Source organism: Rhinoraja longicauda, chromosome 26, assembly GCF_053455715.1.
Source record: "Rhinoraja longicauda isolate Sanriku21f chromosome 26, sRhiLon1.1, whole genome shotgun sequence".
In the NCBI taxonomy this organism is placed as follows: domain Eukaryota; kingdom Metazoa; phylum Chordata; class Chondrichthyes; order Rajiformes; family Arhynchobatidae; genus Rhinoraja; species Rhinoraja longicauda.
Genome location: NC_135978.1, coordinates 4,505,688 through 4,649,866, shown reverse-complemented (window position 1 = coordinate 4,649,866; position 144,179 = coordinate 4,505,688). Strand labels below are relative to the sequence as shown.

At 47.7% G+C, this 144,179-nt stretch overlaps 1 protein-coding gene across 1 annotated transcript; it reads left to right on the top strand.

Moving 5' to 3' along the window:
- The first annotated feature begins 43,039 nt into the window (after window positions 1–43,039).
- Window positions 43,040–84,630, top strand: LOC144606321 (sialate:O-sulfotransferase 1-like). Its single transcript, XM_078422321.1, is given in 9 exon segments — window positions 43,040–43,472; window positions 51,880–51,994; window positions 52,858–53,042; window positions 64,629–64,750; window positions 68,133–68,307; window positions 69,581–69,648; window positions 69,650–69,746; window positions 72,552–72,752; window positions 75,576–84,630. Coding segments are annotated over 9 exon segments (1,749 nt in total). The 3' UTR covers window positions 75,929–84,630.
- The last annotated feature ends 59,549 nt before the right edge of the window (window positions 84,631–144,179 follow it).

Here is a 144,179-nt window from a genome sequence, read left to right as displayed (position 1 = left end):
GATCTTGCACCTTCTGGAGTATTCCCAGAAATTCCTGCCATTGCTGTTCCACCGTCATCCCAGCTAGGGACCCTTTTCAGTCAACTTTGGCCAGCTCCTCCCTCTTGCCTCCATAGTCCCCCTTGCTCAACTGCAATACTGACACTTCCGATTTTCACTTCTCCCTCTCAAATTGCAGATTAAAACTTATCATATTATGGTCACTACCTCCTAATGGCTCCTTTGCCTTGAGTTCTCTTGTCAAATCCGGCTCATTACACCGGCTCAAGTCAAAGCTTTCCATTTTGTCCTCTCCATTAGAGGAGTGCACTTTACACATACAATCGTGGTAAACTAGAAAATAGGAATTATAAATCAGTCGGGTCCATGTATGAAATAAGAAAATAACCTCAATTAATATTTAGGATGGAACTGCAGATGCCGGTTTACACCAAAGATAGGCACAAAATGCTGGAGTAACTCAGTGGGACAGGCAGCATCTCGGGAGGGAAGGAATGGGTGACGTTTCAGGTCTGAATGCCTGATGTCTCCGAAGTCTGAAGGGTCTCGACCCAGAACGTTACCCGTTCCTTTTTGCGTCTATCTTCGCACACAGGACATAGATTGGCAACGTCTCAGGTTATGGAGTCTTAGAGCCATACAGCGTGGAAACAAGCCCTTCATCCCAACGTGTCCACACCGACCAACATGCCCAACCTACACTAGTCCCACCTGCTGTCCAAAGACATACAGGTTTGTAGCTTATTTGGCTTCTGTAAATTGTCCCTAGTGTGTTGGATAGTCCTAGTGTATGGGGTGATCGCTGGTGGATAATCCTAGTGTATGGGGTGATCGCTGGTGGATAATCCTAGTGTATGGGGTGATCGCTGGTGGATAGTCCTAGTGTATGGGGTGATCGCTGGTGGATAGTCCTAGTGTATGGGGTGATCATTGGTGGATAGTCCTAGTGTATGGTCGGCACAAACTCGGCGGGCCGAAGGGTCTGTTTCCATGCTGTATCTCTAAAACTAAACTAAACTAAAGTCAAACCCGCGGGACAAAAGAACTTGGTTTGAGTTGTGTAATATATTCTAATATCACAATACAACCTTTATATAATTATGTCAAACTGATGACCCAAGTGTAATTATTGTAAGCTCGGCTTTTGTTCTCTTTCATTATTTAAAACATACCCTTTCTTAAAGAAGAGAGATTTGGACTCATATATCTCATGCATATATTAACAACTATTTCAAGCAGTCTGACAGCTCCAAATATTTGCATATCAAAGAGAAGCTAGTAAATGATGGCATGCTTAATCACCCCCACGCTATCCAGTCCATCTTCTGATTTAGTTTAGTTCAGTTTGGAGAAACAGCACGGAAACAGGCCCTTCGGCCCACCGGGTCCACGCCGACCAGCGATCCCCGCACGCTAGCGCTATCCGACACACACTAGGGGCAATATATAATCTTTACCGAAGCCAAATAACCTACAAACCTGCACGTCTTTGGAGTGTGGGAGGAAACCGGAGCTCCTGGAGAAAACCCACGCGGTCACGGGGGAGAACGTGCAAACTCCGCTACAGACAGCACCCGTGGTCAGGATCGAACCCGGGTCTCTGGCGCTCCGGTTTCCTCCCGCACTCCGAAGACGTACAGGTTTGTAGGTTGATTGGCTTCGTTAAACATTGTAAATTGTCCCTAGTGTGTGTAGGATAGTGTTAGTGTGCTGGTCGGCACGGACTCGGTGGGCTGAAGGGCCTGTTTCCACGCTGTGTCTCTAAAACTAAACTAAAGATTCTTTAACTGTACAACCACATCCATGGAGACTGAAAGAAAATATTAATGCATGAAATTTCTCTGCAGATTGTCACCTGACTATCTTCAGGGAAGTTAAATTGCCCTTAAGCTTGCTTTGCAGTGTTTACATTTTTCATATGCCTTACAACAATTTTTTAAGATAATTCGATATACGTTGTGATATTGTTGTGCTCTATGAATTTATCACTGTGTTCTCATTGAAAATTAGGTTTGCACTGGCTTTTGTTATTCATTTCTAGAATAATGAATAATAATAACTAGTAAGTTTCTAGAATATTTATCGAATTGGATAAGAATCATTTTGAAGTAAAAATCATTGTAGTGTTTCATATTTATAATAATATACCTTAAATATTAAACACTACAATGATTTTTACTTCAAAATGATTATAATAGGTGAGAGAAAACGGCAGAAAAATCTTCACACTCCACATACACAATTGGGAGCTGGTCATATGAGAAGCTCGATATCGAAGAGAAAATATAGACCAGTAAAGTTTAGGAAGGAACTACAGATGCTGGTTTAAATTGGATAAGGATAGAGTGCCGGAGTAACTCAGCGGGACAGGCAGCATCTCTGGAGAGAAGGAATTGGTGACGTTTCAGGTTGAGACCCTTCCTCAATTCTTGCTATTGAGGACGTGCAACGTAGGTTTACTAGGTTAATTCCCGGAATGGCTGGACTGTCATATCTTGAAAGACCGGAGCGATTAGGCTTGTATACACTGGAATTTAGAAGGATGAGAGGAGATCCTATCGAAACGTATAAGGGGTTGGACACGTTAGAGGCAGGAAACATGTTCCCAATGTTGGGGGAGTCCAGAACAAGGGGCCACAGTTTAAGAATAAGGAGTAGGCCATTTAGAACTGAGATGAGGAAAAACTTTTTCAGTCAGAGAGTTGTGAATCTGTGGAATTCCCTGCCTCAGAAGGCAGTGGAGGCCAATTCTCTGAATGCATTCGAGAGAGCTAGATAGAGCTCTTAAGGATAGCGGAGTCAGGGGGTATGGGGAGAAGGCAGGAACGGGGTACTGATTGAGAATAATCAGCCATGATCACATTGAATGGTGGTGTTGGCTTGAAGGGCCGAATGGCCTACTCCTGCACCTATTGTCTATTGTCTATTGTCTATTGTCTATTGTCAGCTGAGAACAGTTATTCCCTTTATCCTGTATCTGGACACTGTCAATGGCTCGATTGCAATCGCGTATTGTCTTTCCGCTGACTGGTTAGGAGGCTTTTCACTGTACCTCAATACACGTGACAATAAATTAAACCGAACTCAACCAGAGCCACAGAGTGATACAGCGTGGAAACAGGCCCTTCGGCCCAACTTTCCCACACCGACCAACATGTCCCCACTACACTAGTCCCACCTGCCCACGTTTGGTCCATATCCCCCCCGAACCTGGCCTATATGGATAAAAAGAAAGACCGACTCTGCAATTCAACTTTCCACCATGAAACTTCCTTCACGGTAATTACAATACGTCTTAAATCAATCTCCATGGATGTATTGTGGGTTAGCCTACAAATGATTTTATTACTGCTCAGCATACTCTACCATTAACAGTACTCTTGATAGATACTTCACTGCAGAACTTCAATTAAGGTCAGCCCGGTGGCGCAGCGGTAGAGTTGCTGCCACACAGCGCCAGAGACCCGGGTTCGATCCCGACTACGGGCGCTGTCTGTACGGAGTTTGTACGTTCTCCCCGTGACCTGCGTGGGTTTTCTCCGAGATCTTCCGTTTCCTCCCACACTCCAAAGACGTGCAGGTCTGTAGTTATTAATAAGTTTATTGGCCAAGTATGTGCATATACAAGGAATGTGCCTTGGTGCTCCGCTCACAAATGACAACACAAACATACAGTTAACGTGCTGTAGGTTAATTAGCTTGGTATAAATGTAAATTGCCTCTAGCGTGTGTAGGAGGCTGTTAGTGTGCGTGGATCGCTGGGCGGCGCGGACTCGGTGGGTCGAAGGGCCTGTTTCCGCACTGTGTATCTCTAAACTAAACTAAAACTATTTATTATAAACGAAGTGAAAGGAGTGCAAAGTCTTTCTTCATATTCACTTTTACGTAGGAGAGGTAATTATCACTATTTACCTGCATTACCAGAACTCAGCGATATAATTACCAGGACATTTTGTAGCTCAGGAAATAATGATCCTTTTTTTTTTAAAACAAGAACAAGATTGAAGACTTCCACAAGTGCAGGAAACAGCACACTGTATTACACGACTCCGGGCATTGTCGTTATAATGAGCAGCAGACTGTAGACTTAAATAAGAGATAGGTGTGCTGATGAAATATGCACATTTTAATGAGTTTCATACCTCCTATTTTAATAACAAAACAAAATGGAAGATCGGTCACTCTTCCCAGCAAATGATTCAATAACGTAGCCCGCAGAACACACTGCGGACTTAATAGCGAAATATAATTCAGTTTAATTTATTGTCACGTGTACCAAAGCACAGGTGCCCCCCAGGTTGTGAAGCTTCGACTTACGATATTTCGACTTTGCGATGGTGCACACGACAGTGACCCGTGGCGAGCCGCCGCTTGCTTTGGCCACGTGATCGCGCGTGTTCAACGCATTTCGACGTACGATATTTTCAGTTTGCGATGGGTTTCTCCGAACGTAACCCCATCGTAAGTCCATCGTAACCACTGTACAGTGAAAAGCTTTTAGTTTAGTTTAGTTTGGTTTAGTTTGGGAGATACAGCACAGAAACAGGCCCTTCGGCCCACCGAGTCCACGCCGTCAGGCTGCAACCTGACCGCTGTGCCACTGTGCCGCAATTACAAAAAGCTTTTTGTCGCGTGCTATCCGGCCCGCGAAAAGACAACGCGCGATTACAATCGAGCCATCTACAGTGTAGAGGTGCAGGACAAAGGGAATAATGTTTAGTGCAAGGTAAAGTCTGTTGAATGATAGTTCGAGGGTCACCTATGAGGTAGATGGGACTAATGGGTCTCTAGGTGGTCATGGGATGGTTCAGTTGCCTGATAACAGCTGGGAAGAAACATAATAAAGGGAATAACGTTTAATGCATGATAAGGTCCAGTAAAGTCCGATTATGGACAGTCAATGGCTCTCCAGTGCAATCACCTCTGACAACCTTATTGATCAAGTGTTTGTCAATCTCTGCCTTACAAATATCCATTGGCTTGTCCTCCACAGCCTTCTCTGGCGAAGAATTTACCACCCTCTGTCTAATGAAATTCTTCCTGATCTTCTTTCTAAAGGTACGTCCTTTAATTCTGAGGCCGTGCCCTCTGGTCCTAGACTCTCCCACTAGTGGAAACATCCTCTCCACATCCACTCTATCCAGACAATTCGCGATCCATCAGCTGTTTGCTTGTTGTTAGTTTGGGAAAAGCTGAGTCAGGTATTGAGGGCGGCACGGTGGCGCAGCGGTAGAGTTGCCGCCTCACAGCGCCAGAGACCCGGGTTCGATCCCGACTACGGGCGCTGTCTGTACTGAGTTTGTACGTTCTCCCTGTGACCTGCGTGGGTTTTCTCCGGGTGCTCCGGTTTCCTCCCATACTCCAAGGACGTACAGGTTTGCTGCTTAATTGGCTCGGTAAAATTGTAAATTGGCCCGAGTGTGTGTGTATGGGACAGTGTTAGTGTGCCATCGATGGCTGGTCGGCACGGGACTCGGTGGGCCGAAGGGCTTGTTTGCACACTGCATCTCTAAACGTAACTAAGCTAAGCAGTGCGTTCCTTCCCTGGTTGAGGCTGAGCGGCCGGTGTTACTATTTAGTTTTGATTTTTGCGCTTAGACAATAAATTCATGAAGTCCAAGTTGCCGTTTCATGGCTGATTAGGGGCATTGATAATGTGCACAGATACCATCGCAGTCGGTGAATCGGATAGCTGTCCAATTCATTGTCAGTAAGACCATGCTTTCAAAGGGAATTAGAGGTGAGGACTGTTCGAGCGGCCATTTTCTCCTGCTCACAGAAATGTTCATCACACCGGCTACAGGATGAATAACGAAAGGCCTGGACAGAGTGGAAGTGGAGAGGATATTTCCACCAGCGGCAGAGTCTCAGACGAAAGCAGGAGAATGGGGTTGAGAGGAAAAATGTTCCCAACGTTGGGCGAGTCCAGAACCAGGGGCCACACAGTCTTAGAATAAAGGGGAGGCCATTTAAAACTGAGGTGAGATGGAACTTTTTCACCCAGAGAGTTGTGAATTTGTGGAATTCTCTGCCACAGAGGGCAGTGGAGGCCAAACCACTGGATGGATTTAAATAGAACTCTAGGGGCTAGTGAAATCAAGGCTTATGGGGAGAAGGCAGGCACGGGTTATTGATTGTGGATGATCAGCCATGATCACAATGAATGGCGATGCTGACTTGAAGGGCCGAAGGGCCTCCTCCTGCACCTATTTTCTATGTTTCTATGTTTCTATGAAAAGATATTTCAGCCATGATGGAATGGTGCAGTAGACACGATGGGCCGAATGGCCTGATTCTGCCCCGATCACTTATGAACCTATGAGTCCACCATCATACAGGGTTGGTTCACTTCCTCTGTTAATGGCAGAGATGCTACCTTGATGTATTTTCACTGATGAATTAGTTATCAAAGTGTTTTATTTTCACCTTTCCCTTGCGGTATTTTTGCGTTCACTTAACGAGCTTCTACAAACTTCATTGTATGACTTGTTTTCCAGTCATTTCACAGGCACTCGATAAACCGGAAGTGACTGCATCATGAACTATCAAATTCCAAAATAGACATCACCTCTCCAAGCAAACTAGGTCAACAGCAACAAGACAATTGGTGCAGCAGGAGTGAAACAAAAAGCATTAACTAAAAGCATCTTCACTATCATATCATATCATATCATATATATACAGCCGGAAACAGGCCTTTTTAAAAAAAAGTTAAACTGTTTGATCTGTTGAAGTTTCGAGTTCATAGGAACAATGTACGAACTTTGTACTTTCAGGCCTTGAGGATTTATCTGCCTTCAGTCCCAACAGTTTACCTAACACCATTTCCTGACTAATGTGGATTCCCTTCAGTTCCACCCACCCACTAGATCCTCGGTCCCCCAGGTATTTTCTGAGAGATTGTTTGTGTCTTCCTTCGTGAAGACAGAACCAAAGTACTCGTACTGAACGGAGGTGGAAAGGATATATAATATATAGTATAAGAAAATAACTGCAGATGCTGGTTCAAATCGAAGGTATTTATTCACAAAATGCTGGAGTAACTCAGCAGGTCAGGCAGCATCTCAGGAGAGAAGGAATGGGTGACGTTTCGGGTCGAGACCCTTCTTCAGACTGAGAGAGGACGTGGAGAGGATGTGGACTGGACGAACTTCGTACATTCTCCATACGGAGAGCGCCCGTACTCAGGATCGAACCGGGGTCTCTGGCGATGCAAGGTAGCAACTCTACCGCTGCACCACCGTGCCACTCTTATCTCCTCTCCTTTCGTCTCCACCCGAAACGCCATGCATTCCTTCTCTCCAGCGATGCTGCCTGTCCCGCTGAGTTACTCCAGCATTTTGTGTCTATCTTCAATGTAAACCAGCATCTGCAGTTCCTTCCTCCACAGTACTCTAAATGCGGCCTCCCCAACGTCTTATATAATTGCAACGTGACCGCCCAACTTCTATGCTCAATTCTTAAGAATTAGGCGAGATACGATTCCATCCTGGTACCACAGATGGTTGGGATAGTCCCTGCCTCCCACTGTGGCCCAGGCCCAGGATAGAGTGGGAGGAGCTGACGATGATATCTAAAGAAGGGTCTCGACCTGAAACGTCACCCATTCCTTCTCTCCAGAGATGCTGCCTGTCCCGCTGAGTTACTCCAGCATTTTCATAATGTCAAAAGTGATAGGAGCAGAATTAGGCCATTTGGCCCATCAAGTCTACACCGCCATTCAATCATGGCTGATCTATCTCTCCCTCCTAATCCCATTCTCCTGCCTTCTCCCCATAACCCCTGACACCCGTACTAATCAAGAATCTATCTATCTCTGCCTTAAAAATATCCACTGACTTGGCCTCCACAGCCTTCTGTGGCAAAGAATTCCACAGATTCACCACCCTCTGACTAAAGAAATTCCTCCTCGTCTCCTTCCTAAAGGAACGTCCTTTAATTCTGAGGCTGTGACCTCTAGTCCTAGACTCTCCCACTAGTGGAAACATTCTCTCCACGTCCGTTCAGTATGAGTATTTTGGTTCTGTCTTCACTAAGGAAGACACAAACAATCTCCCAGAAATACTGGGGGACCGAGGATCTAGTGGGAGGAAGGAAGTGAAGGGAATCCACATTAGTCAGGAAATGGTGTTAGGTAAACTGTTGGGACTGAAGCCAGATAAATCCCCAGGGCCTGATGGTCTGCATCCCAGAGTACTCAAGGAGGTGGCCCTAGAAATCGTGGATGCATTTTCCAATGTTCTCTCCACTCTGGATCAGTTCCTGTGGACTGGAGGGTAGCCAATGTAACTCCACTTTTTAAGAAAGGAGGGAGAGAGAAAATGGGAAATTACAGACCAGTTAGCCTTGCATCGGTAGTGGGGAAGATGCTGGAGTCGATTATTAAAGATGTTATAGCAGCACATTTGGAAAGCAGTGATGGGATCGGTCAAAATCGGCATGGGTTTACGAAGGAGAAATCATGCTTGACTAATCTTCTGGAATTTTTTGAGGATGTTACAAGTATAATGGATAAGGGGGAGCCAGTGGATGTGGTGTACCTGGACTATCAAAAAGCCTTTGACAAGGTCCCACATAAGAGATTAGTGGGCAAAATTAGAGCACATGGTATTGGGGCTAGGGTATTGACATGGATAGAGAACTGGTTGGCAGACAGGAAGCAAAGAGTAGGAATTAACGGGTCCTTTTCAGAATGGCAGGCAGTGACTGGTGGGGTGTCGCAAGGCTCGGTGCTGGGACCCCAGTTATTTACAATATATATTAACGATTTAAACGAGGAATCCGATTTTGTGGATTACACAAAGCTGGGTGGCAGTGTGAGCTGTGATGAGGATGCTATGAGGCTGCAGGGTGACTTGGACAGGTTGGATGAATGGGCAGATGCATGGCAGATGCAGTATAATGTGGATAAATGTGAGGTTATGTGAGGCAAGAACAGGAAGGCAGATTATTATCTAAATGGTGCCAGATTAGGAAAAGGGGACGTACAACGAGATCTGGGTGTCCTAGTGCATCAGTCACTGAAAGGAAGCATGCAGGTACAGCAGGCAGTGAAGAAAGCCAATGGAATGTTGGCCTTCATAACAAGAGGAGTTGAGTATAGGAGCAAAGAGGTCCTACTGCAGTTGTACAGGGCCCTGGTGAGACTGCACCTGGAGTATTGTGTACAATTTTGGTTTCCGAATTTGCGGAAGGACATTCTTGTTGTCGAGGGAGTGCAGCGTAGGTTCACCAGGTTAATTCCTGGGATGGCGGGACTGACATACGATGAAAGAATGGATCGACTGGGCTCATATACACTGGAATTTAGAAGGATGAGAGGGGATCTTATAAAAACATGTAAAATTGTTAAGAGATTGGACAGGCTAGATGCAGGAAAAAATGTTCTCGATGTTGGGGGAGTCCAGAACCAGGGGTCACACAGTTTAAGAATAAGGGGTAGGCCATTTAGAACGGAGATGAGGAAAAACTTTTTCACCCAGAGAGTTGTGAATCTGTGGAATTCTCTGCCTCAAAAGGCAATGGAGGCCAATTCACTGGATGTTTTCAAGAGAGAGTTAGATTTAGCTCTTCAGGCTAAAGGAATCATAGAAACATAGAAAATAGGTGCAGGAGGAGGCCATTTGGCCCTTCGAGCCAGCACGGCTATATGTGGGACCTTGTCAAAGGCTTTTTGAATCAAGGGATATAGTCCAGAACCAGGGACCACAGTTTAAGAATAAGGGGTAGGCCATTTAGAACGGAAACAAGGAAAAACATTTTCACCCAGAGAGTTGTGAGTCTGTGGAATTCTCTGCCTCAGAAGGCAGTGGAGGCCAATTCTCTGAATGCATTCAAGAGAGAGCTAGATAGAGCTCTTAAGGATAGCGGAGTCAGGGGGTACGGGGAGAAGGCAGGAACGGGGTAGTGATTGAGAATGATCCGCCATGATCACATTGAATGGTGGTGCGTACAGGCTCGAAGGGCCGAATGGCCTACTCCTGCACCTATTGTCTATTGTCTATTGATATGGTCTCTCCAGAGATGCTGCCTGACCTGCTGAGTTACTCCAGCATTTTGTGAAATAAATACCTTCGATTTGTACCAGCATCTGCAGTTATTTTCTTACTCTATCCAAGCTTGTGTTTTGTAACTCTGAGAAATATAGAAAATAGGTGCAGGAGAAGGCCATTCGGCCCTTCGAGCCAGCACCACCATTCCATGTGATCATGGCTGATCATTCTCAATCAGTACCCCGTTCCTGCCTTCTCCCCATACCCCCTGACTCCGCTATCCTTAAGAGATAGATCAGCCATGATCACATTGAATGGCGGTGCTGGCTCGAGGGGCCGAACGGCCTCCTCCTGGACCTGTTTTCCACGTTTCCATGATTCTGATCTTCAAGTTGTGTAAGTGTTGTGTCTGCCTGGATCGAGGGGGAGGGTTGTTGGGACCCAGAAGACACTGGCGAGTGGTTGGGAGCGGGAGTGCGCATGTATACCGTTGTGTTGCACAAGAGGAATGGACTTAAAGGGAGGGAGAGAGGGAGAGAGAGAGAGAGAGATGCAAGTGAATGTGGGGACTGTGAGCTGAGTTAGTGAGTGAGTGAGGGAGGTTGCGTCCTTGGTTCTAGCCTGCGACCTGCACACAACACAACGCAACACAGTCAGTCAGTCAGTCAGTCGTGTGTTGCTGGCTGGACTGGAGGCAATGCCTCGCCGCTTGTGAATTGGCTTCAGGGGATGGTCTATAAGGTGAGTTATTGCCTTCTCAGTTGCAAAATGCAACGCTGCCGGGCTACAGTGTGCGATTGCAAACTGGACTGTGTTACAGACGCCTTCCTGGCAGCGTCAGCAACACACAATCGCCCTGTGTTGTTTGGCTTAACGTGTGTATTAATATTTATATTTATATGTGTGGGTGTGTGTGTGTGTGTAAGAAGAAACGCGTTGGCTTACTGTCTGGAGAAAGCAGACTGCGGTGTGTGTCCTGAAACAGCAGAAGGCAGGGAGAGAGAGAGATAGAGAGAAGGGGAGAGAGAGAGAGGGAGATGGAGAAGGGGAGAGAGAGAGAGATAGAGAAGGGGAGAGAGATACATAGAGAAGGGGAGAGAGACAGAGAAGAGAGAGATAGAGAAGAGGGGAGATAGAGAAGGGAGAGAGAGAAGGGAGAGAGGGGAGGGGAGATAGAGAAGGAGAGAGAGAGATAGAGCGAAGGGGGGAGAGAGAGAGAGAGAGAGATGGGAGAGAGAGAGAGAGGACAGGGAGAGATAGAGAGCGAAGGGGAGAGATAGAGGGGATAGAGAGAAGGGGATAGAGATAGATGGAGGGAGATAGAGAAGGGGAGAGAGGGAGATAGAGGAGGGGAGAGAGATAGATAGAGAATGGGAGAAGGGACAGAGAAGGGAGAGAGAGAGAGAGAAGGGGAGAGACAGACAGAGAAGCGAGAGAGAGAGAGAGAGAGAGAGAGAGAGAGAGAGAGAGAGAGAGAGAGAGAGAGAGAGAGAGAGAGAGAGAGAGAGAGAGAGAGGTGGCGGGAGAGTGGAGAGAGAGAGAGAGACGGGAGCAAGTGCTGGAGGAACTAGGGGTAGGCAAGATCTGTGGAGAGGAAATGGACAGGTCGGGACCCGGGATGAGGGAGGAGAGAAGGGGAGGTGGTAAGAGAGGGGGGAGAGAAGGGGGGAGTGTGGAGGGGGAGAGAGGGAGAAGGGGGAGAGAAGGGGGAGTGAGAGGGGGTGGAGAAAGGGGGAAGGGGAAAGAGAGGGTAGAAGGGGAGAGAAGGGGGGGGTTGAGAGAAAGAGAGAGGGAGGAGGGGGGGGGGGGGGAGAGAGGGGAGAGGAGGGGGGGTGAGGGGGGAGATAGAGGAGGTAGAGGAGGTGAGGGAGAAAGAGGGAGAGAAAGGGGAGAGGGGTGGGGGGGGTTGAGAGGGGGGGTGGAGGAGAGAAGGGGAGGGAGGAGAAGGGGAGAGAGGGTGAAAGGGAGAGAGAGGGTAGAAGGGGGAGAGTGAGAGGGGTAAGGGGGAGGGGGGGGAGGACAGGTTGAGGCGGGGAGCGGAGTTGCAGCTGCGCACATGGACAGTTCTTGGTTCCACACGAGAGGACGCAGACTTCCATCTCGCTGTGGTTTAACCCCCGGGCCGGTGAATGGACGAGAGATGGAGCGGGACGCCGGAGTGACCAGCGGGTCGGGCAGCGTCTCTGGAGAGGGAACGGGCGACGTTTCGGGTCGAGACCCTTCTTCAGACTGACCCAAAACGCCGCCCACTCCTCCTCCCCAGAGATGCTGCCCGACCCGCTGAGTAACTCCAGCATCTGGTGTCTTATCTTCAGTAATCAACGCCCCCCCCCCCACCACCCCCACACCCCCCCCCCCACCCCCCCCCCCCCCCCCCCCCCCCCCCACCCCACCCCTCTGGAGGCCAATTCTCTGAATGCATTCAAGAGAGAGCTGGATAGAGCTCTTAAGGATAGTGGAGTCAGGGGGGTATGGGGAGAAGGCAGGAACGGGGTACTGATTGAGAATGATCAGCCATGATCACATTGAATGGCGGTGCGTACAGGCTCGAAGGGCCGAATGGCCTCCTCCTGCACCTATTGTCTATCACCGTCTCCATCTCTCTTCTCCCTCTCCCCTGACTGACTCTCAGTCTGAAGAAGGGTCTCGACCCGAAACGACGCCCATTCCTTCTCTCCAAAGAGTCTCTTGCCCAGAGTAGGGGAATCGAGGACCAGAGGACATGGGTTCAAGGTGAAGGGGAAAAGACTTCATAGGAATCTGAGGGGTAACTTTCACACAGAGGGTGGTGGGTGTATGGAACAAGCTGCCGGAGGAGGTAGTTTGAGGCTGGGACTCACATAAGATGAGGGGGTCTTATCTTTCGGTAAGATCCCCTCTCATCCTTTTAAATTCCAGTGAATATTCCATCGTTTAAGAACAGTTAGACAGGTACATGGATAGGACAGGTTTGAGGGATATGGGCCAAACGGGGCAGGTGGGACTAGTGTAGCTGGGACATTGTTGGGCCAGTGTGGGCTAGTTGGGCCGAAGGGCCTGTTTCCACGCTGTATCACTCTATGGCGCTACGCTGCCTGTCCCGCTGAGTTACTCCAGCTTTTTGTGCCTATCTTCGGTTTAAAACCGGCATCTGCAGTTCCTCCCTACACGGGTTTAGAGGCTTTTGCCCTTCGGTAAAGTTACAACACAGAGCCCAGCACAGGAACAGGCCCTTCGGCCACAAAGTCTGTGCCGGCCATGACGCCAGAACCATCTCTTGCGCTGCTTTTAATTTGTTGTTGTTGTTGTTTTTTGTTGCGTTGTTTATGGGTTATTGAGTCTGTACATATCTGTAATGCGCTGTAAATAAGAACTCCACATTCCCAGTGTGGTACACGACTCCTACATCTAGTCACAGCGGTTTCAGCGCTGTTGTAATTGGCGTCTTGTTAATGTTGGTCATCACTGCCAGATCAGAGGCTGCTCGTATATTGGAAAACGAGAGGAACCCATTTCTTTCATTTAAGATAGAAACACAAATGCTGGAGTAACTCAGCGGGGCAAGCAGCATCTCTGGAGTGAAGGAATGGGTGAAGTTTTCGGGTCGAGACCCTTCTCCAGAGATGCTGCTGACCCGCTGAGTTACTGCAGCGTTTTGCGTGCATCTATCTTCGGTGTAAACCAGCATCTGCAGTTCCTTCCTACAATAGTCAATAGACAATAGGTGCAGAGGAGGCCCCATTCGGCCCTTCGAGCCAGCACCGCCATTCAATGTGATCATGGCTGATCATCTCAATCAGTACCCCGTTCCTGCCCTCTCCCCATACCCCCTGACTCCGCTATCCTTAAGAGCTCTATCTAGTTCTCTCATGAAAGCATTCAGAGAATTGGCCTCCACTGCCTTCTGAGGCAGAGAATTCCACAGATTCACCACTCTCTGACTGAAAATGTTTTTCCTAATCTCTGTTCTAAATGGCCTACCCCTTATTCTTAAACTGTGGCCCTGGTTCTGGACTCCCCCAACATTGGGAACATGTTTCCTGCCTCTAACGTGTCCAACCCCTTAATAATCTTATACGTTTCGATAAGATCCCCTGACATCCTTCTAAATTCCAGTGTATACAAACCTAGTCGCTCCAGTCTTTCAACATATGACAGTCCCGCCATTCCGGGAATTAACCTAGTAAACCTACACTGCACGCCCGTAATAGCAAGAATATTCTTCCTCGAATTTGGAGACCAAAACTACACACAGTATTCCAGGTGCGGTCTCACTAGGGCCCTGTACAACTGCAGAAGGACCTCTTTGCTCCTATACTCAACTCCTCTTGTTATGAAGGCCAACATTCCATTGGCTTTCTTCACTGCCTGCTGTACCTGCATGCTTCCTTTCAGTGACTGATGCACTAGGACACCCAGATCTCGTTGTACGTCCCCTTTTCCTAACTTGACACCATTCAGATAATAATCCGCCTTCCTATTCTTACCACTAAAGTGTATAACCTCACACTTATCCACATTAAACTGCATCTGCCATGCATCCGCCCACTCACACAACCTGTCCAAGTCACCCTGCAACCTCATAGCATCTTTCTCACAGCTCACACTGCCACCCAGCTTTGTGTCATCTGCAAATTTGCTAATGGTACTTTTAATCCCTTCATCCAAGTCATTAATGTATGTTTTTTTAAATAGCTGCGGTCCCAGCACCGAGCCTTGCGGTACCCCACTAGTCACTGCCTGCCATTCTGAAAGGGACCCATTTATCCCCACTCTACACGTTCTTCCATTCATTTGTCCTCTGTATCTCTCTGTCTCTCTCGTTTTCCCTCGCCCCTGGTTCTCTGAGGAAGGGTCTCGACCCGAAACGTTGCCCGTTCCTCCTCCTTCTCTCCAGAGATGCTGCCAGTCCCGCTGAGTTACTCCAGTATATCTGTGTGTCTGTCTTCAGTAATGAACGCCTTGTAAAATGCATGTGCGGGCGAGGCGAGGGATGTGTGTGATCCAGACAGTCGGATGGGAAATTTAGCGTGAGAGTTTTTGAATTGCAGTTTAGAAAGCGAGAGGCAGGTTGAACGGCATCTATCTATCTATCTATCTGTGTCTTTGTACTCTGCGCGCCTGGCTGACGTGTTGGTGGTTTAATGCTGTGTGTTACAGCGAGCAGAGACCCCGTTACAGTCTCCCAGTGTGTACATTGGGGGGAGAGGGGGGTATTGGGCTAATGGAATAAGTACAACCCCCTTTATTCCCCCCTTAAATGCCGCATTATCTTCCAGCCAGTGACGCATTGCTAATGACACAACAACAAAAAAAACCCCGGCACCGGTTTAAATGCGTCGTGAAATCGGCTTCTGATCAAGTCAAGTCTATTTATCACACACACACACACACACACAAGATGTGCAGTCAAATGATAGTGGCAACGCTTGTGGATTGTGATCATCTGCAGATCCTTCCCTCACTCTTCAAAACAACATTGCTGATAACTTCCTCCTCTCTGTCTCTCTGTCTCTCTGTTTCTCTCTGTCTCTCTCTGTCTCTCTCTGTCAATAGGTGCAGGAGGAGGCTATTCGGCCCTTCGAGCCAGCACCGCCATTCAATGTGATCATGGCTGATCATTCTCAATCAGGACCCCGTTCCTGCCTTCTCCCCATACCCCCTGACTCCGCTATCCTTAAGAGCTCTATCTAGCTCTCTCTTGAATGCATTCAGAGAATTGGCCTCCACTGCCCTCTGTGTCTCTGTGTCTCTGTGTCCCTCTGTGTCTCTGTGTCCCTCTGTGTCTCTCTCCCTGACCCTCAGTCTGAAGAAGGGTCTCGCCCCTTCTCTCCAGAGATGCTGCCTGTCCCACTGAGTTACTCCAGCAGTTTTTGTGTCTGTCCTCGGTGTAAGACCAGTTGTTTGCGCACACACTGACCCAACACGCATTGGTCTGAGGTGCATTGATTTACCATTTTTGTTTTTTCTTTTCTTCCCCAGTTTAAGTTAAGAATTGTTTATTACTAAATCATCGGCAGGCCACGATAAACGCCTTCAGTCGGCTAATTGAGTTTTAACCCATGAAGGATGTATAGGTGGAGCTGAAGTTGACAGCCTGCTGCTTCAGTTGTGTGTGTTTGGAATAAACACCTCTCACATTGAACCCATAAGAGCAGGGAATAACGCCACATCTCAGAGCAAAGCCCCAAAACACAGCTCGGCTCCCCTCTCAAGTCTATTTTGTTTCTGCTCAGTCAGACATTAAAGCCCTTGCCCTTTTGTTCCGAGTTTCCAGACTTGAATGGGGCAGGATGTTCAGAGAGAGGCAGGTTACACACAGAAAGATTATTAAGGGGTTGGGTACGTTAGAGGCAGGAAACATGTTCCCAATGTTGGGGGAGTCCGGAACAAGGGGCCACAGTTTAAGAATAAGGGGTCGGCCATTTAGAACGGAGATGAGGATAAACTTTTTCAGTCAGAGAGTTGTGAATCTGTGGAATTCTCTGCCTCAGAAGGCAGTGGAGGCCAATTCTCTGAATGCATTCAAGAGAGAGCTAGATAGAGCTCTTAAGGATAGCGGAGTCAGGGGGTATGGGGAGAAGGCAGGAACGGGGTACTGATTGAGAATGATCAGCCATGATCAGATTGAATGGTGGTGCTGGCTCGAAGGGCTGAATGGCCTCCTCCTGCACCTATTGTCTATTAACGCTGGAGTAACTCAGCGGCTCGGGCAGCGGCTCGGGATAATACTGCCTGTCCCGCTGAGTTACCCCAGCGTTTTGTGTCTGCCTTCGATGTAAACCAGCATCTGCGGTTCCTTCTTGGAAATTTCAGAGGCATAAAATGTCAGCGTGACACACTAACTGTGTGGGAGAGAGAGAGGGGGAGAGAGAGGGGGAGAGAGGGATTGGGAGAGAGAGAGAGTGGGTGAGAGAGAGTGGGTGAGAGAGTGGGAGAGAGAAAGGGTGGGAGAGAGAGAGGGTGTGGGAGGGAGGGTGTGGGAGGGAGAGAGAAAGGGTGGGAGAGAGAGGGTGGGGGAGAGGGAGGGGGTGGGAGAGAGATCTCGATGTGAAATTTGACCCATTCCTTCTCTCCAGAGATGCTGCCTGTCCCACTGTTACTCCAGCATTTTGTCTCTATCTTTGGCTGAAACCAGCATCTGCAGTTCCTTCCTACACATGAAGAAACAGTTAGACAGGTGCATGGATAGGATGGGTTTGGAGGGATATGGACCGTATGCGGGCAGGTTGGTCTAGTGTAGCTGGGACATGTTGGCCGGTGTGGGCAAGTCGGGCCGGAGGGTCTATTTCCACACTGTATCATCTGTGGTTGGTGGTAGAGGTGGTGGTGGAGGCACATTTGACAGTGGCATTGAAGAGGCTTTTGAATGGAGATTGGAGGGGTATGGATCGTGCTGGCAGATTAGATTAGTTTGACTTGTTCATGTTCGGCACGGGCATTGTGGACTGAGTGACCTGTTTGCTGTTCTGTATTGTTCTATAACTGATGGGATTATTTTTGGGTCCCTTCTCGTGTAACAAAACAATGACAATCCGTTCATTCAGAAATGCAGATATCTACGTAGTTCACTTACAATCAATGTTTAGTTTATTGTCACGTGTACCCAGGTACACACAAAAGCTTTTGTTGCGTGCTAACCAGTCAGCGGAAAGACGATGCATGATTACAATCGAGCCGTCCACAGTGTACAGATACATGACAAGGGAATAACGTTTAGTGCAAGGTAAAGCCAGCAAAGTGCGATCAAGGATAGTCCGAGGGTCACCAATGAGGTGGATAGTAGTTCAGCACTGCTCTCTGGTTGTGGTGGGATGGTTCAGTTGCCTGATAACAGCCGGGAAAAAAACTGTCCCTGAATCTGGAGGTGTGCGTTTTCACACTTTTGTACCTTTTAGACAATAGATAATAGGTGCAGGAGGCGGCCATTCGGCCCTTCGAGCCAGCACCGCCATTCAATGTGATCATGGCTGATCATTCTCAATCAGTACCCCATTCCTGCCTTCTCCCCATACCCCCTGACTCCGCTATCCTTAAGAGCCCTATCTAGCTCTCTTGAATGCATTCAGGGAATTGGCCTCCACTGCCTTCTGAGGCAGAGAATTCCACAGATTCACAACTCTCTGGCTGAAAAAGGTTTTTCCTCATCTCAGTTCTAAATGGCCTACCCCTTATTCTTAAACTGTGGCCCCTGGTTCTGGACTCCCCCAACATTGGGAACCGTTCTATTGCCCTCTCCATTGCCCGATGGGAGAGGGGAGAAGAGGGAGTGGCCGGGGTGAGACTGGTCCTTGATTATGCTGCTGGCCTTGCCGAGGCAGCGTGAGGTGTAGACGGAGTCAATGGAAGGGAGGTTGTTTTGTGCGATGGTCTGGGCTGCGTCCACAATTCACTGCAATATCTCGTGGTCTTCAATAAAGTCAATAAGTCTGAAGAAGGGTCCCGACCCATTCCTTCTCTCCAGAGATGCTGCCTGTCCTGCTGAGTTACTCCAGCGTTTTGTGTCTATCTTCGGTATAAACCAGCATCTGCAGTTCCTTCCTGCGCACAGGGGGAATAACGTTTAGTGCGAGATGAAGTCCAATTATGGATCGTCCGAGGGTCTCCAATGAGGTAGATAGTTCCTTAGGACAGCTCTCTGGTTGTTGGTAGAATAATTCTGTTGCCTGGTGGGGAAGAAACTGAGGGATATGTGTAATATTGAACAATACTTTCTAGTCGCTGAAGTCTATGAAATGCATTCTTTGATATGGAAAATTTCATGACAATATTGTATTGGAAGAAAAGCCACAGGAACAAGTGCCAAGTAAGGTTAAAAAAACACTAAAATATCAGGGAGGGTAAGGCAAGGGATGGGCAGCAAAGGTTGAATGTACTGCATTATATTACGTTCAACAAAAGTCCTGAGATGATCACCCAATGGTTTAGTTTAGTTTTAGAGATAGGCGTAAACAGGCCCTTCGGCCCACCGAGTCCGCGCCGACCAGCGATCCCCGTACACTCGCACTATCCTACACACACTAGGGACAATTCACAAACTTTAGCGAGGCCAATTAACGTACAATCCTGCACCTCCTTGGAGTGTGGGAGGAAACCAGTGCACCCGGAGAAAACCCACGCGGTCACGGCGAGAAAGTCCAAACTGTGCGCAGACAGGTTGGAACCCGTGACTCTGTAGCGGTGAGGCAGTAACATTACCGCTGCGCCACCGTGCTGCCACCTTTTGTAGGCTCATAAACAAAGCGATGTTTTGTGCGCAAAATCGGAGTTTGTCAGAACTGATTTGATTCAAGAGTTTTAATGAAAACCAAAGTTTCAGCTTCATTGATGGCATTTTGACTCCGTGTTCAGTTTAGTTTAGCGATACAGTGCGGAAACAGGCCCTTCAGCCCACAGAGTCCATACCCACCAGCAATCCCTGCATCTGAACACTATCCTACATACAACAGGGATGATTTGCAAATGCACCAAGCCAATTACAATACAATACAATATATCTTTATTGTCATTGTACAGGGGTACAACGAGATTGGGAATGCGCCTCTCATACGATGCAATAAATCAATTAGCTAATCAGTATAAATTTATACAACCCAGTGAAACAAAATTAGAAACAGTTTAAAACGGTATAAAGTGCAAGTAGATCTGTGCCGGTTCACTGTGCGATGTGACCATCCGGCTCAGCAGGACCGGTTCATAGCAGCTATGGCCCTGGGGATGAAGCTGTTCCTGAGTCTGGAGGTGCGGGCGTAGAAGGCCTTGTATCGTCTGCCCGATGGTAGAAGTTCGAACAGACTGTTGCAGGGGCGTGAGGAGTCTTTGTGGATGCTGGTGGCTTTTCTGAGGCATCGTGTGTTGTAGATGTCCTCCAAGGGTGGTAGCTGTGTTCCGATGGTCCTCTGAGCTCTGTGGACTATCCGCTGAAGAGCTCTCCTCTCTGCCTCCGTGCAGCTGAGGAGTGTGGGAGGAAACCGAAGATCTTGGAGAAAACCCACACAGGTACAAACTCCGTACAGGCAGCACCCCCATGGTCAGGATCGAACCCCTGTGTCTCTGGTGCTGTAAGGCAGCAACTCTACCGCTGCGCCACCGTGACGCAAGCCCTATGTTGATGGTGTATTTGGAGTTATTTTAACCTGGTTGTAGGTAATGTTGCAGAACGAACCAACAAAGCAGTGCAAGTGAAGCAGCCTTGTGCTCTGAATGGCATTCTCAGGATAAATGATGTGAAGGTTCACAAACAAACAGGGCCGTGTTAGACGCTGGAGGCCAGTGTAGCCAGGACATCCATCCCCATCAGCAAAATCATTATTTCTGTCGCATTATCACCGATGCACCGAGCACAGAGTTCAAAGATGGCCAAGGATGAGAAAGATCAATTCCTCTCTTTGAATTTAGGAATTCAAAGATGCCTAGAGATGAGAGAGCCATGTTTAGTTTAGAGATGCAGAGTGTAAACAGGTCCTTCGGCCCACCGAGTCCACGCCAACCAGCGATCCCCGCACACTAACACTATCCTACACACACTCGGGACAACGTTTACATTTATACCAAGCCAAATAAGGGCCAAATATGTCTTCGAAGGGCCGAATGGCCTCCTCCTGCACCTATTGTCTATTAACCTACAAACCTGCACGTCTTTGGAGTGTGGGAGGAAACCGAAGATCCCGGAGAAAACCCACGTGGGTCACGGGGAGAACGTACAAACTCCGTACAGACAGCGCCCGTGGTTAGGATGGAACCCGGGTCTCCGGCGCTGTGAGGCAGCGACTCTACCGCTGCGCCACCGCTCTGTTTCTGGCACGTTATCACAGATGTGCCACTTCACAGAATTCGAAGATACCCAACGATGAGAAAAATCAATTCCTCTCTTTTGAATTTAGGAATTCAAAGGTGCCTAAAGATGAGGATGGAACGTCGAAGGTGTAGGAAGGAACTGCAGATGCAGGTTCACACCAAAGATGTGCACAAAATGCTGGAGTAACTCAGTGGGACAGGCAGCATCTCTGGAGAGAAGGAATGGGTGACCTTTTGGATATTTTTAAGGCAGAGATAAATAGATTCTTGATTAGTGCGGGTATATGGGGTTATGGGGAGAAGGCAGGAGAATGGGGTGAGGAGGGAGAGATAGATCGGCCATGACTGAATGGTGGAGTAGACTTGATGGGCCGAATGGCCTAATTCTGATCCTAGTACTTATGAACACTCCTTGTGGCCAACACTCCTGTATCCAGGCAGCACTCTGGTAAACCTCTTCCACACCCTCTCTAGTCTCCATGTGCTTTCTGTAACGGTATGAGCAGATGCAGGAACAGCTTCCTCCCCTCTGTTACTTATCAGGCTTCTTAAAAATGGTCCTACCTTAAGTTAGGGTACTGTCCGATTTTACATTTACTTGATAGACACTGATACTTTTACTTGATAGACTGATTTTACTTTTACTAGATAGACACTGAGCGCTGGAGTAACTCAGCGGGTCAGGCAGCATCCGTGGATCAAAAAGGAGGGGTGATGTCTTTTGGGTCGGAACCCTTCTTCAGACCGAAAGTAGAGGACTTGACTTTTTCTCCGTGGGGTCTTAAGAGGGATTCTGAAGCAGTTTTGTCAGTCAGAGAGTTGTGAATCTGTGGAATTCTCTGCCTCAGAAGGCAGTGGAGGCCAATTCTCTGAATGCATTCAAGAGAGAGCTGGATACAGCTCTTAAGGATAGCGGAGTCAGGGGGTATGGGGAGAAGGCAGGAACAGGGTACTGATTGAGAATGATCAGCCATGATCACATTGAATGGCAGTGCTGGCTCGAAGGGCTGAATGGTCTCCTCCTGCACCTATTGTTGCCCCTCCTCCTCCTCCTCCTCTGGAGATTTGATGGGCCGAAGGACCTAATCCTGCTCCAATTTATCAATTGTGCACTCGTGTTAAATGGTGGCGGCAGCAGCCACACAATGTACTGCGATGTTGGTCAATAAAAGCGTGTGCTTGTTAATCAGACCACTCTGGGACCAGGTATTGACCAGATCTTCATTACGGCAGCTCTTTGTGGCTCAGCAATAAATCTGCGCATTCAAATGTGCCCATAGGAGCAATAGTCATAAATAACACAATAGCATTCCCACGTGAAATATGAGGCATCTTTTAATGTAATGGGCAGCGATCGATACGACTTGCATATTTCACTTTTCCACTTAAGTGTTGTGTGAATCTTGCTCGAAGCAGTTTTAATGGAGGTAATGTGTTAACAGGTGGAATATTTTTGACTCTGCTTCTGCGATCAATACATAATCAGATATTTTTAGGATGATAAAGGAAGACTGGAATTATTTTTTTTAATTTATTTTTGCATTTAAAAAGTAGTCCAGAGTAGGGGAGTCAAAAAGCAGAGGGCGTGGGTTTAAGGTGAGTGGGGGGGGGAAAGGTTTAATAGGAATCTGAGGAGTACAGAAACTTTTTCACACAGACGGTGGTGGGTGTATGGAACGAGCTGCCAGAGGAGGTAGTTGAGGCAGGGACTATCCCAATGTTTAAGAAACATTCAGACGGGGACATGGATAGGATGGTTTTTTTTTTTTAGATTTAGATTTTTTAGATTTAGAGATAGAGCGCAGAAACAGGCCCTTCGGCCCACCGAGTCCGCGCCGACCAGTGATCCCCGCACATTAACACTATCCTACACACACTAGGGACAGTTTTTTTAACATTTGCCAAGCCAATTAACCTACAAACCTGGACGTCTTTGGAGTGTGGGAGGAAACCGAAGATCTCGGAGAAAACTCACGCAGGTCACAGGGAGAACGTACAAACTCCGTACAGACGGCGCCCGTAGTCAGGATCGAACCTGAGTCTCCGGCGCTGTAAGGCAGCAACTCTACCGCTGCGCCACCGTGCCACCAGATGGATATGGGTCAAACGCGGGCAGGTGGGACTAGTGTTGATGGGACATGTTGGCTGGTGTGGGCCAAAGGGCCTGTTTCCACGTTGTAATACTCGATATGCCTCCAGGAGTCCAGTTTTGGTTTAGTTTGGATATACAGCGCAGAAACGGGCCCCTCGCCCACCGAGTCCACACCGACCGGCGATCCCCGCACATTAGCACTAACCTACACACACTGGGGAACAATTTACAATCTTTACCAAAGCTGATTGACTTACAAACCCGCACGTCTTTGGAGTGTGGGAGGAAACCGGAGCACCCGGGGAAAACCCACGCAGGTCACGGGGAGAATGTGCAAACTACGTACAGACAGCACCCGTGGTCGGGATCGAACCCGGGTCTCTGACGCTGTGAGGTGGCAACTCTACCGCTGCGCCACCGTGCCTCTGTGGCCCGCAGTCCTGTGTAGACATTCCTCATATAATTGCACTCTTGTTCATGCAGGAATGCAAAAGCAGTTTACTGTCAAGACCAACAATAGGTTTTAATATTATTGATATTTTTCAACAGCGTGACCCGTTTGGTTTGAAGTTATCACGCACTCACAAATTGAGATGTGTTGGAAGTGCTTTATTATTAATAGCAGCGTGCAGTGGTTCGGTATGAAGAGGAGAATGCTAAGTAATTGCTCTTTCCTTGGGGGAGTTTGATACGTCGGGTTTAAGTCGAGCGAAATACTTCTCTTTGATTTTGCAGAATTAATTTTTGCCCGAGATATCATCTCTGCACTGCTTGAGATGTGCAAAGGTCCAGCTACCTGAAAGTTGCGTCAATAATGCACCAAATTCAAACCAATTCCATTTCCTTTCCTGATATTTTCCATATTTTCTCTACGGCACAGATGGGGACCACTTTTCACCCCGTCATCTCCAAACTGACTGGCAAAACAATCTTCCTGCCCCCCCCACCCCCCACCCCACCCCACCACCTTCCCTCCCCACACTTCCCTCCCCTCTACCCCACCTATTTCTCCTTGGCACAGCGGTAGAGTTGCTGCCTCACGGCGCCAGAGAGCCAGATTTGATCCCGACTACGGGCGCTGTCTGTACGGAGTTTGCACGTTCTCCCCGTGAGTGGTGAGTCTGTGGAATTCTCTGCCACAGAAGGTAGTTGAGGCCAGTTCATTGGCTATATTTAAGAGGGAGTTAGATGTGGCCCTTGTGGCTAAAGGGATCAGGGGGGTATGGAGAGAAGGCAGGTACGGGATACTGAGTTGGATGATCAGCCGTGATCATATTGAATGGCGGTGCGTACAGGCTCGAAGGGCCGAATGGCCTACTCCTGCACCTATTTTCTATGTTTCTATGTTTCTATGTGACCTGCCTGGGTTTATTCCGGGATCTTCGTTTTCCTCCCTCGCTCCAAAGAACGCACAGGTTTGAAGGTTAATTAGCTTGGTATAAAATGTAAAACTGTCCCCAGTGTGTGTGTGTAGGACACTGCTAACGTGGGTGGATCGCCGCTCGGTGTGGACTCGGGGCGCCAAAATGGGCGGTTTCTGTGCGCTTTTGCGGTTGCAGCTCCGAGACTGTGGAACAGCATCCCTCTCCCCATCAGAACTGCCCCCTCCATCCACTCCTTTAATTTCAGGCTCAAAACCTATTTCTACTCCCTAGTGTTTGAGGCCCTCTGAGGGGGCGCTGTGAACTGTTTATGTACGTGCTGTTATGTTTGTATGTTCGTTTCTTAGTACCTGAACTGATGTACAGCACTTTGGTCAACGTGGGTTGTTTTTAAATGTGTTATACAAATAAAATTGACTTGACTTGACTAAATGAAACGAAACACTCTATCCTCCCAACCCTTCCTCCCCCCCCCCCCCCCCCCCCCCCGATTTTATCCTGATTAGACATCACTGATTGTATGCCTTCCCCTCAGCTAACGATAAACCATTCTACATTTCCTTTACATTATCCGCTTTGATCTGTCGTTTTCACACCTTACCCTACCATATCTCTGGTCTCTCCCCTGACTCTCAGTCTGAAGAAGGGTCTCGACCTGAAACGTCACCCATTCCTTCTCTCCAGAGATGCTGCCTGACCCGCTGAGTTACTCCAGCATTTGGTGTCTATCTCCGGTGTCCTTTCTGAGGCATCGTGTGTTGTAGATGCCCTCCAAGGCTGGTAGTAGCTGTGTTCCGATGGTCCTCTGAGCTCTATGGACTACCCGCTGAAGAGCTTTCCTCTCTGCCTCCGTGCAGCTGAGGTACCACACAGAGATGCCACGTGTTAGGATGCTCACTGTGATGCAGCGGTAGAATGTCGTCAGCAGCTGTTGGGGTAGACCAGACTTCTTCAGTGTTCTCAGGTAGAACAGTCGTTGCTGTTCCTTCTTGACCTGCGCAGCGGTGTTATTGGACCATGTTAGGTCCTCCGAAATGTGAGTGCCCAGAAACTTGAAGCTGGACACTCTCTCCACACTGTCCCCGTTGATAAAGATTGGGGCGTATTCCCCGTTGTGTGACCTACGGAAGTTGTTGGTCTTGGAGGTATTGAGGGACAGGTTGTTAACTGAGCACCACTCTGTATTTTGTGTCATCCCTGGCCTTTGTTCCAGCCATCTGCCTATCAACCCCCTCCCCTCCCTCGCCTGTATTGACCTATTGCCTGCCATGCTTTGTCCTGGCTCTTCCATTCTCCAGCTTTCTTCCCCCTCCCCCCCCCCACCCACCCCCCCCACAATCAGTCTGAAGAAGAGTCTCAACCTAAAACGACACCTGTCCATGTTCTCCAGAGATGCTGCCTGACCTGCTGTGTTACTCCAGCACCTGTGTCCTTTTGTGCATTAACCGGCATCTGCAGTTCATTATTTCCACAATCCTTTTTCCACATCATTTTTCTCCTTAGCTTATATCCCCCCCCCCCCCCCCACACACACATTTCCCATCAACTCTCCTGTTAAACCCAGCAGTAAATAACAAAATCCTTAGGATGTGTAGGAAAATAACTGCAGATGCTGGTACAAATCGAAGGTATTTATTCACAAAATGCTGGAGTAACTCAGCGGGTCAGGCAGCATCTCAGGAGAGAAGGAATGGGTGACGTTTTGGATCGAGACCCTTCTTCAGATCCTTCACTAATCCTTAGGATGTGTGAGCAGTGGTCTGGTGGCAATGGATTGTTAATATTCAATATTGACCCTCCGAAAGTTAAATGTGAGGAGGTTTAGTTTAGTTGGAGATACAGTGCAGAAATGGGCCCTTCGTCCCACTGAGTCCGAGCTGACCAGCGATCGCCCTGAAACACGAACACCATCCTACACACACTGGGAACAATTTACAATTTTGCCAAAGCCGATTAACCTCCAGACCTGTACGTCTTTGGAGTGTGGGAGGAAACTGAATCACTGGAGATGTGTATGTAGTTGGTTAAGGATTAGATATCTGTGTATTTGTTAAATGTGTGGGTTGTGTGAATTTGGAGACAAATAATTATAACAATGACATTCCCATCTTGTAACAGATGCTTGGTTGAATTTAGATATTCTATTTTAGATACTTTAAGACAGTATCTTAAAAGATATTTGGACAGGTACATGGATAGGAAAGGCTTGCAGGAATATGGCGCAAACTAGCTTCGATGTGCACCTTGGTCGGCATGGGCAAGTGGGCCGAAGGGCCTGCTTCTGTGCCGTGTGACACTATGATTTTGTTATTTTTAGTTTGGTTTAGAGATACAGTGCAGAAACAGGCCCTTCTGCCTACCGCATCCAACGATCCCCGCACACTTACACTATCCTACACACACTAGGGATAATTTACAGTTTTACTGAAACCAATTAGCCACCAAACCTGTACGTCTTTAGAGCGTGGGAGGAAACCGGAGCGCCCGGGGAAAACCCACGCAGGTCACGGGGAGAACGTACAAACTCCGTACATACAAGCACCCGAAGTCAGGGTTGAACCCGGGTCTCTGGCGCCGTGAGGCAGCGACTCTACCGCTGCGCCACCGTACCGCCCTCTAACCAGGGGCTCCTTCATTACAGAGGGTTCTTTCATTATAGACAATAGGTGCAGGAGGAGGCCATTCGGCCCTTCGAGCCAGCACCGCCATTCAATGTGATCATGGCTGATCATTCTCAATCAGTACCCCGTTCCTGCCTTCTCCCCATACCCCCTGACTCCGCTATCCTTAAGAGCTCTATCTAGCTCTCTCTTGAATGCATTCAGAGAATTGGCCTCCACTGCCTTCTGAGGCAGCGAATTCCACAGATTCACAACTCTCTGACTGATCTCAGTTCTAAATGGCCTCATCTCAGTTCTAAATGACCTACCCCTTATTCTTAAACTGTGGCCCCTGGTTCTGGACTCCCCCAACATTGGGAACATGTTTCCTGCCTCTAAAGTGTCCAACCCCTTAATAATCTTATACTTTTCGATAAGATCCCCTCTCATCCTTCTAAATTCCAGTGTATACAAGCTACAGTCTTTCAACATATGACAGTCCTGCCATTCCGGGAATTAACCTAGTAAACCTTGTCCGAAACCTTTGCTTCCATGAACTATCTGGATTGAAATTGCAATTTGCTGAGAGTAATCAGTGCCAACATTCAGCTGGCCCTCATCAATATGCCTCTGACCCGTGAAACATCGACTTCGAGACGCTCCGAAAAGGTACGCAGTAAGGGTTGAAATGGTCTGACCTTTAATGATGGCACCAGCTAAGCTTAATGAAATGGGCTATAAAAAAGCTTCACCTTGAAGCCTGGCAATGGTTCTTTAAGTCTCGTTAATACATAATTGCGTCTCTGTGAAGTTGTTCTGCTGTTGGAGGGAGCATCAGAGATGACCAATTAATGCGGATCGAGCTGGCTCCAGAGAAAATCAAGGGTTGAAGTCCCGAGAATTTTTGGCCGAGAAGCGATCTGGAATGAAGTAGAGAAGTGGAGACGGCTTTGCATAACAAGCAATGTAACCTTTCCAATGCTCCTTGAAATTCAGGTGTTGGTATGTTGCTTCTCGTAGCCAGACACACAGCGCGGAGACAGGACCTACTGCCCAACTTGCCCATGCCGACCAACTTGCCCCATCCACACTAGTCCCACCTGACCGCGTTTGGCCGATATCCCTCTAAACCTGTCCTGTCCATGTACCTGTCCAACAGCACCTGCCAGGGCGGTCACGGTGGCGCAGCAGTAGAGTTGCTGCCTTACAGCAAATGCAGCGCCGGAGACTCGGGTTCGATCCCGACCTACGGGCGCCGTCTACGGAGTTTGTCACTCCGTTCTCCCCGTGACCTGCGTGGGTTTTCTCAGAGATCTTCGGCTTTCTCCCACAATCCAAAGACGTCCAGGTTTGTAGGTTTATTGGCTTGGTAAATGTAAAAATTGTCCCTAGTGGGTGTAGGATAGTGTTAGTGTGCGGGGATCGCTGGTCAGCGCGGACTCAGTGGGCCGAAGGGCCTGTTTCCGCGCTGTATCACTAAACTAAACTAAACTCACTGCCTCAACTACCTCCCCCAGCAATAGACACAAAATGCCAGTGTAACTCAGTGGGTCAGGCAGCATCTCTGGAGAAAAAGGAATAGGCGATGTTTCAGGTCGGGACCTTCTTCAGAACCAAAATGTTCCCGGTTTCCTGTGTGCGTTGTCCCCGTGACTGGGTTTCCTGCGGGTGTTCTGGTTTCCTTCCATGTCCGAAAGACGTGCGCGGGTTTGTGGGTTAATTGGCCCTCTGTAAATCAGCCCTGATGTGTAGGGAGTGGATGAGAAAGCTGGTGTGAGTGGGTGATGGATTATAGGCTTGGACATGATGGGCCGAAGGGCCTGCCTCCCTGCTGTATCTTTCAATCAATCGGTTTAACCTCGTGGAAACACTGAAGTTAAAAAAAAGATGCATATAAGAAGTTGGAGCGTTCAGCAATGAGATGATGAATCTGCAACTTGTAATGAGCCCAACAGGTTTAGAATTTTTTAGATTTAGAGATACAGCGCGGAAACAGGCCCACTGGGTTCGTGCCGCCCAGCGATCCCCGCACACTAACACTATCCTACACACACTAGGGACAATTTTTTAAAAACATTTGCCCAGCCAATTAACCTACAAACCTGCACGTCTTTGGAGTGTGGGAGGAAACAGAAGATCTCGGAGAAAACCCACGCAGGTCACGGGGAGAACGTACAAACTCCGTACAGACGGCGCCCGTAGTCAGGATCGAACCTGAGTCTCCGGCGCTGCATTCGCTGTAAGGCAGCAACTCGGCGGCGGTAGAGTTGCTGCCTTACAGCGCCAGAGACCCGGGTTCGATCCTGACTATGGGTGCTGTCTGTATGGAGTTTATATGTGGGTTTTCTCAGAGATAGAATCATAGAGTGATACAGCGTGGAAACAGGCCCTTTGGCCCAACTTGCCCACACCGGCCAACATGTCCCAGCTACACTAGTCCCACCTGCCTGCGCTTGGTCCATATCCCTCCAAACCTGTCCTATCCATGTATCTGTCTAACTGCTTCTTAAGTGCTGGGTTGGTCCCAGCCTCAACTACCTCCTCTGGCAGCTCTTTCCGTACACCCACCACCCTTAGTGTGAAAAGTTTACCCCTCAGATTCCTATTAAATCTTTTCCCCTTCACCTTAAACCTACTTCCTCTGATCCTCGATTCACCGACTCTGTGGATCTTCAGTTTCCTCCCAAATTTCCAAGACGTGCAGGTTTGGAGGTTTATTGCCTTGGTATAATTGTAATTTATCCCTAGTGTGTGTAAGGTCAGGGTGCAGGGATGGCTGGTCGGTACGGACTCGGTGGGCCGAATGGCCTGTTTCCGCGCAGTATCTCTAAACCAAACTAACAGTGGAACCTTTACTTTAGACTTTAGAGATATAGGGTGGAAACAGGCCCTTCAGCCCTCCGTGTCCACACTGAACAGTGCTGTACACTAGCACTATATTGGAACTGAGGGGACAATTTCCAATTTTTTGCCAAAGTCAATTAACCTCCAAACCTGCACGTCTTTGGAGTGTGGGAGGAAACCGGAGCGCCCGGAGGAAAAACTACTGCTTGGTCACGGGGAGAACGTACAAACTCCGTGCGGACAGCACCAGCAGTCAGGATGGAACCCGGGTCTGTGGCGCTGTGAGGCAGCAACTCTACCGCTGTGCCACCGTGCCACACTGGGGGAATCTGCGGGGGGGGAGAATTAGAGTTTGTCCCCTGAAGTAAATTGGAGCTAAGTGGTAATGTTACAGAACTAGTAATTCCAACCAACAGCAATAAAACTCTGGGGAAGTGAGGTTGAAATCCCATCAACGCAATTTGAGTTTTGAAAAGATGTTGTCATTGAAATGAAAGGTCGTGGCCATGATGCATGTAAATGATTCATTAATATTCTCTGCAGAAGGAGATTTGCCGCTTCTACCCACTGTGACCCAAATGTCACTCCGTTACAAATCAAAGTTGTTGATTCTTATTTGCCTGTTGAAATATTCATTTGGATCAGCCGGGAATGGCCATGCAATATTAATACGCAGGCATGAATATTACAAAACTGGACAAAAGGTGTAAGTAAGCCCACGTCTTGGGGAGAATGTGCTTCCTTTCCATCGGTTTCGAGGCTCAGCGGTAGAGTCGCTGCCTCACAGCGCCGGAGACCCGGGTTCGATCCCGACCACGGGTGCTGCCTGTGCGGAGTTTGTACGTTCTCCCCGTGACCTGCGTGGGTTTTCTCCAGGATGCTCTGGTTTCCTCCCGCACTCCAAAGACGTACAGGGTTGTAGGTTAATTGGCTTGGTAAGACTGTAAATTGTCCCTAGTGTGTGTAGGATAATGCTAATGTTGGTCGGCGCAGACTCGGTAGGCCGTAGGCCCTGTTTCCGCGCCGTATCTCGAAACTAGACTAAACAAGATTGAAATGAGTGTAATGATTACGTGTTGAAGAAGGGGTTCTCGGAGTGCTGGTCGTCTACCTGCAGGAAGGGTGTCAGGACATTGGAAAGGGTGCAGATGAGATTCTGGACATGGAGACTTGAGTTATTGGGAGAGGATAGGCTTCAATCTCTAAAGATGGTTTCTTTAATCGCTCCTTGCCCTGTTCTGAAGTACCCACCTGCTTCAAGAAGACACGACTGAAGTAACTCGGCGGGTCAGGCAGCATCTGGGAGGAAAAGGAATGGGTGACATTTTGGGTCGAGACCCTTCTTCAGACTGAGAGTCAGGGGAGAGGGAAACTACAGACATAGAAAGTAAATAAAACAAATGAATGAAAGAAAGATATTAACCTCAAAAGCTCCTGTTTCTCTTTCCCCTGATTCTCGGTGTGAAGAAGGGTCTCGACCCATTCCTTCCCTCGAGAGACGCTGCCTGACCCGCTGAGTTACTCCAGCATTTAGTGTCTAGTATTTTCCCTTCCTCTGACTTTGATTTTCTCTCCTCTTCTCTCCTGATCTGACACCCTTTTCATCTCTGGCCTTTGTCCCTCCTCTCTGCCCATCAAACTGCCCTTGGATGAGAGGAGATCTTATCGAAACGTATAAGATTATTAAGGGGTTGGACACTTTAGAGGCAGGAAACATGTTCCCAATGTTGGGGGAGTCCAGAACAAGGGGCCACAGTTTAAGAATAAGGAGTAGGCCATTTAGAACTGAGATGAGGAAAACCTTTTTCAGTCAGAGAGTTGTGAATCTGTGGAATTCTCTGCCTCAGAAGGCAGTGGAGGCCAATTCTCTGAATGTTTTCAAGAGAGAGCTAGATAGAGCTCTTAAGGATAGCAGGGTCAGGGGGTTTGGGGAGAAGGCAGGAACGGGGTACTGATTGAGAATGATCAGCCATGATCACATTGAATGGAGGTGCTGGCTCGAAGGGCCGAATGGCCTCCTCCTGCACCTATTGTCTATTGCCTGTATCCACATATCACTCACCAGGCTTTGTCCTGCCCCCACCTCTCTCACTTCCAGTTTTCTCTCTCCCTCTACAATCAGTCAGAGGGTGGTGAAGGTGTGGAATTCTCTGCCTCAGAAGGCAGTGGAGGCCAGTTCGTTGGATGCTTTCAAGAGAGAGCTGGATAGAGCTCTTAAGGATAGTGGAGTGAGGGGGTATGGGGAGAAGGCAGGAACGGGGTACTGATTGAGAGTGATCAGCCATGATCGCATTGAATGGCGGTGCTGGCTCGAAGGGCTGAATGGCCTACTCCTGCACCTATTGTCTATTGTCTATTGTCTATTGTCCCGACCCGTAACATCACCCATCCATGCCCTCCATAGATACTGCCTGACCCATTGAGTTAATCTAGCACTTTGAGACTTTTTTTTGTGTCTTAAATGTCTTATGCTCCTTATGTCATATTTTTAAGGGAAAATACTACCCTGTAGCTTTAAACGTGGGAGCACGATATGGGCGGCAGGGTGGCGCAGTGGGTAGAGTTGCTGCCTTACAGCACCAGGGACCCGGGTTCGATCCTGACTACGGGTGCTGTCTGTCTGATCTAATTGGATCGAGCACGGAAGTACAGTTTGAAACAAAACAGATATAGTTCAGAGATACAGCGCGGAAACAGGCCCTTTCGACCCACCGGGTCCGCGCCGACCAGCGATTCCCACACAAACACTAGGGACAATTTTTTTTTTTTTACATTTGCCCAGCCAATTAACCTACAAACCCGTACGTCTTTGGAGTGTGGGGGGAAACCGAAGATCTCGGAGAAAACCCACGCAGGTCACGGGGAGAGCGTACAAACTCCGTCCGGACAGACAGCGCCTGTAGTCGGGATCGAACCTGGGTCTCCGGCACTGCATTCGCTGTAAGGCAGCAACTCTACCGCTGCGCCACCATGCACACTATTCATGGAAATTCAGAAAGCTTTACCTTCTGAGCTTGGGCAACTGACAAATCTCTTTTTTTTTTAAAGAATAACCGGTGCACTTTCACAAATGAATCATGGCCAGTAATTAAGATGAAGATTTGTGCATTTAGTCTTGTTATTAATTATTCTCTTTCCCGTTATCTTGTTTTTCGAATAAAATGGCAGATGGTGACTGGGAGAAGGAGTCCCTTGGTGAGCAGATGTTTATTCTGCAATTATAGGCATCATATCTGTCACAAGAACTGCTGCTTACTTTGCCCCGGCACATAGAAACGTAGAAAATAGGTGCAGGAGGAGGCCATTCGGTGCTTCGAGCCAACACCGCCATTCAATGTGATCATGGCTGATCATTCTCAATCAGTACCCTGTTCCCCCCTTCTCCCCATATCCCTTGATTCCGTTAGCCCCAAGAGCTTTATCTAACTCTCTCTTGAAAACATTCAGTGAATTGGCCTCCACTGCCTTCTGTGGCAGAGAATTCCACAGATTCACAACTCTCCAGGTGAAAAAGTTTTTCCTCATCTCGGTCCTAAATGGCCTACCCCTTATTCTTAAATGGTGTGACCCCCTGGTTCTGGACTCCCCCGACATGGGGAACATTTTTCCTGCATCTAGCCTGTCCAATCCCTTAAGAGTTTTATCAGTTTATATATATAAGATCCCCTCTCGTCCTTCTAAATTCCAGTGAATACAAGCCCAGTCAGTCCATTCTTTCATCGTATGCGAGTCCCGCCATCCCAGGAATTAACCTGGTTATATATAGACTGGCAGGTAATATCGTCAGTGTAGGCTGATGGTTTGGCTGTGCGTGAATGCCAAGTGCTAATCCTGACAGTTGCCAGCATGGTTTCATGCGTCAATGAGTGAAAGTATTCCTGATTGACTAGGTGATGCCGGCTAACCATGTAGTGGAGATGCTTAAGTTAGATTGAATGGTTTTACGATTAACTAGTCGATTTCCAATGGCTTTTGGTATTTGCGGCATTAAAGTGAACCGTGTTATTCGGGTTGATGTAAAGTAAGAGGTTAATTGTGTCGGAAAGGATCGCAGATGCTGGTTTAAATCGAAGACAGACACAAAATGCTTGAGTAACTCAGTGGTACAGGCAGCATCTCTGGAGAGAAGGAATGGGTGACGCTTCGGGTCGAGTCTGAAGAAGGGTCTCGACCCGAAACGTCCCCCATTCCTTCTCTCCATAGACGCTGCCTGGCCCGCTGAGTTACTCCAGCATTTTGTGTCTATCTTCGAAGAGGTTAATTGGCTTGGTATAAATGTAAAATTGTCCCTAGTGTGTGTAGAGTAGTGTTAATTTGCGGGGATCGCTGGTCGGCGCAGACTCGGTGGGCTGAAGGGCCTGTTTCCATGCTGTATCTCTAAATAGACATTTTGGTTCAGTTTAGTTTATTGTACATGTGTACGTGTACCGAGGTACAGTGAAAAGCTTTTGTTGCGTGCTAACCTGTCAGCAGAAAGACAATACACGATTACAATCGAGCCGTCCACAGCATACAGATACATGGTAAGGGAATAACGTTTAGTGCAAGGTGAAGCCAGCTGAGTCCAATCAAGGATAGTCCGAGGGTCACCAATGAGGTAGATAGAAGTTGAGATCTTATCGAAACGTATAAGATTATTAAGGGGTTGGACACGTTAGAGGCAGGAAACATGTTCCCAATGTTGGGGGAGTCCAGAACAAGGGGCCACAGTTTAAGAATAAGGAGCAGGCCATTTAGAACTGAGATGAGGAAATCTTTTTCAGTCAGAGAGTTGTGAATCTGTGGAATTCTCTGCCTCAGAAGGCAGTGGGGGCCAATTCTCTGAATGCATTCAAGAGAGAGCTTCGATAGAGCTCTTAAGGATAGCGGAGTCAGGGGATATGGGGAGAAGGCAGGAACGGGGTACTGATTGAGAATGATCAGCCATGATCACATTGAATGGCGGTGCTGGCTCGAAGGGCCGAATGGCCTCCTCCTGCACCTATTGTCTATTGTCTATTAAGGACTGCTCTCTGGTTGTGGCAGCTTTTCACTGTACCTCAGTGCACTTGAAAATAATAAAACTAAGCTGAACTAAAACATTTGCTGTGGTCTTCAAAAAAAAGCTGGTTGTTCTTGCCCTGTGAAGCATCTGGAAGAAATATCAGGTTTCGATTAAAAATAACTGCTGGTAAGTTGCTGTTGACCTTCGTAAGTCAACGGTGTGAAGGAATTGTAGGTGTACTTTGCAGGAGATGCCTCCTCTGTTGGGAAAACGCGACATTATCCACACCTTTCCATCGGAGAGAGAATGTTTGGAGATGTTGCAAATTGAAATTATACAGCGTGCCACAATATTTCTTGTCTATTATCACTAGCTTCCGGCACTTTGGCACGCTTCCACACTTCACTAATATCTGTGGCTATGCTAAAAGACAGCGTTGTGCTGTATTTACATAATCACGATTTTCAGTTGCTGACTAATGTGCATTGTGATATAATTTAAAATATATATGTTTCCCTCAATACATGAGTTTGGCGACTTTTTATCATATCATATATATACAGCCGGAAACAGGCCTTTTCGGCCCACCAAGTCCGTGCCGCCCAGCGATCCCCACACGCTAACACATTAGGAAGGAGATGAGGAGGAATTTCTTTAGTCAGAGGGTGGTGAATCTGTGGAATTCATTGCCACAGAAGGCTGTGGAGGCCAAGTCAGTGGATATATTTAAGGCAGAAATAGATTGATTCTTGATTAGTACGGGTGTCAGGGGAGAAGGCAGACAAATGGGGTTAGGTGGGAGAGATAGATCAGCCATGATTGAATGGCGTAGTAGACTTGATGGGCTGAATGGCCTAATTCTACTCCCATCACTTATGATCTTACGAACACTATCCTACACACTAGGGACAATTTACAATTTTTCTGAAGCCAATTAGCTGAGAAACCTGTACGTCTTTGGAGTGTGGGAGGAAACCGGAGATCTTGGAGAAAACCCACGCAGGTCACGGGGAGAACGTACAAATAGACAGCACCTGTAGTCAGGATCGAACCCAGGTCCCTGGTGCTGTAAGACAGCAACTCTACCGCTGCGCCACCGTGCCGTGGGAAGTTCCACGTTCATCTGGTACCGCCCAGCGCCGCCCAGCGATCCCCGCACACTGACACGATCCTATACCCACTAGGGACAATTTTTACATTTACCAAGCCAATTAACCTACATACCTGCACGTCTTTGGAGTGTGGGAGGAAACCAAAGATCTCGGAGAAAACCCACGCAGGTCGCGGGGAGAACGTACAAACTCTGTACGGACGGCGCCCGTAATCGGGATGGAACCCGGGTCTCCGGTGCTGCATTCGCTGTAAGGCAGCAACTCTACCCATTATCTGTGCATGCCCTCCGCAAATGCTGCCTGACACTCTGAGATCCTCCAGCACTTTGTGTTTTGTTCACGATTCCAGCATCGTGAACATCCAGTTTGTTGAGCCTTTGACCAACAGCCCCTCTTCCACCAATCCGCTCTCCATGAGGTGAAGGGCAAATAGAAATTGATGCAATACTGAATATTGTGGCCAAATTATACAACAGCTTTCTGTAGCAGCAAGGCACTCCACCATTCAGTTGACCTTTCCGTAGGCAGAATCTTATTTATTGGATCCAGTAAAATGCCGCTGGTATGACATTAACCTTTGGGCAGCTCGATTTATTTTGGCAGAGTTTTTAGTTAGAGCTCCAGCCTGGAAACAGGCCCTTCGGCCCAACGGGTCTGTGCCGACCAGCGATCCCCGCGCACTAACACTACCCAACACACAATTTTATATTTGACACCAGGCCAATTAGCTTATAAACCTGCACGTCTTTGGAGTGTGGGAGGAAACTGGAGCACCCGGAGAAAACCCACGCAGATCACGGGGAGAACGTGCAAACTCCGTACAGACAGCACCCGTAGTCGGGATCAAACCCTGGTCTCTGGCGCTGTGAGGCAGCAACTCTACCGCTGCGCCACCGTGCCGCCCTAATTAAATAAAAATTGGGGACATTTATGTAGGGATAAGAAAAATGGAGTTCAGTTGACAATGACAATTTTTCTTGAAGAATAATTTATCTCTTTTTATTAATATAATGGTCTATCTGTAAAATGGATCCCCTGCTAATATTATGAACGATGTGTTAATATTAGATGTTACTCGCGAGTAGGTAGGTTGGCAGTGACTCGAGAGATAGGACATTGAGGTGTAGATAGTAGATTCTTTATTTTGCCCGGTCACAGAGGTGTCAGAAACCAGGGGCAGAAACCTAGGTTCCCCTGCAAGACTATATCAAATAGTAAATCTAGTTTATTGTCACGTGTACCGAGGTACAGTGAAAAGCTTTTGTTGTGTGCTAACAAAGTCCCGCCCACCCTCTCCCCTGACATCAGTCTGAAGAAGGTATTTATTTCACAAAATGCTGGAGTAACTCAGCGGGTCAGGCAGCATCTCAGGAGAGAAGGAATGGGTGACGTTTCGGGTCGAGACCCTGCGGAGTCAGGGGGTATGGGGAGAAGGCAGGAAGGGGGTACTGATTGAGAATGATCAGCCATGATCACATTGAATGGTGGTGCTGGCTCGAAGGGCCGAATGGCCTATTCCTGCACCTATTGTCTATTGTCTATTGTCTATTGAGAAGAGAAGGGAGAGGAGGGGTGGGGGGGGAGAGGAGGGGGGGTGGGGAGGTGGGGGGGGTGGGGAGGTGGGGGGGGAGGTGAGGGTGGGGGGGAGAGAGTGGGGGAGGGGGGTGGGGGGGGGAGAGGTGGGGGGAGGGGGAGGGGGAGGGGGAGAAAATCACTTCACTATTCCCAGAAGTGCTTACTTGGAAACTAATGAACGAAACCGAACTTTTTTTAAAAAAACAGCTGTGTCATTTTTTTTTTGCTGAAATAATAATAAACTGGGTCTTGTGTCCATTTTTAGCAAGGTGTGAATCACACAAAGCCTATTATCACCTTGCCCCATGTTGGTGATGCAGGTGTTGTCTTTGCTGAGATGGTCCTGTCCCTCTGCAGCAGTGTCTTGTGGCTTGTAGCTGCAACTCTGTGCTCCTGCGACCTGCACTGGTGCAACAAAGGCACAGATTGCTGCAAACAGCCCGCAGGGCAGTCAGCTTCCGTGGAGAGCAAAGCAGACGAGGCATTTCGGGTCGAAGACTTGGAAAAGTTAGCAGTTTATTCATTTCCAATCCCCCCGTTTTTTTAAATTATAATCAAAAATATTTGTTCAGATATTAAAATAATATATGCGGTGCTAATAAAACTAAAACAGGGCCCACCACCACCATGATACAAGACAAACAATAAACTATCTTACGCGCCTTGTCAAGGATGCATTCACCCCCTCCCGCGGACCCAGAAGTCCCACCAGGATGCCCGTGGATAGCACGTAGTCCCTCTCCAACACCACCCGGGCCGACCTCAGTGGGTGGCACAGCGGTAGAGTCGCTGCCTCACAGCGCCGGAGACCCCGGTTCAATCCCGACTACGGGCGCTGTCTGTACAGAGTTTGTACGTTCTCCCCGTGACCTGTGTGGGTTTTCTCCGGGTGCTCCGGTTTCCTCCCAACACTCCAAAGACGTACAGATTTGTAAGTTAATTGACTTTGGTAAGATTCTACAATTGCCCCTAGTGTTAGTTTAGATAGCCCCTTAAACGCCACTACCCACCACTCTATCTCCAGGTCCCTCAGGTCGGCCGACTTGGGGCTACTCACTATCCCGCGGTCTAGGCTTAAGCTCAGGGGTGACCGCGCTTTTGCGGTTGCAGCTCCTAGACTGTGGAACAGCATTCCTCTCCCCATTAGAACTGCCCCCTCCATCGACTCCTTTAAGTCCAGGCTCAAAACCTATTTCTACTCCCTAGCGATTGAGGCCCTCTGAGGGGGCGCTGTGAACTGTTTATGTATGTGCTGTTATGTTTGTGTGCCATTGTATGTTCGTTCTGGAGTTTAGAAGGATGAGGGGGGACCTCATTGAAACTTACCGAATAGTGAAAGGCCTGGATAGAGTGGATGTGGAGAGGATGTTTCTACTGGTGGGAGAGTCTAGGACCAGAGGTCACAGCCTCAGAATAAAAGGACGTACCTTTAGAAAGGAGACGAGGAGGAATTTCTTTAGTCAGAGGGTGGTGAATCTGTGGAACTCATTGCCACAGAAGGCTGTGGAGGTCAAGTCAGTGGATATTTTTAAGGTAGAGATTGACAGATTCTTGATTAGTACGGGTGTCAGGGATTATCGGGAGAAGGCAGGAGAATGGGGTTAGGAGGAAAAGATGGATCAGACATGATTGAATAGCAGAGGTGACTTGATGGGCCGAATGGCCTAATTCTGCTCCTATCGCTTATGAACTGTTCCCGTGCTGTACTGAACTGTTGTGTGCTCTATTCTAGGCCAACTAACCTACAAACATGCATGTCTTGGGGGTGTGGGAGGAAACCAGAGCACCCGGAGGAAGCCCACACAGTCCAGAGTGTTTTATTGTCATATGTCCCAGATAGAACAATGATATTCTTACGTGCAGCAGCACAACAGAATATGTAAACATAGTGCACTGTAGACAATATAATAAACGAGGAAACAAAACATGAACAAAGGGGATTCACAGGTATATAACATACTCTGTCTCACAACTTTAAAGGTATGCTTTCCCTGTTAATAACCCACAAAACACAGACGGAATAAAATTAAACACATCATTTATTTTGAATGACATTTATTAGCTCTGCGGGCCATTTAATAATAGAAAAAGCAGTTTGAGGGGGGAAAGATTTAATAGGAATGTGAGGGGTAACTTTTTCACACAGAGGGTGGTGGGTGTATGGAACGAGCTGCCAGAGGAGGTAGTTGAGGCTGTGACTATCCCAATGTTTAAGAAACAGTTAGACAGGTACATGGATAGGACAGGTTTGGAGGGATATGGGACAAACGCGGGCAGGTGGGACTGGTGTGGATGGGGCATGTTGGCAACGTGTGGGCAAGTTGGGCCGAAGGGCTTGTTTCCACGTGACACTATGGGAGTGATACCAAGAATCTGTTGACTGCTTATCAAATTGATAAGTGTCAGAAAGAAAAAAAAACACTTGCTTGATCAAAGGCTCCTTGCGGTTCCCACTGACAACTTTATGGCTTTCCAAATCTGCTTCTGGGCAGTTGCAAGTTCAGAGGAAAGGTGTCAAGTTAAGTCGTGTTGTGGTGGAAGTGCAAGAAAGACTCGAAGAGGAGTGAAATGAAATATCATTGTTTATTGGTCCCTGTTATCCCCTTGAAATGGGAAGGAAAGGCTCAGCAGATTGAACACAGAGTCATAGAGTCAGACAGCAGGGAAACAGGCCCTTCGGCCCAACTTGCCCATGCCAACTGAAGTCCCTCATCTACACTAGTCCCACCTGCTCTATAAGCCTTTCCTATCCATGTACCTGTCCAAGTGTTTTTGAAATATCAGTTAAATGGGTGGTCAACTTTGGAGAACCAATTGTTCTGAATCTCTTCACTCTATGGGCACGGTGGCACAGCAGTAGAGTTGCTGCCTCACAACGCCAGAGACCCGGGTTCGATCCTGTCCACGGGCGCGGTTTGTACGGAGTTTGTACGTTCTCCCCGTGACCTGCGTGAGTTTTCTCCGGGTGCTCCGGTTTCCTCCCACGCTCCAAAGACGTGCGGGTTTGTAGGTCAACTGGCTTCTGCACATTGGCCCCAGTGTGTAGGATAGAACTAATGCGTGGGGATTGCTGGTCGGCACGGACTCAGTGGGCCGAAGGGCCTGTTTCCGCACTGCATCTCCAAACGAAAAAATATTGGCCCAGATTAAAATCATTGGCAACATCTTAAGATACTTCTAATTTCTCCCACCACCAATTATTTTTGCATTCTGTACATTTTATCCCAAACGCGGACCGAGCCAGATGCTTTTTGCGTGTGTAATGAATAATTGAAAAGTTTAATAGATTAATTATCCGCTTTCTTATCCACTTCATCCCTGAAGGCATCTTCAACATGCCTACGATACATTGTCTCCAAGCAGTTTAATGAACGATGAAAGAAAAGAGGTCGTCCCTTGTGAGTTCTCACCACGCCTTTCGTTCCCAGATGTAGTTGAGAGAGAGGTGGTGGAACTACCAACAGAAATGTTAATGTGTGCGGCATTGGCAGATACATTTATTCTGTCGGAGCGGCCGGCCATTAGCAGAATACACTGGGGATAAAACTCTGCCAAAGGAAATCCAATACTTGCAGGTCAATAATGTACCAAGGCGGGGCTGGTGAAAGGCCGAACAGAAACCATAAGTCGGATTCTTGCTCCACAGATTCTGCCCGACCCACTGGTTTCAGTTACAGTTTAGTTTATTGTCACGTGTACCAAGGTACAGAGAAAAGCCTTTGTTGCGTGCTAAAAAAAATACATGGTTAAAATCGAGCCATTCACTGCTTCAGTCCAGCATTTTATCAAAGGCGGTCAACTTTGGAGGACCAATTGTTCTGAATCTCTTCACCCTTGTGGCACAGAGGAACATCAGTAGAGTAACTGCCTCACAACGCCAGAGACCCGGGTTCCATCCTGTCTACAGGTGCGGTTTGTATGGAGTTTGTACGTGGCGCAGCGGTAGAGTTGCTGCGTTACAGCGCCAGAGACCCGGGTTCCATCCTGACTACGGGATCTTGCCTGTACAGAGTTTGTACGTTCTCCCCGTGACCTGCGTGGGTTTTCTACGGGTGCTCCGGTTTCCTTTGTAGGTCAGTTGGCTTCGTTAAAATTGTAAATTGCCTCCAGTGTATAGGATAATGCTAGATCACTGGCCGGCCTGTTTCCACGCTGTATCACGAACGAGTAACGGTTGCAGCGGGATTTTGATCAGCTGTGCGAATGGGCAGAGAAATGGTTCATGGGTTTTAATGCAAATAAATGTGAGGTGTTGCATTTTGGAAAGACTCGGCAGGGCAGGACCTTCACAGTAAATGGTAGGGCCCCTAGGAAGTGTTGTAGAGCAGTGGGATCTTGGAGTGCAGGTGTGCACAGTGCCTGGAAACTGGTGCAACAGGTAGATAGGGTGGTCGAGAAGGTTCAGCACATTGCCCTTCATCGGTCAGAGTATTGAGTATAGACGTTGGGAGGTCATGTTACAGTTGCACAGGACATTGGCGAGGCCGGCTGTTGAGTATTGTGTTCAGTTTTGGACGCACTGCTGCAGGAAGGATGTTGTTGAGCTGGACTGAGCGGAGAGAAGGTTTACCACGATTTGTTCGGAACCTTTTTCACAGCTCTAGTTTCCCCGCCCTCATGACCCTCAGTCTGAAGGCACCATAAGGCAATAACGTTTAGTGCAAGGTGAAGCCAGTAAAGTCCGATCAAAGGTGCAGGAAAAATGTTCTCATTGTTGGGGGGGGGGGGGGGGGAGTCCAGAACAAAGGGTCACAATCCAAGAATAAAGGGGAGGCCATTTAAAACTGAGGTGAGAAAAAACATTTTCACCCAGAGTGTTGTGACTTTGTGGGATTCTCTGCCACAGAGGGCAGTGGAGGCCGATTCACTGGATGGATTTAAAAGAGATTTAGACAGAGCTCTAGGGGTTAGTGGAATCAAGGGGTACGGGGAGAAGGCAGGCACGGGTTACTGATTGTGGATGATCAGCCATGATCACGATGAATGGCGGTGCTGGCTCGAAGGGCCGAATGGCCTCCTCCTCCTGCACCTATTTTCTATGTTTCTATTTATTCACAAAATGCTGGAGTAACTCAGCGGGTCAGGCAGCATCTCAGGAGAGAGGGAATGGGTGACGTTTCGGGTCGAGACCCTTCTTCAGACTGATGTCGAGACCCTTCTTCAGACTGATGTCAGGGAAGGGGCCGGGCTCCTCGCCCGCCCCCTCCCCTGACATCAGTCTGAAGAAGGGTCTCGACCCGAAACGTCGCCCATTCCTTCTCTCCCGAGATGCTGCCTGACCCGCTGAGTTACTCCAGCATTTTGTGAATAAATACCTTCGATTTGTACCGGCATCTGCAGTTATTTTCTTATACTTCTACGTTTCTATTAATCATCTTGTCAATTTATTTCTGCAGAGCGGCTGTGCGATGCATTGGCTACGTATCCGCCCGCGGGGAGAGGGTCCTCTTGTACGAAGCCCACGCTGCCAGTTCAGGGGAACCGCGCCCGTCCACGAGTGGTGATGTGCGTCTCCTTCGCTGACGTCCGTCCGAGGGAAGGTCAAGTTCACCGGAAAGCCGCCGCCCCTGGGAAAGCGCCTCGCCGGGATGGAATGACTCCCAGCCGGGTGGTCTGACCGCGCGCGCGAGAGTCCTCGGCTCGAGGGTCCGCGGCGGGGGGGGGGGGAGAAGAGGGGGGGGGATGGCCAAAGCGCTCGTCAGGCTACAGAGATCTCTGCGGCGGACCCCGGTCATCTTCGCCTTCCTCCTGGTGGCCTACCTCATGGCCGGCAGCCTGCTCCTGCTCCAGCGCTCCGGCTTCTCCATCGGCCTGGGGCAACGGACCGGCCCGGACGGGCGGGCGGTGCCCCCCTCCGCCCCGGGCGCCCCGGAGGCCGCGGCGGCCCCTGGCCCAGAGGCCGCCTACAGCGGGAAGCGCAAGTCCAGGGCGCCCGCCAGCATGCAGGTGTGGGTGGAGCCAGTCGCCAACAGGAAATATGGACCGCGGTGGCCAATGTCAGGCCAACCAGAGAATGGGCATCTGAGGCGGAGGTGGTTCAACAGCTTTGTGAAGGACCAGGAACCTCGGCTACGCTTGGAGATCGGGACGGTGAAGATGACCATCGGAAGCAAAGGTACTTGTATACAAAACACTCCTCCAATTTCTCCTCCTCTCTGCTCCTCTCTCTGGCTGTTTCCGTTAAACTGGCCGTCGATTTTCGCAGCATCTCTGGAGGGAAAGGAACGGGCGACGTTTTGGGTCGAGACCCTTCCTCAGGCTGAGAGTCAGGGGAGAGGGGAACTAGAGATATGGAAGGGCACAAAAGGGCATGTAAGGTGTGAAAACGACAGATCAAAGCAGACGGTGATCAAGGAAATGTAAAGTATAAGAAAACAACTGCAGATGCCGGTACAAATCGAAGGTATTTATTCACAAAATGCTGGAGTAACTCAGCGGGTCAGGCAGCATCTCAGGAGAGAAGGAATGGGTGACGTTTCGGGTCGAGACCCTTCTTCAGACTGATGTCAGGGGAAGGGGACGGGCGAGGAGCCCGGCCCCTTCCCTGACATCAGTCTGAAGAAGGGTCTCGACATCAGTCTGAAGAAGGGTCTCGATCCGAAACGTCACCCATTCCTTCTCTCCTGAGATGCTGCCTGACCCGCTGAGTTACTCCAGCATTTTGTGAAGGAAATGTAAAGTGGTTCATTGTGATCTGAGGGGAAGGTGAGAACCAGGGAAACAATGAGTAAAATTAATCAGTAGGACGGTAAAACTGGTCGGAGAACTAGAGTGGGAGAGGAACTGAGAGAGAGGGAAAGCAAGGGTTACTTGAAGTTAGAGAAGTCAGTGTTCATACCGCTGGGGTGTAAGCTGCCCAAGCGAAACATGAGGCGCCGTTCCTCCAATTTGCGTTTGGCCTCACTCTGACAGTGGAGGAGGCCCAGGACAGGTATGGGAGGGGGAGTTAAAGTGTTTAGTAATCGGGAGATTACGTAGGCTGTGTTACTCTAGCAATTTGTGTCCACCTTCGTTGTAAGGGTGGCACGGTGGCGCAGCGGTAGAGTTGCTGCTTTACAGCGAATGCAGCGCCGGAGATCCAGGTTCGATCCTGACTACGGGTGCTGCACTGTAAGGAGTTTGTACGTTCTCCCCGTGACCTGCGTGGGTTTTCTCCGAGATCTTCGGTTTCCTCCCACACTCCAAAGACGTACAGGTATGTAGGTTAATTGGCTGGGTAAATGTAAAAATTGTCCCTAGTGGGTGTAGGATAGTGTTAATATGCGGGGATCGCTGGGCGGCACGGACTTGGAGGGCCGAAAAGGCCTGTTTCCGGCTGTATATATATGATGATGATGATGATGATGAAGCCAGCATCTGCAGTTCCATCTGATACATATTGATTTTTGCATGTTTAGCTTAGTTTTTAGCTTGGTTCAGTTTATTGTCACGTGTACCGAGGTACAGTGAAAAGCTTTTTGTGCGTGCTGACCAGTCAGCGGAAAGACAACACACGATTACAATCGAGTCATTTACAGCGTACAGATATGTGATCAATGATATAACATGAATAATGTTTAGCGCAAGGTAAAGCCCGATCAAAGATAGTCCGAGGGTCTCCAATGAAGGAAATTGTAGTTCAGGGCCAATCTCTATAGGATGGTTCTTTCAACGCTGGGGAGAGAGTGAAATGTAATGATTTTTTAAGAGATACAGCGCGGAAACAGGCCCTTCGGCCCACTGAGTCCGCACCGACCAGCGATCCCCGCGCACTAACACTACCCCGCACACACGAGGGACAATTTACATTTACACCAAGCCAATTAACCTACAAACCTGCACGTCTTTGGAGTGCGGGAGGAAATCAAAAGATCTCGAAGAAAACCCACGCGGGTCACGGGGAGAACGTACAAACTCCGTAAAGGCAGCGCCCGTAGTCAGGATCAAACCCGGGTCTCTGGCGCTGTGAGGCGGCAACTCTACCGCTGCGCCACCTCGCCGTCCCGTGAGGCAAATCTAGACTGTACTAAGATGAGCCTGGAGATGGTGTTGGTGGCATGGTGGTCTATAAAGTGCAGGAAACTTAAGTTCAGTTAAGAGTCATCGAGTAAGAGTCATCGAGTGGAAACAGGTTCTTCGGCCCAACTTGCCCGCACCGGCCAACATGTCCCAGCTACACGAGTCCCACCTGCCTGCATTTGGTCCACATCCCTCCAAACCTGTCCTATCCATGTGCCTGTCTAAATGTTTCTTAAACGTTGCGATGTTCCCTGCCTCAACTACCTCCTCCCACACTCCAAAGACGTACAGGTTTGTAGGTTAATTGACTGGGTAAATGTAAAAATTGTCCCTAGTGTGTGTAGGATAGTGTTAGTGTGCGGGGATCGCTGGGCGGCGCGGACTTGGTGGGCCGAAGGGCCTGTTTCCGCACTGTATCTCTAAATCTAAAAAAAAAAAAAAAATACGCCCACCACCCTTTATGTCAAAAGGTTACCCCTCAGGTTCCTATTAAATCTTTTCCCCTTCACCTTGAATCTATCTCCTCTGGTCCTCGATTCCCCTACACAGGGCAAGAGACTCTGTGCATCTGCCCGAACTATTCCTCTGATGATTTTGTACACCTCTATAAGATCACCCCTCATCCTCCTGCGCTCCAAGGAATAGAGACCCAGCCTACTCAACCTCTCCCTATAGCTCACATCCTGAAGTCCTGGCAACATCCTCGTAAACCTTCTCTGCGCCCTTTCCAGTTTGACAACGTCTTTCCTATAACCAGAACTCAACACAACACTCTAAATGCGGCCCCATCTTAGTTACATGGAGATCCAAATATGGCTGGTACTTTAGGTCAATCTCCAGTGTATTAGGTAGAGCAAAGGGGAAGATACAGAGTGCAAATATAGTTCTCAGCACTGTAGTTCCAGAGACAAAGTCCAATGTCCGCAATGGGGTAGAGGTGAATCAGACAGCACCCTAGCTTATGGAAGGGCCATTCAGAAGCCTGATAACAGAGAGGAGGAAGCTGTTCCTGAATCTGGTGGTGCTGTCTATACAGAGTTCGTACGTTCTCCCCGTGACCGTATGCATTTTCTCCGAAATCTTCGGTTTCCTCCCACACTCCAATGACGTGCAGTAGGTTAGTAGGTTAATTACCTTGGTACGAGTATAATTTGTCCCCAGTGCGTGTGTGGGATAGTGTTAGTGTGCGGGGATCGCTGGTTGGCACGGACTCGGTGGGCCGAAGGGCCTGTTTCCGCGCTGTATCTCGAAACTAAACTAATCGTTGCTCAGAAACGAACTAACCTGGAGCATTGTATTCATTCCACATCTGTTATTCAAAGGACTACGAACTGTTTCAAGCGCCTGATATGCTGAGGCCCGGTGAGAAAATCACACAACCAGTGATATGTGCATCTACGTCCAGAACCAGGGCCCACAGTTTAAGAATAAGGGGTAGGCCATTTAGAACGGAGATGAGGAAAAATCTTTTCACCCAGAGAGTTGTAAATCTGTGGAATTCTCTGCCTCAGGAGGCAGTGGAGGCCAATCCTCTGGAATGCTTTCATGAGAGAGCTAGATAGAGTTCTCAATGATAGCGGAGTCAGGGGGTACGGGGAGAAGGCAGGAACGGGGTACTGATTGTGAATGATCAGCTGTGATCACATTGAATGGCGGTGCTGGTTCGAAGGGCCGAATGGCCTACTCAATAGACAATAGACAATAGGTGCAGGAGGAGGCCATTCGGCCTTTCGAGCCAGCACCGCCATTCAATTGTGTCTTGGCTGATCATTCTCAATCAGTACCCCGTTCCTGCCTTCTCCCCATACCCCCTGATCTCCCCATACTCCTGCACCTATTGTCTATCGTCTACGAATTTAACATTAGAAGTGTTATGTGCTGGTCGGAGCGGACTCATGGTGGGGGCGGGGGTATAAAGGGCTTGTTTCCGCGCTGTATCTCTAAACTAAACCAAACTAAACTGAACTGCATCTACCAATTTTGAGCGTGTTATTTTACTTCTGGATATTTTGGGTTAGATTAGCATCCCACAGTTAAAACATCTGTACCACGATTGTGGCACATAACTGCATCAGGGAGCATGAATGACAGGCATATTCATTGGTGATAGTTCTGGACTAATTGACATTCTTGCTGCAGATTAAAAGCTTCTTGATTGCTTTTTAATTATTCTTAATAAGCCTTTAACGCGCGCTAATTTGGTAAATGATATAACAGTTTGTCATTTTGCCCTACTGACATTTTTAAAATGCATCGTACAAATTGGGTTCACTTGAAAACACTGCACTTCCAAAAGGGCAGCTTGGCGGCATTAACCTCTTCCGGTGAAGATGGGACAAATTAACATTCCCCGCATCTCCCACAGTCAGCAAGACAGGGAAAACTCAGCAAGAGAGAAGACGAGGTATCTCAGCTGCCATGCTTCTTGTTATATAAAATAGCTCTTTGAAAAAGCAGCTGGTGCCAAACGTAATCAAATATATTTCATTGCGATTAGGTCTTAAGTTAACCCGGAGAAATCAAACCTTAACACTGAATTGAGCGCTGCCAAGAACACAAGGTGCCTGGGGTAAGAGTTGGATAGAGCTCTAGAGGCAATAGACAATAGGCAATAGACAATAGGTGCAGGAGTAGGCCATTCAGCCCTTCGAGCCAGCACCGCCATTCAATGCGATCATGGCTGATCACTCTCAATCAGTACCCCGTTCCTGCCTTCTCCCCATACCCCCTCACTCCGCTATCCTTAAGAGCTCTATCCAGCTCTCTCTTGAAAGCGTCCAACGAACTGGCCTCCACTGCCTTCTGAGGCAGAGAATTCCACACCTTCACCACTCTCTGACTGAAAAAGTTCTTCCTCATCTCCGTTCTAAATGGCCTACCCCTTATTCTTAAACTGTGGCCCCTTGTTCTGGACTCCCCCAACATTGGGAACATGTTTCCTGCCTCTAATGTGTCCAATCCCCTAATTATCTTATATGTTTCAATAAGATCCCCCCTCATCCTTCTACATTCCAGTGTATACAAGCCTAATTGCTCCAGCCTTTCAACATACGACAGTCCCGCCATTCCGGGAATTAACCTAGTGAACCTACGCTGCACGCCCTCCATAGCAAGAAGGGCGAGTGGAATCAAGGGATATGCGGAGAAGGCAGGCACGGGTTGCTGATGTGGATGATCAGCCATGATCACAATGAATGGCGGTGCTGGCTCGAAGGGCCAAATGGCTTCCTCCCACATCTATTTTCTATGTTTTCTATGTTCTAACTCGGTGGGTCGGGCAGCATCTCTGGAGAGAATGGATCTCTGGAGAGCAATGTTTCAGGATGGGACACCAGTCTCTTAGTCCGACGAAGAATCTCAACACAGGCAGCAAGGTAGCACAGCGGTAGAGTTATCTGCCTCACGGCGCCAGAGACCCGGGTTTGATCCCAACTACGGGTGCTGTCTGTACGGAGTTTGCACGTTCTCCCCATTACCCGCGTGGGTTTTCTCCGGATGCTCCGGTTTCCTCCCACACTCCAAAGACGTGCAGGTTTGCAGGTTAATTGGCTTCTGTAAAATTGTAAATTGTCCCTGGTGTGTGTAGGATAGTGTCAGTGTGCGGGGATCGCTGGTCGGTGTGGACTCGGTGGGCCGAAGGGCCTGTTTCCGCGCTGTATCTCTAAAGTCTAAAGTTTCCATAAAAGCAAAGCATCGAGACTGAGAGAGAATGGGGGGGAGAGATGACTCAGTCAGGAAAGAGATACAGAATAAAACAAGATTTTGTTGTTTTCCACATATCAATTGCCTGTCACTTTAAAAAAAATATTACTGCAGTGACCTCACTTAGAGTCATACAGAACGGAAACAGGCCCTTTGATCTAACTTGCCCATGCCAACCAAAATGTTCTGTCAGAGCGAGAACCATCTGCCAATATTTAACTAATAACCCTCTAAATCTTTCCTATCCATGTACCTGTCCAAGTGTCTTTTGAATTATGTGATAGTCCCTGCCTCAACGACCTTCTCCGGCAGCTCGTTCCATACACCCACCACCCTTTGTGTATAATAGTTGCCCTTCAGATTCCTATTAAATTTTTCCCCCTCAACCTGTACCGATGTTTGCTGGTTTGTGATTACCCTTCTCTGGGTAAAAGACTGTGTGCTTCTGTGCTTCAATTCCCCTCGTGATTTTACACACCTCTATAAGATCACCCCATAGTTTCCTGCGCTCCAAGGAATAAAGCCCTCGTCTGCCAAACCTCTCCCTGTAGCTCAGGCCCTGGCAACAGCCTTGTAAACCTTCAATGCGCTCTCTCCAGATTCAGTTGCAAGCACACCTCCAGATTCAGGGACAGTTCTTTTCCCAGCTGTTATCAGGCAACTGAACCATCCTACCACAACCAGAGAGCAGTCCTGAACTACAATCTACCTCTTTGGTGACCCTCGGACTATCCTTGATCAGACTTTGCTGGCTTTACCTCACACTAAAGGTTATTCGCTTATCATGTATCTGTACTCAATCGTAATCATGTGTTGTCTTTCTGCTGACTGGTTAGCACGCAACAAAAGGTTTTTCACTATACCTCAGTACACGTGACAATATACTAAACTAAACTATAATGGCCCTCAGAGTGCTTTGGAATGAAGTGTGGTGGTGAAAAGGAGAACAAAGAATACAAGCTCTTTGTCACAGACATTTTATATTTTCTGAGGTATTTATTCACAAAATGCTGGAGTAACTCAGCAGGACAGGCAGCATCTCAGGAGAGAAGGAATGGGTGACGTTTCGGGTCGAGACCCTTCTTCAGACTTCTGTCCATTTATGCAGTAACTTAAAGCACAATGTCGAGTCATATGATTCTTTGGAAATTCTTAGAGGATTTGCTGGCATTCCGTTCAACACTTTAACATCTTGCAGCATGGTTTTCTGAAGCTTAGTTTAGTTAAGGAATACAGCGTAGAAACAGGCCCCTCGGCCCACCGAGTCCGCACCAACCAGCGATCCCCACACACTAACACTTTCCTGCACACACTGGGGACAATTTTACATTTAACAATGTCAATTAACAATTTTACATTTAACAAGCCAATTAACCTTCAAACCTGTACGTCTTTGGAGTGTGGGAGGAAACCGAAGATCTCAAGGGAGGCACGGTGGAGCAGCGGTAGAGTTGCTGCCTTACAGCGAATGCAGCGCCGGAGACTCAGGTTCGATCCCGACTACGGGAGCCGTCTGTACGGAGTTTGTACGTTCTCCCCGTGACCTGCGTGGGTTTTCTCCGAGATTTTCGGTTTCCTCCCACACTCCAAAGACGTACAGGTATGTAGGTTAATTGGCTGGGCAAATGTAAAAATTGTCCCTAGTGGGTGTAGGATAGTGTTAATGTGCGGGGATCGCTAGGCGGCGTGGACCCGGTGGGCCGAAGGGCCTGTTTCTGCGCTGTATCTCTAAATCTAAAAAAACATCTCGGAGAAAACCCATGCAGGTCACGGGGAGAACGTACAAACTACGTACACACAGCGCCTGTAGTCAGGATCGAACCCGAGTCTCTCTGGTGCTGTGAGGCAGCAGCTCTATCGCTGAGCCACCCAGCCGCCCTAAAACGTGTTAGGGACAGTCAAGTCTTCTGTGACTCTCGGAAGATGCAAGTGCAATGTTGGCATTCATTTAGAGAGGACGAGCACATAAGAGAAGGGATTGTAAATGCTGAGGCTTTGGAAGGTGCTGGTCTTTGGAGTATCGTGAGCAATTTTGGGTCCAGAGAAGGTTTATGAGAATGATCCCAGGAATGATTGGGTTAACAAATGCTGAGCGTTTGACAGCACTGGCCAGTACACATCGGAGTTTAGGAGTTTAGAACTTACCGAATAGTGAAATGCCCGGATAGAGTGGATGTGGAGAGGATGTTTCCACTAGTGGGAGAGTCTAGGACCAGAGGGCACAGCCTCGGTATAAAAGGACATACCTTTAGGAAGGAGATGAGGAGGAATATCTTTAGTCAGAGGGTGGTTAGACAGGCACATGGATATGCCGGGAATGGAGCACAACGGATCATGTGCAGGCAGAGATGGGTTTCGGCACAGACATTGTGGGCCGAAGGGCCTGTTCCTGTGCTGTACTTTTTTTTAGATTTAGAGATACAGCGCGGAAACAGGCCCTTCAGCCCACCGAGTCCGCGCCGCCCAGCGATCCCCGCACATTAACACTATCCTACACCCACTAGGGACAATTTTTACATTTACCCAGTCCATTAACCTACATACCTGTACGTCTTTGGAGTGTGGGAGGAAACCGAAGATCTCGGAGAAAACCCACGCAGGTCACGGGGAGAACGTACAAACTCCGTACAGACGGCGCACGTGGTCGGGATCGAACCTGAGTCTCCGGCGCTGCATTCGCTGTAAGGCAGCAACTCTACCGCTGCGCCACCGTGCCACCCGGTGCCCTATGCCCCATGCAGCATGTTCTATGTTCTGGTTCAAACAAATGATCGTCGGTAAATGTGATGTCGGACTAACAGCTGCTTTGTTGTGCTTTACAGCAACGCACATTGGTTGTTTCAGAGATGAATCGAAGGAGAAGGCGTTGAAGGGCATGGTCTTTTATGACTTCCGCAAGATGACGGTGTCACAGTGTCAAGATAGTTGTGCGGAGAGGTAAGGCCGTGATATGTCCTCAACACTCATTACACACTCTGTCTCGTTCCTATTTCGCCGTGACGTTGACTGGGGACTCCATTAAGATTAATTTCATGAGTCGCGTATTTTTGTGTTTTTACGACTGTTGGCAGATCGATTTCCCTCCTGGGATAAATAAAGTTCTATCTCATCGTCTCGTATTTATTAAAGGACTGAGGTCAGACGCAAAATGGTGGAGTAACTCAACGGGAATTTAGAAGGATGAGAGGGGATCTTATCGAAACATATAAGATTATTAAGGGGTTGGACACGTTAGAGGCAGGAAACGTGTTCCCAATGTTGGGGGAAGTCCAGAACCAGGGGCCACAGTTTAAGAATAAGGGGTAGGCCATTTAGAACGGAGATGAGGAAAAACTTTTTCAGTCAGAGAGTTGTGAAGCTGTGGAATTCTCTGCCTCAGAAGGCAGTGGAGGCCAATTCTCTGAATGCATTCAAGAGAGAGCTAGATAGAGCTCTTAAGGATAGCGGAGTCAGGGGGTATGGGGAGAAGGCAGGAATGGGGTACTGATTGACAATGATCAGCCATGATCACATTGAATGGCGGTGCTGGCTCGAAGGGCCGAATGGCCTCCTCCTGCACCTATTGTCTATTGTCTATTGGGACAGGCAGCGTCTCTCGAGAGAAGGAACGGGTGACGTTCCGGGTCGAGACTCTTCCTCAGATCAGAAACGTTACCTATTCCTTCTCTCCAGAGATGCTGCCTGTTCCCGCTGTGTCACTCGGGCGATTTGTCATCGCTGGTCGGCCCGGTCCCGGTGGGCCGAAGGGCCTGATTCCGTGCTGTGTCTCTAAACTAAGCAAAACAAATTTGTTTCCACAGAGGCTATCTTTACGCTGGCCTGGAATATGGTGCAGAATGTTACTGCGGAAACCGAGTGACTTCAGGCAATGCCCGGCAGGAGGACTGTAACATGGAATGCAAAGGAGAGAAGCACACTCTCTGCGGAGGAGTGAACAGACTATCGGTGTACAGAGTGGAAGACCTTCGGCCCAGCAACAAACGATGTATGTATCTTTCTTGGAAATGCTTAATAAAAAAAAAGGGCGAACAGCAGCAAATTATAACATGCCGTTAATTACGTGCCGGTACTTTTGGGGCGTCACTGTGGTAGAGTGACAGGGAGGAGGAGCTGGACAGATGCTGGCTTGTACCGAAGATAGACACAAAATGCTGGAGTAACTCAGCGGGACAGGCAGCATCTCCGCGGAGAAGGAATGGGTGACGTTTAGAACGGCGCGGTGGCGCAGCGGTAGAGTTGCTGCCTGAAACGTCACCCATTCCTTCTCTCCCGAGATGCTGCTGAGTTACTCCAGCATTTTGTGAATAAATACCTTCGATTTGTACTAGCATCTGCAGTTATCTTCTTACACAGTGTTGCTGCCTTACAGCACTTGAGACCCGGGTTCGATCCCGACTACGGGCGCTTGTCTGTACGGAGTTTGTACGTTCCCCCCGTGACCGCGTGGGTTTTCTCCGAGATCTTCGGTTTCCTCCCACGCTCCAAAGACGTGCAGGTTTGTAGGTTAATTGGCTTGGTGTATGGGTAGAAAAAACTGTCCCTAGTGTGTGTGTAGGACAGTGTTAGTGTGCGGGGATCGCTGGTCGGCGCGGACTGGGTGGACAGAAGGGGCCTATTTGCACGCTGTATCTCTAAACTAAATTAAACTAAACTAAACTAAAGATGCGGCCAGGCCCACTGATTTACTCCAGAGTTTTGTGTCTATCCTCTGTGTAAACCAGCATCTGTAGATCCTTCCTGCACACGATGTGGCTGCAATGCTGAGAACTGCTTAAGGGATTGGACGCGCTAGAGGCAGGAAACATGTTCTTGATGTTGGGGGAGTCCAGAACCAGGGGCCACAGTTTAACAATAAGGGGTAGGCCATTTAGAACGGAGATGAGGAAAAACTTTTTCAGTCAGAGAGTTGTGAATCTGTGGCATTCTCTGCCTCAGAAGGCAGTGGAGGCCAATTCTCTGGCTGCTTTCACGAGCGAGTCAGATAGAGCTCTTAATGATAGCGGAGTCACGGGATATGGGGAGAGGGCAGGAATGGGGTGATCATGGATGATCAGCCATGATCACATTGAATGGCGGTGCTGGCTTGAAGGGCTGCATGGCCTACTCCTGCACCTATTGTCTATTGTCTATAACTATATTCTGCACTCTGTATCAATATGGGCGGCACGGTAGCGCAGCGGTAGAGTTGCTGCTTTACAGCGAATGCAGCGCCGGAGACTCAGGTTCGATCCTGACTACGGGTGCTGCACTGTACGGAGTTTGTACGTTCTCCCCGTGACCTGCGTGGGTTTTCTCCGAGATCTTCGGTTTCCTCCCACACTCCAAAGACGTACAGGTATGTAGGTTAATTGGCTGGGTAAATGTAAAAATTGTCCCTAGTGGGTGTAGGATAGTGTTAATGTACGGGGATCGCTGGGCGGCACGGACTTGGTGGGCCGAAAAGGCCTGTTTCCGGCTGTATATATATGATATGATATGATATGATAATACCAGTGCTCTTTCTCTTGTACCTGAGTTTGACTTGATGTTATTTAGGTATTGTATTATCTTATCTGTTTGGATGGATGGCATGCAAAACCTCAGTACACACAACAATAATAAACCTAAACCAAAATGGCCCAGGAATAAGAAAGATCAAGATACAATCAGTCTGAAGAAGGGTCCCGACCCGAAACATTGCCTATCCGCCCCCTCTGCAGATGCTGCCTGACGCACTGAGTTCTCCCAGCACTTTGTTTTAGCTCAAGATTCCATCACCTGCTGTCGACACAGAATGCTGGGGTAACTCAGCGGGTCAGGCAGCATCTCGGGAGAGAAGGAATGGGTGACGTCTCGGGTCGATAATAGGAACGTGCGGGGTAACGCTTCCACACAAAGGGTGATGTGTGAATGGATCGAGCCGCCAGAGGAGGTAGTTGAGGCTTTGATTTTTGCCCCTCTGAACTCTGGAAAAGGCAAGTGCCAGCTGTTTGATAGAATGCTTTCCACAGTCTACCAAGACCTGTGATTATCTAATCTCTCCCTGTCTCCCATTCCTCTTCGTATCTTCAGGTCTTTGAGACCTTGACAGATCTCACACTACGTTGTGGCTCATCTCATCTATTTTGCTGTTTTAAACTCTAAACCTGACTTTCGTTTGGAGATACAGCTCGGAAATAGGTCCCTGCTCACTGACACAGTAACACTATCCAACACACACACACACACACACACACACACACACACACACACACACACACACACACACACACACACACACACACACACACACACACACACACACACACACACACACACACACACACACACACACACGACAATTTTACATTTACACCCAGCCAATTAACCGGCAAACATGTAAGTCTTTGGAGTGTGGGAGGAAACCGAAGATCTTGGAGAAAACCCACGCAGGTCACGGGGAGAACGTACAAACTCCGTACGGACAGCACCCGTAGTCGGGATCGAACCCGGGTCTCTGGCGCTGTGAGGCAGCAACTCTACCGCTGCACCGCCTGTTTTGACCTTTTGTGTCAGAAGGAACTGCAGGTGCTGGTTTACACAGAAGGTAGACACAAAAAGCTGGAGTAACTCAGCGGGGCAGGCAGCATCTCTGGGGAGAAGGAATGGGTGATGTTTCGGGTCAAGACCCTTCTTCAGAATCAATTTTTGACCTTTTCATTTGCTTCCTTTAAAAACAAACACATCTTGTTCTCTTATTTAAGGAATAGATCATTTTAGAATAATTGCTTTCAATGAGATTATTTTGCTCATATATCCAGCACAGTGTGGGGAAGAATATGTTTGTAATCTGAAATTTCCCTTGAGGGCTTTTAGCTATTTTTACAGGTCTGGTAGTTCTACAAATGCAGCTTTAGAAGAATGAGAGGGGACCACATTGAAATGTACAGAATAGTGAGCGGCCTGGATAGAGTGGATGTGGAGAGGATGTTTCCACCAGTGGGAGAGTCTAGGACCAGAGGTCACAGCCTCAGAATTAATGAACGTTCTTTTAGGAGGAAGATGAGAAGGAATTTCTTTACTCAGAGGGTGGTGAATCTGTGGAATTCTTTGCCACAGACGGCTGTGGAGGCCAAGTCAGTGGATATTTTTAAGGCAGAGATAGATAGATTCTTGATTCGTACGGGTGTCAGGGGTTATGGGGAGAAGGCAGGAGAATGGGGTTAGGAGGGAGAGATAGATCAGCCATGATTGAATGGCGGAGTAGATTTGATGGGCCGAATGGCCTAATTCTACTCCTACTCCCATTTATGAACAATAAGTCTGTGGACTTGATCTATCCATTTTTAACTGTTGGAGAGCGGCATGGTGGCGCAGTGGTAGAGTTACTGCCTTACAGCGCCAGAGACCTGGGTTCGATCCTGACTACGGGTGCTGTCTGTACAGAGTTTGTACGTTCTCCCCGTGACCTGCGTGAGGTTTCTCTGAGATCTTCCTCTCACACTCCAAAGGCGTACAGGTTTTGTGGGTTAATTGGCTTGGTATAAATGTATAAATGTACAATTGTCGCTAGTGTGTGTAGGATGGTGTTAGTGTGCGGGGATCGCTGGTCGGCGCGGACTCGGTGGGCTGAAGGGCCTGTTTCCGCGCTGTATCTCTAAACTAAACTGAATGTCAATAGACAATAGACAATAGACAATAGGTGCAGGAGTAGGCCATTCAGCCCTTCGAGCCAGCACCGCCATTCAATGCGATCATGGCTGATCACTCTCAATCAGTACCCTGTTCCTGCCTTCTCCCCATACCCCCTCACTCCGCTATCCTTAAGAGCTCTATCCAGCTCTCTCTTGAAAGCATCCAACGAACTGGCCTCCACTGCCTTCTGAGGCAGAGAATTCCACACCTTCACCACTCTCTGACTGAAAAAGTTCTTCCTCATCTCCGTTCTAAATGGCCTACCCCTTATTCTTAAACTGTGGCCCCTTGTTCTGGATGTCAAATAATTCCATCTTATTTTTATTTCATCCGAGAAATACGGTGGAAAGACGTTAGTGAGTAAACATTTGGTGATGTTAGTGATGTTAGTGAGTAAACATTTGGTGATGTTAGTGAGTAAACATTTGGTGATGGATGTTTAATAAGCTAAGTGTTGGGAAATGTTAATGAGACATACTTTTGATATTAATTTTGTTGGTAATTACTGAGTTATATTAGCTATGAGATTTCAAGATTATGAATGCAATCCAATGTCCAGTTCGATTATAATTCATGAGTATAATTATTAGTTTAGTGTATTTTCACGTGTACCAAGGTACAGTCAAAAGCTTTTTTGTTGTCTGCTATCCTGTACGGGACCGCCCTTGTCCCGTATTAGGCCCGGTCAGTGTAAGCTCGGACACTGTAGGCCCGGGGGCCGGTGTAGGCCCGGAGGCCCGGGTACCGCCTAATGGAGGTTGCATAGCAACCCGCCTCCCGGCCCGGGCGGCCGCCGTTGGTGGAGCGGGAGCGCGTGGCCGCTGGCTGGGTGAGGTCACGTGGGGCGCGGGGGCGGCGACGTCACCTTTTGTCCCTTGTTTGGGAGCGAGGAAGGTTGGCAACCCTGTCGTACGCTAACCCACTCATCCCTGGGATCATTCCTGACCCTCTCCAGAGCCAGCACATCCTTTAGTGTCTATCTTCGGTGTAAACCAGCATCTGCAGTTCCTTGCTACACGCGGTGTTGTGTTCTATGTTTTATGTTTGAGAGAAGAAAATTAAATGTAGTAGTAACGACTGACTATTGCAATGATAAATATATCACACCAGGAGCCAGCTATTAATCATCACAAGGGCACAAATTATAGAGTGGATGGCAGGGAAAGGGATTTCAGAATATTTAATTCGTTTTCATATATCTCATCTCTCGGGTGCAGGTTTTATTTTGCTGGAGGTCGGAGCTGTTGACGTTCTCTCATGCTCTCCCCTGAAGCTCCAGTAACTTAATTATTTTTGTCACATTATAATTTAGTATTTGTTTCATTTTACAACGTGTTAAAGTGAACACTTTACCGGCTGGCACGGCTGTGAGTAAAGGAATTAGTCTGCTTTGGGCGAGGAACTAATGGAGGGCGTAACGGTGGCGCGGCGGTAGAGTCGCTGCCTCACAGCGCCGGAGACCCGTGTTCCATCCCCACTACGGGTGCTGTCTGTACGGAGTTTGTACGTTCCCCCCGTGACCTGCGTGGGTTTTCTCCGAGATCTTCGGTTTCCTCCCACACTCCAAAGACGTGCAGGTTTGTAGGTTAACTGGCTTGGTAAGATTGTAAATTTTCGTTATGATAGTACAGTGAAAAGATTTTCATCGGTGTAGACTCGATGAGCGGAAGGGCCTTTTGCCATGCTGTATCTCTGAACTAAACCACACTCAAAAAAAGTCAGCCCGCAACCTCCGACATTTGAGACATGTTACTTTTAGTTTTTGTCTAGTTTAATTTAGAGATACAGCACGAAAACAGGCCCTTTGACCCACCGAGTCCGCGCCGACCAGCGATCCCCGCACACTGGCACTATCCTACACACACTAGGGACAGTTTTACACACACACCAAGCCAATTAACCTTTAAACCTGCACGTCTTTGGAGTGTGGAAGGAAACCGAAGATCTCAGAGAAAACTCACGCAGGTCGCTGGGAGAACGTACAAACTCCGTACAGACAGCACCCCTAGTCGGGATGGAACCCGGGTCTCCGGCGCTGTGAGGCAGCAACTCTATCGCTGCGCCACCGTGACGCCTATTTTTTGGTGGTTGTGTTTAAGTAGAAATGAACTCCATCACATTGTGAGATTAGTGACTAAATTATTTAGTGTTAGTGTGTGGGGATGGTAGTCGGCGCGGACTCGTTGGGCCGAAGGGCCTGTTTCGGCGCTGTATCTCTAAACTCTAAACTAAGAGTGAGCAAATGATATTAGCAGCTGATCTGAAAAACAATCTTGGAGAAAACCCACGCAGGCTATGGGAAGAACGTACAAACTCCGTACTGACAGTGCCTACAGTCAGCATCGAACTCACGTCTCCCACGCTATCAGCTCTGAAAGGTAGCAACTCTACCGCTGCGCCACCATGCCGCCCAAAGTGTTGTGAGTTTTATCCTAATTGCTATTGAGGGCGTGCAGCGTAGGTTTACTAGGTTAATTCCCGGAATGGCGGGACTGTCATATGTTGAAAGACTGGAGCGACTGGGCTTGTATACATTGGAATTTAGAAGGATGAGAGGAGATCTTATCGAAACGTATAAGATTATTAAGGGGTTGGACACGTTAGAGGCAGGAAACACGTTCCCAATGTTGGGGGAGTCCAGAACAAGGGGCCACAGTTTAAGAATAAGGGGTAGGCCATTTAGAACTGAGATGAGGAAAAAAAAATTCAGTCAGAGAGTTGTGAATCTGTGGAATTCTCTGCCTCAGAAGGCAGTGGAGGCCAATTCTCTGAATGTATTCAAGAGAGAGCTGGATAGAGCTCTTAAGGATAGCGGAGTCAGGGGGTATGGGGAGAAGGCAGGAACGGGGTACTGATTGAGAATGATCAGCCATGATCACATTGAATGTCGGTGCTGGCTCGAAGGGCCGAATGGCCTCCTCCTGCACCTATTACCTATTGTCTATTATCTATTGTCTAAGTTATCAGTGATGGATTGTCACCAATATCTCTTGCAGAAATAAAACCGGAAAATGCTGGGACTACATTGCAGGTTCGTCAGCATCTGTAGAAAGAGCATCATTCCTGGGAGCAGATTTAGGCCATTCGGCCCATTAAGTCTACTCCGCCATTCAATCATGGCTGGTCCATCCTTCGTTGTTGATGTGTGTAGGTCAAGAGCCTGATGGTTGCTGGGAAGAACCTGGTGGTTATGGCTTTCGGGCGGCACGGTGGCGCAGTGGTAGTGATGCTGCCTCACAGCGCCAGAGACCCGGGTTCGATCCCGACTACGGGCGCTGTCTGTACAGAGTTTGTACGTTCTCCCCGTGACTACACGGGTTTTCTCCGAAATCTTTGGTTCCTCCCACACTACAAAGACGTACAGGTTTGTACGTTAATTGGCTTGGTATAAATGTAAATTGTCCCTAGTGTGTGTAGGCTAGTGTTAGTGTGTGGGGATCGCTGGTCAGTGCGGAGGCGGTGGGTCGAAGGGCCTGTTTCCGCGCTGTATCTCTAAACTAAACTAAATCCTGCACCTTGTTACTGGAGGTGGGAGTGACAAAGGTGGTGGGAGAATTTGACATCGTCCACCTTTTCGAGGCTGTGTCTCCGGTAGATCTTCAACCTGAAACATTATCCGAGTCTGAAGAAGGGTCTCGAACCGAAACGTCACCCATTCCTTCTTCCAGAGATGCTGCCTGTCCCGCTGAGTTACTCCAGCATTTTGTGTCTATCTTGTAGTTTCCTCCTCCGTGTTAACTGTTCCCTGCTGCCTGATCCGCTGAACAGATCCACCATTCTGCTTTCAGATAGAAACATAGAAAATAGGTGAAGGAGGAGGCCATTTGGCCCTACCAGCCAGCACCGCCATTCATTGTGATCATGGCCGATCATCCACATTCATGTCCAATTTTTAGCAGGGTTTTATTTTGTGGCTGATTTCAACGGTAGACGTGGCCTTGCTCCTGTCCTAAGCGTTTGTTTGTCAGATGAGATGCTAAACTGTAATCCTGCCAGGCATGCAATAAAGGTCTCGTGCACAATCACACCACGAGTGTAGAGTTCTTGTGGCACCAGTCCCAGGTATCCTCTCAGCAGCCATTACCATCAAAGGGATGATGAAGTATTTGTTCAGTTCGTTGCCATTGAAAATCTCTGCACTTCAGAGTAATTCACTGTGTGAGGAGCTTTGAGACATGTAGACAGAGCAAGGCACCTTGCAAATGCAATTATTATTGCTGCTGTCACAACAAAACCAGTTTACGATGTAGTTATACAATATTTAGCAGCGGGAAAAACACACACACCCACTGATGCCGGTGAATCTTCGTATTGTTATCTTTTCTGACCATCTCGGCCCAGCAAAGCATTAGACTCTGATCTGGGGTGGGGACAATCAGGTCATAGAATGAGCAAACACAATGCTAGCATTTATATCGAGAGGACTGGAATACAAAAAAACAGAGATGTAATGGTGAGGCTCTGCTAGGCGCTGGTCAGCCCACATTTGGAGCAAATCTGGGCCCCGTATCTGAGGAAGGATGTGCTGGCTCTGGAGAGGGTCCAGAGGAGGATTACAAGAACGATTCCAGTGGGTTGGCACACGATGAGCGTTTGTCGGCACTGGGCCTGTACTCGCTGGAGTTTAGAAGGATGAGTGGGGGGGGACCTCATTGAAACTTGCAGAATAATGAAAGGCCTGGATAGAGTGGATGTGGAGAGGATGTTTCCACTGGTGGGAGAGTCTAGGACCAGAGGGCACAGCCTCAGAATTAAAGGGCGCTCATTTTTAGAAAGGAGGTGAGGAGGAACTTCTTTAGTCAGAGGGTGGTGAATCTGTGGAATTCATTGCCACAGAGGGCTGTGGAGGTCAAGTCAGTGGATATTTGTAAGGCACAGATAGACAAATTCTTGATTAGAACGGGTGTCGAGGGTTATGGGGGGAAGGCAGGAAAATGGGATTAGGAGGCAGAAATCAGCCATGATTGAATGGCGGACTAGACTCGATGGGCCGAATGGCCTAATTCCTCACCTAGAACCTACTAACTTATGTAAGTTATAAGTTAACTCCTATAACTTGTGATACAATGTGGAAACAGGCCCTTCGGCCCAACTTGCCCACACCGGCCAACGTGTCCCAGCTACACTAGCCCCTCCTGCACTAATGTGATGAGACTAATTGTTCATGCAATTTAAGAAAAAAAATAGACACAAAGTGCTGGAGTAACTCAGCGGGTCAGGCAGCATCTCTGGAGAACTAGAGTGGGTGACATTTCGGGTCGGGACCGTCAGTGTGGAGAAGGGTCCCGACCCAAAATTCCATCCATCCTTTCTCTCCGGAGGTGCTGCCCGACCCACTGAGTTACTCCAGCACTTTGTGTCTATCTTTAGTATAAACTGGCATCTGCAGTTCCTTGTGTCTACATTAAGAAAATGAGTATGGCTTGTATTTTGGTTCTGCCCATTGAGGGAAGCACGGTGGCGTAGCGGTAGAGTTGCTGCCTTGCAGCACCAGAGACAAGGGTTCGATCCTGACCACGGGTGCTGTCTGTACATAGTTTGTACGTTCTCCCCGTGACCTGCGTGGGTTTTCTCCAGATTCCTCCCACACTCAAGTCGTACAGGTTTGTAGGTTAACTGGCTTTGGTAAAATTGTAAATTGTCCCTCATGTATGTAGGACAATGCTAGTGTACGGGGTCATTGCTGGACGGCAGGGATTCTGTGGACCGAAGGACCTGTTTCTGCACTGCATCTCTAAAGTCCAAAGACAAGTAAAGATGTATTAGTCTCTAATCAATAAAGGGGACAATTATCTCTTCAGCTCGAATCCTTTTCCTATTTAGTTTAGTTTAGGTTGGACGTACAGCACGGAAACAGGCCCTTCGGCCCACCGAATCCGCGCCAACCAGCGATCCCCGCACACTAACACTATCCTACGCACACTAGGGACAATTTACATTCATACCAAGCCTACAAACCTGTATGTCTTTGGAGTGTGGGAGGAAACCAGAGCACCCGGAGAAAACACACACAGGTCACGGGGAGAACGTAGAAACTCCATACAGACAGCGCCCGTAGTCAGGATCGAACCTTGGTCTCTGGCGCTGTGAGGCAGCGACTCTACCGCTGCGCCACCGTGCGGCCCTCAATGAGAAAAAACTAGAATGCAAGCCATATTATTTTTCTTAATGTAGAAAGGGCGGCACGGTGGCGCAGCGGTAGAGTTGCTGCCTTACAGCGAATGCAGCGCCGGAGACTCAGGTTGGATCCTGACTACGGGCACCGTCTGTACGGAGTTTGTACGTTCTCCCCGTGACCTGCGTGGGTTTTCTCCGAGATCTTCGGTTTCCTCCCACACTCCAAAGACGTGCAGGTATGTAGGTTAATTGGCTGGGCAAATGTAAAAATTGTCCCTAGTGTGTGTAGGATAGTGTTAGTGTGCGGGGATCGCTGGGCGGCGCGGACCCGGTGGGCCGAAGGGCCTGTTTCTGCGCTGTATCTCTAAATCTAAATCTAAATCTAAATCTAAACAAAGAACTGCAGATATTGCAGAACTAGTTCGTCCTTGTATTCCGAGTTTAAATTTGGTACCTAAACCAAGTTGGTCAGCGTATTAAGATACTGTTTATTGTATCAATTCCCATCACCAAAATCGCTGTACACCGTGGACAACTTCATTGTAACTCCCTTTGAGAGTGGGGAAGATTCCAACAAGGGGACATAGCTTCAGAATTGAGGGACAAAGGTTTAGGGGTAACATGAGGGGGAACTTCTTTACTCAGAGGGTTGTGGCTGTATGGAATGGGCTTCCGGTGGAAGTGGAGGAGGCTGGCTCGATTTTATTATTTAAGAGTAAATTGGATAGGTATATGGATAGGAGGGGATTGGAGGGTTATGGTCTGAGTGCAGGTAGATGAGACTAGGTCAGGGAGAATGGTCGGCGTGGACTGGTAGGGCCGGACAGGCCTGTTTCCATGCTGTAGTTGTTATATGTTATATATGTCATGTACTGTCTTTTCCCTGACTGGATAACATGCAAAAAAAAGCTTTTCACTGTAGTTTGCTTTCGTTGACTTTAGAGACACAAGGCAGAAACAGGCACTTCGGCCCACCGAGTCTGCGCCGACCAGCGATCCCCACGCACTATCCTACACACACTAGGAACAGGTTACAATTTTACCGAGCCAATTAGCCTACAAACCTTTACGTCTTTGGAGTGTGGGAGGAAACTTGAGCCCCCAGGGAAAACCCACGCGGTCACAGGGAGAACGTACAAACTCCGTACAGATAGCACCCGAAGCCAGGATCGAACCCGGGTCCCTGGCGCCGTGAGGCAGCAACTCTACTGCCGCGCCACCGTGCTGTCTTCCGGTACACGTGACAAGACTAAACTAAACTGAAACTAAACTAAGCTAAATAGAGAACGTAAATTGTCTAATATTGCAAATGTTTCAAATGGCCCATTTCCAGATTCAGGGACCAGTTTCTTGCCAGCTGTTATCAGGCAACTGAACCATCCCACCACAACCAGAGAGCAGTGCTGGACTGCTATCCTCCTGTTTCGTGACCCTCAGACTATCCTTGATTGGTCTTTGCTGGCTTTACCTTGCACTAAACGCTATTCCCTTATCATGTAACTGTACACTGTAGACGGCTCGACTGTGAACATGTCTTGTCTTTCCGCTGACTGAATAGCACGCAACAAAAGCTTTTCACTGTACCTCGGTACACGTGACAATAAACCAAACTGATACTGATACTCATTGTGTAGGAAAGAACTGCAGATGCTGATTTAAACCGTAGACACAAAATGCTGGAGTAACTCAGTGGGACAGGCAGCATCTCTGGAGAGAAGGAATGGGTGACGTTTCGGGTCATTTCAGACTGAGAGTCATTGCTGTTGGTTTAAAGTAACCAGCACGTTTTCTGTTGCTTCAGACAGGAATGTTCTCTACCGAGGTTGCTTCAAGGTTCCGCAGAATCTAACGCTGGCCTTCCCTGTCCACGTGAGCCAGCCTAACCTGACCGTCGTTAAATGCACGGAGTTCTGCACTAAAAAGGTACGTGAAACCTCTCACTGAACGGAACCAAACATCTTGTGGCAGAGAGCTCTCGTGTCTTTGATTTGAAAGGTAGAGATATTTGAGGAGGTAGGCGGCTTGAAGCCTGGTTTAACATTTGAGCCTGGAGGTTCATAGGTTCTCGGAGCAGAATTAGTCCATTCGGCCCATCGAGTCTACTCCGCCATTCAATCATGGCTGATCTATCTCTCCCTCCCAACCCCATTCTCCTGTCTTCTCCCCATAACCTCTAACACCCGCACTGATCAAGAATCTGTGAATAAATGAATGAATGTCAGTCTCTGCCTTAAAAATATCCACTGACTTGGCCTCCACCGCTGTCTGGGGCAATTAATTCCACAGATTCACCACCCTCTGACTAAAGAAATTCCTCCTCATCTTTCTAAAGCTTCGTCCTTTTATTTTGAGGCTGTGGCCTCTGGTCCAAGAATCTCCCACTAGTGGAAACATCCTCTCCGCATCCAATCAAGAACAGAAATCGCAGCCAACCAGTCTAATGGATTGTCCCACTGGAACTGTAGATCTGGGCCTGATGTTGTGTCCTTGGTATTAGTTCAGTTTTAGTTTGGTTTAATAGACAATAGACAATAGGCGCAGGAGGAGGCCATTCGGCCCTTTGAGCCAGCACCGCCATTCAATGTGATCATGGCTGATCATTCTCAATCAGTACCCTGTTCCTGCCTTCTCCCCATACCCCCTGACTCCGCTATCCTTAAGAGCTCTATCTAGTTCTCTCTTGGATGCATTTAGAGAATTGGCCTCCACTGCCTTCTGAGGCAGAGAATTCCACAGAGTCACAACTCTCTGGGTGAAAATGTTTTTCCTCATCTCAGTTCTAAATGGCCTACCCCTTATTCTTAAACTGTGGCCCCTTGTTCTGGACTCCCCCAACGTTGCCTCTAACAACACAGAGAGTGGTGAGTCTGTGAAATTCTCTGCCACAGAAGGTAGTTGAGGCCAGTTCATTGGCTATATTTAAGAGGGAGTTAGATGTGGCCCTTTTTGCTAAAGGGATCAGGGGGTATGTAGAGAAGGCAGGTACAGGCTACTGAGCTGGATGATCAGCCATGATCATATTAAATGGCGGTGCAGGCTCGAAGGGCCGAATGGCCTACTCCTGCACCTATTTTCTATGTTTCTATGTTTCTAACGTGTCCAACCACACTTAATAATCTTAATACGTTTCGATAAGATCTCCTCTCATCCTTCTAAATTCCAGTGTATACATGCCTAGTCGCTCCAGTCTTTCAACATATGACAGTCCCGCCATTCCGGGAATTAACCTAGTAAACCTATGCTGCAACGCCCTCAATAGCAAGAATATCCTTCCTCAAATTTGGAGTCCAAAACTGCACACAGTACTCCAGGTGCGGTCTCACTAGGCCCTGTACAACTGCACACAGTACTCTCCAGGTGCGGTCTCACTAGGCCCTGTACAACTGCACACAGTACTCCAGGTGCGGTCTCACTAGGGCCCTGTTTAGCTTAGAGATACAGCGCGGAAACAGGCCCTTCCTGAATTGGTTCTCTCGCCCGTTTGGCTCTATGGCTGATCTATCTCTCCTCCTCACCCCATTCTCCTGCCTTCTCCCCCATAACCCCTGCCTCCCGTACTAATCAATAATCTATCTCTGAAGAAGGGTCCCAAGCCAAAATGCCGCCTGTCCATTCCCTCCAAAGCTGCTGCCTGACGCGTTGAGTTTTGTCCAGCACTGTGTTGGTAGGCCATTAGATCTGTAATGTGGTTACTGACTTTTGCTGGCTATTTAGTTTAGTTTAGAGATACAGCTCAGAAACAGGCCCTTTGGCCCACTGTGTCCGGGCTGTCCACACACCGAAGACATGCAGGTTTGTAGGTTTAATTGGCTTCTGTAAATTGTCCTCTGTAAATAGTGTGTACGATTGAACTAACGCATGTATATTTGGTCTGTGAACATAGGCCAGAGGGCCCTGTTTCTACGATGCATTGTATCTCTAAACAAAACCAGTTCCATTAAAGTACAAACACTTTTTATTTAACTTAAAGGTAAATGCGTGATAATATTTTATCACAGATGTTAAAACTGCCTGGAAGTGTTTTCTCTGTCATTGCTTATTATTGAATAGATTTGAATTCCAATGAATTAGCACCACACACATTTAGTAGCACTAACAAAGAATGAATTTCAAAGCCAATTAACCTACAAGCCTGTACATCTTTGAAATGGGAAACCGAAGATCTCGGAGAAAACCCACGCAGGTCACGGGGGAGAACGTACAACCTCCGTACGTACAGCGCCCGTAGTCAGGATGGAACCCGGGGTCTCTGGCGCTGTGAGGGCAGCAACTCTACCGCTGTGCCACCGTGCATTTAGAATCACGAACAAAGAATTCATTTCAAGGCCATGACTTCTCCATAAATGTTGGGAAAATACTTTTGGGGGTTTAAAATTCATCTGGCGTGCGCTTGTGTAAACATTTAGCACTCAGTAAAAAATATGCATGGAATTACCGCGTTGTGAACTAGCTGGGCAAATTGAGAAGAAAAACCGGGAGAAGAAAAACCTCTCTTCCCCAGTTGACAGCAAGATGTAGCGAGGGAGGGAGGGAGGGAGGGAGGGAGGGGAGGGAGGGAGGGAGGGGAGGGAGGGAGGGAGGGAGGGTGGAGGGAGGGAGGAGGGAGGGAGGGAGGGAGGGAGGGAGGGAGGGAGGGAGGGAGGGAGGGAGGGAGGGAGGGAGGGAGGGAGGGAGGGAGGGAGGAGGGAGGGAGGGAGGGAGGGAGGGAGGGAGGGAGGGAGGGAGTGGAGGAGGGAGGGAGGGAGGGAAATGGAGGGAAATGGAGGGAGATAGATAGATAGATAGATAGATAGATAGATAGATAGATAGATAGATAGATAGATAGATAGATAGAATAGATAGATAGATAGATAGATAGATAGATAGATAGATAGATAGATAGATAGATAGATAGATAGATAGATAGGATAGATAGATAGATAGATAGATAGATAGATAGATAGATAGATAGATAGATAGATAGATAGATAGATAGATAGAGGAGAGCACCAGAAACCCAGGTTCCATCCCGACTACGGGCGCTGTCTGTACGGAGTTTGTACGTTCTCCCCGTGACCGCGTGGGTTTTCTCCGAGATCTTCGATTCCCTCCCACACTCCAAAGACGTGCAGGTTTGTAGGTTAATTGGCTTTGGTATAAATGTAAATTGTCCCCAGTGTGTGTAGGATAGTGTTAGTGTGCGGGGATCGCTGGTCGGCACGGACTCTGAGGGCTGTCGGCCTGTTTTCCGCGCTGTATCTCTAAACTAAACCAAACTAAACTAAACTCGACACGTGTCACAAGCTGGTGCACTTTCCCCTGACAGGAGTTTCCGCTGATGGTCATCAGTGGGACAGAGTGTCACTGCGGCTTTGCCACATCCCGCTTCACGCTCCACGACGCTGTGGACGGCCTTCTCTGTGGGAGGCCGTTGGCGGATGCGACCACAGAACTGGTGGAAGATGAGAGCTATTGTGTCGTCTACCAGACTCTCGTCCAAGGTAAGCCGGGACTTCGCCTTCTCCCCCGCTGTGGTTCAGGCAGTGGAGGGCGGGACCTCATCGAAACTCACCGAAAAATGAAAGCCGTAGGTACAGTGGATGTGGGGGAGGATGTTTCCACTGGTAGCAGAGTCTAGGGCCAGAGCTCGTAACCTCAGAATTAAAGGGTGCTCATTTTTAGAAAGGACTAGACCAAGTGGACCCATTGGGCCCAAAACTCTCCTGCATTGGTGCAGCACCCTCTCCTTCTCCCCTCCCCTCCCTCCCCTCCCTCCCCTCCCTCCCTCCCTCCCTCCCTCCCTCCCTCCCTCCCTCCCTCCCTCCCTCCCTCCCTCCCTCCCTCCCTCCCTCCCCCCTCCCTCCCTCCCTCCCTCCCTCCCTCCCTCCCTCCCTCCCTCCCTCCCTCCCTCCCTATGGGTCCACTTGGTCTAGTCCTTTCTAAAAAATGAGCACCCTTTACTTCTGAGGTTACGAGCTCTGGCCCTAGACTCTGCCACCAGTGGAAACATCCTCCCCACCCACCTCCCTCCCTCCCTCCCTCCCTCCCTCCCTCCCTCCCTCCCTCCCTCCTCCCTCCCTCCCTCCCTCCCTCCCTCCCTCCCTCCCTCCCTCCCTCCCTCCCTCCCTCCCTCCCTCCCTCCCTCCCTCCCTCCCCTCCCTCCCTCCCCTCCCCTCCCTCACCCTCCCTCCCCTCCCCCCTGTCCCCAACATAGGACAGTCCCCGCCAGTCCTGGCAATACCTTTCCCGTTAATTTGACGCAGTGAGAATGTTGAAAGACTGGAGCGACTAGGCTTGTATACACTGGAATTTAGAAGGATGAGAGGAGATCTTATCGAAACGTATAAGATTATTAAGGGGTTGGACACGTTAGAGGCAGAAAACATGTTCCCAATGTATGGGGAGTCCAGAAACAAGGGGCCACAGTTTAAGAATAAGGGGTCGGCCATTTAGAACTGAGACGAGGGAAAAACCTTTTTCAGTCAGAGAGTTGTGAATCTGTGGAATTCTCTGCCTCAGAAAGGCAGTGGAGGCCAATTCTCTGAATGCATTCAAGAGAGCGCTAGATAGAGCTCTTAAGGATAGCGGAGTCAGGGGGTATGGGGAGAAGGCAGGAACGGGGTACTGATTGAGTATGATCAGCCATGATCACATTGAATGGCGGTGCGGCCTCGAAGGGCCGAATGGCCTACTCCTGCACCTATTGTCTATTGTCAGGCAAAACGAAAAATCCGGTACTTTTTCCGAGGTTTCAGGCTTCCATTTCTTTTCCAGATAACAGATGTACAGACAGGAAATTTCTCCCGACGAAAACGAAGGATTTGATAGCCCTCTCGAGCTTCCCCCGGAGCCGGTAACACTTGGGCTCGACACTTGATCGAACATAGTACCGGATACTACACTGGCAGCTATTATTTTGATGGCACCCTTTACAATAAGGGTAGGTGCCACCCCCCTTGCACACAACGGAATGCTGGAGTAACTCAGCGGGGACAGGCAGCATCTCTGGAGAGGAAGGAATGGCGATGTTTCGGGTCGAGACCCTTCTTCAGACTGATGTCGAGACTCTTCTTCAGACTGATGTCGAGACCCTTCTTCAGGCTGATGTCGAGACCCGAAACGTCACCCATTCATTCCTTCTCTCCAGAGATACCGCCTGTCACCACTGAGTTACTCCAGCATTTTGTGATACCTCTGACGCGTTTGGGTTCGGATGACGTTTCGGGTCACCCGTTCCTTCTTCTGAGTTGCTCCAGCATTTTCTGTCTTTCTTATACATAGTACGTGTTTGACCGGGCGATCCTGGTCGGGCGTGGACTCGATGGGCCGAACGGCCTGTTTTCCCTGCTGTATCTCTAAACTAAACTAAACTGAACAATTCTCTCCTAACCACATGCTTGTCTGGACTGATTCCCACTTCACACAATTAACTCAAGACCATGTTTCTGTGCAGGAAGGAACCACGGATGCCAAAGATAGACACAAAGTGCTGGAGTAACTCACCGGGACAGGGGGCATCTCTGGAGAGAAGGGACGGGTGACGTTTCGGGTCGAGACCCTTCTTCTGAGTTACTCCAGCGATTTGTTTCCATCTTAGTTCTGCAGTTCCTTCCTGCACGTTGTTCTGCTCTACATTTTATCATATCATATCATCATATACATACAGCCGGAAACAGGCCTTTTCGGCCCTCCAAGTCCGTGCCGCCCAGTGATCCCCGTACATTAACACTATCCTACACCCACTAGGGACAATTTTTACATTTACCCAGCCAATTAACCTACATACCTGTACGTCTTTGGAGTGTGGGAGGAAACCGAAGATCTCGGAGTAAACCCACGCAGGTCACGGGGAGAACGTACAAACTCCTTACAGTGCAGCACCCGTAGTCAGGATCGAACCTGAGTCTCCGGCGCTGCATTCGCTGTAAAGCAGCAACTCTACCGCTGTGCTACCGTGCCGCATGTTTTAGAGAAGAAAATTAAAATGTAGTAGTAATGACTGACTATTGCAATGATAAATGATTGGTCTGAAGAAGGGTCTCGACAATAAGAGACGAGAAGAGAAGTAAGAGAAGAAGATGGACACAAAGTGCTGGAGTAACTCAGTGGGGTCAGGCAGCATCTCTGGAGAGATGGAATGGGTGACATTTCGGGTCGAGACCCTGACTCTCAGTCTGAAGAAGGGTCTTGACCCCAAACGTCACCCATTCCTTCTCTCCAGAGATGCTGCCTGACCCCGCTGAGTTACTCCAGCATTTTGTGAAATAATTGCAATAATAAATATATCCAGCTATTAATTATCGCAAGAGCACAAATTATAGACTGGATTGCAAGGAAGGGGATATCAGAATATTTAATTTGTTTTTAGATCTCTGATCTCAGGTGCAGGTTTTATTTTGCTGGCGGGTCTGAATTGTTGACGTTCTCTCATAATTTCCATGTTGTGATGCCCTCTGATCTTTGTTCTTCCTTTCTCTCTTTTCAAATCTTTTTTATTAAATTTCACAAAATGATAAAATGATAACAGTGATATTGATACGTAGGGATCAGGATTACATTAACAACAAATGTAGCCTTAATATAAATCCAGTTTCAAAATACATATAGGGTATAGACCTCCCAGTATCTATGTAATTATAGATAAAGGGATTATAGACGAAGGGATTAAAAGTACCATTAGCAAATTTGCAGATGATACTAAGTTGGGGGGTAGTGTGAATTGTGAGGAAGATGCAATAAGGCTGCAGGGTGACTTGGACAGGTTGTGTGAGTGGGCGGATACATGGCAGATGCAGTTTAATGTAGATAAGTGTGAGGTTATTCACTTTGGAAGTAAGAATAGAAAGGCAGATTATTATCTGAATGATGTCAAGTTAGGAGGAGGGGGAGTTCAACGAGATCTGGGTGTCCTAGTGCATCAGTCAATGAAGGGAAGCATGCAGGTTCAGCAGGCAGTGAAGAAAGCCAATGGAATGTTGGCCTTCGTAACAAGAGGAGTTGAGTATAGGAGCAAAGAGGTCCTTCTACAGTTGTACCGGGCCCTGGTGAGACCGCACCTGGAGTACTGTGTGCAGTTTTGGTCTCCAAATTTGAGGAAGGATATTCTTGCTATGGAGGGCGTGCAGCGTAGGTTCACTAGGTTAATTCCCGGAATGGCGGGACTGTCGTATGTTGAAAGGCTGGAATGATTGGGCTTGTATACACTGGAATTTAGAAGGATGAGGGGGGATCTTATTGAAACATATAAGATAATTAGGGGATTGGACACATTAGAGGCAGATAACATGTTCCCAATGTTGGGGGAGTCCAGAACAAGGGGCCACAGTTTGAGAATAAGGGGTAGGCCATTTAGAACGGAGATGAGGAAGAACTTTTTCAGTCAGAGGGTGGTGAAGGTGTGGAATTCTCTGCCTCAGAAGGCAGTGGAGGCCAGTTCGTTGGATGCTTTCAAGAGAGAGCTGGATAGAGCTCTTAAGGATAGCGGAGTGAGGGGGTATGGGGAGAAGGCAGGAACGGGGTACTGATTGAGAGTGATCAGCCATGATCGCATTGAATGGCGGTGCTGGCTCGAAGGGCTGAATGGCCTACTCCTGCACCTATTGTCTATTGTCTATTGTCTATTGTCTATAAAGGTTAAAAGAGAACTTATATATATTTTTTTTTTAAAGGAAATTTTTTTTTTTTTTTTAAATTCTGTTCTTCCACTTTGCTTCGTGACATCACCTTTTCCGTTTCCTTTGGTCAGGTTTCAAAGGGGAGAAGGACTACTGGAAGAGTGGTCGCACCATCTGCGTAAAAACCCACGAGAGCGGCAAGAGGGAAATAGAGACCTTCGATGCCGCCATCTTGTTGATACGAAACCCCTACAAGGCGTTGATGGCAGAGTTCAACAGAAAGCGGGCTGGACACCTGGGGTACGCGTCGGAGCGGCACTGGAAAAGCAAAGGTATAACCCCGCTAACCTCCAACCGAGGAGTCTCTCACCTAAAACCTTCAGGCCGCACACAGTACAAAACACGGCCAACCTTTGAGGATTGTTGCTTTTCATAGAAAGCATAGAAACAGGGCACTGGAAAAGCAAAGGTATAACCCCGCTAACCTCCAACCGAGCGAGGAGTTTCTCACCTAAACCTTCAGGTTGCACAAAATACAAAACAGGGCCAACCTTTGAGAAACATAGAAACATGGAAAATAGACGCAGGAGTAGGTCATTCGGCCCTTCGAGCCAGCACCGCCATTCAATATGATCATGGATGATCATCCAAAATCAGTACCCCGTTCCCGCTTTCGCCCCACATCCCTTGATTCCGTTAGCCCCGAGAGATAAATCTAACTCTCTCTTGAAAGCATCCAGTGAATCGGTCTCCACTGCCTTCTGTGGCAGAGAATTCCACAACTCTCTGGGTGAAAAAGCTTTTCCTCACCTTGGAGATTGATGGAATCTGTTCGTGGTGGGAGAGTGTATTGATAGTGAAAGACTTGGATAGAGTGGATGCGGGGAGGATGTTTCCACTGGTGGGAGAGTCCACGACCAGAGGGCATGGCCTCAGAATTAAAGGACATCCCTTTAGGAAGGAGATGAGGAGGAATTTCTTTAGCCAGAGGGTGGTGAATCTGTGGGATTCGTGGACACAGAAGGCTGTGGAGGCCGTCAATGGATATTTTTAAGGCAGAGATAAATGGATTCTTGATTAGTGCGGGTGTCAGGGGTTGTGGGGAGAAGGCAGGAGAATGGGGTTGAGAGGGAGAGATAGATCAGCCATGATTGAATGGCGGAGTAGACTTGATGGGCCGAATGGCCTAATTCTGCTCCTATCACTTATGAACCTATGATAGTTTAGTTCAGAGATACAGTGTGGAAACAGGCCCTTCATGATGGGTCCCTCTATCATAAGTGATAGGAGAAAGATTAGGCCATTCGGCCCATCAAGGCTACTCCGCCAATCAATCATGGCTGATCTATCTCTCCCCCTCAACCCCATTCTCCTGCCTTCTCCCCATCACCCCTGGCACCCGTACTGATTGCCTCTCCCTCAATGCCAGGTCCCTCTTTGTTCGCCACTTTTAGGTCGAGTAGGCTGGGTCTCTATTCCATGGAGCGTAGATGAGGGGAGATCTTATAGAGGTGTAGAAAATCATGAGAGGAATAGATTGGGTAGATGCACAGAGCCTTTTACCCAGAGTAGGGAAATCGAGGACCAAAGGACACAGGTTCAAGGTGAAGGGGAAAAGATTTAATAGGAATCTGAGGGGTAACTTTTTCACACAGAGGGTGGTGGGTGCATGGAACGAGCTGCCAGAGGAGGTAGCTGAGGCTGGGACTATCCCATCGTTTAAGAAACAGTTGGACAGGTACATGGATTATGGTGCATGAATGGACATGGTACATGAATAAACTTGACTTGACTTTACGTGGACAGGTTTGGAGGGATATGGGCCAAGCACAGGTGAGTGGGACTAGTGTAGCAGGGACATTGTTGGGCGGTGTGTGGGCGAGTTGGGCCGAAGGGCCTGTTTCCACACTGTATCAGTCTATGACTTTGATTCAACCCCTCCCCCCCCCCCCCCCCCCCTACACTTGGGGTCCCTCTTTGCTGGGGGTAGTGTGAATTGTGAGGAAGATGCAATAAGGCTGCAGGGTGACTTGGACAGGTTGTGTGAGTGGGCAGATACATGGCAGATGCAATTTAATGTAGATAAGTGTGAGGTTATTCACTTTGGAAGTAAGAATAGAAAGGCAGATTATTATCTGAATGGTGTCAAGTTAGGAAGAGGGGATGTTCAACGAGATCTGGGTGTCCTAGTGCATCAGTCACTGAAAGGAAGCATGCAGGTACAGCAGGCAGTGAAGAAAGCCAATGGAATGTTGGCCTTCATAACAAGAGGAGTTGAGTATAGGAGCAAAGAGGTCCTTCTACAGTTGTACCGGGCCCTGGTGAGACCGCACCTGGAGTACTGTGTGCAGTTTTGGTCTCCAAATTTGAGGAAGGATATTCTTGCTATTGAGGGCGTGCAGCGTAGGTTCACTAGGTTAATTCCCGGAATGGCGGGACTGTCGTATGTTGAAAGGCTGGAGCAATTAGGCTTGTATACACTGGAATTTAGAAGGATGAGGGGGGATCTTATTGAAACATATAAGATAATTAGGGGATTGGACACATTAGAGGCAGGAAACATGTTCCCAATGTTGGGGGAGTCCAGAACCAGGGGCCACAGTTTAAGAATAAGGGGTAGGCCATTTAGAACGGAGATGAGGAAGAACTTTTTCAGTCAGAGAGTGGTGAAGGTGTGGAATTCTCTGCCTCAGAAGGCAGTGGAGGCCAGTTCGTTGGATGCTTTCAAGAGAGAGCTGGATAGATCTCTTAAGGATAGCGGAGTGAGGGGGTATGGGGAGAAGGCAGGAACGGGGTACTGATTGTGGATGATCAGCCATGATCGCATTGAATGGTGGTGCTGGCTCGAAGTGCTGAATAGCCTACTCCTGCACCTATTGTCTATTGTCTATTGTCTATTGCTCTCGGTGGCCCCCACCCACCCCCCCCTCTTTGTTCTCGTTGGCCCCCACTCACCCCCCCCTTTGTTCTCGGTGGCCCCCCCACTCACCCCCCCCCTGTTCTCGGTGGCCCTCCACCCCCCCCCCCCCCTGTTCTCGGTGGCCCTCCACCCCCCCCCCCCCCCCCACTCTGTTCTCGGTGGCTCCCCACCAACCCCCCCAACGCCGGGTCTCTCTCCATCCTCTGGGAGTGTAACGCGAAGTCTCCCTCTGCAGAATGGCCGGTCTTTGTGGGCACCTACGGGTCGTGGTGGGCCTCGCACACCCTGGACTGGCTGAGCTACTGCCGGAGGGTGCTGGTGGTTCACTACGAGGACCTGAAGAGGGAGCTGTTGCCGCAGCTGAAGCGGGCGGCGGCCTTCCTGAAGCTGACCGTCGACGAGGACCGGCTGCTGTGCGTGGAGACGCAGAAGGACGGCAGCTTCAAGCGCTCCGGCCTGCGGCAGAAGGACTTTGACCCCTTCACGCCCGAGATGAGGGGGGCCATCGACGGCTACATCGGCATGGTGGACCGGGCCCTCAAGAGCAGGAACCTGTCGGGACTGCCGGAGGAGTACGTGCCTGGCTGAGCGTGGGGTGGCGACGAAGAGGCCAGACCGACACGCCACCGTTCCAGCCCGCACGCGCACAAGGTTGTTCAAGACCGACGACTGGCCGCCTTTCGAAATCAGGAAGGAGGTAAAAAAATGATGGTGCGTGCCCACAGGAACTGATCAATGTGCCAAGGGCGACTAGTGTCGAGAAACATGTTGTGATAACTCAGCGGGACAGGCAGCATCTCTGGATGGAAGGAGTGGCCAACTTTTCGGCAAGGGTCCCGACTCGATACATACATCACCGTCCAGAGATGCTGCCCGTCTTGCTGAGTTACTCCAGCACTTTGTGTCTATCGTTGGCATCTGCAGTTCCTTCCGACACAAAAAAAAATGTCTCAGTCGAGTTAAATGACACAAAATATTCTGACCTAAGTCCTGTTATTATTGCAACACTGGATTTTTTTAAACGTTTATAAGTTACAGGATCAGTATTAGGCCATTCAGCCCATCAAGTCTGCTCCGCCATTCAATCATGGCTGGCCTACTGTATCTTTCCCTCTCAACCCCATTCTCCTGCCTTCTCCCCGTAACCACTGAGACCTGTACTAATCAAGAATCTGTCAATCTTAAAAATATCCATTGATTTGGCCTCCACAGATTTCACAGATTCACCACCCTCTGACTAAAGAGATTCCTCCTCATCTCCATTCTAAAGGTACGTCCTTTTATTCTGAGGCTGTGCCCTCTGGTCCTAGACTCTCCCACTGGTGGAAACATCCTCTCCACATCCACTCTATCCAGGCCTTTCACTATTCAGTAAGTTTCAATGAGGTCCCCCCTCATCCTTCTAAACTCAGGTGCAGGTAGATTTGTTTTAGTTCAGTTGAGTTTAGTTTATCGTCACGCGTGCTGAGGTACAGTGAAAAGCTTTTGTGGTGCACTGACCTGGCAGCAGAAAGACAGTACATGATGACAATCAATTGTCAAAATGGATTTAAATTGATTTAACTCTTTCCTGGATATTTTTCCCCGTATGCAGTTGAACTAAATCGAAAAGCATTAAGAGCCTGTTTATATCTCTGTCACTGTCACTTTTCTAAGGAACGTAGAAATATTTTCCGTCACTTCTTGTAGACAACCCCACGAGATGGTTCTGCCAACCACGAGCCTTGCATTTGCAAACGTGCATTTAAATTTATAAAAGGAGAAGTGAGTGGTTTTGAGGAATGTTTGCGTTTGGTGTTTCCTTGAAAAACGTCCTACTGTGAGAATTCTGAGGCCTGTTAACCAAAGATACTAGAGGAACAAGATGGACCACTCCGTCGAAATCGCCTATACTGGAGTGTAGTACGCAAAGGAGCGCCATTTTAGTAGGCAAAACCCGCCAAAACGGCCGTCATTTTAGTATGCAAAACCCACCAAAACAGCCGCCATTTTAGTAGGCGAACCCCGGCAAAACGGCCGCCATTTTAGTAGGCAAACCCCGCCGTTCGCTCTGCCTCTCGCAGTGTAATCAGTGTTTTGGGGGAACAGTACGTGTGACGATACCATTAAAATGCAGAATGTATCTCGTCCATCAATTGTTATTTTTCTTTTTAAATGTTTCTGCAAGTTTCTGCCTACTAAAATGGTGCCATGACGTACTACGGTTTTTTTGGGTCGAGTGGTCTATCTTGCTCCTCTAGTATCTTTGCTGTTAACATGGATGCTCCCTTTGAAAAAGATTCTATTGTGCGAATGCTCACGGCTCTCAATGAATTGCAATTTAATGCACAGAACTCAGAGGCCTCGGGATCACCCTCATACGTACCACGTTCCCTCAACCATCTGAAAGTTAGCATTGAAACCCTTTTATTTCAGATTAATTTCATGAGGCGTAGAGATACAGACTTAATACATATAGGTACAGACTTAACACAGGCCCACCACCGATTTTCCAGCAACTTAATCCTCCTTTAATCCGGACAAAATCACGAGGGCGCTCTTGAAATCCCCCTCCCTGGAAGTCCCCCCGAAAATGTGCCAGACGATCCTCCAGACGATGAAGGACCTCATCAGGCCTTCCGCGGCCAGCCGATCGGCGGGTCGACTTTGCCCCCCCTGCATCCGGGGCTCTGGAACTCCGGCCCGGCCAGAGCCGGCAGATCCGTTCCCATAGCCGACTTCCGAGGCCGGCTCTGCGGGGCGGTATCTCGGCCCCCCTCCAGTCCGTGACCTCCTGTCGTTCCGGCAAAACGGATAATGGGGCAAGGCTCGAGGACCAAGCGCCGGACATTCCGTGGTGGACCTGTTATAATTTCTAGGCGGATGAATCCAAATTAATTTTGGCATTAAGCATACCTTTTTGTTACCACCCCTTCAATTTCTAAACTCCATCGACAGGTAATATCTTCAATGCAACCATTTTGCCTTAAAACAAAAAACATTTAATCACCTTTTGAAAAGTTCGACTTTATGGTAGAAAAAGTGATTTTGGGGTCATGGTATAAATCGAATTACTGCTCGACGTCAGTGGCAATAGACAATAGGTGCAGGAGTAGGCCATTCGGCCCTTCGAGCCAGCACCGCAATGAATAATTTATGACGTGCAGCAACTTATTTTCAAGGGTGGCACGGTGGCGCAGCGGTAGAGTTGCTGCCTTACAGCGCCGGACACCCGGGTTCGATCCTGAATAAGGAGTTTGTACGTTCTCCCCGTGACCCGCGTGGGTTTTCTCCAGGATCTCCGGTTTCCTCCCACACTCCAAAGACGTACTGGTTTGTAGGTTAATTGGCTTGGTATAAAATGTAAATTGTCCCTAGTGTGTGTAGGTTAGTGTTAGTTTAGATTTTTTAGATTTAGATTTAGAGATACAGCGCAGAAACAGGCCCTTTGGCCCACCGGGTTCGCGCCGCCCAGCGATCCCCGCACACTAACACTATCCTACACCCACTAGGGACAATTTTTACATTTGCCCCACCAATTAACGTACAAACCTGTACGTCTTTGGAGTGTGGGAGGAAACCGAAGATCTCGTAGAAAACGGGATCACTGGTCGGTGGTTTGCGGGGATCACTGGTTGGTGCGGACCTGGTGGGCCGAAGAGCCTGTTTCCGCGCTGAATCACTAAACTAAACTAAAATTATCCTACATTGCAGTTATTGATTCATGTTATTCTCACTTCTGCTTAAATTGGGCATCTCTGACAATGATGACTTAAAGTGGCTACAATCATAATGACCCCTGCTAGATAATCCAATTACTCTATGAAAGTTTGCTTTAGTTTGTTGTCTCGTGTACCGAGGTACAGTGAAAATCTTTTTGTTCCCTGCTAACCAGTCAGTGGAAAGACAATACATGATTACAATCGAACCATGTACAGTGTATAGATGCAAGATAAAGGGAATACTGTTTAGTGCAAGATAAAGTCTAGTAAAGTCTGATTAAAGAGAGTCCGGGGATCTTCAATGAGGTAGATAGTAGTTCAGGACCGCTCTCTAGTTGGTGAGAGGATGGTTCATTTGCCCACTAACAGCCGGGAAGAAACTGTCCCTGAATCTGGAGGTGTGCGTTTTCACACTTCTGTACTTCTTGCCCGATGGGAGAGGGGAGAAGAGGGAGTGGCCGGGGTGAGACTGGTCCTTGATTATGCTGGTGGCCTTGCCGAGGCAGCGTGAGGTGTAGATGGAGTTAATGGACGGGAGGTTGGTTTGTGTGATGGTCTGGGCTGCGTCCGCAATTCTCTGCAATTTCTTGCGGTCCTGGATGGAGCTGTTCCCAAACCCTGCTATGATGCAGCCAAAGACAGACACAGAAATGCTGGAGTAACTCAGCAGGACAGGGCAGCATCTCTGGAGAGAAGGAATGGGTGACGTTTCGGGTTGAGACCCTTCTTTAGTCTATCTTCGGTGTAAACCAGCGTCTGCAGTTCCATCCTACACAGAGCGGTGCATCCCGCTAAGCAGGCTTGCTTGGGTCAGTTGACATAAACTGCAGTAGCTGCATCTTTCTTTAGGAAGTTTTATGTTGTAAGTTAGACAATAGACAATAGGTGCAGGAGGAGGCCATTCGGCCCTTCGAGCCAGCACTGCCATTCAATGTGATCATGGTTGATCATCCACAATCAGTACCCCGTTCCTGCCTTCTCCCCATACCCCCTGACTCTGCTATCCTTAAGTTATGCTCTAATTCTGTCTTAGATAAAGATTGATCCCGGTTCCTGCTATTGCAATGATCTGCCAATTTCAATTAGCAGATAGCTGTGTACATGTTCTACTTAGGTCTTCAGTGACGAGTTAAATTGGAAACGTAGCTGAGTGTGGACTGGAACATCCGTGCTGCTTTCTCACGTTCTTCTCTTAATTCTTATCTAAACTTATTTTCATCTCGCTTCACCCAGAATTCGACAGAAGGTCTGATTTATCTCTCCCTGCTCAGTTTAGAGATACAACACAGAAACAGGCCCTTCGGCCCACCGAGTCGCGCCGACCAGCGATCCCCGCACACTGGCACTATCCTACACACACTTGGCACAATTTCACAGTTATAGAACTAATCAAGAACCTGTCAATCTCCGCCTTAAAAATGCCCAATGTGGTGTGAAAATGGGATTATTCCCTATATTCCCCGACATCCATTGAGATATTGTGTCATTAGACACAACACTGGCACCCATGCCAGCGGTCATTGTTTAGTCTATGCAGTTTAGTTTAATTTGGAGTTACAGCGCAGAAACAATAGACAATAGACAATAGGTGCAGGAGTAGGCCATTCGGCCCTTCAAGCCAGCACTGCCATTCAATGTGATCATGGCTGATCATTCTCAATCAGTACCCCGTTCCTGCCTTCTCCCCATAACCCCTGACTCCGCTATCCTTAAGAGCTCTATCTAGCTCTCTCTTGAATGCATTCAGAGAATTGGCCTCCACTGCCCTCTGAGGCAGAGAATTCCACAGATTCACAACTCTCTGGCTGAAAAAGTTTTTCCTCATCTCTGTTCTAAATGGCCTACCCCTTATTCTTAAACTGTGGCCCCTGGTTCTGGACTCCCCCAACATTGGGAACATGTTTCCTGCCTCTAACGTGTCCAACCCCTTAATAATCTTATATGTTTCGATAAGATCCCCTCTCATCCTTCTAAATTCCAGTGTATACGAGCCTAGTCGCTCCAGTCTTTCAACATATGACAGTCATTCGGCCCACCAAGTCCGCCCCGACCAGTGATTCCCGCACACTAGCACACGAGGGACAATTTACATCTACACCAAGCCAATTAACCTACAAACCCGCACGTCTTTGGAGTGTGGGAGGAAACTGAAGATCTCGGACGACACCCACGCAGGTCACGGGGAGAACGTACAAACTCCGCACAGACAGCGCCCGTAGTCGGGATCGCCCAGATGTGCACACAGTATTCTTTGTGATCTTGCTCCGGTTTCTCACCATTAGGTGCATTCACCCAGTTTTTGGCCTCTCCACTTGCTTCTCCAGTCCACACATGGCCTTTAAAGCCCATCAGATGAATGTTCCTCATCAGATCTTCAAAGCCATCGGCTGCAGAACCTTCAATCCTCTCTGGGCCACAGAATGGAGCTGCATCTCTAAAGTATTTCCACTTTAATGCATCCCGTCCCCCTACCCACACGTTTATAACCCACAACCAAGTCCTACAATTGCCCCCTAGAAAGATCCAGACCCAAAACATCACCCATCCATGTTCTTCAGAGATGCTGCCTGGCCCGCCGAGTAACTCCAGCATTGAGTGTCCCCCTAGGATTAGGTTATAAGGAATAGGAGTAGAATTAGGCCATTCGGCCCATCAAGTCTATGCCGCCATTCAATCATGGCTGATCGATCTCTCGCTCCTAACCCCATTCTCCTGCCTTCTCCCCATAATCTATGACACCCGTACTAATCAAGGAACTGTACTAATCAAGTGTTGTCTCTCTGCCCCTAGTTCGGTTATGAAACGCTGACCTGTTTTGCTAAGTTTAAGGGGGGTGGGTGGTGTGGTGATGGTTGCTCCAAAGTTATGAGCAAGTTGAAAGAGATCGGTAAATGTAATCAATAATTCATTCAGCCATCAGGGAACTTTCTAGAAAACTCTTACCGTGACATCAGGGCAGCACAGCACTCTCCTGCCCGGCCACTTTCACTCACTGACGTCATGTGCTGACGGAATAAGTGCAACCAACTTCCTTTCCTTGGTGCTCGCTGGAGATACACGCAAAGAGCTGGTGTAACTCCAGACAGGGTCAGACAGCATCTCTGGAGAGAAGGAATAGGTGACGTTTCGCGTCGAGACCCTTCTTCGGACTTCTGAAGAAGGGTCTCGACCCGAAACGTCACCCATTCCTTCTCTCCTGAGATGCTGCCTGTCCCCCTGAGTTACTCCAGCACTTTGTGTCTTTTTTCATTTATGTTTAACGTCAGGAGGCTACCTGCCACCGCCCACCCAGATAGAGACTTCCAGAAAGGATCATTGCTTTACTTTAGAGATGGAAGTAATTAATGGAGCAGGCCCTTCGGCCCATCGAGTCCGCGCCGACCAGCCATCACCCTGTACACTAGCACTATCCTCCACACTAGGGACCATGAACGATGCAAGTCTTTGGAGTGTGGGAGCAAACCGGAGCGCCCGGGAAAAACCACGCAGGTCACGGGGAGAACGTACAAACGGCGTACAGACAGCACCCGTAGTCGGGATGGAACGCGGGTCTCTGGCGCTGTGAGGCAGCAACTCTACCGCTGCGCCACCGTGCCAGCCCGTTGCATTTGCAAGTTCAGCTTTGTGATCAGATCTCTCTGCACTGAAATATCATCGATCCTTGTATTTATTTCCTTGAATTAATCCAATCCATGGCCACTATTTTGGAGGTATTAATTGCAATCATAAAACGTTTAGCACCCTTTTTTTAATTTATACGTTGCTTTTTAGTCTTCTTAATCTTCTAATCAAATAAATGCCGTAATGAAATCTGTAAACCTGGTGGATTTTTTAATATGTGCAAACTGGCTACCATGGTAACTAATGTCTGGATTAGAAAAATAACATTAAACTCCCTCATTAATCAAAATGTAATGATTTTGTTTATGGTAATATTTTAGTTTTTGGTTTTGGAAGTACAGCGTGGAAACAGGCCCTTCGGCCCATCGAGTCCGCGCCGACCCGCGATCTAGTTCAGGTATAATGTACAGAAGCCAATTAACCTACAAACCCGCACGTCTTTGGAGTGTGGGAGGAAACCGGAGCACCCGGAGACAACCCACGCAGGTCACGGGGAGAGAACGTACAAACTCCGTACAGACAGCACCCGTAGTCAGGATCAAACCCGGGTCTCTGGCGCCATGAGTCAGCAACTCTACCGCTGCGCCACCATGCCACCCTTGTTGTTATTTGGATTTATGGGAAGCATTGATAGGGTAGACAATCAGAACCTTTTATTTTGGATGGAAAAATCAAATACTAGAGGGCATAGCCTCAAGGTGAAAGGGGGTAAAGTTGAAAGGAGATGAGCGGGGCAAGTTTTCCTGTTACACAGAGGGTGGCAAGTGCCCAGAACGTGCCACCAGGGGTGGTGGTGGAGGCAGATATATTAGTGGCATTTCAGAGACTTGTGATAGGCACCTGGATATGCCGGGTATAGAAGGATATGGATTATGTGCAGGTCGATAAGGGTAGGTCTCGGCATCATGTTTGGCACAGGCATTGTGGGCCGAAGGGCCTGTTCCTATGCTGTACTGTTCTATGTTCTTATCTCCACAAGTCTTACTTCTTTTCACACAAGTAAATATTTAATTATTTTTTGGAAAGCAACTCTTAAACGAACAATTCACCATCTTACTTGCACAATCTGTCATGAGACATTTTTTTTTCCAAAAGATCATAAGACCACAAGTAGTAGAGGCACAATTAGGCCATTCGGCCCATCAGGTTTACTCCACCAAGGCTGAATTTTCTTTTGTATGAATATTAAGGGCCGAAGGGCCTGTTTCCGTGCTGCATGATTCCATGACTCTATGACCGGCAGGGCGGCGCAGCGGGTAGAGCTGCTGCCTCAACGACAGAGACCTGGGCTTGTTCCTGACTACGGGCGCTGTCTGTACGGAGTTTGTACGTTCTCCCCGTGACCGCGTGGGATTTCTCTGGGTTTCCTCCCACACTCCAAAGACGTGCAGGTCTGGGTTCTGTCAAATTGCAAATTGTCCCTAGTGTGTGTGTGGGGGATAGTGTTAGTGTGTGGGGATCGCTGGGCGGCGCGGACTCGGTGGGCTGAAGGGCCTGTTTCTGCGCTGTATCTCTAAACTAAACTAAACTAAAACTGGCCATATAATGAGTCGAATGGACTTCTTCACATCCTACAAGTTTACCCCTTGTAAAAGCTTCACTGCCTTTCCCTCCAGCGTAGATTAGTTGCACATTATCATCTATTAATTTTGTCAAAACAAGGTGTTTCAATGTCACACAAATTTACATATCTGTTATGCTTGTGACTGGAATAAGAGAGGCGCTAATGATTGCAGGCTGCAATTAAGCCTCTTGTGGTGGCCGGCTTAATTATTAAATACTAATAATTACATGCATCATCCGTAAATACAGGTAGCCACTATCCTGATCGAGATTTAGATAGGCACAAAGAAACAAATCTTTCAATTAGTGGAAGGTATTTATTCACAAAATGCTGGAGTAACTCAGCAGGTCAGGCAGCATCTCAGGAGAGAAGGAATGGGGGACGTTTTGGGCCAAGACCCTTCTTCAGACTGATGTCAGGGGAGGGGGCGGGCCAAGGATAGAATGTAGTCGGAGCCAGGAGGACTAGTGGGAGGACTGGGAAGGGGGAGGGGAAGAGGGGAAAGAGAGGGAAAGCAGGGACTATCTGAAGTTAGAGAAGTCAATTTTCAAACCGTTGGGTTGTAAACTGCCTAAGCAAAATATGAGATGTTGTTCCTCCAATTTGTGCTGGTCAGGGATCACCAAATGTATTACAGGTTCTTCAGCTAATTGGCGGTGCAATTATAAATTGTCCCTGGTATGTGTGTGTCGGATGGTGTTAGTGTGCAGGGATCGCTGGTCGGCGCGGACTCGATGGGCCGAAGGGCCTGTTTCCGCACTGCATCTCTAAACGAAACGAAAATCTATATTTCATTTAGTGTTTTTTCCATCTATATTTACATCTGATAAATGTTTAATTCTTGGAGAGGTTTCATTATTAATCTAGCATATTAACATACTTGCTGCCAGATAAACATTTCTTGTGGGCATGGAGTATTGTTGCAAATTAGTGGATTAAAAAAACCACTCCATCAAAATGAAGATTATCAGTCTGGTTTCTCAGTGGAAGGCTCGTTACTCTGTGGTTGCTGGACCACTAGAAACAGTCCCTTGTAATAAACTGAGACTGCTCACCCAAACACGGCTCACATGCAAACGGTACCAACACTTCTCTTCAGATAACAGAGACAAGGATAATAAACTGTGTGCGTGTGTGGGTGTGTGTGTGGGTGTGTGTGTGTGGGGAGGGGGGGACTTTAGAGATAGAGCGCAGAAACAGGCCCTTCACCAAGTTTGTGCCGACCAACACACTATCCAACACACTATCTACAGAAGCTAATTAACCTGCAAAAAACCTGAATGTCTTTGGTGTGGGAGGAAACCGGGAGCACATACTAGTGCCCATTTACTAGTGCCCTACCCTAAATCCCCATTTACTAGTGCCCTACCCTAATTCCCCATTTACTAGTGCCCTACCCTAATTCCCCATTTACTAGTGCCCTACCCTAAATCCCCATTTACTAGTGCCCTACCCTAATTCCCCATTTACTAGTGCCCTACCGTAATCCCCATTTACTAGTGCCCTACCCTAAATCCCCATTTACTAGTGCCCTACCCTAATTCCCCATTTACTAGTGCCCTACCCTAATCCCCATTTACTAGTGCCCTACCCTAAATCCCCATTTACTAGTGCCCTACCCTAATTCCCCATTTACTAGTGCCCTACCCTAATCCCCATTTACTAGTGCCCTACCCTAATTCCCCATTTACTAGTGCCCTACCCTGATCCCCATTCACTCGTGCCCTGTGTCTTTCTGTGCAGACACCCACTTGTGGTTCCAGCCCCGCCACCCGAGCTGTCAGAATGGCAATCGTTCCCCTGGTCGCTGTAATACCTGTTTGTAAAAACCAAAATCTGCAATTCCTTGTTTGTACAACGCTGTGTTTTTTGTGTCACAGTTTTTAAGAACGATCGTTTAAGTTATTCCACTTTGGCATTCATTCCTAGACTATTCATCTTTGCAACTGCACTAGTCACTTGACGCGATGATTTATACGGTCAGATTAACGCGGTCCATGTCTGAGTAATTAGTCTGGCTCACACCACTCATGCATGCTGCAAAAATAGATGCATGTTCAATCGTCAGGTTCAGAGATCCAGAAATCCACCATCTTTGGCCATAATTACTTCAACAATGTATATAAAACAGGTCAGTTGCCAAGTTAGTTGCCAAGCATCACCCAACACCTGCTTTCATAGGTTCATAAGTGATAGGATTTTGCCATTGTCTGGACTTGCCCAATTTAAGCTTATTGTTTCTTATTTAAATGCCTCTAAAGCAAGTGCTTTGGAGTATTTTTAGTTTAGTTTAGAGATGCAGTGCGTAAAGTTCATGTTCGTAAGTGATAGGAGCAGAATTAGGCCATTCGGCCCATCAACTCTACTCCGCCATTCAATCGCGGCTGATCTATCTCTCCCTCCTAGCCCCATTCTCCCCGTAAACCTCTGATAGGCCCTTCGGCCCACCGAGTCAGCGCCAACCAGTGATCCCCACATGCTAACACTATCCTACACACTAGGGACAATTTACCAAAACCAATTGGCCTGCAAATCTGGACGTCTTTGGAGTGTGGGAGGAAACCAGAGCAACCGGGGGGGGAAACCCACGCAGGTCACGGGGAGAACGTGCAAACTCCGTACAGACAGCACCCATCATCAGGATCGAACCCGGGTCTCTGGCGCTGTGAGTCAGCAGCTCTACCGCTGCGCCACCGTGCCACCAGTTCCTGCCAGCCAGGACACAGAGACGGATACAAGATCTCATAAGGACATAAGAAATAGGAAACCAATTAGGCCATTTGGCCCATCAAGTCCACTCCACCATTCAATCATGGCCGATCTATCTCTCTCTCCTAATCCCATTCTACTGCCTTCTCACCATAACCTCTGACACCCGCACTAATCAAGACTCTATCTATCTCTGCCTTAAAAATATCCACTGACTTGGCTTCCACAGCTGTCTGTGGCAAAGAATTCCACAGATTCACCACCCTCTGACTAAAGAAATTCCTCCTCATCTCCTTCCTAAAAGAACGTCCTTTAATTCTGAGGCCGTGACCTCTAGTCCTGGACTCTCCCACTAGTGGAAACATCCTCTCCACACCCACTCTGTCCATGTCGTTCACTATTCTGTACGCTTCAATGAGGTCCCCCCCTCCTCATTCTTCTCAACTCTGCGTGCAGCGTTGGTAGATTGCAGTCATTAATCAGTGCAGCAATGCAAAGTTACTATCTAATCTCACCGTTGGAGAGGGTGTAATTGTTCCCTTCACCATCACTCCCGTCATTCCTCTCATCGCAGCAGTTTGATTTTCATCCTGTTGATTTATTTACAAATTCATTTCCCAAGTAGGTCTCCGCCAATTAAATAATATGTTATTGTTGGGTGTTGCTGTTTGTTGCAAACTCCACATAGCCCCAGGAATAAATGCACCTCTAGAGCTGGGCGTTGTTTGTGTTCTGAACAACAGGCATGAAGAAGGAATAAAATAACATTTTATTTATTGCAGATTGAAGAAGCAACCGCCCACTGTTTCCTTCATTGCTAATATTACTACATTAAGTTTTAGATTTAGATTTTAGATTTTTTAGATTTAGATTTAGATTTAGATTTAGAGAGTCCGTGCCGACCATCGATCCCCGCACATTAACACTATCCTACACACTAGGGACAATTTTTACATATTACCCAGTCAATTAACCTACATACCTACACGTCTTTGGAGTGTGGGATGAAACCGAAGATCTCGTGGAAAATCCACGCAGGTCACGGGGAGAACATACAAACTCCGTACAGACAGCGCCCGTAGTCGGGATGGAACCCGGGTCTCTGGCGCTGCAAGCGCTGTAAGGCAGCAACTCTACCGCTGCGCCACCGTGCCACGTGTTTAGGTGCTGAGGGAATAAAATGAATTTAGCCTGGAAGGGCAGCTGGAATCCAATTAACTGTAAAGGACACAAAGCGCTGGAGTAAATTGTAAATTGTCCCTAGTGTGCGTAGGGCAGTGTTAGTGTACGGGGTGATCACTGGTCGGCGCGGACTCGGAGGGCAGAAGGGCCTTCTTTGGGTACTGTATCTCTAAAGTCTGAAGTCTGAAGATCACACAGAGTTGAAAACACAAATGGTTCGTTTAGCAATTAGACCCAGACCTCCTCCTGAGATGGATCCCCAAATTCGGTCAGATATGATCTATCAGGATTTAGTTCAGTTTATAATTGTCACACGTACCGAGGTGCAGCGAAAAGCCTTTGTTTGTGTGCTACCCAGTCAAAGACTACACATGATCACAATCAGGTCATCCACAGCCCACAGATAAAGGACGCACCATTTAGTGCAAAGACGTAACAGGGATTGCTATCCTCATCTTTCAGTGTTTGAGCGAATAATATCCAGCCTGATAGCAAAACGCTTGCAATAGTTTCACAATAATTGTACTAGGAGGTTAAAATAATGTGCATGGCAACAGGCCCTCTGGCCCTCCGTACCCATGACTACATGACCCTACATGTCCAACTCAATTACCCAGACACACTAATCCCATTTTCCAGCTCTCGTTCCGTAGATTTCTACGCCTTGGAGATTCCAGTGGTCTTCCAGAGAGTTTTTAAATTCAGGATGAAAAAATGCAGGACAAGATGCAGGATAGAAAATACAGATGGACCCTATTCAGGTGAGACAGAGGTTCACCTGCACCTCCTCCAACCTCATCTATTGCATCCGCTGCTCCAGATGTCAACTTATTTACATCGGCGAAACCAAGCGCAGGCTCGGCGATCGCTTCGCTCAACACCTGCGCTCGGTCCGCGTTGGCCAAACTGGTCTCCCGGTGGCCGAGCACTTCAACTCCCCCTCCCATTCCCAGTCTGACCTATCTGTCATGGGACTCCTCCAGTGCCATAGTGAGGCCCACCGGAAATTGGAGGAACAGCACCTCATATTTCGCCTGGGCAACTTGCAGCCCAGCGGTATGAACATCGACTTCTCCAACTTTAGATAGTTCTTCTGTCCCTCTCTACCCCTCTCCCTTCCCAGATCTCCCTCTATCTTCCTGTCTCCACCTATATCCTTCCTTTGTCCCGCCCCCCTGACATCAGTCTGAAGAAGGGTCTCGACCCGAAACGTCACCCATTCCTTCTCTCCCGAGATGCTGCCTGACCTGCTGAGTTACTCCAGCATTTTGTGAAAAACGACCCTATTCAGTCAACTTTCGGACCTAATGCTAAATTATACAGCAGTAGATTTTGTTCTAATCAAATGGGTTTAGTTTAGTTTGGTTTAGGAAGGAACTACAGACGCTGGATTTACAACAAAGATGGACACGATATACTGGAGTAAATCATCAGCGGGACAGTCAGCACCTCTGGATGGTTTCCGTCTTTTCTACTATTCCATTCCTCCTCTCCAGAGATGCTGCCTGTCCCGCTGAGTTACTCTAACATTTTGTGTCTATGTTTAGTTCAGAGATACAGCGCGGAAGCAGGCCCTTCAGAGCGCCGAGTCCGCGCCGACCAGCGATCCCCGCGCACTACTAGCCTACACACACGAGGGACAATGTACGATTGTACCAAGCCAATTGACCTACATGTTTGGAGTGTGGGAGTAAACCCGTATTACAAATGAGTACATTCTGTATGTGATCATAAGGGTCACAGTCTCCAATCACTAACAATCCATAGATTCACACATCCATGGATAGGGGAGGTTTAGAGGGACGTGGGCCTAACGCAGGGAGGTGGAACTAGTGTAGATGGGGCAGGTTGGTTGGCATGGACAAGTTGGGCCGAAGGGCCTGTTTCCACGCCGTACGACTCTATGGCACCTAAGTATTTAAATGGAAGCATAAAACCTTGGAATTGACAAATAGAAGCTGTGAAGAGGTTTCAATCAAACTTAAAACATTAAAGGTAGGCACAAAATGCTGGAGTAACTCAACGGGTCAGGCAGCATCTCTGGAGAGATGGAATGGGTGACGTTTCGGGTCGAGACCCTTCTTCAGACTGATGTCAGGGGTGGCGGTGAGCGTGGATTGATTTTGATTTCTCAAACTTCAAGTAACCCGTGCATTGATAGAATGGATGTGGAAAGGATGAGTCTGGGACCAGAGGTCATAGCCTCAGAGTAGGGCGGCACGGTGGCGCAGCGGTAGAGTTGCTGCCTTACAGCGAATGCAGCGCCGGAGACTCAGGTTCGATCCTGACGACGGGCGCCATCTGTACGGAGTTTGTACGTTCTCCCCGTGACCTGCGTGGGTTTTCTCCGAGATCTTCGGTTTCCTACCACCGTCCAAAGACGTACAGGTATTTAGGTTAATTGGCTGGGTAAAATGTAAAAATTGTCCCTAGTGTGTGTAGGATAGTGTTAATGTGCGGGGATCGCTGGGCGGCGCGGACTCGGTGGGCCGAAGGGCCTGTTTCCGCGCTGTATCTCTAAATCTAAATCTAAAAAAATCAAAAAAATTAAAGGGCGTTCTTTTAAAAAGGTGAGGAGGAACTTCTTTAGTCAGAGGGTGGTGAATCTGTGGAACTCATTGCCACAGAGGGCTGTGGAGGCAATAGACAATAGACAATAGACAATAGGTGCAGGAGTAGGCCATTCAGCCCTTCGAGCCAGCACCGCCATTCAATGCGATCATGGCTGATCACTCTCAATCAGTACCCCGTTCCTGCCTTCTCCCCATACCCCCTCACTCCGCTATCCTTAAGAGCTCTATCCACCTCTCTCTTGAAAGCATCCAACGAACTGGCCTCCACTGCCTTCTGAGGCAGAGAATTCCACACCTTCACCACTCTCTGACTGAAAATGTTCTTCCTCATCTCCGTTCTAAATGGCCTACCCCATATTCTTAAACTGTGGCCCCTTGTTCTGGACTCCCCCAACATTGGGAACATGTTTCCTGCCTCTAATGTGTCCAATCCCCTAGTCTGTGGCAGAGAATTCCACCTTCCCCTCAGCCAAAAATAAGACCATTCTCCATTTTTCAATCATCGTCTGCTTTGATCTCTCGTTTTCACATCTTTCACCTTATACCCGTCCATATCTCTGGTTTCCCCCTCCCCTGAGTCTCAGGCTGAAGAAGGGTCTCGACCCGAACGTCACCCATTCCTTCTCTTCAGAGATGCTGCCTGTCCCGCTGAGTTACTCCAGCTTCTGCGTCTATCTTTGGTGTAAACCTGCATCTGCTAGTTCCTTCCTACACATAAACCTTTACTTTAGTATAGTTTTGAGATACAGCGCGGAAACAAGTCCTTAGGCCCACTGGGTTCGATCCTGACTACGGGCGCTGTCTGTACGGAGTTTGAACGTTCTCCCCGTGACCGGCGTGGGTTTTTTCCGGTTGCTCCGGTTTCCTCCCACACTCCAAAGACGTGCAGGTTTGTAGGTTAATTGGCTTCTGCAAAAAATTGTAAATTGGCCCTAATGTGTAGGATGGTGTTAGTGTGCGGGGATCGCTGGTCCACGTCTTGAGTTATAATTAATCTTGAGTCAATGGGAAGGGGGCAAGGGGAAGCAGAGGTGAGTCAAAAGGACATGGTCCTCATCCATGATTGATGCCAGATGATCCATAATGGGCGCACAGGAGAACAACAGTATTAGTCTCATTGGCGCAGCGGTAGAGTTTCTGCCTCACAGCGCCAGAATCCCGGGTTCGATCCTGACCTCGGGCGCTGTCTGTACGGAGTTGGCACGTTCTCCCCGTGACCTGCGTGGGTTTTCTCCGGCAGCTCCTGTTTTCGCCCGTACTCCAAAGATGTGTGGGTTTATAGGTTAATTGGCTTCAGTAAAATTGTGTGTGGGACAGAGCTAGTGTACGGCGTGATCGCTGGGCGGCGCGGACACGGTGGGCCGAAGGACCTGTTTCCGCGCTGTATTTCTAAATTCTATAAACTAAAGAAAAAATCGCCATCGAGAAGGGAATAATCAAATTGTATCACTCACTTAAGTTATGATATTAAATCTGTACTTCAACGTGAAAGAAAACTCAGCCTTGAGGTTCTGTGATGTCACAGCGATTTTGGTATGTGAAACGTCAACTGTTTTGATCTGGTATGTCAGAGATATTTTGGATTGTCATTGTCTATTTTTATGTGAAAATGGGTAGAAAAACGGCAATTGCTTACAAGAAATAAAGATATGTGAAATGGTTCTAACATTGGTATTTTAATAAACTTAATGTGCTGGAGGTTGCGGTTTCTGTCAGACAATGAACATTGCATTTATCCTTTTGTATCAACAGAATTTATTTTTGTACAAAGCACTTTTGTATAGCAGCTTTTAATCATGTATGACAATGTAGAAATAAACGTTTTGCAAAAACCATCTGACTGTGATTTTTTTGTTTGTGCGTTAATCCCAGGTGATACAGAAACCGTTTTGTCTCCTTTCCATCTCTAGCCTTTGTCCACCCACCTGCCTATCAACTAGGGTTGCCAACTTCCTCACTCCCAAATAAGGGACAAAGGGTGACGTCACCGCCCCGCGCCCCACGTGACCTCACCCAGCCAGAGGCCACGTGCTCCCGCTCCACCAATGGCAGCCGCCCGGGCCGGGAGGCGGGTTGCCACGCAACCTCCGTTAGGCGACGCCCGGGTCTACACTGTCCGGACCTACAGTGTCCGGACCTGCAGCGTCTGGGCCTACAGTGTACGGACCTGCAGCGTCTAGGCCTACAGCGCCTCCAGGGCCTAATACAGGACAAGGGCAGTCCCATACGGGACAAACCAATTTAGCCCAAAATACGGGATGTCCCAGCTAATACAGGACAGTTGGCAACCGTACTATCAACCCCCCCATGCCTGTATCCACCTACCACATTTAAAGTGTAGGAAGGAACTGCAGATGCTGGTTTAAATCAAAGATAGACACAAAAAGTTCGCGACCAGTCTTACCATCTCTGACTACATTTTATCTCTGTTTCCTTTGTCGTTACCTTCTCCCAACTAACAATGATCTATTCTACATTTTCCTTGATCTCCAATCTCTTTGTTCTGTTTTCACACCTTACACTTCCTTATCTCTGTACCTCCCACTCTCGACATCAGTCTGAAGAAGGGTCTCGACCCGAAGCGTCACCCATTTCTCTGTACAGAGTTGCTGCCTGTCCCGCTGAGTTACTCCAGTATTTTGTGCCTATCACACTTAAAGTATTCAGTTTTGGGTGTTCAGTTTTGATCACCATGTTGTAGGAAAGATGTTGTCAAGCTGGAAAAGGTGCAGAGAAGATTTACGAGGATGTTGACAAAATCATGGGAGGAATAGATTGGCTAGATGCACGGAGTCTCTTGCCCAGAGTAGGGGAATCGAAAACCAGAGGACATAGGTTTAATAAGAAAATAACTGCAGATGCTGGTACAAATCGAAGGTATTTATTCACAAAATGATGGAGTAACTCAGCAGGTCAGGCAGCATCTCAGGAGAGAAGGAATGGGTGACGTTTCGGGTCGAGACCCTTCTTCAGACTGATGTCAGACATAGGTTTAAGGTGAAGGGGAAAAGATTTAATAGGTACCTAAGGGGTAACTTTTTTTCACACAGAGGGTGGTGAAGAGATATTTGGACAGGTACATGGATAGGACGGGTTTAGAGGGATCTGGGCCAAACGCAGGCAGGTGGGACTAGTGTAGATGGGGCATGCCCCTACTACAAATGTGGAGTTTGCATGTTCTCCCTGTGACCGCGTGGGTTTCCTCCCACATCCCAAAAACGTGCGGGCCTGTAGGATGATTGGCCCTCTGTAACTTGCTCCTGGTCAAAAACTAGGGTAACAGCACTAGTGTGAACGGGTGATCAATGGTGGGTCAGTTTCCATGTGGCATCTCGAAACTGAAAAAAATCTAAATTATTGGCATCTCGCCACCTCAGAATTATCGCCATGGAGACAGAACCTTATGCTTGAAAACAAGCCCTTTGTTCTTTTGTTCTTTGTTCCCTTTCATACCTCTAGTTTCCCTCTTGCCTAATTCTCAGTCAGACGAAAGGTCTCGAACCGAAACATCACTGATTCCTTTTAGTTTAGTTTAGTTTAGTTAAGAGATACAGCGCGGAAACAGGCCCTTCGGCCCACCGGGTCCGCGCCGACCGGCGATCCCCGCAAATTAACACCATCCTACACACCCACCAGGGACAATTTTTTAACATTTATACCAAGCCAATTAACCTACAAACCTGTACGTCTTTGGAGTGTCAAATATCTCGGAAAAACCCACGCAGGTCACGGGGAGAACGTACAAACTCCGTACAGACAGCGCCCGCAGTCAGGATCGAACCCGGGTCTCCGGCGCTGTGAGGCAGCAACTCTACCGCTGCGCCACCGTGACAGCCCAAAACACACTAGGGACAATATCTCCTGAGATGCTGCCTGACCCGCTGAGTTCCAACAGCTTTTGTGTCTATCTTTGACCCACTGTGCATGTGCAACCATTTATCGCCCATTTACACTAATCGTAAAATTGCCTTCGTCCCATGTTATTTTCTGTATATTCCCACCAGTTCCCCAGACGTTTTCACTGCTCGTTAACACACGAAAGGCATTTTCCAATGACAATGAACATCGACTCCACGCTCTAACGAGCATTGCCTAATAGTCCATTGGGTTCTGCAACAAAGGGAAGTTTAAGTCCAAATAAGGGTCCCGACCCAATATGTCACCCATTCCTTCTCTCCAGAGATGCTGCCTGTCCCGCTGAGTTACTCCAGCACTTTGTGTCTATCTTTGGTGTAAAGCAGCATCGGCAGTTCCATTCTACAACAAGGGCAAGTCTTTCTTCCTGAAAGCAAATGTACATGAATATTGACCCTTTGAACGAAAGGACATCGAGTGTGCAATTAACATTGCATCAAAAAGGTAGGTGTATGCGTGGAAAAGTATTCTTCATATCCACAGGAAGAAAGTCACAGGAAGAATAATCTAATGCAGATTATTAATGTATTTTTTAAACTTGCATTTTTCACTGTTTTAACATTTTCCAGAGGTACAGCGTGGAGATAGGCCCTTCGGCCCATCGAGTCCGCACCGACCAGCGATCCCCGCACACTAACACTACACTAAACACACTAGGGACAATTCTTTTTAACATTCATACCAAGCCAATTAACCTACAAACCTGTACGTCTTTGGAGTGCGGGGGGGAAACCAAAGATCTCAGAGAAAACTCACACTGGTCACGGGGAGAAAGTACAAACACTGTACAAACAGCACCCATAGTCAGGATCGAACCCGGGTCTCTGGCGCTGTAAGGCAATAGCTCTACCGCTGGGCCACCGTGCCGCCCTGCCTTATAAAGATTGTTTGGCTACGGCTTTTATGGCCAACCAGCCTAGAGTCATAGAGTCATAGACGACAGGCCCTTCGACCCAACGTGCTCACGCCAACCAACATACCCCGTCTACACGAGTTCCACCTCTCTGAACTAAACACAGCAGCAACATTCTGTTAAAGTGGTGAAATTAAGCTATAAAACTCCCTGTCATAAATATTATTATAAAGAAAAAAAATTTTTTTGAATTTACTTTAGTTTAGTTTAGCTTAGAAATACAGTGTGGAAACAGGCCCTTCGACCCATCGAGTCCGTGCCGACCAGCAATCACAATAGGGCCAGTTTTTACAGAGGCCAATTAACCTACAAGCCTGCACGTCTTTGGAATGTGGGTGGAAACCGGTGCACCCGGAGAAAACCCACGCAGGTCCCAGAGAGAACGTACAAACTCCGTACAGACAGCAAGCACCCACAGTCAGGATCCAACCAGGGTCTCTGGCGCTGTGAGGTAGCCACACTAGATTTAGATTTTTTAGATTTTTATATTTAGAGATACAGCGCGGAAACAGGCCCTTCGGCCCACCGAGTCCGCGCCGCCCAGCGATCCCCGCACACTAACACTATCCTACACACACTAGGGACAATTTTACTTACATTTACCCAGTCAATTAACCTACATACCTGCACGTCTTTGGAGTGTGGGAGGAAACCGAAGATCTCAGAGAAAACCCAAGCAGGTCACGGGGAGAACGTACAAACTCCGTACAGACGGCGCCCGTAGTCAGGATCGCACCTGAGTCTCCGGCGCTGCATTCGCTGTAAGGCAGCAACTCTACCACTGCACCACCATGCAGATGTTCAGAGCAGCAGCTTAAGTAGCTGGACAGTAACAAAATCTTGTACCTCGGTACACGTGACAATAAACTAAACTAAACTAAGTTTCGCTTAAACGACTGGTTTCACGGTAGGTGGCACATGATCACGTGAGGTTCACTTTCTTAAGACAACCTTGCCTTTGACATCAGCTTACTTCCACCACAAGGAACACATCAAAGCCGTCTTATTTTATAGGAATCAACTCAGTTAAATTAATAGCACCAATTTCATTTGCTGCAGTGATATGGAAGCTTTGCAGCTCATACTTTGTGTGATTCCAAGGCAAGGACAAAATCAATTTGGTAGAGATTTTATATTCTTGCCTAGTGATGCATTTCATAACAATTTTTTATATTTATTGCTTCAGTTTAAAAGAATTTGTCTTTCTATTTTTCCCACTCAAAGCTGCAGTCATGGGAAGAGAGACCGTTCTCAAATCTAATTTTATTCTCAGTTGTTCTCTGGCACTCAGTGGTTGCAATCATTTGTTTAATATTTGCTGGGGCCCGTTGACTGGATTATAACAGGTATAACAGGTATAACAGAGCTTTATTTGTCGTTCGGTACCGAAGTACCGAACGAAACTACATAGCAGTCATAGAAAAAAAAAGAACACAAGACACATAGCCCCAACACAAACGTCCATCACAGTGACTCCAAACACCCCCTCACTGTGATGGAGGCAACAAAACTTCCACTCTCTTCCCCACGCCCACGGACAGACAGCTCGTCCCCGACCGACCCGCACAGTCCCCGCACCGGGCGCTGAAACGTCCCGCGGCCGAACCGGGCGATGAAAGGCCCGCGACCAAGCCTTGCGCAGCTAAGTCCCGTGGTCGAGCCGCACCGGGCGATGTAAAGTCCGCAGCCGAGCCGCACCAGCGATGAAAAGCCCCGCAGTCGAGCTGCACCGGGCGATGTTAAGCCCCGCGGCCGAGCCGACCAGCGGTGAAAAGTCCCGCAGCCGAGCTGCACCGGGATGTAAAGTCCAGCGGCCAAGCCGCACCGGGATGTAAAGTCCAGCGGCCAAGCCGCACCGGGATGTAAAGTCCAGCGGCCAAGCCGCACCGGGTGATGTAAAGTCCAGCGGCAGAGCCGCAGCGGGCGATGTTAGGCCCCGCAGCCGAGCCGCACCCCGCGCCGTGAGGAAGAGAAAAGTCCCCCCACACCCACCCACCCACACCCACCCCCCACACACCACCACCCCCCCCACACCACCACCCCCTCCCACACATACACAACCAAAAAAATATATATAAAAACCATCCCAACACCGACACACAACAAAAAAAGGGGAAAAAAAAGACGGACAGACTGCTAGTCAGCCGCTGCCGTTAGAATAAAATAATGCACCTTGGACGCCTGAGACATGATTGCAGATTCAATAAATTTAGTTTAGTTTAGAGATGCAGTGCGGAAACAGGCCCTTCGGCCCACCGAGTCCGCGCCGACCAGCGATCCCCGCACACTACACACTACCCTACACGTACGAGGGACAATTTTACATTTATACCAAGCCGATTAACCTACAAACATACACATCTTTGGAGTGTGGGAGGAAACCGAAGATCTCGGAGAAAACCCACGCAGGTCACGGGGAGAAAGTACAAACTCCGTACGTACAGCACCCGTGGTCGGGATCGAACACGGGTCTCTGGCGCGGTAAGGCAGCAACTCTACCGCTGCGCCATCGTGCCGCCCTGTAAAGACCATATTTCTATAGATACCATAATAAATTACACATTTTAATGGTAAGGCCTTTAAAAGCATTGATATATAGAGAGAGTCCAAGTTCATAGCTCCCGGAATGTGGCAACACAAGTAGATGGAGTGGTAAAGAAGGCAAATGGTATGCTTGTAGAAACAAGGAATTGAAGATGTCTTATTCTCTGCCTTAAAAACTCATTGACTTGGCCTCCACAGCCTTCTGTGGCAATGAATTCCACAGATTCACCACCCTCTGACTGAAGAAATTCCTCCTCCTCTTCTTTCTAAATGTACGTCCTTTAATTCTGAGGCTGTGCCCTCTGGTCCTGGACTCTCCCACCAGTGGAAACATCCTCTCCACATCCACTCTATCCGGGCCTTTCACTATTCGGTAATTTTTCTTTTTAGATTTAGAGACACAGCGCGGAAACAGGCCCTTCGGCCCACCGAGTCCGCGCCGACCAGCGATCCCCGCACACTAACACTATCCTACACACACGAGGGACAATTTTTACATTTGCCCAGCCAATTAACCTACATACCTGTACGTCTTTGGAGTGTGGGAGGAAACCGAAGATCTCGGAGAAAACCCACGCGGGTCACGGGGAGAACGTGCAAACTCCGTACAGACGGCGCCCGTAGTCAGGATCGAAAACCTGAGTCTCTGGCGCTGCATTCGCTGCAAGGCAGCAACTCTACCGCTGCGCCACCGCGCCACCGTGCCGTTTCAATGCGGTCCCCCCTCATCCTTCTAAACTCCAGCGAGTACAGGCCCAGTGCTGTCAAACGCTCATCGTATATTAACCCACTGCTTGAATGAGGTTCGAATCGTCCGTGGGTTCACTCTGATGAATAGACAGTTCAAATGTTTCGTTCCCATCCATTTACTTTCTTGTAAATGCCCACAAGCAATCATCTCAGCCTTCTGCCACAATTAAACCGTGAAGAGAAGCTGAGAAAGCAAATTTATGTTCAATGGAAACAAAGAAGATTAGAGGGGATAGATGTTTCCAACATTTCAAATTATGAAAAGAACTAATCAATTGGACATTCATGCAAAACAATTATAGAAACCCCACCAGGCATGATTACAGAGCACAGATGTCACGAGCTAAGCCTTGTATTAAGAATAACCATGCCAGTGTTTAGTTTAGTTTAGTTTAGAGATACAGCGCGGAAACAGGCCCATCGGCCCACCGAGTCCATGCCAACCAGCGATCCCCGCACTTTAACACTATCCTACACACGCTGGGGACAATTTACAATTATACCGAAGCCAATCAATCTTCAAACTGGCACGTCTTTGGAGTGTGGGAGGAAACCGGAGCACTCGGAGAAAACGTACCTGGGTCATGGAGAAAACGTACAAACTCCTTACAGACAGTGCCCGTAGTCAGGATCTTTCTCCCTTCACCTTAACCTAGGTCCTCTGGTTCTCAATTCCCCTTCTCTGGGCAACAGACTCTGTGCATCTACCCGATCTATTCCTCTCATGATTTTATACACCTCTCTACGATCACCCCTCATTCCTTTGTCTTCTCACTCCCATCAGACAGAAGATACAGAATATAGACGCAAAAAGCTGGAGTAACTCAGCGGGACAGGCAGCATCACTGGAGAGAAGGAATGGGTGACATTTCGGGTCTAGACACTTCTTCAGTACAAAAGATACACATGAAAGCAGGTACCAGCTATATATTCCAATCCAATCTATATACTAAGGCACACTTATTTCTGTACAATACAATTTAAAATCTGAGCCAAGGTTTTGATGCTGGAGGATAATTTTCTGACCTCTACGACTTTAGATGTCTCCCAGTCCATCACACAGACCGGACTCCCCACAATTGTCTCCATCTACACTTCACGCTGCCTCGGAAAAGCAGCCGGCTCCCATCCGGCAGAAGATACAGAAGCTGGAAAGCTCGCAACACCAGACTCAGGAACAGCTTCATCCCTTTTGTCATCAGCAGAGTTGCCAACTGTCCCATATTAGCCGGGACACCCCGTATCTTGGGCTAAATTGGTTTGTCCTGTACGTGACCGCCCTTGTCCCGTATTAGGCCCGGGGGGCGCTGTAGGCCCGGACACTGCAGGCCCAGACACTGTAGGCCCGGGGGCCTAAATAGGCCCAGACACTGTAGACTAACGGAGTGTGTTCGGGGAGTGGGGCCGAGTGTGTTCGCCTAGCGGAGATTGCGTAGCAACCCACCTCCCGACCCGGGCGGCCGCCATTGGTGGAGCGGGAGCACGTGGCCGCTGGCTGGGTGAGGTCACGTGGGGCGCGGGCGGTGACGTCACAATTTGTCCCTTATTTGGGAGTTAGAAAGTTGGCAACCCTAGTTATCAGGCTTCTGAATGGTTCTTCCATAAGCTAGGGTACAGACCTTTCCAGAAGCTAGGGTCAAGACCTTTCGTCAGACTGAGAGTCAAGGAAGAGGGAGTCTGGAGAAGGGGAAGGTGTGAAAACAACAGATCAAAGCAGATGCTGATAAGGAAATGTAGAATGGATCATTTGTTAGCTGAAGGGAAGGTGTCAATGAGGCATACAATCAGTAATATTTTGATTACTGAAGAAGGGTCTTGACCCGAAACGTTACCATTCCTTCTCTCCAGAGACACTGCCTGTCCCGCTGAGTTACTACAGCATTTTGTGTCTAACTTCAGTTTAAACCAGCATCTGCAGTTCCTTCCTACACATGTCTATCAGTAATATTTAATCAGGAAGGAGTCAGCGATCAAGGTCTGCACACCCCTGCCGTAGATGTTTGTGGCTGATATTCATGATCATATTGAATGGCGGTGCTGGCTCGAAGGGCCAAATGGCCTACTCCAGCACCTATGTTCTATGTTTCTGTTTCTAAATTGCTGTATAAAGCCATTTTTGAGATATATTTGGAAAGGTTGGGTTCGGAGTAGATGAAGTTCTGGGCATGTGCAAATAATTGTAATTATAATAATGAGAATATTATTAATATTATTATAAATTATAACTATTTAGTTTCATATACTACATATATCATATACTATATTTAATATCATTTATAAATAAATATTTTGTAATATAAGAATTAGATATTAATTATATATATACACATTAAATATAAATTTAAATCTAAATATATTAAATATATCTCTACATATAATACAATTTTTTAATATATATAAAATATATGAGATTTAATAAATCACATTTTATTAATCTATGAGGTTGCAGGGTGACTTGGACAGGTTGTGTGAGTGGGCGGATGCATGGCAGATGCAGTTTAATGTGAATAAGTGTGAGGTTATCCACTTTGGTGGTAAGAATAGGAAGGCAGATTATTATCTGAATGGTGTCAAGTTAGGAAAAGGGGACGTACAACGTGATCTGGGTGTCCAAGTGCATCAGTCACTGAAAGGAAGCATGCAGGTACAGCAGGCAGTGAAGAAAGCCAATGGAATGTTGGCCTTCATAACAAGAGGAGTTGAGTATCGGAGCAAAGAGGTCCTTCTGCAGTTTGTACAGGGCCCTAGTGAGACCGCACCTGGAGTACTGTGTGCAGTTTTGGTCTCCAAATTTGTGGAAGGATATTCTTGCTATTGAGGGCGTGCAGCGTAGGTTTAATAGGTTAATTCCCGGAATGGCGGGACTGTCATATGTTGAAAGACTGGAGCGACTAGGCTTGTATACACTGGAATTTAGAAGGATGAGAGGGGATCTTATCAAAACATATAAGATTATTAAGGGGTTGGACTCGTTAGAGCCAGGAAACATGTTCCCAGTGTTGGGGGAGTCCAGAACCAGGGGCCACAGTTTAAGAATAAGGGGTAGGCCATTTAGAACGGAGATGAGGAAAAGCTTTTTCAGTCAGAGAGTTGTAAATCTGTGGAATTCTCTGCCTCAGAAGGCAGTGGAGGCCAGTTCTCTGAATGCGTTCAAGAGAGAGCAAGAGAGAGCTCTTAAGGATAGCGGAGTCAGGGGGTATGGGGAGAAGGCAGGAACGGGGTACTGATTGAGAATGATCAGCCATGATCACATTGAATGGCGGTGCTGGCTCAAAGGGCCGAATGGCCTACTCCTGCACCTATTGTCTATTGTCTATTCATTTATTTATTTCATAATTTATTCAATATTTATTTTTTACAATTTATTTCATAAAATTAATCTTGGTCGAATTTGACTGATGTTTTTCTAAGCGTGTTACGAGATGTGTTTTTATATTTATATGTTACCACACTCAAAGCAATGACATTGAAAGATGAAATAAACTGGCTTTCAAATTGTTGACTATATTTCATTTCATTATTGATGCAAAGCTCAATGCAGGTAAAAATGCCAAGCCCTATTTTAAATAACTAATTGTTTTTATTGCATTGAAGTGCCAAAGTGTGTCTGCAACATATCCATCAATGTGACTTTTAATCCAATTTCATTGTAATTTCTGCCTCCCACTGTGATCACTGAGATAAGATTTGCTGAACTGGGCAATACTTCACTGGTTGTCTATTGATTTACATGAACCGAATGATTATAAAATAAGGGAAGAAAGTTCTAAACAAGATGAATTGCTGGACTGGTTCAACCCCTGTGTACATTCAGACATCTGCTCCATACATCTCCGCTTGTCAGGGTAGTAAGATGCATGTACTCATTACCCAAATGTAGACAGACACCAAGTGCTGGTGTAATTCAGCTGGTCAGGCAGCATCTCTGGGGATAAAGGACAGGTGAGGTTTCGGCTCGGGACACTTCGTCAGACTGTTGTAGTGTCATAGAGTCATAGTCATGCAGCGTGGAAACAGGCCCTTCGGCCCAACTTGCCCACACCGACCAACATGCCCGACACTCGTCCCACCTGCCTGCGTTTGGCCCATATCCCTCTAAACCTGTCCTATCCATGTATTTTTTTTACTGGCTTTGCCTTATCACGTATCTGTACAGTGCAAATGGCTCGATTGTAATCATGTCTTGTCTTTCCGCTGGCTGGTTAGCACGCAACACCGGTGGCGCAGCGGTAGAGTTGCTGCTTTACAGTGCTTGCAGCGCCAGAGACCCGGGTTCGATCCCGACTACGGGTGCTGTCTGTACGGAGTTTGTACGTTCTCCCCGTGACCTGTGTGGGTTTTCACCGAGATCTTCAGATTCTTCCCACGCTCCAAAGACGTGCAAGTTTATAGGTTAATTGGCTTGGTGTATGTGTAAATTGTCCCTAGTGTGTGTGTAGGACCGTGTTAATGCGTGTGGATCGCTGGTCGGCAAGGATTCGGTTGGCCGAAGTGCCTGTTTATGACAATAGACAATAGGTGCAGGAGGAGGCCATTCGGCCCTTCGAGCCAGCACCGCCATTCAATGTGATCATGGCTGATCATTCTCAATCAGTACCCCGTTCCTGCCTTCTCCCCATACCCCCTGACTCCGCTATCCTTAAGAGCTCTATCTAGCTCTCTCTTGAATGCATTCAGAGAATTGGCCTCCACTGCCTTCTGAGGCAGAGAATTCCACAGGTTCACAACTCTCTGACTGAAAAAGTTTTTCCTCATCTCAGTTCTAAATGGCCTACCCCTTATTCTTAAACTGTGGCCCCTTGTTCTGGACTCCCCCAACATTGGGAACATGTTTCCTGCCTCTAACGTGTCCAACCCCTTAATAATCTTATACATTTCGATCAGATCTCCTCTCATCCTTCTAATTGTATCTCGATTGTATCTCTAAACTACAAATCTAAAAGCTTTTCGCTGTACCTCGGTACATGTGACAATTAACTAAACTAAACTAAACTAAATTAAAGGAACGACACAAAATGCTGGATTAAAAGTTCAGGTACAAGATTGAGAAATGATGAGCAGAACACAAACAGACAGGATTTCTACGACTCCACCTTCTTAACGACAAGTCTAGCACACATTTAAATTGTGATAAAACAATCCTAATATTTATCCCGACCGCACATGATGATATTTCTCATACATTGCTGCCTTTGTTTATGCTGGCGGTTATCTCATTTGCTGAGATTAAGGCAATCATCGCAAGGTATAATTATGTCATGGCTGTGCCACACATGCTCATTATCTCATTCCTGTAATTAGAACATTTTATTAGCAATCACTGCCATGCTTGTGTGAAAATCAAGAAGTGCCGGATAGACTCAAGAACTTCATGTGAAGAGGGGACCGGAACAGGGGATCAAAAAAGAAAGACAAATTTGTGCAGCTTTAATAAAATTGTGTGAAAAAAAATTTTTTTTAAAGGCGGTGGCGCAGCGGTAGAGTTGCCGCCTCACAGCGCCAGATACCCCGGTTCCATCCTGACTGCGGGCGCTGTCTGTACCGAGTTTGCACGTTCTCCCCGTGACCTGCGTGGGTTTTCTCCGGGTGCTCCGGTTTGCTCCCACACTCCAAAGACGTGCAAGTTGGTAGGTTAATTGGCTTGGTGTAAATGTAGATTGTCCCGAGTGTGCGTAGGATAGTGTTAGTGTGCGGGGATCGCTGGTCGGCGCGTACTCGGTGGGCCATAAGGCCTCTTTCCGCGATGTATCTCTAAAATAAAATTAAATACACATGCTGTAGAATTAAACATTTTTAGTTTAGTTTATCATTGTCATGTGTACAGTGAAAAGCTTTTAGACTTTAGACTTTAGAGATGCATCGCGGAAATAGGCCCTTGGGTCCACTAAGTCCGTGCTGACCAGCGATCACCACGTACACTAACGCTATCCTACACACACTGGGGACAATTTAGAATTTTCCAGAAGCCAATTAATCTACAAACCTGAACGTCTTGGGGTGTGGGTGGAAACTGGAGCACCCAGGGAAAACTCCAGCGGTATAAGAAAATAACTGCAGATGCTGGTACAAATCGATTTATTCACAAAATGCTGGATTAACTCAGCAGGTCAGGCAGCATCTCGGGAGAGAAGGAATGGGTGACGTTTCGGGTCGAGACCCTTCTTCAGACTGATGTCGGGGGTGGGACAGCGGTCATGGGGAGAACGTACAAACTCCGCACAGACGGCACTCGTGGTCGTGATCAAACCCGGGTCTCTGGCGCTGTAAGGCAGCAACTCTACCGCTGCACCACAGTGGCACTCTGGATTGCTGAATATTTCTAGTCCCTCCTACGTTATTTTATATGTCTAATCTCTGCACTCATTTGCTTACAGACCCTCAAGGTTTAAATGTTTTGTTAGGTGTAGGAAGGAACTGCAGATGCTGGTTTTACACCGAAGATAGACACAAAATGCTGGAGTAACTCAGCGGGACAGGCGGCCTCTGGAGAGAAGGAATGGGCGACGTTTCTGGTCGAGACCCTTCTTCAGACTGAGAATCAGGGAAGAGGGAAATGGGAAATATGGAAGGGTAAGGGTGAAACGAGAGATCAAAGGGGACGAAGATCAAGGAAAATGTCGAATAGATCATTGTTAGCTGAGAGGAAGGCGAGGCATACAATGTAAAATGTAATCAGGAGGACAGTCAGACTGGTCGGAGAACTGGGAAGGGGAGGGATGGAGAGTGAGGGAATGTTCACCTTCACAAGTTATAGGAGGAGAACTAATGGTCAAATCAGCCACGAACTGTTCAAAACACATCCTTTGTCTCAAGCAAAAACATAGTCAAAACTGAAGGTTTCGGGTTAAGAATGAAGAATTCAAGGGTTACTTGAAGTTAGAGAAGGTATTTATTCACAAAATGCTGGAGTAACTCAGCAGGTCAGGCAGCATCACGGGAGAGAAGGAATGGGTGACGTTTCGGGTCGAGACCCTTCTTCAAACTGATGATCAGTCTGAAGAAGGGTCTCGACCCGAAACGTCACCCATTCCTTCTCTCCTGAGATGCTGCCTGACCTGCTGAGTTACTCCAGCATTTTGTGAATAAATACCTTCGATTTGTACCAGCATCTGCAGTTATTTTCTTATACTACTTGAAGTTAGAGAAGTCAATATTCACACCACTGGGGTGGGTGTAAGCTGCCCAAGCGAAATATGAGGTGCTGTTCCTCCAATTTGCACTGGGTCTCACCCTGACAATGGAGGAGGCCCAGGACAGAAAGGTCAGTGTGGGAGTGGGAGGAGGACGCTTTGTTCCGACGTGTTGACTGGTGCCAACGGCAATCAGATGCATGGGACGAAACATCGCCAAGCGGCAGCGAATGCTTGCAATGGTAATTGGATTCAATACCCTGATCAATGCTACTGATTAAGCCATAAGCCATTCACCAAGGGGAAACCAAGACAACTTCCACTATACTAAAAGCTGCAGACATTAATTAATGTAAAGATTACCTGTCTACCGTGGTCATTTGCAGAGGTTATGAAGATAACCCTCTAATGGGTTCAAATGCATTTTCTTTTTCTCCAGACCTTTAACGTAAAATTGATCCAGAAGCTTTGCAACAAAATTAATATATTTAGTCTGCAAAGTCGCGGGTAGGTCTGTAAACCTCAGTTTGCACGTTTACAAGAGGAGTTTTATTTGTGTCACAAGCTAAAATAAATTGAAATATATAAGCAAATAAATAAATAATGAGAATGTAGTACACAATCACCAGACAGCACGGTGGCGCAGCGGTAGAGTTGCTGCCTCACAGCGCTGGAGACCCGGGTTCCATCCCGACCACGGGCGCCGTCTGTGCGGAGTTTGTACGTTCTCCCCGTGACCTGCGTGGGTTTCCTCCGAGATCTTTGGTTTCCTCCCACACTCCAAAGACGTGCAGGTTTGTAGGTTAATTGGCTGGGTGTAATTGTAAACTGTCCCCAGTGTGTGTAGGATAGTGCCAGTACGCGGGGATCGCTGGTCGGCGCGGACTCGGTGGGCCTGTATCTTTACTGGATCCGCTCTGTATTTCTAAACCTACTCTTAACAGGGAAGAGGGAAACCTCTTCACACCACTGTATCTCTACTGGATCCGCTCTGTATTTCTAAACCTACTCTTAACATATGATGAGCGTTTGACAGCACTGGGCCTATATTCTTCTTCTTGCATATGGCGTGCACAGCCTAAAGTTGTAGGTCAAGGGTGGACATCCAGGCCAGGGCAGGGCAGCATCAGTTACTGGGTGGAAGGCCTTGATGCCACCAGGGAAAAGCCTCAGTGAGCAGTCATTCACGATGTGTGGGATGGTGTGGTCTGGATATCTGCAGTCGCAGACCAGACCATAGTGAATAGACAATAGACAATAGGTGCAGGAATAGGCCATGTGATCATGTCTGATCATTCTCAATCAGTACCCCGTTCCTGCCTTCTTCCCATACCCCCCGACTCCGCTATCCTTAAGAGCTCTATCTAGCTCTCTCTTGAATGCATTCAGAGAATTGGCCTCCACTGCCTTCTGAGGCAGAGAATTCCACAGGTTTACAACTCTCTGACTGAAAAAGGCTTGGATAGAGTGGACGTGGAGAGAATGTTTCCACTAGTGTGAGACTAGGACTAGAGGTCATAACGTCAGAATTAAAGGACGTTTTTTTTAGGAAGGAGATGAGGAGGAATTTCTTTAGTCAGAGGGTGGTGAATCTGTGGAATTCTTCGCCACTGAAAGCTGTGGAGGCCAAGTCAGTGGATATTTCTAAGGCAGAGATAGATAGATTCTTGATTAGTATGGGTGTTAGAGGTCATGGGGAGAAGGCAGGAGAATAGGGTTGGGAGGGAGAGATAGATCAGCCATGGTTGAATGGCGGAGTAGAATTGATGGGCCGAATGGCCTAATTCTACTCCTATCACTTATCATCTTATGACCTAAAATTAATGATTCAACTTACCCAGTGTAATATTTTCAAAGACGGTCTGCATTTACTTGAGGAAAATAAAATAGTTAATGCAGTTGAAGAAAGGTGAACAATAGTAACAGGCACATTATCCTTGCAAAAGCATCACTGATGAGTTGGCGTGTTGGCAGGTATAGCTTTGTTCTCACCAGGTCTAGCAGATACACTCTAGTCCTAAGAGTGCAGTGTGGTGTAGGGGTTGCCAACTGTCCCGTATTAGCCGGGACATTACAGTCTGAGCTCTGCCCAGGACAGGATGGCCCTGCAGAGAGTAGTGCATTTGGCAGAACGCACCATGGGAACTACACTCGTCCCCCTGCAGGACCTATACATCAGGAGGTGCAGATCCAGAGCAAGCAAGATCATGAGGGACCCCTGCCACCCCAGTAACGGACTGTTCCAGATGCTACGGTCAGGCAAACGCCTTCGCTGTCACGCTGTGAAAACGGAGAGGATGAGACGGAGTTTCTTCCCACAGGCCATCAGGACTGTTAACTTTTATAACTCCAGAGACTAAATTTTGTCTTGTCTATAACTTTATTTATATGCTGTAACTGTAATTCTTTTTTGTGCACATTGCGCAGGCATTGCCACTTTCATTTCGCTGCACATCATGTGTGTGTATGTGACAAATAAACTTGACTTGACTTGACTTCCCGTATTTTGGGCTAAATTAGTTTGTCCCGTACGGGACCGCCCTTGTCCCGTATTAGTAGGGGTTGCCAACTTCCTCGCTCCCAAATACGGGACAAAAAGGGCGACCTCACCGCCCCGCGTGACCTCACCCAGCCAGCGGCCACGTGCTCCCGCTACACCAATGGCAGCCGCCATTGGTGGAACGGGAGCGCGTGGCCGCTGGGCTGGGTGAGGTCACGTCTGGGGCGCGGGGTGGCGGCGGCGTCACCGTTTTTTGTCCCTTATTTGGGAGTGATGGAAGTTGGCAACCCTAGTGTGGTGGCTCAGCAAGAACTTGTCGAAGACGATCCGGAATGGACAGTAAAATCGTCCATCGTCAACCAACACTGACATCTCATCAACGCCACCCCAATACGAAAATAAAGAAAACCATTTATTCACAAAATGCTGGAGTAACTCAGCAGGTCAGGCAGCATCTCAGGAGAGAAGGAATGGGTGACGTTTCGGGTAGAGACCCTTCTTCAGACCCTTCTAAAGAAAACCAGTTTAGTTTAGTTCAGAGATACAGCGTGGAAACAGGACCTTCGACCCCAATTTGCGTTGAATATCTAACTAAAATGTTGCATCTAACAGAACACATTCTGTTTTGCTATTGCAAGTAAGAATTTCATTGATCTTTCTGCGACATATGAAAAATAAAATATTCTTGACTCTTAACTTTAGCTTAGTGTTTTAGTTCAGAGGAACGGGGTACTGATTTTGGATGATCAGCCATGATCATATTGCTGGCTCGAAGGGTCGAATTGCCTACTCCTGCACCTATTTTCGATGTTTCTATGTTTCTGAATCCTCTATCCATTATTCAGTTAATCTTAAACCAGGCAATTCATTAACAGCATTAAATGCTCCTGCAACCGTGAAGTTCAACAATCTACTGTTAAGTGGGAAATGAAGTTGTATAATCTCCAGTCTCTCTTGAGGCTCGTTAGTCTTTACTTTTAAGGCAGACACAAAATGCTGGAGTAACTCAGCGGGTCAGGCAGCATCTCTAGAGAGAAGGAATGGGCGATGTTTCGGGTCGAGACCCGGCTTCAGACTGATGTCAGGGGAGGGGGCGAGCGTGGATTGATTTTGATTTTTCTAACTTCAAGTAACCCGTGCTTAGATAGATAGGCATTGATAGAGTGGATGTGGAAAGGATGAGTCTGGGACCAGAGGTCATAGCCTCAGAGTAGGGCGGCACGGTGGCGCAGCGGTAGAGTTGCTGTCTTACAGCGAGAGCAGCGCCGGAGACTCAGGTTCGATCCTGACTACGGGCACGGTCTGTACGGAGTTTGTACGTTCTCCCCGTGACCTGCGTGTGTTTTCTCTGAGATCTTCGGTTTCCTCCCAATGGAATGCCAAACACACACACCAGGTACCGTGAATGGCAGAATCATCTCCGTGACACGCGATTAGTGTCATTGTAATCAGATAAGAGACCAGAAGAGAAGTAAGAGAAGAAGATAGAAACAAAGTGCTGGAGTGACTCAGCGGGGTCAGGCAGCATCTCTGGAGAGAAAGGAATGGGTGACGTTTCGGGTCGAGACCCTTCTTCAGACTGATGTCAGGGGAGGGGCCGGGGTGGGGATAGAATGAATTCGGAGACAGTAAGATTGGTGGGAGAACTGGGATAAGGGGAGGGGATGGAGAGAGAGGGAAAGCAAGGGCTATTCGGTTAGAGAAGTCAATGTTCATACCGCTGGGGTGTAAGCTGCCCAAGCAAAATATGAGGTGCTGTTCCTCCAATTTGCACTGGGCCTCACTCTGACAATGGAGGAGACCCAGGACAGAAAGGTCAGACTGGGATTGGGAGGGGAGTTAAAGTGCTGAGCCACCGGGAGATCAGGTAGGTTTAGGCGATCTGAGCGGAGGTATTCAGCTAAACGTTTGTCGAACCTGCACTTGGTCTAGTCGATGTACAGACGTTGACACCTGGAACAACGGATACAGTAGATGAGGTTGACGGAGGTGCAAGTGAACCTCTGTCTCACCTGAAAAGACTGTTTGGGTCCTTGGATGGAGTCGAGGGGGGGAGGTAAAGGGACAGGTGTTGCACCTCCTGTGGTTGCAGGGGAAAGTGCCCGGGTAGGGGGTGGTGTGGATGGGAAGGGACGAGTGGACCAGGGAGTTGCGGAGGGAACCGTCTCTGCGGAAAGGATAAAGGGGTGGATATGGGAAGATGTGGCCAGTAGTGGGATCCCGTTGGAGGTGGCGAAAATGTTGGAGGATTATGTGCTGTACGCGACGGCTGATGGGGTGGAAGGTGAGGACAATGGGGACTCTGGGGGGAGGGGGGAGCAAGGGCGGAGCTGCGGGATATCAAGGAGACCCTAGTGAGAGCCTCATCGATGATGCAAGAGGGGTAGCCCCGGTCCGTAAAGAATGAGGACATCTCTGATGACCTGGTATGGGCGCAGATGCGGCGTAGACGGAGGAATTGGGATGAGAGGTGGGAAGAAGTGTCTCGATAGCTGTGGGAAGTCAGTGGGTTTGTAATAGATATCGGTCACTAGTCTGTCTCCTGTGACGGAGTCTCTATCCCCAACTCCCAATTCCTCCGTCTATGCCGTCCCGTGACCTGCGTGGGCTTTCTCCGAGATCTTTGGTTTCCTCCCACGCTCCAAAGACAGACAGGCTTGTAGGTTCATGGGCTTGGTATAAATGTAAATTGTCCCTAGTGTGACAATTAAGATTATTAAGGGGTTGGACACGTTAGAGGCAGGGAACATGTTCCCAATGTTGGGGGAGTCCAGAACCAGGGCCCACAGTTTAAGAATAAGGGGTAGGCCATTTAGAACGGAGATGAGGAAAAACTTTTTCAGTCAGAGAGTTGTGAATCTGTGGAATTCTCTGCCTCAGAAGGCAGTGGAGGCCAATTCTGAGAGAGAGCTAGATAGAGCTCTTAAGGATAGCGGAGTCAGGGGTATGGGGAGAAGGCAGGAACGGGGTACTGATTGAGAATGATCAGCCATGATCACATTGAATGGCAGTGCTGGCTCGAATGGCCGAATGGCCTCCTCCTGCACCTATTGTCTATTGTCTATTGTGTGTGTAGGATAGTGTTAGTGTGCGGGGATCACTGGTCGGTGCGGACTCGATGGGCCGAAGGGCCAGTTTCCGCTCAGTATCTCTAAACTAAACTAAAACTAAATATGTGTGTGTGTGCATATATGAACTTTTATTTTCTCGTTGATTATATTGTTTATTTCATTGTTCTGTGTGAGACATATGACATTAAAACACTCTTGATTATCTCGAGGGTCTGAGCTGCAGGGAGGGGTTGAGCAGGCTGGGTCTCTATTCCTTGGAGCGCAGGAGGATGAGGGGTGATCTTAGAGAGGTGTATAAAACCATGAGAGGAATAGATCGGGTAGATGCACAGTGTCTCTTGCCCAGAGTAGGTGAATCGAGGACCAGAGGACATAGGTTTAAGGTGAAGGGGGAAAAGACTAATAGGAATCTGAGGGGCAACTTTTTCACACAAAGGGTGGTGGGTGTATGGAACGAGCTGCCAGAGGAGGTAGTTGAGGCTGGGACTATCCCAACATTTATGAAACAGTAAGACGGGTTTGGAAGGATACGGGCCAAACGCAGGCAGGTGGGACTGGCGTAGCTGGGACATTGTTGGCCGGTGTGGGCAAGTTGGGCCGAAGGGCCTGTATCCACACTATGTCACTCAGTGACTATGACGTAGAAAACCAAGCCAACCTGTTTCCAAGCTGAAGGTAGGCACAAAATGCCGGAGTAACTCAGGGGGTCGGGCAGCATCTCTGGAGAGAAAGGAATGCGTGACGTTTCGGGTCGAGACCCTTCTTCAGACAGTTTCCAACGCGTACCTCTAAACTAAGCTAAACTAAACTAAACTGAACATCCCTAGTTTCCTCCAATTATACTCAATACGATATAAGATTGCTGTGCAGGTCACTTTAAAAAGTCATCAAATTTCTTACAGTGATGTTATTAGAAAAAAACTATTCCCTCTCAAGTGCTTCTCCGAATAGGAAATCCAAATGAGAGTGAAATGACTCCACACAGTTAGTCCGGGTTCTCATGTTTGAACAGCTATTTAATCATGGCGAGAGAAGAAATCCTCCAAAGCACATAATTACTTTCCACTGATAATATTTTTATGTCACTCAACCCTTCGAGAGCCAGGCAGTGTATTTTATTTCAGATTCTGCAGAGCGAGTTTATTTAATACAGTTTACCTTTCCTTTTAAGAGTCATAGGCTCAGAGTGTCACTAGGGTTGCCAACTTCCTCACTCCCAAATAAGGGACAATGGGGTGACGTCACCGCCCCGCGCCCCACGTGACCTCACCCAGCCAGCGGACACGTGCTCCCGCTCCACCAATGGCGGCCGCCATTGGTGGAGCAGGAGCACGTGGCCGCTGGCTGGGTGAGGTCACGTGGGGGCGCGGGGTGGTGACGTCACCTTTTGTCCCTTATTTTGGAGGGAGGGAGTTGGCAACCCTACCAATACGGGACAAGGGCGGTCCCGTACGGGACAAACTAATTTAGCCCAAAATACGGGATGTCCCGACTGATCCGGCAACCCTCAGTGTCACACAGCGTGGAAATAGGCAACTTCGCCCCAACTTGCCCACACCAACCAACATGCCCCCATCTACACTAGTCCCACCTGCCCATGTCCCACATGCTTTGGCCCATATCCCACTGAAACCAATGCGTAGGAAGGAACTCCATCCGAGACCTCAGGAGATTGCAGCAAAATGTGGACGCAGCCCAGACCATCACACCAACCAACCTCCCTTCCATCGACTCCATCTACACCTCACGCTGCCTCGGCAAGGCCAGCAGCATAATCAAGGACCAGTCGCACCCCGGCCACTCCCTCTTCTCCCCACTCCCATCGGGCAAAAGGTACAGAAGTGTGAAAACGCACACCTCCAGATTCAGGGGCAGTTTCTTCTCAGCTGTTATCAGGCAACTGAACCGTCCCTCTTCAGCACGGTGGCGCAGCGGTAGAGTTGCTGCCTTACAGCGAATGCAGCGCCGTAGACTCAGGTTCGATCCAGACCACGGGCGCCGTCTGTACGAAGTTTGTACGTTCTCCCCGTGACCTGCGTGGGTTTTCTCCGAGATCTTCGGTTTCCTCCCACACTCCAAAGACGTACAGGTATGCAGGTTAATTGACTGGGTAAATGTAAAAATTGTCCCTAGTGTGTGTAGGATAATGTTAATGTGCGGGGATCGCTGGGCGGCACGGACTAGATGGGCCGAAGGGCCTGTTTCCGTGCTGTGTCTCTAAAAATCTAAAATTTAAAAAAATCCCACCACAACCAGAGAGGACTATCCTTGATCGGACTTTGCTGGCTTTATCTCACACTAAACGTTATTCCCTTACCCTGTATCTGTACACCATAAATGGCTGGATTGTAATCATGTATTGTCTTTCCACTGACTGGCTAGCACGCAACAAAAGCTTTACACTGTACCTCGGTACACGTGACAATAAACTAAACTAAACTAAACTGAAATGAACATCACCTATTCCTTCTCACCGGAGATGCTGCCTGACCCGCTGAGTTATTCCAGCTTTTTGTGTCTACCCTCTAAACCTGTCCTGCCCATGGTACTTTTCTAACTGTTTCTTAAACATTGCGATAGTCCCTGCCTCAAGTACCTCCTCCGGCAGCTTGTTCCATTAAACCCACCACCCTCTGTGTGAAATGGTTACCCCTCAGGTTCCTATTAAATCTTTCCCCCCCCTCACCTTAAACCTATGTCCTCTGCTTCTCGATTCCCAAACTCTGGGCAAGTGATTCTGTGCGTCTACCCGATCAATTCCTCCCATAATCTGGTAATATGATGTGTTGCATATAATATCAGAAACACTTCATCTATGTTTAGTGTGGGAAGGAACTGCAGATGCTGGTTTATACCAAAAATAGACCAAAAGTGCTGGAGTAACTCAGCGGGGTCAGGCAGCATCTCTGGAGAAACGGAATAGGTGATGTTTCGGGTCGAGACCCTTAAACAGATGCCTGAAGAAATCTGAAGAAGGGACCCGACCCGAAACGTCACCCATTCCTTCTCTCCAGAGATGCTGCCTGACCCCGCTGAGTTACTCCAGCACTTTTTGTCTATTTTTGGTATAAACCAGCATCTGCAGTTCATTGCCACACATTCTAACTGTGTGCTAATTGAACGACAGTTTGATGTGGTGAATGGCTTATGTTATACGCCATTTGCTTGATGAAGGTTATAGGAATTAAAATTCTTCTGATTTGTAAAGATTAAAAATATATTCCTGAACAAATTGAAATAATCATTGCTAAACATCTGGAGGAATTGACATCTGTTATTTCAGCCTAGGCTCTGCAGTTTAAAATGAATGATTGCTAACACTGTGATTAATAGACTTGGAATGGTTATAAATAATATTATTCCGAAAATATATTAACAGGTGAAGCCGGGTGTACAGAATCAGAAAACCGAAATAATTTCAGCCTGTCCTGGTACTTTCATGCTTTATGCTTCAAATCCTGCAATTTGCTTAAAATTAAATATTTTAATTACTTTCATGGTCTATGTTTTCTTCATAAAGTATGAAAGGGCGGCACGGTGGCGCAGCGGTAGAGTTGCTGCCTTACAGCGCCAGAGACCCGGGTTCGATCCTGACTACGGGCGCTGTCTGTACGGAGTTTGTACGTTCTCCCCGTGACCTGCGTGGGTTTTCTCCGGGAACTCGGTTTCCTCCCACACTCCAAACATGTACAGGTTTGTGGGTTACTTGGCTTCAGTAGAAATTGCACCTCGTGTGTAGGATAGTGCTCGTGTACAGTGTAGGCTGGTCATGAACAGGTGTGGCATGGTCTGCTGTTGGCAGGTCAGTCCGCTATAACATAAATCCATTACGAAGGGGTCTGTTAAACATAGAAACGTAGAAACATAGAAAATAGGTGCAGGAGTAGGCCATTTGGCCCTTCGAGCCAGCACCGCCATTCAATATGATCATGGCTGATCACCCAAAATCAGTACCCCGTTCCTGCTTTCTCACCATATCCCTTGATTCCATTAGCCCTAAGAGCTAAATCTAACTCTCCCTTGAAAACACCCAGTGAATTGGCCTCCACTGCCTCCTGTGGCAGAGAATTCCACAGATTTAAGACACAGAAACGTCTAAGATTATTAAGGGGTTGGACACGTTAGAGGCAGGAAACATGTTCCCAATGTTGGGGGGGGTCTAGAACAAGGGGCCACAGTTTAAGAATAAGGGGTAGGCCATTTAGAACTGAGATGAGGAAAAACTTTTTCAGTCAGAGAGTTGTGAATCTGTGGAATTCTCTGCCTCAGAAGGCAGTGGAGGCCAATTCTCTGAATGCATTCAAGAGTGAGCGAGATAGAGCTCTTAAGGATAGTGGAGTCAGGGGGTATGTGGAGAAGGCAGGAACGGGGTACTGATTGAGAATGATCAGCCATGATCACATTGAATGGCGGTGCTGGCTCAAAGGGCCGAATGGCCTCCTCCTGCACCTATTGTCTATTGTCTATTGACTCACAACTCTCTGGGTGAATCTGTTGGCATGGTCTGCTGTTGCTAAGTCAGTCCGCTATAACTAAAATCCGTTATAAAGGGGTCTGATCAAAGGAGGGTTTGCCGTATGCTCAAAAATAATTAATTTTCTGACATTTTATGTTTCCACTATTATTTTGCACGATTGAAACTCATCATAATAAAAACCACAGAAACAATATTATTTCTGACACGTTCATACCATCTGCAAGTTGAGTGTGGGTTGAATACGATTCTAGGGCACGGCAGAAGAAAAATAATGAGCTTATTCTGTAGATGAGATGAATTGAATGGTACTGCCAAATAAATTGGCCCAAGATTACGGAGGATGAGGGATGTGTTTTCTTCACTTTCAGAACAGTAAAGAACTAAATATACATGAACACCTTTGTCAACTAAGCATGCATGGAATTTGTTCAATCTTGCAACAAAGGGTAATCATAGTCAGAGAGTGATACAGTGTGGAAACAGGCCCCTCGGCCCAACTTGCCCACACCGGCCAACAATGTCCCAGCTACATGTCACACTTGCCTGTGCTTGGTCCACATCCCTCCAAACCTGTCCTATCCATGTACATGTCTAACCGTTTCTTAAACATTGGGATAGTCCCAGCCTCAACTACCTCCTCTGGCAGCTTGTTCCATACACCCACCTGTGTGAAAAGGTTACTCCTCAGATTCCTATTAAATCTTTTTCCCTTCACCTTAAACCTATGTCCTCTGGTCCTCGACTCACCTACTCTGGGCAAGAGACTCTGTGCATCTACTCGATCTATTCCCCTCATGATTCTATACACCTCCATAAGATCACCCCTCATCCTCCTGTGCTCCAAGGAATAGAGTTGCAGCCTACTCAACCTCTCCCTGAAGGTCAGACCCTCTAGGCCTGGAAACATCCTCATGATGTAGTTTGTCTTCTCCGCTGCCTACCGGGAGAGTGCCGAGTGGGAGAGTCTAGGACCAGAGGGCACAGCTGCAGAATAAAAGGACGTACCTTTAGAAAGGAAATGAGGAGGAATTTCTTTAGTCAGAGGGTGGTGAATTTGTGGAATTCATTGCCACAGGCAGCTGTGGAGGCCAAGTCAAGGGGTATTTTAGAGGCGGAGATTCTTGATTAGTGCGGGTGTCAGGGGTTATGGGGGGAAGGCAGGAGAATGGGGTTAGGAGGGAGAGATAGATCAGCATGATTGAATGGAGGAGTAGACTGGATGGGCCGAATGGCCTAATTCTAATCCTCTCACATGACCTTATGAACTAAACAATGTCAATCGACCTACAAACCTGTACGTCGTTGGAGTGTGGGACGAAACCAGAGATCTCTGAGAAAACCCACGCAGGTCACGGGGGAGAACGTACAAACTCCGTACAGACAGCGCCCGTAGTCGGGATCAAACTCGGGTCTCCGGCGCTGTGAGGCAGCAACTCTACCGCTGCCCCACCGTGCCACCGCGATGGGTGTACGGTGGTACCAATGTCCCAGCACCTCCAAACATACACATAGGTTAAGTGTTTTTTCAGTGTATGTTATTTTAATAATATGTTTAATTGTTATTCATATTTTAAATTTAGCATTTGAGTGGCAAAGGTATTTGATGGAAAATAGTTGTTGGTAAATGTAGCTTAGTGTGTACTTGTTCCTTTCTGACCTCAAACAAGCATTGAACACATTAATGTTGAGTTTTGCATGCAGCACACAGCTAATTATTTCATGCGGTGAAAAATCAATTGGATCTGACATATCGTGGCGTTTTCAAATCTTTGGTATAAGTTTGTGGGAAAATTATCCCGTACCCAATTACAGAGTTTAATCATTTTGCTAAGTTATAGTGACAATATAAAACTATTAAACTATAGACACAAAATGCTGGAGTAACTCAATGGGTCAGGCAGCATCTCTGGAGAGAAGGAATGGTGGCGTTTCGGGTCGAGACCCTTCTTCAGGGGTCTCGACCTGGAACATCACCCAGTCCTTCTCTCCAGAGATGCTGCCTGACCCGCTGAGTTACTCCAGCATTTTGTATCGACCTTCGATTTTAAACCAACATCTGCAGTTTCTTTTCCCCTACTATTGGACTTTAGAGTTTGGAGACACAGCGTGGAAACCGGTCCTTCGGGGATGGGAGAGGGGAGAAGAGGGAGTGACCGGGGTGTGACTGGTCCTTGATTCTGCTGCTGGCCTTGCCGAGGCAGCGCGAGGTGTAGATGGAGTCAATGGGAGGGAGGTTGGTTTGTGTGATGGTCTGGGAGTTAGAAGATTAATTGCATTTGCTCAGGCATTATGAGAACAAAGCGTATAGGACGGTACAGCACAGGAACAAGACCGTCTCTGCACGTGATCGACATCCTTCCATTCCCTGCGTATCTATTCACACTTCTGTACCTTTTTTCCCGATGGGAGGGGTGAGAAGAGGGAGTGGCCGGGGTGTGACTGGTCCTTGATTCTGCTGCTGGCCTTGCCGAGGCAGTAGACTGAGCAGAATATTCTCATTAGTGTAAGAAGATAACTGCAGATGCTGGTACCAATCGAAGTCACAAAATGCTGGAGTAACTCAGCAGGTCAGGCAGCATCTCAGAAGAGAAGGAATGGGTGACGTTTCGGGTCGAGACCCTTCTTCAGACTGAATATTCTCACAGCTGCGTTTAGGTTACAGCCTGCATTGCGCAACCTCCAGTAATGTTGCTTGACCGATCACGTAAAATGGTGGGATAAGCATACTGCTGGAGCATGACTGAAGCTAAAACTGCCACAAAGATTGATTGAACCACAAATACATTGGAGATACAAGCAAGGGTACAACGCCGATCTTGAGGAGTTTACAGCTCAACAGAGGAGAGAGAAATAACAAACTATTTTTGCCCGCTGCATTAAACTGCAGAGTAAACGTAAGTGGGCACGGAGTTCCTGGATATTAACCATACACAGCGGAATATCATGCCTCACAGCGCCAGAGACCCGGGTTCGATCCGGACTGCGGGCGCCGTCTGTACGGAGTTTGCACGTTCTCCCCGTGACCTGCATGGGTTTTCTCCACGATCTTCGGTTTCCTCCCACGCTCCAAAGACGTACAGGTTTGTAGGTTAATTGGCTTGGTGAAAACCCACGCAGGTCACGGGGAGAACATACAAACTCCGTACAGACAGCGCCTGTAGTCGGGATCGAACCGGGGTCTCTGGCGCTGTGAGGCAGCGACTCTACCGCTGCGCCACCGTGCCTCCTGCCTTAAAGTCTGTCTCTGTCGGTTTATGTCACATACTGCTTTTAACGCACAATAAAAATATTGTTGCCTCAGCCATTGATCTGTGGCTGATGAAAGAATTGATCTGGGACTGATAACATAAATTGGGCACTGCCTCAAATTTGTAATTCTATTAGTCAAACGCATGTGCCACTTAAAAGGCTTTTTTTTTTCTGGGTCATTTGGAAAATTATCGTAATAAATTGTCAAGAAAATGAGGCAAGGATGATTCCATTGAATTGAAAAGCATTATGGTAAAGTCTTTGATTGTAATTGGAATGGTCAGGGAATCAAACACATAATTTTCTTCAGGCTAGTTGAGATTTTCTACATTAAAAACACAATTTAGCCGACATATTTCCCAAGCTACTTACTGTTTCTAAAGCTACTATTAGTGGACTTGAGGGTAAATGTTTTAAACGTTGTCTGGAGTCCAGAATATTGAGAGCTGGAAGTAATTTTGCCCTAGTAGTCAATCGTGACCAGCATACTAAGACATTTAGCGTTTTTTTAAAAGATATTATCTACCTTACATTCATGTTTAGTTTAGTTTAGTTTAGTTTAGTTTAGTTTAGAGATACAGCGAGGAAACAGGCCCCTTCGGCCCACCGGGTCCGCGCCGACCAGCGATTCCCGCACATTAACACCATCCTATATCCACAGGGGACATTTTTTACATTTGCCAAGCCAATTAACCTACAAACCTGTACGTCTTTGGAGTGTGGGAGGAAACCGAAGATCTCGGAGAAAACCCACGCAGGTCACGGGGAGAACGTACAAACTCCGTACAGACGGCGCCCGTGGTCGGGATCGAAACCGGGTCTATGGAGCTGCATTCGCTGTAAGGCAGCAACTCTACCGCTGCGCCACCGTGCCATGTTTTGGTACACACATTCCACTGCTGACATGCCCTACCATGCTTTTTCCAAATATTGTCGAATTAAAAATGGCGCTTTGTTTCAAATTATCTTAGGAGGTTGCAGGGAAAAGTGGTGGCACGGTGGCGCAGCAGTAGAGTTGCTGCCTCATAGCGCCAGGGACTCAGTTTTGATCCTGACTACGGGTGCTGTCTGTACGGAGTTTGTACGTTCTCCCCGTGACCTGCGTGGGTTTTCTCCGGGTGCTCCGGTTTCCTTCCACACTCCAAAGATGTGTAGGATTGTGGGTTCAATGGCTTCGGTAAGAATTGTAAATTGTCCCTCGTGTGTGTAGGATAGTGCTAGTGTGCGGTGTGACCGCTGGTCAGCATGGACCCAGTGGGCTGAAGGGCCTGATTCCACGTTTGTAGGTTAATTTGCTTGGTATAAAATATAAAACTATCCCTGGTGTGTGTAGGATGGTGTTAGTGTGCGGGGATCGCTGGTCGGCGCAGACTCAGTGGGCCGGACGGCCTGTTTCTGCGCTGTATCTCTAAACTAAACTAAACTAAACTAAACTAAACTAACTTAAAAGAGTAACCAGGTGATGCTTTATTATTGTGCATTTGGAATGCCAAACACACACACCAGCGTGCAGTGTATGGCCCCAGGTACCGTGAATGGCAGAATCATCCCCGTGACACGCGATTAGTGTCATTGTAATCAGATAAGAGACGAGAAGAGAAGCAAGAGAAGAAGATAGAAACAAAGTGCTGGAGTAACTCAGCGGGACAGGCAGCATCTCTGGAGAGAAGGAATGGGTGACGTTTCGGGTCGAGACCCTTCTTCAGACCTTCTTCAGGTCTGAAGAAAGGTCTCGACACGAAACGTCACCCATTCCTTCTCTCCTGAGATGCTGCCTGTCCCGCTGAGTTACTCCAGCATTTTGTGAATAAACACACACACACATATATATATATATATATACACATATACACTCACAAACACACACACAAACACACATATATATATATATATACATATACATTCACAAACACATACACATACACATATATATGTATGTGTGTGTCTATGTGTGCATGTATGTGTGTTTATGTGTATATATACCTTATATATATATATATATATATCATCACATATATACATGCATGGATTGATTCACACACAAATACATAAATAAAATGTTAACTCCTTCAGTTAGTGTGTGGTTTCCAGACATGTTGGATAAAAACCACGCAGGGAAAAAGAAACATTATCAGTGGCTGTGCGCGGAGTTTAATTCTCAGTGAACACAACCAACATTAAAGACAAAGTGGCTAAAACATCGGAGGTTGAGGGGAGACTTGATAGAAACGTTGAGAGGCCTGGATAAGGTAGACAGAACCTTTCTTCTAGGGTCCACATGGCCAACACCAGAGACATAGCTCTCAGGCGAAAGGAGGAAGGTTTAACAGAGATGTGTGGGGCAGGTTTTTTTTCATATTCATATATATTCCTCGTTTATTATATTGTTTGCAGTGCACTATGTTTACATATTCTGTTGTGCTGCTGCAAGTAAGAATGGTTTTGTTCTGTCCGGGCCAAGTGACAATAGATCATTATAGACTCTCCTGATTCTCTCTCTCTTTACCCATGTTGAACTTACAGGAACAAAGTGTGGACCTATAACAGTTATCTCCATTACAAATTATAAGTTCAGAGGTTAATGGAGCAGAATTTGGCCATTCGGCCCATCAAGTCTACACCGCCACTCAATCATGGCTGATCTATCTCTCCCCATTATCCTGCCTTCTCCCCATAACCCCTGACACCCGTACTAATCCTATCAATCTCCACCTTAAAAATATCCATTGACTTGGCCTTCACAGCCACCTGTGGCAACAAATTCTACAGACCAACACAGGTGAAACGACAAAGGTAATGTCAAATGACATCTTTACCAACATTACACATGCAATGCTGCAGATATAGTTAGCTCAGTAATAGTCATCAAGCCAGGCTAAGTCGAGTTTATTGTCATATGCACTAGTATGGTATGGTAAGGTAGGTACAATGAAAATCTTCCTTACAGTAGTTTCACAAACCTATCTTACACAACACGACATTAGTGCAAAAGATATTTTTTTAAAAGACAAGTGCGTGGTAGTGCAAGAGTTGTCAGTTGTGTTTAGTTTGGAGATGCAGCGCAGAAACAGGCTCTTCGGCCCACCGAGTCCGCGCCGACCAGCGATCCTTGCACACTAACACTATCCTACACGTTAGGGACAATTTACAATTTTTTACAGAAGCCAATTAACCTACAAACCTGCACGTCTTTGGAGTGTGGGAGGAAACCGGAGCACCCGGAGAAAGCCCACGCAGGTCACGGGGAGAACGTACAAACTCCGTACAGGCAACACCCGTAGTCAGGATCGAACCCGGTGGGCCTAAGGACTTGTTTCCGCGCTGTATCTCGAAACTATACTAAAGTAAAGGTTTATGTGTAGGAAGGAACTAGCAGATGCTGGTTTACACCAAAGATAGACGCAAAACGCTGGAGTAACTCAGCGGGACAGGCAGCAACTCTGGAGAGATTGAATGGGTGACGTTCCGGGTCGAGACCTTTCTAAAGGTTTGTAGGTTAATTGGCTTCTGTAAAAAATTATAAATTGTCCCTCAGTGTTAGCCTACGGGGTGATGTGCCAGCTTCCACACTGTATCTCTAAAAGAAAATCTAGGAATAAACCGTGCTATATTTTGTATTGTTGGCACTCCATACCACCACATATAAAAGGCCCACGTCTTTCTGGCGTATAACCGGATCTACAGTATATTAGATAAGGATGGATACAAAAAGCTGGAGTAACTCAGCAGGACAGGCAGCATCTCTGGAGAGAAGGAATGAATGAATGGGTGACGTTTCGGCTGGAGACCCTTCTTCAGTCTGAAGAAGGGTCTCGACCCGAAAACGTCGCCCATTCAATCACTCCTTTTCTCCAGAGACGCTGCCTGTCCCACTGAGTTACTCCAGCCTTTTGTGTCTACCTTCGGTTTAAACCAGCAGCTGCAGTTCCTTCCCACATATCAAATAAGGAGCTTTTTTTTCTCCTTTCTGTCAAAGGTAAGCAAGCATTTCTAATGAGACAGAGAATTCCTAAAATCCTTTGGGATATAAGGTGAGTGCATGTTTGTGGTTGAATGCCAGAGATAATTTCAACACACCAGATGAGACACCTAGCCAAAAAAAAGTAGTTATATTTTGACAGCAGCTGTGATATGCCTCTCCACATAAACTCTAAATAAGAGAGCTAAACTATTATCTCCAGATGATGCTAATGCTTTGGAATAATTAATTGAGAAAACTCTACATTCCACTCCACAGCAGCGCAGAGACTAATTCTACTCATTCCAATGACTTCCGTGCAAATGAGGTACACCTCCGGTCAGCATCCAATTTAAGGACCAAGTTTTAGATTTAGAGATACAGAGCAGAAACAAGCCCTTCGGCCCACCGGGTCCGCGCCGCCCAGCGATCCCTGCACACTAACACTATCCTACACCCACTAAGGACAATTTTTACATTTGCCCAGCCGATTAACCTACATACCTGTACGTCTTTGGAGTGCGGGAGGAAACCGAAGATCTCGGAGAAAACCCGTGCAGGTCACGGGGAGTTTGCAAGGAATTTCCTGTATTTTATTTGAACTGGCATTTTTGGGGGAGTTTGATAAATGTAAGTCAACTTGCTGCCCTGCAAGTGACTCCAAACTTCTCATTAGTTCCAGGAGCAGAATTAGGCCATTCGGCCCATCCAGTCTACTCCTCCATTCAATCATGGCCGATCTATCTCTCCCTCCTAACCCCATTCTCCTGCTTTCTCCCCGTAACCCCTGACCCCCGCACTAATCAAGAATCCATTTCAAATTTAATGCTTAATTATATGGCGTTACCTTTCGATCTAACCAAATAGGTTGTCAACCCATATTACATGGGTGGCGGCACGGTGGCGCAGCGGTAGAGTTGCTGCCTTACAGCGAATGCAGCGCCGGAGACTCAGGTTCGATCCTGACTACGGGCGCCGTCTGTACGAAGTTTGTACGTTCTCCCCGTGACCTGCGTGGGTTTTCTCCGAGATCTTCGGTTTCCTCCCACATTCCAAAGACGTACAGGTTTGTAGGTTAATTGGCTGGGCAAATGTTAAAAAAAAATTTGTCCCTAGTGTGTGTAGGATAGTGTTAATGTGCGGGGATCGCTGGGCGGCGCGGACCCGGTGGGCCGAAGGGCCTGTTTCCACGCTGTATCTCTAAATCTAAATCTAAATCTAAATCTGTACATATGATTACTTCTGCATCTGATCATGCATGTGGCGGGAAATGGACCAAACACATGCAGGTGGGACGAGGGTAGATGGGACATGTTGGTCGGTGTGGGCAGGTTGGGCAGGTTGGGCCGAAGGGCCTGTTCCCACTCTGTGTTTCAACTCTGAGCATTTAAACTGAAGTTGAAAACTTTGGAAATGTCAAGCAGAATTTGTGAAGCCATTGGTCGAAATAATTTATCAAGAATCTGGGGCGGCACGGTGGCGCAGCAGTAGAGTTGCTGCCTCACAGCGCCAGAGACCCTGGTTCCATCCCGACTACGGGTGCTGTCTGTACGGAGTTTGTACGTTCTCCCCGTGACCTGCGTGGGTTCTCTCCAGGTGCCCCGGTTTCCTCCCACACTCCAAAGATGTACGTTCCCCCCGTGAAATGTCCCCAGGGTGGAAATGTCGTGGCGTAGCTTTAAGGTGAGAGGGTGAAAGTTTAAGTGCAAGGAACAGGAGGACATGGATCATGTCCAGGCAGATGAGATCAGTTTAACGTCATCGTGTACAGCAGAGATGTTGTGGGCCGAAGGGCCCGTTCCTGTGCTGTCCTGTTCTATGTTCTAAATCCATTGTGACCTGCTTTGGAGACACAAAGAACCAAAGATACTAGAGGAGCAAGATGGACCACTCCATTAAAATCGCCTATACTGAAGTGTAGTACGCAAAGGAGCGTAACGTCCGCCATTTTAGTAAGCATAACCCGCCGCTCGCTCTGCCTCTCGCAGTGTAATCAGTGTTTTGGGGGAACAGTATGTGTGATGATACCATTAAAATGCAGAATATATCTCATCTATCAATTCACAGATTTTTGTTGTTTTTCTTTTAAAATGTTTCTGCAAGTTTCTGCCGACTAAAATGGCGCCATGGCGTACTACGGGTTTTAGGGTCGAGTGGTCTATCTTGCTCCTCTAGTATCTTTGCAAAGAACTGCAGATGCTGGAATCTTGAGAAAAGCACAAAGTGCTGGAGAAGCTCAGCCGGTCAGGCAGCATCTGTGGAGGGAATGGACAGGTGACATTTTGGGTCGGCTCAACGTTCTGCTAGAGTTGAAATTCCACTCACCTTCATATTCAGCATCTCTCTGGGGTTGTTTCACCTCCATTTGCTAACTTCCAATAGGTACAATGTTAGAGCGAGTGCCTCGCAATGCCAGAGACCCGGTTTCCATCCTCACCCCGGGTACTGTCTGTGTGGAGTTTGCACGTTCTCCCTGTGACCATGTGGGTTCCCACCGGGCTGCTCCGGTTTCCTCCCTCGTCCCAAAGATGTGCGGGTTTGTCGGGTAACTGGCTTCTGTAAATTGACCCCCGTGTGCAGTGAGTGGCTGAGAAAGTGGGATGACATCGAACTAGTGTGAACGGGTGATCGATGGTCAGCATGGACTGGATGGGCCAAAGGGCCTGATTCCATGCTGAGTCTTTCCTTTCATTTCAATTCAATTCAATTCAATTCAATTCAATTCAATTCAATTCAATTCAATTCAATTCAATTCAATTCAATTCAATTCAATTCAATTCAATTTAATTTAATTTAATTTAATACAATTAATCAAACCAATTAATTCAGTTCAATTCAACTCAATTAATTCAATTCAATTCAAATCAAATCAAATCAATTCAATCAAAGTATTTCAACCTATCTATCTTTTAAAAAAAACTAGTGAGAGGCAGAATTAGTGATAGGAAACTTAGGGAGAGGTGGAATGAAGTGCCATTCTTGTTATACAATGCTTCTTTAACTTAGTAAATGCTCCGACCATTGATTCCATGTTCCAAGTGCACCGCCGTGGACTATTGCTGTGCTGGCTGCTTTGGGATATAATCAGAATCAATCAAGTCTCTCAGCTGTAGAATTGGATGCAAAATTACTTGTTGGTAGCAGATTGATGAGTTAATTGAAATGACTCCGCTACCTCTTCTGTTCTTATATTAATTCATGAGACGTGGGCATCGCTGAGCAAGGTATTGCCCACCACTAATTACCCTTGAGAAGGCTGTGGCTCTCTGCCTACCTGAGATGTAGCAGTCCATCTGGTCTGGGCACTCCTGCTCTACAGTCTGGTCAATCCTCAATGTGTTACTCACATCCCGAGCCGCTGAATGTTCGTTCGGACACACGTCACTATCACTCCCCTGCATACACTTACGTTTCATCCAAGAAAATTGCAAACCAAAAAATGTATGCAGTGTTTACATGCTGCAAGACCAACCACTGAATGGCCTGGTTAGAGTGGATGTGGAGAGAATAGACAATAGACAATAGTGGGCAGGAGTAGACCATTTGGCCCTTCGAGCCAACACCGCCATTCACTATGATCGTGGCTGATCATCCATTATCAGCACCCGGTCCTGCCTTCTCCCCATAACCCCTGACTCCGCTACCTTCAAGAGCTCTATCTCACTCCAAAGAGTTGTTTCCACTGGTGGGACAGTCTAGGATCAGAGGTCATAGCCTCAGAATTAAAGGACGTCCCTTTAGGAAGGAGATGAGGAGGAACATAATCACAGAACATTGTGGGCCCCGTAACTGAGGAAGGATGTGCTGGCATTGGAGAGGGTCCAGAGGAGGTTTACGAGAATGATCCCAGGGATGAAGTGGGTTAACATATGATGAGCGTCTGTCGGCACTGGGCCTGTACTCACTGGAGTTTAGTAGAATGAGGGGAGGACCTCATTGAAACTTACCCAATAGTGAAAGGCCTGGATAGAGTGGATGTGGAGAGGATGTTTTCATTAGCGGGAGAGCCTAGGACCAGAGGCCACAGCCTCAGAATTAAAGGACATTCCTTCAGGAAGGAGATGAGGAGGATTTTCTTTAGCCAGAGGGTGGTGAATCTGTGGAATTCATTGCCGCAGAAGGCTGTGGAGGCCATTCAGTAGATATTTTTAAGGCAGAGATTGATGGATTCTTTGATTACGGGTGTCAGGGGTTATGGGGAGAAGGCAGGAGAATGGGGTTGAGAGAAATATAGATCATCCATGATTGAATGGCAGAGTAGACTTGATGGGCCGAAGGCCTAATTCCGCTCCTATCCCTTATGAACTTACAAATGCAGAAACCAAAGCATATAACAATACAGTACGGGAACAGGCCCTTCAGCCCACAATGTCTGTGCCGAACATGAAGCCAGGTTAAACTAATCTCCTCCGCCTGCACGTGATCCATATCACTCGATTCCCTGCTGCACATGTGAAAACGCACACCTCCAGATTCAGGGACAGTTTCTTCCCAGCTGTTATCAGGCAACTGAATCATCCTACCACAACCAGAGAGAGGCCTGAGCTACTATCTACTTCATTGGAGACCCTCGGACTATCTTTCTTCCGAGTTGACTGGGCTTTATCTTGCAATAAACATTGACGTTATTCCCTTTATCATGAACCTATAGTGTCAATTCCCCGCTTGTAAAATACGGCAGAAAAAAACACTAATATCCAGCCCATTTGCTTCAAGTCTTCTCTGCTTGCAGTATCACAAAGTGCTGGACAGGCAGCATCTCAGGAGAGAAGGAATGGGTGAAGTTTCGGGTCAAGTCCCATCTTAAGACTGATATCAGGGGAGGGGGCGGGACAGAGATAGGATGTAGTGGGAGACAGGAAGACTAGTGGGAGAACTGGGAAGGGGGAAGGGAAAGGGAGGGACAGAGGAACTATCTGAAGTAGGTCATCTGATCAAAAATTGTTCAATTTAACTTCTAAGCAAATCTACCCCCCACCAGGTCACGGAGAGAAGGTACAAACCTACAGACAGCACCCGTAGTCAGGATCGAACCCGAGACTCTGGCGCTGTAAGGCAGCAACTCTACCGCTGCGCCACCGTGCCACACCAAACATCATCCCAAACACTCAAACAGGGCTGGACATTAGCAAAGGCACTTTTTATGGGGAAACAAGAACAAAATGAATGAGATGGCTAAAGTAAATATAACGCGACAATAGACAATAGACAATAGGTGCAGGAGGAGGCCATTCGACCCTTCGAGCCAGCACCACCATTCAATGTGATCATGGCTGATCATTCTCAACCAGTACCCCGTTCCTGCCTTCTCCCCATACCCCCTGACTCTGCTATCCTTAATGACGATAAGCAGGATACAAAATTGTGTAAATTGTCAATTTTAGTTTAGTTTTTAGTTTTAGAGACACAGCGCGGAAACAGGCCCTTCGGCCCACTGGGTCCGTGCCGACCAGCGATCCCCGCACACTAACACTATCCCACACACACACTAGGGACAGTTTACATTATACCAAGCCAATTAACGTACAAACCTGCACGTCTTTGGAGTGTGGGAGGAAATCGAAGATCTCGGATGAAACCCACGCAGGTCACGGGGAGAACGTATAAACTCCGTACAGACAGCACCCGTAGTCGGGATCGAACCCGGGTCTCCAGCGCTGTAAGGCAGCAACTCTACCGCTGCGCCACCGGAATGGTAATTGGAAAAAAAACACAAGTTACACAGTTTCAATATCCAAAAAAGAAGTCTGTTTACAGGTCTTGCCAATATAAATGAAGAATTCTGCATAAGTAATCCTGTGGAAATAAAAATTGATTGAAAATTTTAATGTAATTCTAATTGAAAATAATAGATTTCTACAGCATTGAAAAGGTAATTAATTTGTAAGACAATTACCATTGAGATGTGACCACTCTGGTAGATAGATCGGTAAACAAGCAAATGGCATTGTAATATGGGTTTTGCAATCTCTTGAATGATTGAGACAACATGGACACAGGCCCTTCGGCCCACTGAGTCTACGTCGGCCATCGATCACCCGCTCACACTAGTTCTATGCTATCCCACTTTCGCATCCACTCCCTGCACACTAGGGGCAATTTTACAGAGACCGATTAATCTAGGGTGTCACGGTGGCGCAGCGGGTAGAGTTGTACCTTACAACGAATGCAGCGCCGGAGACCCGGGTTCGATCCCGACTACGGGTGCTGTCTGTACGGTGTTTGCACGTTCTCCCCGTGACCTGCGTGGGTTTTCTCCGAGATCTTCGGTTTCCTCCCACACTCCAAAGACGTGCAGGTCTGTAGGTTAATTGGCTGGGTATAAATGTAAAAATTGTTCCTAGTGGGGATGGGACTAGTGTTAGCGTGCGGGGATCGCTGGTCGGCGCAGACCCGGTGGGACGAAAGGGCCTGTTTCCGCGCTGTATCTCTAAAATAACAAATCTGCACATCTTTGAGATGTGGGAGGAAACCGGAGCACCCGGAGGAAACCCACGTGGTCCATGGGGAGAATGGTCAAACTCCACACAAACAGCACCTGAGGTCAGGATCGAACCTGGGTTTCCAGGCGCTGTGAGGCAGCTGCTCTACCTGCTGCGCCACCGTGCAGTTTTTGGTCATTCCGAATTACAAAGGTGTCTCTCAATGCTCTGTAAATCAGGAGCATTAAATGATGGATGGGGCAGGCAGCGATTATAGCGCTGGTTACTTATCAATTCATGTTATTCCTTATTTTAATGCCCGTGGTACATCGAGGGTTTATTGAATATTAGAGACATACCAAACACTGTATTTCATAAGTTCATAAGTGATAGGAGCAGAATCAGGCCATTCGGCCCATCAAGTCTACTCCGCCATTCAATCATGGCTGATCAATCTCTCCCTCCCAACCCCATTCTCCTGCCTTCATCCCATAACCCCTGACAAGTGTACTTGAGTCTGAAGAAGGGTCTCGACCCGAAACATCACCCATTCCTTCCACGATATGACAGGATACGATGCGATACGATAGAATTTTATTTATCCCAGGAGGGAAATTGATCTGCCAATGGTCATAAAACACAACAAGATCCATGAAACGTGAAATTGAAATGATGAGTGGAAAGGATTGGGGGATGGGCAAAGATTGGGGAAGAGGGGGTGGGATGGCAGTCTCAGTCTCAGTCTCAGTCTACCCCACGACAGAAGGGGGAGGGGTTGTACAGTTTGATAGCCAAGGATCTCCTGTGGTGTTCTGTGCTATAGACAATAGACAATAGGTGCAGGAGGAGGCCATTTGGCCCTTCAAGCCAGCACCGCCATTCCATGTGATCATGGCTGATCATTCTCAATCAGTACCCCGTTCCTGCCTTCTCCCCATACCCCCTGACTCCGCTATCCTTAAGAGCTCTATCTAGCTCTCTCTTGAATGCATTCAGAGAATTGGCCTCAATTGCCTTCTGAGGCAGAGAGTTCCACAGATTCACAACTCTCTGACTGAAAAAGTTTGAAAAGATGTGCTGCATCTTGGTGGGACCAGTCTGTTGCTGAAGGTGCTCCTCAGGTTGGCCAGTGTGTGTGGTGGAGAGGGTAAGCTGTATTGTCCAGGATGCTCCGCAGTTTGAGGAGCGTCCTCCCCTCCAAGTTGTACAGGGCCCTAGTGAGACCGCACCTGGAGTACTGTGTGCAGTTTTGGTCTCCAAATTTGAGGAAGGATATTCTTGCTATTGAGGGCGTGCAGCGTGGGTTTACTAGGTTAATTCCCGGAATGGCGGGACTATCATATGTTGAAAGACTGGAGCGGCTAGGCTTGTATACACTGGAATTTAGAAGGATGAGAGGAGATCTTATCGAAACGTATAAGATTATTAAGGGGTTGGACACGTTAGAGGCAGGAAACATGTTCCCAATGTTGGGGGAGTCCAGAACAAGGAGCCACGGTTTAAGAATAAGGGGTAGGCCATTTAGAACTGAGATGAGGAAAAACCTTTTCAGTCAGACAGTTGTGAATCTGTGGAATTCTCTGCCTCAGAAGGCAGTGGAGGCCAATTCTCTGAATGCATTCAAGAGAGAGCTGGATAGAGCTCTTAAGGATGGCGGAGTCAGGGGGTATGGGGAGAAGGCAGGAACAGGGTACTGATTGAGAATGGTCAGCCATGATCACATTGAATGGCGGTGCTGGCTCGAAGGGCCGAATGGCCTCCACCTGCACTATTGTCTATTGTCTATTGTAAGACCATCTCCAGAGATGATGTCTGTCCCGCTGTGTGACAGTAGCCCAGCATTTTGTGTCCAAACTTCGTTCTAATCAATTTAAGTTGGGATATAAAGGGTTGAAGATTGTAGCATTGTGAACATTTGATGTTAACTGTGAAAATAAGCCCCTAACGTGAACTCCTAAGATAAGCTTCCATTATCAAGTGCTGCATGTGTTTAGTTTTCCCAAGCTCGCAAATAATATAAATTATAATTACACGGTGGAAGTGAGATTTATATTTGCATAATTGATTCACTGTAAGCAAAAGCCAATTAAGTAAATGTTCATCAAATTTAGCCATGCAATTGCCTTACTAATCAGTGAACCAATGTTTCCTAATATAATATTTCCAGGTTTCAATTTATTTCAATCCAGCGCATTAAATATCCAATCATTTTGACTACCGATGCCCCAAGCGGAGGTACATGAGCCATGTTTTGCTGAATTTCCATCTCGAGCTAATCTATCATTAATTTACAATTCTACACCTTCCCTCTCCGATCTCCGAGCTGAAAATTAGAGGCGGACGATCGTGATGGCAGAAGTCTCCTTCCTGACGCCACTCTCACTGTGTGCAAATACTCAGCGGGACAGGCAGCATCTCTAGAGAGAAGGAGCGAGCCGGTGACGTTTCGGGTCGGGACCCTTCTTCAGACTGAGAGTCAGAGGAGAGGGAAACGAGAGACACAGACAGAGACGGCGATGTGGAGAGATACAGAACAAATGAATGAAAGATATGCAAACAAGTGACGATGATAAAGGAAACAGGCCACTGTTGGGTGAAAACGAGAAACTGGTGCGACTTAGACAATAGACAATAGACAATAGGTGCAGGAGGAGGCCATTCAGCCGTTCGAGCCAGCACCGCCATTCAATGTGTTCATGGCTGATCATTCTCAATCAGTACCCCGTTCCTGCCTTCTCCCCATACCCCCTGACTCCGCTATCCTTAAGAGCTCTATCTAACTCTTTCTTGAATGCATTCCGGGAACTGGCCTCCACTGCCTTCTGAGGCAGAGAATTCCAAAGATTCACAACTCTCTGACTGAAAAGGTTTTCCCTCATATCCGTTCTATTGCCCTCTCCATTGCCCGATGGGAGAGGGGAGAAAAGGGAGTGGCCGGGGTGAGACTGGTCCTTGATTATGCTGCTGGCCTTGCCGAGGCAGCGTGAGGTGTAGATGGAGTCGATGGAAGTTCCTGCCTTCTCCCCATACCCCCTGACTCCGCTATCCTTAAGAGCTCTACCTAGCACTTGGATGGGGGAGGGACGGAGAGAGAGGGGATGCCGGGGTTACTTGAAGTTAGAGAAATCAATATTCATGCCACAGGGCTGCTGATACTCCAACATTTTGTGTCCATCTTCGGTTTAAACCAGCATCTGTAATTCCTTCCTACACACAGCTCCTTCCTAACTCCACTCTCACTGTCTGTAACTCGTTTTCACCCGGCCCACAGCCAACAGAGGCCTGTTTCCTTTATCATCGTTATTCTTTTGCGTATCTTTCATTCATTTGTTCTGTATCTCTCCACATCGCGTAGTATAAGAAAATAACTGCAGATGCTGGTACAAATCGATTTATTCACAAAATGCTGCAGTAACTCAGCAGGTCAGGCAGCATCTCGGGAGAGAAGGAATGGGTGACGTTTCGGGTCGAGACCCTTGAAGGGGGGGAGTCATGGGAAAGACCCTTCAAGGGTCTCGACCCGAAAAGTCACCCATTCCTTCTCTCCCGAGATGCTGCCTGACCTGCTGAGTTACTCCAGCATTTTGCGAATAAATCTCTCCACATCGCCATCTATATCTCTCGTTTCCCTTTCCCGTGACTCCCCCCCCCCCCTCCCCTCCTCTCCCCCCCCCCCCCCCCCCCACACACACACACACACACACACACACACACACACACACACACACACACACACACACACACACACACACACACACATCCACTGTATCTTGAAATTGAATTTGGGTTAATTAAATGCAAACAGCGAATCAAAGTTATGAATGCCGTAAGTTGTGGTTGGGAATGTAAAACATGAAAGTTAATTTTCTTCGCAATTGATGGCACATTTTTACCCATTCTGCTGAGAGAGAATCCTGCTGCAAATTGACAAATTGGCCACAGTAACGAGTACAACTGCAGCCACAGGCAGCTGAGAGCCACACTAGGACAATTCTCTGCACATTAAACTGCTTTGTGTCGGCAGTCTCATTGAAACGCAATTTCCAATTTAGAAAGAAACTTTAATCAGTCCACAAGATTAATGAGGAAAATACTCATGCATATTTAAAATGAGCCCAGATCTTTTCAAATCAAAGGGAAATTGAATGCTAAAGCAAATTTGGTCTTAAAATTTCACACAAATCAGTTCGTCGGCACTCATAGTTTAGTTTAGAGATACAGCGCGGAAACAGGCCCTTCGGCCCACCGAGTCCGCGCCGACCAGCGATCCCCGCACACTAACACTATCCTACGCACAGTAGAATGTACATTTATAACAAGCCAATTAACAAAAAAAACCTGCACGTCTTCGGAGTGTGGGAGGAAACCGGAGCACCCGGAGAAAACCCACGCAGGTCACAGGGGGAACGTACAAACTCCGTACAGACAGCACCAGTAGTCAGGATGGAACCTGGGTCTCTGATGCTGTGAGGCAGCAACTCTACCGCTATCATGTTTATTTGCTGGTTTTGGTTACCATCCGAATTGCTTTTGCAAAGGTTGGCTTTGTCGTTGGGTGGCACGGTGGCGCAGGGGTAGAGTTGCTGCCTCACAGCGCCAGAGACCCGGGTTCCATCCCGACTACAGGTGCCGTCTGTACGGAGTTTGTACGTTCTCCCCGTGACCTGCGTGGGTTTTTTCCGAGATTCGTTTCCTCCCACACTCCAAAGACGTACAGGTCTGTAGGTTAATCTGCTTGGTATAAAATATAAAACTATCACTGGTGTGTGTAGGATGGTGTTAGTGTGCGGGGATCGCTGGTCGGCGCGGACTCGATGGGCCGAAGGGCCTGTTTGCGCACTGTATCTCTAAACTAAACTAAACTAAACGAAAAGAGACCTAATCTTACATGGATAGACTCTGCTTTTAAAGAGCAACCTAAAATGAACTGCGCTATCAAATCAAATTAACATTCGTGAGGTAAATGGAGCTCGTCTATCCCGTGAATTTAACACGCGCTGAAAGTAAATGTAACCTCATCGTTGTTAAAGCAGGCAGTGTTAACGCAACCCTGTCACAGTTAATTTTCTGACAGCTTCTGACATGCGCGGCAGAAGTCAGCAGAGAGAAGGCCACAGGAACACGCCTGCTTTTGCACGATTTGCAAATCCAGCCCCAACACCACTCGCTCCTTCATTATGGCGAGATTAAACTGTAATTGCGCCTAAATGAAGATCTTATTTGCCTAATCATACTTGAAAGAGCCCATGGATCAGATTTCATAAGTAGTTTATCCACATGTAGGCTGTAAACTCACCATCCATCACTGTCACAAACAATGTAAGTGTTAATCTGTCAGCACTGTCATGCATCAATGCCTGAATCCCCAAATGGTCGGCAGTGTATAAGGTCATGTTATAGTTAATCAAGGGGAGAATCTAGATTGTTTTGAATAAATATTCTGTAAAATCCTTTTATTTGCAAATGTGTTTTGCAATTCCATTATTAGGAAATAATATTTAGCTGCTGAAATTATATCTAGTGTGTTTGTTTATTTATATATATATATATACACATATATACACATATATAGGTGACGTTTCGGGTCGAGACCCTTCTTCAGTCGGAAGAAGGGTCTCAATCCGAAACGTCACCCATTCCTTCTCTCCTGAGATGCTGCCTGGCCCACTGAGTTACTCCAGCATTTTGTGATATCTTCGATTTGTACCAGCATCTGCAGTTATTTTCTTACACTATATATATATATATATATATATATATATATATATACACACACATATATACATATACACATACACACACACATATGTATATATATAAATAAACACACTAGATATAATTTCAGCAGCTAAATATTATTTATATATATATATATAATTCCACAAACACACATATATATATGCACACACACATATATATACACACCCACACTCATATTTATACACATATATACACACACACACACACACACACACACACACGCACACATATGTATATATATATATATATATATATATATATACATATGTGTGCGTGTGTGTGTGTGTGTGTGTGTGTGTGTGTATATATGTGTATAAATATGAGTGTGGGTGTGTATATATATGTGTGTGTGCATATATATATGTGTGTTTGTGTATATATGTGTGTGTCTTCAGACCTTCTTATATATATATATATATACATATATATATAAACCACGAACCAAAGATCTATTTATCACCTGCCGCAAACACTGCACCTTCACGAGAGACTGACAATAGACAATAGACAATAGGTGCAGGAAGAGGCCATTCGGCCCTTCGAACCAGCACCGCCATTCAATGTGATCATGGCTGATCATTCTCAATCAGTACCCCGTTCCTGCCTTCTCCCCATACCCCCTGACTCCGCTATCCTTAAGAGCTGTATCTAGCTCTCTCTTGAATGCATTCAGAGACTTGGCCTCCACTGCCTTCTGAGGCAGTGAATTCCACAGATTTACAACTCCCCGACTGAAAATGTTTTTCCTCAGTTCAGTTTATTGTCACGTGTGCCGAGGTACAGTGAAAAGCTTTTGTTGCGTGTGAGCCAGTCAGAGAAGGACAATACACGATTACAATCCAGTCCTTCACAGCGGATGGGATAGGATAGGATAGGACTATCCGGTCTATTCCTCTCGTGATTTTATACACCTCCACATGATTATCCCTCATCCTCCTGTGCTAATGTTCACAAGTTACAAGGGTAGAATTAGGCCATTCGGCCCATCGAGTCTATTCCACCATTCAATCATGGCTGATCTCTGCTTCCTAATCCCATTCTCCTGCCTTCTCCCCATAACCCTTGACACCCGATCTAATCAAGAAATTGTCCATCTCTGCCTTAAAAATATCCACTGACTTGGCCTCCACAGCCCTCTGTGGCAATGAGTCCCACAGATCAACTACCCTCTGACTAAAGAAGTTCCTCCTCACCTTTTTAAAAGGGCCCCTTTTAATTCTGAGGCTGTGACCTCTGGTCCTAGACTCTCCCACCAGTGGAAACATCCTTTCGACATCCACTCTATCTATGCCTTTCATTATTTGGTAAGTTTCAAGGAAAAGAGTCCCAGCCTGCTCAACCTTTCCCTGTCGTTCAGACTCTCGAGTCCTGGAAACATCTGTGTAAATCTTCTTTGCAACTTTTCCAACTTAATGACATCTTTCCTAAAACATGGCGCCCAGCACTGAACACAATACTCCAAATGTGGCCTCACCAACGTCTTATACAACTGCAATATGACCTTCCAACTTCTATATTCAATACTCTGGCTGATGAATGCCAATGTGCCAAAAGCCTTTTTGACCACCTGTAAGGGACTATGTAGCTGCACTCTGAGATCCCGATGCACTATAACACTTCCCACAGCTCCACCATTCACTGTGCAGGTTCCTGCCCACGTTAGACTTTCCAAATTGAAACACCTCGCATTTCTTTGTAGATGGAAATATATTTTTTTAATTGGGTAATTGCCCCTTAAAAAGCAAATTGAAAGAACATCACCAAAATGGATTGATTTGAAAAAGTAAATCTAAATCTAAATTTAGATTTAGTTAGATCTAAATCTAACACATTTAGATTAGCGATACAACGCGGAAACAGGCCCTTCGGCCCGCCGAGTCCATGCCGACCAGCGATCACCCATTCATTAGTTCTATCCCACACACTCGGGACATTTCCATCAACCATTCCTCGACCCATCCGGCTAACTGATCAAGATCCTGCTGTAATTTTTGACAACCCTCTTCACTATCTACAATACCACCCACCATCTTTGTATCAGAGAACAATTACAAGGATGTTACTCAGGCTAGGGGTGTGAGCTTTAGGGAGAGGTTGAGCAGGCTGGGACTCTATTCCATGCAGCACAGGAGGATGAGGGGTGATCTTATTGAGGTCTATAAAATCATGAAAGGAATAGATCAGGTAGACGCACAGAGCCTCTTGCCCAGGGTACGTGAATTGAGGCCCAGAGGACATAGGTTTAAGGTGAAGGGGAAAAGGTGTAATAGGAATCTGTGGGGTAACTCTTTCACACAAAGGGTGGTGGATGCATGGAGCGAGCCGCCAGAGGAGGTAGTTGAGGCAGGGATTATACCATCGTTTACGGAACAGTTATACAGGGACATGGATAGGACAGGTTTGGAGGGATATGGACCAAGCGCAGGCAGGTGGGACTAGTGGGGGATGTTGGCCGGTATGGGAAAGTTGGGCCGAAGGGCCTGTTTCCAAGCTGCATGACTCTATGACTCTACGACTCTCTCGACAAACTTGCTAATCTTGCCAGTTGGTGAAAGGGTTCAGTTGCCTGTTCTATTATATTTTCCATTTTTTTGGCAGTTCATTGAAGTGTGGAAATATCATGAACAACGTGTGAATCTTCATCCCTCTGCATGCACCTCAATCCCAGATCAGCCCTGGAACTGTCAGATCTAACCTCTTATTAGATTCCTAGATCCTTGTTTGCTTAGTTTTTTTAGTTTAGAGATACAGCGCGCAAAAAGGCCCTTCGGCCCTCCGAGTCCACACTGACCAGTGATCCCCGCACACTTACAATACCCTACACACACACTAGGGACAATTTTACCTTCATACCAAGCCAATTCATAAGGTCATACTGACTGATCAAGAATCTATCAATCTATCTAAGGGCGGCACGGTGGCGCAGCGGTAGAGTTGCTGCCTTACAGCGAATGTAGCGCCGGAGACTCAGGTTCGATCCTGACTCCTGTCTGTACGGAGTTTGTACGTTCTCCCCGTGACCTGCGTGAGTTATCTCCGAGATCTTTGGTTTCCTCCCACACTCCAAAGACGTACAGGTTTGTAGGTTAATTGGCTGGGCAAATGTAAAAATTGTCCCTAGTGGGTGTAGGATAGTGTTAATGTGCGGGGATCGCTGGGCGGCACGGACCCGGTGGGCCGAAGGGCCTGTTTCTGCGCTGTATCTCTAAATCTAAATCTAAAATCTAAATCTCTGCCTTAAAAATATCCATTGATGGCCTCCACAGCCTTCTGTGGCAATGAATTCCCCAGATTCACCACCCTCTGACTAAATAAACTCCTCCTCATCTCCTTCCTAAAGGAACATCCTTTAATTCAGAGACTACGATCTCTGGTCCTAGGCTCTCCCACTAGTAGAAACATCCTCTCCACATCCACTCTATCCAGGCCTTTCAATCTACAAACCTGTACGTCTTTGGATCGCCAAAAATCTCGGAGAAAACCCACGCAGGTCACGGGGAGAACGTACAAACTCCGTACAGACAGCGCCCGTAGTCAGGATTGAACCCGGGTCTCTGGCGCTGTGAGGCAGCGACTCTACCCACAGTGCCACGGTGGCCGCCCAAGTTTGAAACCCTGCTTGGGGATTACTCCGAAATCAAGCGATCAATTTTCTCTCTGAAGTAGACAATAGACAATAGACAATAGACAATAGGTGCAGGAGTAGGCCATTCAGCCCTTCGAGCCAGCACCGCCATTCAATGCGATCATGGCTGATCACTCTCAATCAGTACCCCGTTCCTGCCTTCTCCCCATACCCCCTCACTCCGCTATCCTTAAGAGCTCTATCCAGCTCTCTCTTGAAAGCATCCAACGAACTGGCCTCCTCTGCCTTCTGACTGTCACTGCCACAATAGATTTTCATTTTTTTAATGTTATTGTCGTGCAGAAAAGTAACATGTGGTGCAACTTGCTGTCTTAATAAATAGCCAGGAGCACTAGTAGCTGAATGGTGAGATCATTGCATTAACAACGACATACGATGCCATCAATTACTCACGTTCAGAAGGTATACATCATCTCCAGTGAAAAGTGCTTCTAAACATTGAGCTTTTCCCATATTTCAGTCAGAGATCTTTGTGAATTCCAGTTAAATACCCAGTTATACTCGAATGGAGGGGAGGGGAGGGGAGGGGGGAAACATTCTCAATGGATATTTATTGCCACATGTGCCATTAAACACTACACAGCGAAAAGCATTTTGCATATAATAAGGCTTGTGTGGTTATATTACAGAAGGGCGCCGACTTACGATATTTCGTCCGTACAATAGACAATAGACAATAGGTGCAGGAGGAGGCCATTCGGCCCTTCGAGCCAGCACCACCATTGGAGTAAAGACAATGCGCAGTGCTTGCTTTGCAATGCAATATTAATGTCAACTGTCGGTGGTGATATCCATTTAATAACCAGCTGCCAGACATCAACATAACTTTTTAAAAAGTAGCTCTATGGAAGTACAGCACAACGGCAACAGATGTGCGACCAGATGCACCAACCATTTACTATCTGACAATAGACAATAGACAATAGGTGCAGGAGGAGGCCATTCGGCCCTTCGAGCCAGCACCGCCATTCAATGTGATCATTGCTGATCATTCTCAATCAGTACCCCGTTCCTGCCTTCTCCCCATACCCCCTGACTCCGCTATCCTTAAGAGCTCTATCTAGCTCTCTCTTGAATGCATTCAGAGAATTGGCCTCCACTGCCTTCTGAAGCAGAGAATTCCACAGATTCACAACTCTCTAACTGAAAAGGTTTTTCCTCATCTCCGTTCTAAATGGCCTACCCCTTACTCTCCAACTGTGGCCCCTTGTTCTGGACTCCCCCAACATTGGGAACATTGGGAACGACGGTGTAAACGTGATCCCGATCGTAAGGCAGGAGAATGGGGTTGGGAGGGAGAGATAGGTCAGCCATGATTGAATGGCGGAGTAGCCTTGATGGGCCGAATGGCCTGATTCTACTCCTCTTCCTTATGACCTTAGGACGTGGATGGTGGCGTTTCTGGGGCGTTTTCCCAGCCAGGACACCATCAATCATAGTTGGACTGGCCTTATGGGAACCTCATCCTATATCTTGTTGTTCGACACAAAACGCTGGAGTAACTCAGAGGGACAGGCAGCATTTTGGGTCGAAGAAGGGTCTCGAACCGAAACGTCACCCATTCCTTCTCTCTGGAGTTGCTGCTGCCTGGCCCGCTGAGTTACTCCAGCATTTTGTTTCTACCGTCGATTTAATCCAGCATCTGCAGTTCTTTCCTACACACTGTACCTTGTTGCGATCTCTACCATCAGCCCGCAGGCTGGGAGCTCCTGTCACCACACCACCCCTCCTGCCTGCATTACCGCTGAAGCCTGCCAACACTACAAGCTGGAGGTGACAAGGCTTTAGAGTCACACAGAGCACACTCTGTGGCTCTGTGCCCTGTGTCTCTCTGGTATGCTGCACTTGTGAGCCTGTGCTGGTGACACTGTGGACTCCAGCAACCTTGTCCTTCTGTCTCCATCTCTTCGCCCTCCTCTACAATGCTCAGAGTGGTCTTCACTGCTAGCCCCCTGCTGCATCTTCCAATCTAGACACGCGTGGAAAGGCAGAAGCACGATGCATGCACAGGTGGAAGCGAGACTTTGTGTTTTAAAATCCTGCAGATTCTTGTTGATATGGCCAAATATCCCACACACACACACACACTCACAGGCACATGGACATACACACGCACACACACGCGCACACACACACACACACGCACATACACACACGCACACACACACACACACACACACACACACACACACACACACACGTACACACACACACACACACACACACACGTACACACACAGGCACATGGACATACACACTCACACACACGCACACACACACACACACACGCACACACACACGCACACACGCACGCACATACACACACACACACAGACACACACGCACACACGTACACACACAGGCACATGGACATACACACGCACACACACGCACACACACACACACACACACGCACACACACACACACACACGCACACACGTACACACACAGGCACATGGACATACACACGCACACACATGCACACGCACACACGCACTCACGCACACACACAGGCACATGGACATACCACACACACGCGCACACACACTGACATGCTTGCATGCAGTCATGCACACACATGGATGCATAAACGCACACAGACCCACAGATACACACGTGCACACATATGTATGCACACACGCTCGACCTGAAACGTCACCCATTCCTTCTCTCCAGAGATGCTGCCTGGCCCGCTAAGTTACCCCAGCACTCTGTGAAATGTTACCTATCCATGTTCTCCAGAGATGCTGCCTGACCCGCTGAGTTACTCCAGCACTCTGTGAAATGTCACCTATCCATGTTCTCCAGAGATGCTGCCTGACCCTCTGAGTTACTCCAGCATTTTGGATCTGCACCCGGATAAAACCCACGCAGGTCCACGCAGGGGAGAACATACAAACTCCATACAGACAACACCCGTAGTCAGGATCGAACCCGGGTCTCCAGCGTTGTGAGGCCCAGGTTCCTATTAAATCTTTTTCCCCCTCAACTTACACCTATGTCCAAGGTAGACACAAAATGCTGGAGACCCTTCTTTAGACCTCGACCCAAAACTCCACCCGTTCCTCCTCTCCAGAGATGCTGCCTGTCCTGCTGAGTTACTCCAGCATTTTGTGCCTGTCCCTAATGCATGGGTTGGTTCTCACACACAGATGATTTTCCTGTGCCGTACATTTAACAAGCCTTCAGTACCTTGACTGCCAATTATATATGAGCAAACCGGAACAGTACTGAGCCCTGATTACCCAGCTTAGTCTTTCAAAGCATAGTCGCAGTCCCCATTGGACTGTACATTTTGGTTTCAGCCACCCAAGTAGAACAAATGAACTGGTCTATATTTTCTAATAAATGGAGACTTAAATGTTTCCAAAAGACATCTCATTAATCACTCTGCGGTTAATGAATTGATGAAGCATGCTTCCAAAAAAATATCATTTCTTTTTAGGAGATTGACTCGTTAGTATAAATTATGTGAACTCTTTTAGTGCCACATTTTTTGCTCACCGATCCATTGCCTAACCTAAGTTTTATTAAATTCACACGTTGATAAATTAACGGGTAAAATATTATTTTAATTGCCCACAGCGTTCGCAAAGTGTTCCGGCAATAATTCAGCGTAAAGCAGCAGATTGTCAAATTAACCTTTCTCGCTTAATTTTCCTTCTGCTCTGATTATTTATAAGCAGAGCTAACATTTCGTTCCATGACTCCCACCTATGAAAGCAACAGCTTGAGCCGTTTTCAAACTAGGCGATGTTTCCTTTCCTCTACGTGCACGGAGCCACTCTCTTAAGTTTTAGTGTTTTAGGTTAGTTTATTGTCACGTCCGTAAGTTGCAGGAGCAGAATTAGTACGGTTGCCAACTATCTCACTCCCAAATAAGGGACAAGGTGACGTCACCGCCCCGCATCCCCACGTGACCTCACCCAGCCAGCGGCCACGTGCTCCCGCTCCACCAGTGGCGGCCGCCCGGGCCGGGAGGCGGGTTACTACGCAATCTCCGTTAGGTGGTGCCCGGGCCTCCGGACATACACTGTCCGGGACTACACTGTCCGAGCCTACAGTGTCCGGGCCTAAATTGTCCGGGACTACACTGTCCGGACCTACAGCATCCGGGCCTACGGCGTCCGGGTCTACAGCGTCCGGGCCTACAGCGTCCGGGCCTACGGCGTCCGGGCCTACAGCGTCCGGGCCTACAGCGTCCGGGCCTACACTGTCCGGGCCTACAGCGTCCGGGCCTACAGTGTCCGGGCCTACAGTGTCCAGGCCTACAGCGTCCGGGCCTACAGCGTCCGGGCCTACAGTGTCCAGGCCTACAGCGTCCGGGCCTACTGCGTCCGGGCCTACAGCGTCCGGGCCTACACTGTCCGGGCCTACAGCGTCCGGGCCTACAGTGTCCGGGCCTACAGTGTCCAGGCCTACAGCGTCCGGGCCTACAGCGTCCGGGCCTACAGTGTCCGGGCCTACAGCGTCCGGGCCTTCTGCGTCCGGGCCTACAGCGTCCGGGCCTACGCTGTCCGGGCCTACAGCGCTCCCCAGGCCTAATACGGGACAAGGGCGGTCCCTTATGGGACAAACCAATTTAACCCAAAATACGGGATGTCCCGGCTAATACGGGTCAGTTGGCAACCCTACGAATTAGGCCATTCAGACCATCAAGTCTACTCCGCCATTCTATCCTGGTTGATCTATTTCTCATTCTCAAAACGCCATTCTCCTGCCTCCTCCCTGTAATTCAGTACAACTGAATGTTGTACCCTTTATTCTGTATCTGTACACTGTGGACGGCTTGATTGTAGTCATGTGTAGACTTTTCTTTGTGTAATATAGCACACAACACAAGTGTTTCACTGTACCTTGACACCCATACTGATCAATGCCCCGTGTGCACCGAGCTACAGGGAATAGCTGTTTTGTAGCGTGTTCTCCAGGCAGTGCAAAGGCCACATAAGATGTCTTTACGAGGATGTTGCCAGGACGCGAGGGCCTGTACTAACGGGAGAGATTGGGCAGCCTCTTCAAGCACAGATGGTTTAAACCCACAGTCGTGAGCACACGGCCATTCACTCATGTCAGCTGCCCTTTAAAAGAACAGTGCACAAGTGCGGCACGGCGGCGCGACGGTAGAGTTGCTGCCTCACAGCGCCAGAGTC